Raw genomic sequence first — 144179 nt, forward strand, 5'->3', positions numbered from 1 at the left:
TGCATTCTTTTATGTTACATTTGTTTAACTCTGTGATGCTGTGTAACTGTGCCCATCTAAAACACCTGATTGGTCTAATAAAGAGCAGAATGGCCAATAGTGAGGCAGAAGAAAGGATAGGTAGGGCTGGCAGGAGGAGAGAATGAACAGAAGGAGAAAAAGCAAGAGAGAAGGAGCCAGAAACGAAGGGGGCAGCCACATAGCCAGACAGGGAACGAGAAGGAAGGAGAAGATTCACAGAAATAGAGAAAGGTCAAAAGCCAGAGGCAAAAGGTAGATGGGCTAATTTATGAAAAGTTGGTTAGAAACAAGCCAAGCAAGGCTGGGCATTTATTAAGACTCCACGTGTGATTTATTTGGGAGCTGGCTAGTGAGCCCCCAAAGAGTACAAGAAAAAATTCCTCTTTTCTTGCTACATTGTTGAGGATCTACCCAAGGCCTTGTGCACAATGGGCCAGCACTGGACAACTAAGCTACACCTCAGCCAAAAACATTTCTTTTTATCACTGAGTAATAGTCCATTGTGTAGATTATTGATGTGCCATCATCTGTTCATCTAGTCACCTGGTGTGGGACATCTTAGTTATTCCCAAGTCTTGGTAATTATGAAGAAAAACTGCTATAAAGTCAAGTGAAAACTTTCATCTGACAAGACCAGATCATCTGGGTAATAGCTAAAAAGCATAATAGTCATATGACAACAGAATGTTAGCCTGTGCAGAAACAGAAAAATTTATTATGTCTGGACCATTTTTATTTCCCCCAGCAGTGATGGGATTCCTTTTGCTCTGTATCCACACTGCACCAGTGTTATCAGCACTTGGTATTACAACCCATGTCCAGGGCTACTTAACTTGTTATTTAATGTATGATTCACCAGTCACATGTAATGTTGCATACCTTTCCACATGTTTATTTTCCATTCCCATATTGTCTTACAAAATTTATGTGTATGTATTCAGATATTAAAACAAACAAAAGCAAAACCGCAAGTGGGTGGGCTAATTTCATGTCAATCTGGAGTCATCTGGAAAGAGGGAATCTCAACTGAGAAAATAACCCCGCCAGACTATGCCATGGACAAGCCTGTGGTACATTTTCTTGACTAGTGATTGATGAGGGAGGGCCCGGCTCATTGAGTGGTTCCATCCCTGGACTGGTGGTCCCGGGTTCTAAAAGAAAGCAGACTTAGTAAGCCAATAAACAGCCTTCCTCTGTGGCTTCAACTTCAGTTCTTGTCTCCAGGTTCCTGCCCTGAGTTCCCTAGATGATGGACTTCACTCTGTAAGATGAAATATACCCTTTCCTCCTCAAGTGACTTTAAGTCATGCTGTTTTACCACCACAATAGAAACCTACCTAAAACACCTAGAGGTTTCACTTATGATGTCTTGTGAAAGTTTTGTAATATTCTTATACAGTATTTTGATTTAATTTTTATAAGCTGTCAGGTCCGAGTCTGAACTCATCATTTTGCATATGGATATTACACTATTCCAGGACCAATACTAGAAGATTACTCTCCATTGAATCATCTTTGCTCCTTGATTAATTATGTAGATGAGTTATTTATGTTGTATTGGTGGGCTGTGATGACCTATTGCTTTGACCTTGTCCTGTTGTTTTTAACAACAACAACAACAAAATACCTAATGTCACATTGTCTATTTCACTGTACCTTTGTAGTAAGTTTTGAAGAGAGGCATGACTAGTCCTCTGACTCCATTAGTATTGCATTGGATTTATGTATCTTGTACCCTTTCTATATAAGAATTAGAATAAACTTATTTATAGAAATAAATCACTTGCTGGATTTTGAGTAAAATTGTGCTGAATCTATCTGTTTGAAGTTGTGAATTGACATCTTGCAAATATGGATCTTGTTTTCATAGACATGCCACCATGAGCATATCTGCCCCCCAAATTTGGTTTCTAATACCCTTCCCCACTAAAAGGAGCTTGGGCAAGGCTCTAGAAAAGGCTGGCAAAGAAGATACAAGATAGACCTGAGATAGTTCATTGTGACAGATATTGAAGAATGACTAAAAATAAATAAATACATATCAAGAAGGGAAAAGATCTTAATGATCAAATCTGAAACAAATGGAGCTTTGAAGTGATTAAAAACAGACACATTATAAAGCACTGGCAATGTGGACACTTTTGTCATGAAACAGCAAGACAAGCTGAGGATCTGTATAAATGCAATATGCCAGCCTCAACTCAATCTATACTGAAAGAAAAATATGCTCAGTCACTTGAAAAAATTACAACATAGATAATAGATATTGTTAGATTCCCCAGAGTTGCCCAAACTACTGTGGCTATTTGTTGTTTTTAAAAATATGCTTCGAATTACTTTGGGAAGTAGGTCATAGGTTCAACTCATGCTCTGCCAGCTCAAGGCAGTTTCTGCAACTACGCATGTGAGTTCATCTGCACCGCTGTGTGCACTGCTCAGTGTGCATGCGACAAAGCAAATGGAGTTTAAGACTAGGAATTGGTGAATCCCAATAAAGGACACACAGGATTTCTTATACCATACTTGCAGTATTTCTCTTTAGTGTGAAATTCTTCCAAATAAGATGTATGAAAGCTTGAGTTCAGCATACACAAAAATTAGGAGGCATTTGCAAGCAAAAGGTATGATAGCACTGTGTATTCTGAAGAGCATCTGTGGAAGATGACTAAGGCCTTGAATTTGGCTGATCCTGCTTGGTCAGCCTATTTGCTGCACTGTCACTATAGCATGGATCACTGCTCATGGCTTGGCTGAGGCAGTAGTTTTTAAGCTACATGGAATCAATGTCAGGGTCAATTGGTACAACAGACGTAGAATCACATATCTGAGGGTTCGTTGGGTGGAATAAGTGAGGGAAGAGAGTTGAGCAGTACTAGAAAGAGAGAAAGGTAGAACTGTGAGGACAGTCTTCCTTAAACAACAATGTTACAACATGGCATCATAACCCAGAGATCATATCTGGGAATGGCTAGTTGAGCCCCAGTATCATCCAGTCCTCCTCTGTATCATGTGAGAATACAGACACCAAAAGTCACTGTGTGTAGATAATAAAAAGTGTAAATGTGTTCATATGCATAAAAATACCACTCCATTCTTAACAAAAGAAACAAGTATCCACACATTAATGCTTCTGTACAATTCGGGATAATATATAATTTTAGCTGTTTACAAATAACATGTTATGCTTCAAATATTACATAAGGTTGATAATACATTTCTGGCAGAAATAAATATATTGCACTTAAACAGAACTTCATTAGATGTTACTTCATAGTATTAGGCTTATAATTTTTTCCCCATAGAACATTTCCCACGCCCTTCCCCCACCCCACACACTGCATTACAGTGACCTTTCCACGCAATTCATTAAGCAAATGAAGACACAGCAAACAAGGAAACTGTGACAGAGTCTGCCTAACAGGTGATACAGAATTTCATACTTTAGCTAACAAAAGAACTTCTTCAGATTTCTGACAATTTTTAAAAAGCAACTTAATACCATATGTCTTTGTGCTAGAAGTAAAATACAACAAATTGTATCTTTTGTCCAGATGTACTATTTCACACACACACACACACACACACACACACACACACACACACACACACACACACAATTTATTTTCTTTACAGGATGCTCTCTTTAAAAGGGGAAGAGATTGAAATTATATGAGAGAGGCAGATAAAGAAAGCTAAAAAATACTTAGGGATTATTAGCCCATCAAATACTTAAAAATGAGCCTTCCTATATGTAGCTTTCAGGGGAAAAATAAGTGTTTTGGTGTTTTCTAGTATACAGAATAGTAAGCCATGACAAAAGGGTTTATGCTTTCTTAATGTTTTAAAGGTTGATAACCTTCTCTTTGCTTGTTTGTAGCAATGCCTTTCATTCTAAGACAATACAAAAAAAAATGAATATAAAACTCATCCTTCCTGCAGTAACTCTCTAGAGGAACAAGCTAATTTTTTTTTGTCTACTGCTTTGTCAGAGTGAGTATTGTTTTGTTTGTAACAGTTATCAATTCCCTGCCCATTTAACAATGGAAGTGGTTTTTCTTACTCAATAGAATACTGAGTAAAAAACATGAGTTTTAATGTAATGTGTTAGCCTGCTCATTAAGGACTAAAGTCACCACTGAGCTTGCCTGCCTGTCTGAAGGAGTGGGAAGTCCTCCCATCCGTTTTATTTATAGGTAATTTTCCTAACATAATTGTCCTTTGTCCTCTATATTAGCAATGTAGCTTGAAAAGTTAATCTGAAATAAAGAAATAAGATAAATATCCTAACATCTTCCTGAAATGCTCATAGGCAATGTGAGGCATGAGGTTTCATTTCTAATATTTCTTGAGCATGTAAAGGATTCCCTTTGTTTTTATTACTGTGTTTAGGGAGGGGAGGGTTGTATCTGGAGAAGCAAAATGGTGGACATTTGGCCAGTGGTTGGGGAGATAAGATCTAAGAATGGCCCAGAAACAAGTGCAGCTCTTATACAAAGCCCTACACAATGTTTCTGCTACATGATCAATCTCTTTTCAAGAGGTTTTATGTTTCTGTACCCACTTACTACAAATGCTAGTAACCCTTCCCAACAATACACCACTGTTACAAGCTGAAAATGCCAGCAATGGAGCAGACCATTGAGCTAGGAAATGCTACCTAACATTTGTTGATATGCCAGACCCAACTGGGTGTGTTTCCACAAGAACTGCCAAGGACAGCAAGCTGGTAGGATGATTCACTAAATAAAGAATGGGCACAACTCAACTTAGAACTATTGAGTTACATTTTAAAACCAGAGCACGGGTCAGAATCCAGTAAGTTATGAACCAGTCTGTTAGAGTTCAGTGAAGCAAGCCTGGCCTGGTGTCTTCGGCAGCACCGCATTGGGCCAGGCAAAGCGGAAGCCCTGACTTTATTCCAGATATATTGTAAGTCTTGGTTATTATTATTCAATTAGATTTACCTGTTAATATCTAATTCTTGTCTTCAGTTTTGGTGGAATGAACATTCGGATTTTAAATAGTAAATTCCCAAGGGATTTATAAAAATTGAGGACCAGAATAAGTTCCAAAGTTACAGGTGGCTCCCAAGCTTGAGTGCCAGGCATTCCCGTGACTCCATTTCCCTTGGGTGATTTCTGTCTGGTTCATGTAATACCAACTGGGGAAACAAACATCTAGTTAAGAATTTTAGGGCAAAAATTTCAAGAGCCCGCTTTGCTGGCCACCATGCCTTCCACTCAGTTTCATTCTCATATTGCTGAATTGCAAGCAAAATTCTAAAAAGTACTGACAAAAGATTATATTTAACAACAGCAACAACAAAAAACCCACAAACATACTGTGAGGCACACAGATTGGGAAAACTACAAAAACAGTATTAAAACAATCCTTTTGTTGTCATGGAAAAGGAAATGCTGACATACATTCACTTTAATATCACAGCATCCTGTAAAATAGCATCTTTGTTTTTCCTGCAGTGTTTTGTTTCAAGGTGCTTTTGCAAGAGGCCAATCATTAAGTATCAATCCGATAACCTAGCTGTATGGGCATTTATTTTAAACATCACTCACAAGTTGTTTTTAAAAGAAATGCATGTCCATACTTGTCTGGAAACCAACTACCTGTGCATATGACTGTGTGACCCACAAGAAACTAGATTCACCCGCAGTGTGTGGCATGGGAGCTTACAATGATTTTCCTGACAGATCATGTTTCTTTGTAACTCAGCTATGGACTTTGTGGAGATTATCAAGGGCAACATCTAAAGCCAGCATCCCACACTCAGGCTGTGTGTGGTACCCTGTTTCACAGGTTGGACTCGGCCTGGAAAGTCATTCCACAAAACTACCAGATAAAATTGTGGAGTGATGTTGTATATTGCATTTATGCCTAAATACACTTCTACAGTCAGGAGTGCTATTTCTCGTGTCTTCTAGCACATTCAACACATTTGAAATAGGAACAGAGCAGAATAAAAACCACACATGAAAATTAAATCAAAATAAAGTTTAGGGGAACTGTGTGAAGCAAACCAGTCACACCCTCAAGGTGGAACACACTGTCTTCAAAGCTGAAGGTCTAATGACTTGAATAAATCTATATGATTAGGGAAATGCATTATTGCGAAATACCAGATATGTTGCCCTGACTGTAAAGGCTAAGATACATGTTGTTCAAAAATAACATATTGATTATATAGAAGTAAAACATAATCTCTAGTGTACTTATAGAGGGGAGGCTTAGGAAGGAAGCAAGAGCTGGGTGAAGCTCTAGTTTGCTGGTAAGAACTGTTAGTGTTTCTGTCAGGGAGTCACAGAATTGACATGCAACTTCATGTTGGCGGCTGAGGAAAATGGAAAGGAGTCCGTAAACGTATCACAGACAGATGAGAGAAGTCAGAGGCAGGGCACATCCCTGCTGTAAGCATACATGAAAGCATGGTGAGCCACCCGTGGGAGAATGGTCATTGGCAAATCCCTGACGACAATGGCGACAGGAATAAAGCAGATTTTAAAAAATCAGAATTTGGCCCAGTATGTTTTAATAGGCAAAAGATCCCCCACCACTGAAGTGAAAATAAAAGGGACTTTGGCTCCTATGACACAGAAATTCCCCTCTGAAGAGAACTACTGTATTTTGATTGTAGTCTGTAAAGGAGAACCTCATCCATCACATTGCATGGGCTCTGGAGAGGTCCTCAGTGGTGATGCCAGCAGCTTATCAAGAATGCAGTGCCCCAAAAGCCAACCTCTTTGATAATAACAGAGCTTCTTACTTTAAAAATAGCATACAGAGGGTTTCCCCTACATAACTGCAAAGTTTTTGCAAGAAAAAGAATTATTAGGAAAAAAAAAAGAAGGAATAAAGACAGAGCTTATGGTGTCACGGCCTGCGGATATGGCAGGAACTTGGTAAAGGCATCACCGTAGGTCCATTCACACCACAGGACGCATTTGTACTAACTCTGCCCCTTCCCCAGCAAACTGACATAAAGGAAACTAAACATGCTTCAGCTACAGCACTACACACATTTCGCTATTGGCTCCCATTTTCTACTGGGAGAAATGGACTTGAGCATTTCAATATGCTATATAGTATTGCCTTCTGGACGATGCTTTGAACCTGTTGAAAGCAGAAAGAAAACCTATACACGAGGATTTCATACAATATGCATCAACAGGACTTTTAACCGCTAGGAATAACGCACCGTGGGATTCCTTTGCCTTAGATCATTAAGCTTTCTAGGTAAACTGATGTTCTGTTAGTTGTAGGAGTGGGCTGACTAAACTTTACACTGATTCTCTTCTGGATCCAACCACAGATGAATCCTGGCCCATGGTGCACTCCCTTACAAGTAGGTTTTACTGTGAGTCCAGCTCTCCGCTTTAATGAGTCCTGTATTTCCTGGAGAGCCCCCGGCTCCAATAACCCACCTCCCACCCACCCATCAATCTCCTATATTTTCATACCCATTTGCACATCCTGGATCTAGCTCCCCCCACTCTCAGAAGAGTCATACAAATGGTGTCATCACCGCAGAGGAGTGGCGTAGTCCTTGGATGGCTGCATAGGGGCCCTGCTGAAAGTAGTGATGGTATCGAGGCATGTGGAAGGAAGGGAATGTGGGACCACTTCCCTGCATGGAGCTGGCAATGGCAGATGGGGTCAGAGGCATTCCCAGGCGGCTGTACGGTGGCAGAGAACCCTGTATAGGGTGAGGAATGGGTGTCGCTATGGACGCTGTGCTGGTGCCAAGAGCAGTCAGGGTCTGCGGATGCTGAAATCCAGGGAAACTGGAAGACGATGACACCCAGGAACTGAGAGACAAATTGTCAGATGTTGTAAAGGCTGATCCTGGAAGAAAAGCATTCATTAGACTCAAGTAGCTACTTAAATATACTGATGAAAAACTAAAGATCAGTTTATGTTCTTTCGTCGTTGTTTTGAGATAGGGTCCTTACTCTGTAGCCCTGTTTGTCCTGAAACTCACTATATAGACCAGGCTGGCCTCAAATTCACTGAAATCTTACCTGCCTTTGCCTCACAAGTGCTGGCATTTAAGGCATGTGCCACTATGCCCAGTTGAAGAACAGTTTATTTTTTTTTTTTTAAAAAATTGCTAGCTCTCCACACCCAAGAGTAGTTGGGTAACACAAACGGGACTCCATTTTTTTTTTTTTAAAGAAGGTATTGGAGAGTTGACTCAGAAGTTGAGAACACTGTCATCCAGGGGACAGGTTCAATCCCAGCATCCACATGGCAACTCACAACTGTCTGTAACTCCAGTCCCATGGGAATCTGATGCCTTCTTCTGACCTCTGCAGGCACCGGGCATGTGCGTGATACACATGCAGGTAAAGCACTCACATATATATATAATAAAATAAATATAAAAAAGAGAGAGAAGAACTCAAAATTGCGTGGTTAAAGACGTGAGGGTGGCTCTGGGAAGAGTTTGGAGAGGGGTGGTGAATATGATCAAAGTACACTATATGAAATTCTCAAAGAATTAATAAAACTATTAACATTTTAAAAACAGGGAAAATGGGGGCTGGAGAGATGGCTCAGCGGTTAAGAGCACTGGCTGCTCTTCCAGAGGTCCTGAGTTCAATTCCCAGCATCCACATGGTGGCTTACAACCATCTGTAATGAGATCTGGCACACAGACAGAACACTGTATACATAATAAATAAGTAAATCTTTTTAAAAAAAAAAAAAAAAGGGAAAATGCTAGATTGCCAGTTCAAAAAGACAAACCAACATGAGACTTATTAGAGCGCAGATCCAACTTTCTAGATAAGAGGACTCCATTGACATCCTACATGGAAGAAGAATGAGCTTAACAGGAAAACACTCAACTGATTGCATGGCCTGCATATTCCACAGTGGCCAAGCAGTGATACTTTGCCAGAGAGTATGTCCTCATTTCCTTAAAGAGCTCCAAATAACTGTAGCACCTCTCTAAAGGAAGCTGAATATGTCTCAGCAAAGCTACCTTTTACCAAAACTATCATGAGAACCCGAAGAATAAATTCTTCTACACCAGGAAAGCTCAGTTTTCCAACTGAGTAATGGTTCATGGCTACCTTTCCCTGGGTTATAAGAAGTGTCCTGTGTTTTCACTAATTGTGTTGCTTGGCATCACAAAAAAGATAGACATGTTTTCCCCATGCAACCATCTTGGGTCCATGGTGGGGCACCAGCAGCCTCTCTTCTGTCTTTCCCCTCATTCACACTTCCTGTGTGCTCAGTCTTCTCTCTGAGCTTTCTGCTCAAGGAAACTGCTCAGTTCTTTTGTTTTGTGTCACATCTGCAGTGTACATTGGACACCCTCATGTACCATTCCCCACTCCTTTTTTGAGATACAGTCTCTCACCATTCTGGAGCTCACTTAGTAGTCCAGGCTGGAAGCCAGTGAGCCCAGGGATTTGCCTGTCTTTGTTTCCCTAACACAGGGAATTGTAAGTGACCAAGCCATCTCTCCAGCCCTTTGTTTAGTTCTTGCTTCAACTATTAGGACCAGTCATGGCCCTTTGTCATGATAATCCTCTTTTAAACGTGTTCATTTTGAACTTCGATCCTAATGAAATATCGCTAACTTTCAAATAATAAAGCTGAGATTCAAAAACAGTAAGAAACTTTTCAGAAGTGTGATTGGGGGCTCTTTGACAGTAAGTCACAGACAAGCCCACCCCTACCCTGATTCAAAGGCTCTGTGTTCTGTTACCAGAAAACACACCCTGGGTGGAGTGCCCACTCAAGCAAAACAATGAGGCATACGAGGATCAGCATTCAAGGCTGCTTTTCTGAAAAGGCTTGAAGGCACTTATCAACATATGTTCCAAGAGGACCAGACATTCCATCAGCAGCCTGCCTTCACCCCCTCTCAAGCGCTCTGGCCTCTAGCATCTCCACATCTGCACTTGGTAGATGGCCTTACCTCGATTTGGAGTTGTTTGACTCTCCTCCCCCAGTACATCCTCTTCTCCATAGGTGCGGATGGGGGAGCGGGCATAGGAATGCTTCTGGATCAGGCTCTCCACACTCTCCCTGTGGAGCAGAGGGACAGACACAGTTCACTTCAGAGAAGTGGTTAGGCATAATTCACTAGTCTACTTTTTCAGCCAAAGGGAAAGACAACATTCAAAGCTTGTACATTTACCCACTGCACAGCGTCTTCTGGGACATGAGTTCAGATGCCTAAGTGCAAATAAATACAACTAGACAGAAATAGAAGGACACAGAGCAATGAAAAATGGTCATAGGAGAATGGAATTTAATGAAGCAAAAACTAATGGATGAATTTACTATAGGATGGCAATGAATCTTCTTATTAACTTCAGCAGATAATGATTCAAAAGAGATATAAATTGATTCAAATGTACTGGCTCAGGATATGATAAAATACTGAGAAAAGTTCATAATATCAGTCCTAAAATGACTAAATATTCACTAACAATGCAAATGCTCAGAGCACATGGCAATATCAAGAGTTTAGATAAAGAACCTTGTAGATCTTTGTATGTTAAAACTGAAAATTACAGAAAAGCTGTGAAGAGAACATGAGCAGCCATTAAGAAACTAAGACCCTTGGAAACACTGCTACCCTGTCTTTGAAGAGGGTCTCCCAAGAGTGCAAATAACTCTTTCGAAAAAAATTAGCTGTGACCTAAAGGCAACACCAAATTAACCACCAAAGGGCCAAAAATGGGTATTTTTTTAAAATTGTGTGGAATGAGAAAGGAGAATCTGAACACCCAACTGCACCCTGAAGAAATAAGAAAATAAATCAAATGTCACAATAACTATTCATTGTAACATTTGACATTTCACATAGATATATCCACACTTGTGAAAAATACTATCTAATTAACAGTGTGTTTGGAGTCCTAAAAGTTTACATAATCATGACAGTGTGAGGGGTCTTATTCCTAATAGATAATGGAGACTGCTCACTTCTGTTTGCCAATGTTTTCTTGATTTCTGTTTGTGGACTGTCACAGCAAAGTCACAATGTCCTAATTGCTGTTGCTGAATTCAAGTATTAAAATGAGTTTTCACCAGTACCCCCAACTTTTTCTTTTTCAAAATTATATTGGTTATTCTACTTCCTTTATTTCCATATAAATTTAGTATTTATTGATTTATTTTTAAGCTAACTAAATTTTAATCAGGATTGTGTCTGAGATGTACATCAACTTATGGAGAATTGACATTTGTAATACTGAATCTTTTTCAGTCCATGAACAGTATTTCGTTCCATTTAGTTATCACTAACACTAAATAGATATAAATACACAGGCCTGACATATCTGAGCCACATTTATCTCAAAATGTTTCATGTTCTAGTAAATGCTCTTTAATTTCAATGTTCAATTTTTCATTTATAGTAAATATAAATGCAATTTTCTTTTGCATGTTGATCTTGTATTTAGTAGTTTTGCTAACACATATTTGTTCCAGCAGCTCTTTTAAAGATTTGCATTTTGTGTATAATCATGATATCTATGATCGTGATTTACATTCTTTGGTTCTGTTCATAATGAATTTAATTTTAATTTTCCACGGTTTGCTACAACGTCCATGATTCCCTGCACAGCTCTGAGTAGAAGTGGTCAGCTCCACTTAGTGAGCTCTCACACCATGTGCACACCATGAGCCCCCAGGGCTTGGTGGGTGTCTCACTGGACTTGGTGTAATGAAATTCACAGAATTGGTCCCTTCTCCTCCCATGTTGCTGAGAAGATTTTTATAAATAAGGAATAAATTTTGTGTTTTGATTTTGCTTTTGTTCTCTTCTGTGTCTACTAAGATTCAAATGAGTTTTGTTTTTCAGTGGGTTAATATGGTCAGTTATATTAGGTGAACTTCTAGTATTTAACTTTGTATTTCGGAGGAAAATTCTAATTGATCATATTAATGTCCTTTTGTTGAATTCAAAATTCCCATTTTGAACTCCCAGAATTATTTTTAAGAATTTTCCCATGTATATTCACAAAGGACTATTTTTCTATTTTGTAATATCTTTCTTCAGTCTTAGACTTAAGGTAATGATGTTCTCGTAGCTTCATCTTCAAAGTCTCCTTGGTTTCTTTTCCTGTTGCTATGATAAAGTACCCTACCAAAGCAACTGAGGGGAAAGGATTTATTCCAGCTCATAGTTCACAGTCCGTCATGACAGGAAAATAAAGACAGAATGAGCCTGGGGTAGCAGGTCATACTGTGATCACAATCAGAAAAGAAAGAGAAGCATGCATGCTGCTCCACTCACACAATCCAGGATCCCAGCCAGGGAATGATGCCACCTCACCCACAGTAGGTGGGTTTGCAGTTAGTGCAATCAAGATAGTCAGGCATGCTCAGAGGCCTGTCTCCCAAGTGGCTGTAGGTCCTGTCAAACTATCAGGCGGGGTGGTGGTGGCTCACGCCTTTAATCCCAGAACTTGGGAGGCAGAGGCAGGTGGATCTTTGTGAGTTCAAGGCCAGCCTGGTCTACAGAGCAAGATCCAGGAAAGGCGCAATGCTACACAGAGAAACCCTGTCTCGAAAAAACCAAAAATAAATAAATAAAATAATAAAATAAAACTAACCATCACATATCCCTTCCCTTCAGTATTCTAGAAGAGCTTGGCAATTTCTGCTATGGTACATTCTTTAAATACTCCGTATAAGTCACCAGAGGCATCTTAGCTTTCATGAAAAGGTTAATTACAAATTCACAGCTATCAAATTACAATTCTTCTTGAATGACATTTGATGGTTTTTGTCTTCAAAAAACTTATTTGCCCCAGTGACTCATAGTTCTTCTGTCCAAGCCAGGTATGGTGGCCCAGGCCTCTGTCCTAGCACAGAAGGAGAAGGATCACAAGTCTGAGTCCAATTTTTCATGATGAGTTTCAGGCCAACTTAGTGAGGACATGTTCTGAAAACAAAATCTGAATGCGGCCAGTCACCTACACTGTGTTCAGAGACAACTCCCTTCCAGCTGTGACTGGCAGATGGTTCTGACGGACTTCATTGCTGGGAGCAGAACCCGGGGCCTCGCTGGTGAGTTACCACCCAGCCTCGGGTGAACATTGTGAACTCTTACCCATCTGCCCTAGTTACGTTTATGTTGCTGTGATTAAAGCACCAAAACGCATATGTGTGTGTGTATGTGTGTGTGTGTGTGTGTGTATGTGTGTGTATATATATGTGTGTGTATATATATGTGTGTATATATATGTGTGTGTGTATATATATGTGTGTGTGTGTATATATGCGTGTGTGTGTATATATGTGTGTGTGTATGTGTGTGTGTGTATATGTGTGTGTATGTGTGTGTATATATATATATGCGCGTGTGCGTATATGTGTGTGTATATATGTGTGTATATATGTGTGTATGTGTGTGTATGTGTGTGTATATATATATATGTGTGTGTGTATATATACGTGTGTGTATATATGTGTGTGTGTATGTGTGTGTTTATATACATACGTGTGTGTGTATATATGTGTGTGTGTATATATATGTGTGTGTATATATATGTGTGTATGTATATGTGTGTGTGTATATGTGTGTGTATGTGTGTGTGTATGTGTATGTATATATATATATGCGTGTGTGTATATATATATGTGTGTGTATATGTGTGTGTATGTGTGTGTATATATATATGTATGTGTATATATGTGTGTGTATGTGTGTGTGTTTATATATGTGTATAGATATGTGTATATATGTGTGTGTATATATGTATGTGTGTATATATGTGCTTGTATGTGTGTGTGTATGTGTGTATATATATGTGTGTATATGTGTATATATGTGTGTGTATATATATATATGCCTCATTCAAGTTATTGGAATTGTAAGTATGCTGATTATTGTGTTATATGATAATATTCCCTTATTACTCTTCGTCTTAGCCTCTTGTCTTTTTGCTGTAATAAAATACTCTGACAAAAGCAACTTACAGACAAAGGGTCTTTCCATCTCGATATAACCCAGACAATCCCCCACATGCGTACCATGGACCAGTGGTTCTTGACCTTCCCTAATGCTGTGACCCTTTAATACAGTTCCTCATATTGTGGTGACCCCAACCATAGAATTATTTTCATTGCCACTTCAAAGCTGTAATTTTCTACTGTTATGAATTGTAATGTAAATATCTGTGTTTTCTGATGGTCTTAGGTGATCCCTATGAAAGGATCACTCAACCCCCAAAGGGTCACAACCCACAAGTTGAAAATCACTATCATAGACCAACCTGTTCTGGACAATACTTCATGTAGGTCTTATAAATTAGAGATTGTGCAGACTCACCAGTGGTGTTGTTCCCTTAATAATGCTTAATAATGTGGATTGTGTTTTCTTTCTGTTCAGTTTGACTGGAGGAGTGCCAATTTTATTAATCTCTGCATTGATGTTCCACTGTTTTTCTCCCCCTCTTTTTTTTCCCCACAAATAAGACTTATTATTTGTCACTATTAAAAATCTGGATTTCAAACAGAATCTTGGACTGGTAGTTCATATCCATCAGCTCATTCATTTTCAGCTCCTGTCTCATCACCAGTAATTTTTCCAGATCTACCACCTTCACCATGGAGCTCCATTGGGTTTCTTCAGTATTTTTACTTTTCTAATGAAGACATCGTAAAGAGGATAAATAGACTGGCAAATCTTTTCTATGTCTATGTTGTCTGGAATCAATTTATTAACCATTTCCTTCAAGTCATTTGTTTGTACTTCTCAAGTCATAATTTCTATCATCTTCTTCTGGATCTGGCAGATTTACTGGTGCTATACATAGGAGGTCTTGTGGACCTGGTTGTTCCATTTTTTATTTCTTTCTTTCTTTCTTTCTTTCTTTATTTATTTATTTATTTATTTATTTATTTATTTATTTATTTATTTATTTATTTTTAGTGAAACTAACACAGATATGATAATATTGGTAATATGGTAAATAGACAGAGCAAATAACCATCAGTTGTCTTGACATCAACGTGAGCTTCAATCATGGTCTGCCACTTTTTGACCATGGAACACATTTTGTCCCAGGTAAGATCCAAGCCATGGAAGTTAGTCAGACAGTTTTTGCCCTGAACTGCCTCAGTAATTGGCTTGAATTTTTTAAATGCAACTTTGTCATTCTGTAGATAAGCAAGGCTTGCTTCAAACACATGACCCTTGAGGCCATTAGATGCAATTTTGGTTCCTTGAGTCCTTGTGATTAGTATTTTTCCAACGTTTCTAACATTGAACACAGCCGAAGCTTTCACATCATGTGAATCTTTCTTCAAAAAATGGATCAACCACTTTCTTCTTGGCTCCCTTCTTGCCGCCGTTCATCAGGCACTTGTTCTTGCCAGCTACCATGGTGCTGCTGAGAGCTCTAATGTTTTTCCTTCTACTTTGAATCCGATTTGTTCTTCTTTTCCTAGTTTCTTTGATTGAAGATGTGGGTCATTGGCCTTAGACATCTCTTCATTTCTGATGAAGACTATACTACTCGGTAGTGTTTTAACAGCATCCCACATGTTTCCCTTTTCCGTCAGTCCAAAATATTTTCTAACTCTCTCGATGTTTTCATCATGTATACCTGCTATACAGTTACAGTCTTTAAGGACTTGTCAAGATATCTTCATGTTAATGATTTCTCATACTGTTCCTTTATTGTCAGAGGCAGATTTCACAAGACTCACAAATCTTTTACTTTATTGAGCCTCGCTTTACAGATCTCAGTTACCATGGTAACTGTTCTGTGTCATACAGAAGATGTATTTCACTACTGTAGAAGGGGGTGCTTTCTAAATATAAACTGGGTCAGGCTGGTTAATAGAGTTGTTCAATTACTCTGACTCCTCGTTTTTTGCCTACTTACTCAATCAACTATTGAGAGAGGGGCATTGAAACTTCCAACTCTGCTTGGTTGGTTGTCTGTTTCCCTTGTAGTCCTTGCCAGATCCGGAGTTCTGATATTGGATGAATAAACAGGTATAATAGAGCGTGCTTCTGAGAACGAGCTGACATTTTGTCCCAGTCAACCCTACTTTGATGTTAATACGGCTACTCTAGTTTTCCTCTTTTTCTTTGTTTATTTTTTTCTTTTTGAGACAAGGTTTTATGTAATCAACCCACAATGTCCTAGAACTCCCAAACCACCTTCCTCTGCTTCCTACCTGCTGGAACTTGAGGCTTGTGCCATCTTGCCCACCTAGCTTGGTCTTCTTTCAGTGTTAACCTGTTACACTTGTTTTCTATTATTTTACTTTCAACTCATCCCTTTATGACTTCACATGTTTTTGTGAGCGTCAGTCCAAAGCAAGAGCCTCTGCCTTTGGATGAGGGTGCTTAGCATGCATGCAGAGATGCTCCTGGCTGGCCAAGGGTGGCTTCTTTGGTCTGCTGCTTTGCTGTTTTTGTTTGTTTGATGTTTGTTTATTTATTGTCTGTTGTCTGCTGCTCTTCTGCTCCTGTTTATTCTCAGCTGTTCTTTACCCTTTTCTTCTTTCCCTTAAAGTCACAGCTTCATAGTCCCTCTGATTTCCTTTTCTTGTTTAGCATTTAAAGCTTCCTTCTGTTATTTTACTGACTGTCTCCACATTTATGGTAAATATTTAATTTGTCACAATCTTTCTTGAAGTGAAGAGCAGAAGAATCTTACTAGTCCCCAGCACCTAAAAAACTTGCAGCTATATATTTAATTTACCCCTTCGAGGTTTATCTCCGTCTTTTAAAAACTGTATGTTTCATAAATTCCATTCTATACTTTATGTCTCTTAAAGATTTAAATGATATGTAAACTTTTGGTTATATTAGTTGGAAATACTTTGCAATTTCCATGTCCTTTGCATTTCTGCCAGTCTTCGTTTCATCCTGGAGATCCAGAATGGGACCTAGCACAATCACTTCAGCCTGAAGAACTTCCTTTCTATCTAAACAGCAACTTGATGGTGATGAAGTTGTCAGCTTTCATGTGTCTGGAAGACAAGCTTTATTTTTCTTTTTCTTTTAAGGAGTCATTTTGGTGGCTGTTATAACTCTAGCTGACAGACATTTCCCCTCAGTTCTTCTAAGACAGTGCCTTACTCACAAGAAGTCAGTCACTGTTGTCATCGTCCTTAGCTCTGCTCCTCTGATGTAATGTCTGTAATCCCCCCAGCGCTCCCATTGTTTCCTTTCGTCATTGATATCCAGCCATTTGATTATGATGTAACTCTCACCCTTTCCTCACGATTCTTGAGCCCGGCCTTGTTGGACCTTTTGGATTGTGTGTTTAATTGGTGTTAAATTTGGGAAGACTGCATCTCTTTCCCCATCCTCTGTGACCTTCCATGGTGTCTGGTTACACATAGATAGTGCCTCTCGAAGGTCTTTTTGTTTTCCAAGTTGTCTCTTTGCTCTCTTTCACTTTGGATAGTTTCTGTCATTCTGTCCTCAGTTTCACACATCTTGTCATCGGCAGTATCTAGTCTGCCCTTAGTCCCACTCAGTCTATACTTGACTTTGTAAATAGTCACTTTCACTCTCAGAATTTGATTAGATCTTTTCATCTTCCGCACGTCTAACTTTCTTCATATATGAAATATAGTCATGACAACGATCTGATTATCTTTGTTGATTATAATAGCTACATGATTTTTGCAATATTTTCAGCTAATTTGTCCTCATGGTCAGACGTATTCTTTCATCTATTTACACACCTGGTCCCTTTCCTTCTGCACTGGTGTTTAGACTTGGCCTAGACACCAGGCATTCTGAACTGATCTTGCCAGGTATTGCATATCCTCATATTCCCGGACATACTCTGAAACTTTGCTGTGGGATTTGATTATATTAGTTGGAAATACTTTGCAATTTTTCTTCCAAAGCTGTATCAGGTAGGACTGTACCTAATCAAGGGCTGTTTTTCCCTTCATTCACAAAAACAAATCCTTCAGGAACTTTGCCTGTTGTCCTGTCAAGCAGAACTCCTCCCCGGTGTGAATACTACTATTGTTCATCCCTTCTGCTTCCTCCCCATTCTGGAAATCCCTTCACATTATTTGTGCTTAGCAACTTTCCAAACGCCCGAGAAAAAACTCTTTCTAGATCTCTGAGTTTCTTTTCCTTAAACCTTCATGTCTCCCTCTCCCTCAGCTATCCTCTGAAGTCTCCATCATAGGACTCTTCCGCTCTGACTCCTCAAGAATCCTCCCTTTCTCTCTCCCCATGCCATGGTCTGAACACTCTAAAGAGCGTTGCACTGAGCATCACTCCCTCTCTTTATTGCTTTATCTTCCATGACTATGCTGCCTTTTGTTGCTTCAGTCCCAGTGTCATTTAAAAAATGTTTTCTGTGCTTTGTCTGTTTCTGGCCCTTGCTGCACAGCTCTTCTGGGAGCAGTGTTCCTCATGATGCCCTCCTAAGAACCTCAAAACCCAGGAGGACTCCGAGATCAACTCAGTCACAGCTTCCGGGGTGAAGCACTGGCCTCAGTAACTGGCAGAACTTCCCCGGTAATTCCAACAAGAAGGCAAGATTAGGAATGCCTGGGAAGAAACTTTTCACCAAGTACTCTTCTCTAAGTTTTGAACTCTTGATGTATATATTATTTATTCAAAAATAATTATGAAGTATAAAAACATCATGTGACTCAGCTTACCTGTGGCAGCACAGAAAAGAACTGATGTCCAACACTAGCATTTCTGGGAGTTATTATAATGAATTAATAAAATAATAATCATCATATCAGCTTTTATATCAACATAAAAGACACAGGAGGCTGCATGTTACATTGGAAATGCCATAAACTTAAATGCCAGTCATTGGCTGGATGAATGAATCCATGAGGTGATGGCCTACCTACAACACTTTCAATCCTTGCTTTATTACTTCCCTAACCTGTCTTTGTTTGTAAATTGGAGAACTAAATATTTGCCTCACAGGTTCAGTCACGTGTTCAAGCAAATAAACATACAAATGCGAGCACACACATATATGTGCATATATATAGAATCATTACCATGAACAATATAGTATAGAAATTGTGGAGTTATTAGTAAATAAAATATAAAAATATCTGCCTCTTGAAGGAGGAGGATGAAAAGAGAGAGAGGAGGGAGTGGAGGGAAAGAGAGGAGAGAGAAATGTGGTATATATATTCATGGTAGTATAGCATGCCGTCATGAGGGGAAATGACATCCTGCCTGTTTTCAGCAAAACGATGGAACTAGAGGACATGATGTTAAGTGACATCTTGGCTATGGAGACACAAGTGCTGTGAGCTCTTTCATGTGTGGCAGTAAACAGAAGAAAAAGGATCTGACGGAAGGTGGTAACGATTAGAGGTTGGGAAGTAGGAGCACAGGATGGTAAATAATAGAGAACTGGATTTAATCTGTGTGTGGAGGCGGGGGTCTGTGTGTATGTGTTATGCATGTATTCAAACACAACACTGAAGCCAGCTTAATATAGATAATTAGTACATGTTAATAAAAAATAATAAACAGGATGGTTTTAACATCCTGTTATATAATAATAACAGGATGTCATTACAGACAGCACTCTGGTACTGTTGAAACTAGCAGCCTCCAGAGCTAATAACACTTATTAAGGCCTCAACATACTGTAATATCAGAACGGAACTCTTCTTAGGGTAAGTTAGGTCACTAAGAAGAAAGTCCGAACAACCCCATCACGAAATGGCAATCAAAAAATACAACAAAATTGTCTTTTAAGTTTGTGTCATGAGTCATAACGTTCATATTTAAAATAAAATTTTAAAGAATTGGGTCATTATTTGTACATAAGGGAAAGAACCTGCTTAAATAGCGTAGATAAACACTCCTTTTAAATAATCATAAGGAAATACAGCAGTATATTTATAAAGTATATTCCTTTTACCACGACTTTCTTGTGTAGGCATTTAAATTCCAAAAATGCGTGTAGTGTTTGCCTCTTCAAAAGTGCCTTTATAGAGCATCATTCAAGCATCTTTACATTCACAAAAGAAAGCTCATTTTCCAAATGACACGATGAATCACTGCCTTGTGAAACATTTTGCTTTTCTATAAAAAGTACATTACATTCATTGTGTCCTTGCTAGATCGCCGCTATCATTACTTATGCTATTCCCTGGGAGTGGGGAAAAAAGGGATTTTATCGGAGTGGTTTACTTGTGTCAGGCCTGGAAGTGAACTGAAAGCAATGGCAGTTCTTATAGAAAGGATGGTCTAATTGCATTACTGCCTTTTAAGTGATTGAACACAGCGGTGCATATCAGAGCCATCTCCTCAGAGATGCCGCAAAGGGTAGACAGCCCATGCTCTTTACTTCACAGCAACTCCCTGTATGCGCAGAAAGAAAGAAGCGAAGACTCCGCTTAGCCTGAGAAGCCATGGAAGGGTTTCTAAGACATTGTCCCATGAAGAATGTAGAGTTCAGCTATGGGGATAAATGATTCACTTAGTATACACTTTGTGATGCCCGGTTCTGCGGCATCACAGTGCGAGACTGGCCTTGGAGGCTGCTGTGGATGAAGTGTTTCTAGGATCTAATGGTAACCCCGTCTGAGCAGAGGATGGCGTCAATGCTGTAGGTGGTCTTCAGTGGGTCGCTTCTGACTGCTCTGTAACTGTCAGTTCTGGGACAATTGTTAGAGACACAAGCAGACAGGAGACAGTAAAACAGAGAGGATAGGGGTGGTGCTTCCGTCCTCCCTGCACAGTGTTCACAAGACAGAAACCATTCCAAAATTCATTCAGAGTCTCAGCATGCAAAGCCTGCACACCCTGCTGGAAGCGGAAACGGTTTCCTTTCTTCGTTCTTGGAACTAAAATGTTTATGTCTCAATGCTCAAAACCCCAAACCTTCCTTTTCTCCTCACATTCTTCTTTGCTTACTGCCTTTCTAAACACCCTTTCTGTCAGCTTAAGGATTATTTGCATGACCCTCTCCTTAATTAGCTTACTGGAAAACAAGACGGAGGACAGTGCCTCCTTCTGGAGGCTTCAGTGCGCAATGCTTCTAAGACACTTGAACACCTCCTCAAAACAGACTGTCAGCTCTGCCCTAGGGCTTCAGCGGTCTGGGGTGTGACCTGAGCATGTAGGCTATTTCCATGTGGTACAGATGTCAACGGCTGGAGGCCCCACATGGGGAGCCACTGCTCTGGGCAGCCTTCAGGAGTGCATTTGCCCCAGTGTGCCTGCTTAACCTGGAGCCCAACTTGGCAGCTTGTCCCTGTAGGGTTGAATACACATTATTTCACTATTCTACAGCTCCATCTTAACACCACTAAAATAAAGACTTCAATGTGATCTCATTCTTAATGCCATTATTTGATTGTGCAGATTAATACAATCTTCGTTGGTACCTGACACAAGGGTATTCAATAAACATGTATAGATTAAAAAACTAAGTTGGATGCCAAGGCTGTGTTCTAACAAGCAAACTTATTTTAGATGAAACCGACACTTCAGGTCCCTACAGCTTTCCATGCCTTGCTTTTCCTATAATTCATAAGTCAGAAAGAAAATTAAGTAAAAAGCAAATGTCATTTCAATTTCATTCTTTCTCTTTTAAAGTTAGGCCTGCCTCCTCTCCAAGAACAAACAAACAGCAAATCAAAACACTTGTGTTTAGAAAGAAAATGTCAAACACATTAAAATCAATCTAATTTATAGGAAACAAAACATTTAAATTTTTCTTTTTCATTAATTTGTCCCTTATTTCATGTCTCATTATGTCTTTATAAATAATTCCTTGTTACAATATTTTACTAAAGATTTATGCAGATATGTTGTAAATTATAATACATCAATATCTGTACATTCCACAAAGTATTTAATAAATGAAAACTTTGGGATAATACAATTTGATATATATTATAAACCATTAATTTTAATTTAAGAACTGAAATATATTATGTAATCCATTTTGGAAAAACAAATAAATCTAAACTCATCTTTTAAAAAGCTTTTAGACCTGATTTTTATTTATTTGACTAAATCCTACTGGATTTTATTTTCCTTAGTAATATGTATTTCTAGTTTTGTATTATCACTAACAACTTAAATAAGTAAATAAACCACTGAAAAGCACATAAGATGTGTTGTTTCAAAAAAAAAAAAAAAAAAAAGGATATGTTGTTTGTTTCCTAAAACCCCTGGCTCTGACTAGAAATCTCTTAGGCAAAATTCAAAGAACTCAGTCCATAAATGCATCCTGGCAAACTGTGAGGCATCCTTTACTGCAGACATTGCAGGCATTGCACCATTAGTTTTGCAAAATAGATTTGTAAATACAACCGAAATACAGAAGAAAGACTGAGGGACTTAGCACACAAAGTTACAAACCACAAAAATGTTATTTGCCAGGCTCGGGTTGCTTTTGTTTTCTCCCAGCCACGGTAGGTTCCCTCCTTTAAACCAGGAAGTGGACAATAGTGCCTCAGCCCACTGGCTTTCTTTCAAGGGCTAAGGAAGGTAAGAGAATTAATTCTGCTGTCTGCTTGCCGAACAACTGTTGGGCTGAATTGGTAAGTGCACAGCACACATGGCCTCTTCAGAAGCCCTGAGTGGAGGCGTCCTCTCCTCCTCAGAGCTCGACAGCACAGGGGAGAAAGCACACACGCGCAACCGAGAAGGATGAAGCCAAAGATGAGCTCAGGGCACACAACGGTGCTACAGAAAGTCTCAGCTGCGGGGGAAATGACCATATGTCTAAAGTAAAACGACTGTCATGTCTAAAGCAGCAGGCAGAAGGGGATTGCTTTCAAGGACATGACTCTAGTGCAGGACAGCCAGAGAGGCTCCTGAGTGCGGCATCCATTCCATTCCATCCTCCCACTGAGCTCCCTTGAAATGGCTCACATGCCAGAGAATGGGATGAGCTCCACGAAGGGAAGGGATCTTCCTAATCCTCACGTTGTATTTTCCCCACAACTGTCCTCCCTCCTCTAAAGCTGTCAGCCACACTTTCAGCAACGCGAAGAAGAGAACTGGGGAATGCACTAGAACTTAGTGTAGGGAGAGTCTTGGGCTGCCTTCAAAGGACGGCTCATCCTAAGGAACCTAGTGCACGAAGGAATGGCAGAAGAAGGTTTAGACTGGTACTACCCCTCCCCATGTTGCGTCATCGATGGGTAAAAGACACAGAGGTGCAACAGGTGAAGAGAGTCCCAGTCTGAAAATCCTGCCCGCAGATCAGGGAGAAATGGCAGCAGAGGAAAAGAGGGACTTTCTAATTATTTAATGATGTAGGAGTGTTTTTACACCTGCTTCCTTCCATACCAATTGGTATTTCTTCCGTATCAATTCTTCAAAGGCCCTTCAAGTTCCCTCACATGCCCTCCTCCATGGTGCTCTGCTAGACCAGAGGACTTGAGGCTGGGTTCTTCCCAAAGAAAAGATGTTCGTCTGTCTTGTGGTTTTAAAGTTAAGCATCCAAGAAAGATCATGCTCACTTTTCTAGGGCCAAGATCAGATGCATCTGGTGGAAGCCCTCCTGCTGTGTCTTAACTTGGCAGAGGACATCAAGTGACAGTATCGAGTGCTAGTGGCAAGGGTACACCCACAGGTAAGAGAGGCCGTAAGGTGGTAAAGAAAGCAAGAGGACACACCAAGGAAGACAGGCTTGGTTTGGACCACTCACTCTTGAGGTAGATAATCAAATCTTTCCAGAACAAGAACTCATACCCCAAGGGGGAGAAAAGCATCAGTCCCTCTTGATGGCCTAGTACTCCGTGACCTCTCAAAGACACCACTTCCCAGCACAGCCACATGGGAGATAAAGTCGCATAGCAAACCATATATAACCATAGCAAAGCTATTTTCCAGCTATTCATAATAACTGAGGCACAAGACTGGAAAACAGGCCAAAATAACACAGGTTTTCAAAATGTTTAAGAGGTCTTGCAGGTGCACACCTCCACATTGTCACTTTCTTGTTGTCATCCTCATCCCACCCTCGTCATCCTCATCCCACCCTCATCATCCTCATCCTGTCCTTGTCATCTTCTGGCCAAAGCCACGAGTGCTAAAACAACCCTAATAACATCTTCACTGCCAATGTAAAAACCAAAAAACAAAAAAAAAGGAAGCTAACAGATATCTGCAACCATCACTACCTGGACTTCAGAACACAGCAAGCCTTTTCATTTAACCCAGAAGACTGGAAAGTCAAGCCTGGAGTGATGGCACATGTCTATATTGCCAATATGCAGAAGGTTGGGGTGGGAAGATGGAGTTGAAGAATACTGTAATATGATCCTGTCTCAAAAAGGGGGTGAAGAGAAAAGAAAAAAAGGTCACCTGAAGGAAGTACAATTTCTTGGTGGACAGTCACTTTGCTGTCACTGTTCCCAGCCCCTTAAAACCATACTAGAGAGCTAATATGTTTTCCTGTGGGTCCTACGGTCTCCACCACATGTACTCAACTCTGGGGTTGTAGCAGAGAAGAAGCTACATTCAATGTGTAAGCTAAAAACATGACTGTGTTCCAACAAAAATTACTGTACCTCACTGAGCTTGTGTCCAAACCTCACATTCAGAAGTTTTATTCAATGTACAGGAGCTTTCTAATCATTTTCTGAGGCTCTCGGTATGGCTTTTAAAGCAACATGGTAATATAAGCTTATGTATTCAATTTCCTGACCCACTTACACAGCTAGAGAAGCACAGAAAACAAAGGAGAGTACCTACTGTACACTTGCACATTTCAGTCACAAGTAAGAAGGGAGATGGGGAGACACACCCATGTGTGTGTGTGTGTGTGTGTGTGTGTGTGTGTGTGTGTGTATTACATATATACATACTGCGAATGTAATCTATGAATACCACAAATGTGATTAATATCATGAGTGTAATTAATGAATATCATGAGTGTAATTTAAAAAAAAAAAAAAAAAGAGGAATGCTACCTGGGAACTACAAACCAGTTCATCTAAACTCCAGCTTAGACTAGTTGGTGGGAAGCAGGTTCCACACTCCTGAAAAGAGTAAGAAAAGACAGCAAGAAACTCTCAGATCACAGTGCACTTGGTACCCTGAAGGGTGCCATCCCTGACCCAGATCTTGACTATCTCTAGGGAAGGGTGCATGCTCACTTAGCTGGGAGTGATTGGAGCTTAGCCCAGATGAGCTCTGCTGCCAAGGCAGACAGGGGAGCTACATGAATACAAAGGCTGCTTCCACCTATGGGATCCATTTCACTATACCACACAGAATTAAAATTTCCACATTGCTGAAGTGACAATGAACTGATTACCCATCTTCAGTTTCAGTTTGAAGAGCTAACCAGATGTCACATGATTTTACAAAAAATCCATCCTGTTTTCTAATAATAAGCAAACATTTTATGCTATAGATGTGTTTGAAAGGGGGATATTATAATATATTGAACAATGAAGAGAAGGAAAGTTACTAATAAAATATAACAAAATTCCTTTTGAAACAGTTTGGCTACAAACAATAGGAAGATATAGTTTAAAATCTCTAGTTTGTACTTTGGAATTTTGACATTTAATAAAATTAGGTGAGTAAAACAGGAGTTAAGATCTATAAAATGGAAACATTTTGAACTTGTTAAAATATTTGGAAATAATAAAATAGTAATTGTCGCATTTTATAGACACTCAGTAGAAACTGTCAACAGAATACTAGGTGTACCAGACAGCAGAATCAATAAACTATAAGACTGATAAATTCACCCCAAGAGTCAGAACGGAGAGTTGAGGAGACAGGAGTAGGGTGAAGACTCCGGGATGCTGTGGATGCATAGCAGGAGTGTTAGAAGGTCTGACTGGAGCCATTAATGGGCAAGGATGAAAAGCAGCAACAGTGAGGAGAAATGAGAAAGCAAGAATAAACTTTTTCTGAGCTTAATTAAGATTTCCTATCAACACAAAACATTAATCTTATGATGGGTGATATCACTCTGTATGCTGTGAATATGTGTTGCTCTGATTGGTTGATAAATAAAATGCTGATTGGCCAGTAGCCAGGCAGAAAGTATAGGTAGAATAAGCAGACAAGAAGCATTCTGGGAAGAGGAAGGCTGAGTGAGCAGACACCAACCCGCCGTCCAGGGAGCAGCATGTAATGCACACAGGTAAAGCCATGGAACATGTGATAACATATAGAGAACAGAAATGGGCTGAGTTTAAGTGCAAGAGCTAGTCAGTGGTAGGCCCGAGCTAATGGCCAAGCAGTTTTAATTAATATAAGCCTCTGTGCGTTTACTTGGGTCTGAGTGGCTGCAGACTGGGCAGGACACAGGAAAACTTTTAGATACAAATGGTGCCCAACGTAGGGCAAGGACTTCCACCCAAAACCTGAGAAAGTTTTTTTGTTTTTGTTTTTGTTTTTTTAAAAAAGGGTTCTAAAATGGAGCCAAGAGCAGCTTCCTAGTTGTGTCTCCCAGGAAAGCTGATACAGAGACACCACAGCCTGCAGGCTTGAGCTACACTATGGCAGGTTCACAGTGGTATGTGAGCTTGAGTGCAGCATGGCGTATTTCTGCTGCTACACAGTGGCATCTCCAAACCACACAGTGTAGTGACAGATTTAGCTTTTGCTAGTACAGGGGAAAAAAAAGTTTTCTGGGTTATACACTGCTAGATGGAAGCATAGACCCATTTAAAAAAAAACGTAGGCTCACAAATATAGGATAGATAGAAAATTTTTTCTTTAATTTTGCAAAATACAAATAGACTACATATTGTAACTGTAATTTTTGCTTGATGACTGTTTTGTTATATGTAATTTTACTAGGTTAAAGTTAAAACCTTCCTTTTGTTTAGAAAGGAAAGGAAAAGTGCTGAGAGAATGTCTTTCTGTATGCTGTGAATATATGTTGTTATGATTGGTTGATAAATACAGCTGTTTGGCCTATGGCAAGGCAGCTTAGAGGCAGGCAGAATATTCAAACATATAGAGAGGAAGGAGGGAGACAGAGCAAGGGAGATGCCAGCAAGCCGCTCAAGGAGCAACATGTAAAGGGAGGCAGGTAAAGCCATGGAACATGTGGAAATACATAGATTAATAGCTATGGGATAATTTAAGATATAGAGCTAGCTAGCTAAAAGCTTGAGCCATGGCCACACACTTATAATTAATATAAGCCTCTGTGTGTTCACTTGGGGGACATGAATGAGAGAGATTTGTCCTGACCACTGACAGGGACACAAGAAATCTTCCGGCTACAATCTTGTTTAAATGCTAACAAAAAGTCTACAATGGACATGTATCTAGTAGTGTTTGAATTTTAAAGTTAAAGAAACTACTTCAGAAACATATTATATAGAAAGAAATGGGCAAGCTCTCTATATAAAAAAATGTAAGTTTGGCACTAGCTTTTATCCCATTATCTACAAAAGCTAAATGACATACTGTTGTGTAGCAATTTCCTCTGAGACAAAACATTTCACCCTGGAAGGACGCTCATTAAGACACAAGATGCTGTTAATCACCCTGTCTTACAGGGAAGCTCTATAAAACCCAGGAAGTAAACAATTCAAACACTTCAGGAAGTCCCTGAAGCTAACCAGATGCACCAAGATCCTCCCTCCCCATATAAGACTGTAAGGACTGCTGGGAGAGGCTCTCAGATAAACCAAGCAGCTTAAAGGAGGCAGAGATTCAGCCCATGCTGAGGTGGGAATTTCATGATGCAGCTGTCATTGAATCATTATAAGTAACCTATAAGTAACCCCTCACTCACTCCTGTAAGTAACGCCAATAAAATTGACTGGTTCAGCAATTTGGACTTTGTTTATATCCAAGTTTTGTCATCAGTTCTCATCTAAGATAAGCAGTCATTTGTTCATGTCTCTCCATGAACCGTCTCACACAGCACACACGTAAAGGGAAGATTGAAAGAGTTCCAAGGAAAAGACCATGACCTTCATCAAGGTCAGGTTCATACATAACAGACATACTAGAACTCCTATTATGTCTTGGATTTTTAAATGGCCCCAAAGGCTGATGTAATAAAGGTTTGACCGCCCCCCCCAACTACTGTTGTTATTGGAAGTTTAATAGTTCATAAGGATCCTGTTCTCATAAATGGATAGTCCATTGAGGAGTTTCTAGCTGAATGGGTTACTATGGTGAGGCCTCACTAAAGGAAGTAGGTCACTAGGGCACTGCTTTTGAAAAGTATACCTTGCCCTCCTCCTTCATGAAAACCAAGAGGCATGGGGTGAAGAGCCTCCTCTACCACAGATTCCCACAGCTATGACATTCTACTTTATCTGTGATCCAAAGTGACGTAGCCTGACAACCATGGTCTGAAATTGTGAACTAAAAATTAATCCCCATCCACACAAGTGTTCTTGGATACTTTGTCACAGAAACATGAATTAATAACACAGTTCACGAAGAAGAGGATATCCATGGCCTTCGAACCATTCATTGTATGTTTGCTAGCAACTGAGCGTCAAATGAATCCAATTCCAGGAGCCGGAAAGACGGTGGAAGAAATAAGTATGAGAAGAGTTAAGACTGAAAAGATTGCGGTTAATGTGTTGTAAAAGCAAGGAAGGCAAAAAAGGCACAGGAATGAAAGCTCCTCACCTGACATCTCACCTCACAGCCCTCACCTGACAGCCCTCACCTGACAGCCCTCACCTGACATCTCACCTGACATCTCACCTGACAGCCCTCACCTGACATCTCACCTCATAGCCCTCACCTGACATCTCACCTCACAGCCCTCACCTGACATCTCACCTGACAGCCCTGCCCTTGAACATCCTGTGGCTGGGTTCAACAACTCTTATGTGACCACCTTCATAACTCTTCCAACTCTGCCTTCACTTTCATCAAGGTTCTCTTGAGTCCTGATAAGATATTACCCCTTCCTTATCCACTCTCTCACTCCAGTATCATTGTGTGAAGTGTAATGTGTGACCTGAATGTCTGTGATATTGTTCATCAAGGTTAGAATAAAGAGTTTGTACTTCTCCAATAAGTGAACTCAAGACTCTGGTGAGTTAAAGCCTAAGAAATGATGGAGCTTGTGAATTTATTGGTGATAAGTCCTGACTATGGAAAGACAAACAGTCTATCTACATTGCTGGCATAGCTTGCTCAGCCAACCTTGGTTTCTGACAAACTAAATGGGCTTTATGCTCAGCTGTCACAAATCATGTGAATAATGACTGTGTATCAATCTCACTCAGCTTTATTTGTCACATCTATAAAATAGAGATAAGCTTCCTAGTAAGTGACTGTTTTGAAGAGTAATAGAAATTCAAATTGCTAGTATGTAACTCACTGCTTAGCACAAGTGGAGTGATCCTGTTACAGTACTAACAAACTAACAAAGTTAAACAGTAACAAAGTAACATAGCAACACAGAGTGAAGCAAGCAGCTGTCCTACACAGGACACAGACTAACAGCTGGCCTACACAGGACACAGACTAACAGCTGGCCTACACAGGACACAGAATAACAGCTGTCCTACACAGGACACAGACTAACAGCTGTCCTACACAGGACACAGACTAACAGCTGTCCCACACAGGACACAGACTAACAGCTGGCCTACACAGGACACAGACTAACAGCTGGCCTACACAGGACACAGACTCTGTAACAGCTGTCCCACACAGGACATAGACTCTGTAACAGCTGGCCTACACAGGACACAGACTCTGTAACAGCTGTCCCACACAGGACACAGACTCTGTAACAGCTGTCCCACACAGGACACAGACTAACAGCTGGCCTACACAGGACACAGACTAACAGCTGGCCTACACAGGACACAGACTAACAGCTGGCCTACACAGGACACAGACTAACAGCTGGCCTACACAGGACACAGAATAACAGCTGGCCTACACAGGACACAGAATAACAGCTGGCCTACACAGGACACAGAATAACAGCTGGCCTACACAGGACACAGACTAACAGCTGTCCCACACAGGACACAGGAACAGCTGTCCTACACAGGACACAGACTAACAGCTGTCCTACACAGGACACAGACTCTAACAGCTGGCCTACACAGGACACAGACTAACAGCTGGCCTACACAGGACACAGACTAACAGCTGGCCTACACAGGACACAGACTCTAACAGCTGGCCTACACAGGACACAGACTCTAACAGCTGGCCTACACAGGACACAGACTCAGCTCAGAGAAGCACCATACATATCAGCTGTCACTGACTTACAGAGGTCTAACAAAGAGAAAGCAAAGACAGTCACACATTTTCCAGACATACGGAATGATATTTTTTAAGGACACTTCATCAACAGGACAACTTGACAGCAATACTTGAGTGTTAATAATACTCTAGGTTCTGAAGACATTAGAAACACAATACAAAGGCTTACATCATTCAGACATGAAGGCAGTAAGTACAGTGTTGGTAGAAGGGAAGGGTGGAGGGTGTTAGCCTGGGCACGCTGGAAGAAAGACAAGAGGCCAGAGTGTCTACAGCAAATGGGCAAGAGAGGGACAGCGCACTCACTGGGACACTGGATAGAACTCTCTGGACCTTCGATGAGTAACTAGAGAACTGTGCACAGGGGTGAGGCAACCTAGCTTCCTGTCACTGATAAAGTCCTTCCAATTGCTCTGTTGAAAACAGACAGAAGGACAGAAAGGGTGGAAGCAAACATATCAGATAGAATATTAATGTAATAATCTAGGAAAAGGAGGATCGTGGCTCCATCTGTGTGGTGGTAAGCAGGATGGCAGGTGGTTGGGGCTCTGTGATGTATTCTGAATGATTAAGTGATAAGAGTCATCAACTGTTTGAAGACAGAAAAAGAGGAGTCAGAGAGACACCACCCCCCGAGTTGTTTGGCCAGAGCATGGGGAAGATTCAGTCATGGCTGATTCAGGAGCAGTGAGGGGAGAGCAGTGTGCAGGCCGGTGGTAGCACATTCAGTTTTAGGTGTGTGAAATCTGAGGTGCTTTCAGCAGAGAGGGAAAAAGAAAAGCAATAGCCAGTTAAATGTGTAAATCTGGAGGGAACCAAACAAGCTCTGTAGAGTTGGCCTCGATCTGGGACAGACCTCCCGGGAAGCATGTGGCGTCTCAGAAGGAAAGATGGAATATCTAAGGTCTGTATCACATCGCTGCTACAGAGGAGACAATGAGGACGGAGCAGGAGGGAGGTAGAGAAAGAAGAGCCCACAGGTCTAATAAGAAACCAGAAGAGGGAGAGGTTGTGGAAGCCCAGGAAGGGAATGGACAGATGTGCTGGATTTGCTGATGTGCAAGCAGGCTGAGGACTGGAAGCTGGGCTGGCAGTTGGTGGGTCACAGGCAAGCAGGCAAAGGTGGACAGTGGGGGAGTAGGAGTGTGGGGCAGTAGGAGTGAGTGAACCTCCACAAGACAGGGCACAAGAAAGGGAAGGAAAGAATTGAAGAAAGTATATGCAATTCTAAGAAGTCAAAAAAGGAACAACAACAACAAAAAAAAAAAAAAAACTAGGCAATGAAATCAGGAGATGGTTATTTTTGTCTTAAAGAAATGTCAGGATGTTTGTATGTTAAAGAAAGAGAGGAGAGTATGTTCCTACCATGACTTCTCCTAAAAATCAAAGGACATCCGAAGGAAATATTAAAAGAGGGTACACGCATGGCTAGAAGAAGTTGAAGTCAAGGCAAAGGCCCCAAATGAGACCAAGTCCATCTGTGGTTAGCTATAACTTGTGGAACAAAATAAGAATTTTGATAAAGAAGTGATCGCCTCAAAAAAATACTGCATCTGGTATTTGTGCCAGCCTGATAAACTATTCAAATAAACGGTTATTCCTTTTCTATTTAAACTAAATCCAAAAACAAAAGGAAAGGAAACATTATATTTCCATTGAGCAAATTGAATCTGATAGTGATAATGAAGAAAATCTGAAAGAGCCAAAGAAAGAGGAACAAAGTCTTACCTTATTTATTTATTTATTTTGCATTTTTTTCTTTTTAAATATTTATTTATTATGTACTCAGTATTCTGACTGCATGTTTTGCCTGCAGGCCAGAAGAGGGCACTAGATCTCATCATAGATGGTTGTGAGCTACCATGTGGTTGCTGGGAGTTGAACTCGGGCCCTCTAGAAGAGCAGTCAGTGCTCTTAACCACTGAGCCATCTCTCCAGCCCCAAAGTCTTACCTTATTAACAAAAAGTCTTAAATAAAATATAAATAACTAAAGTCTGACAATATATTTCCAAAGAAACATAAAATCCAAATGGGAATTATTCCAGAAATAAGATGATGGTTCAACAGGTGATATGAGAATAATAAACCATATTATTGTGTAAAAGTGGAAAAATAATTTTAATTCAACTCAACAGATTCTAAAAAGAACATTGAATATAAACTCAATCAGTGTTGGCTGAACAGGAACTTCTCACTCGGTCATTGGTGCTCACTGGGTTTGGGTAATAAGGAACACCCATCTGAAGCACAGCCAACAGAAATTACACACAGGAAGACCCAGAAGCAGTCCAAATGAAGGACGGGAAGAAAAGAATGCCAGGGATTTTATTTGTCAACAATATACTTTAGTCATTGTCATAAAGAAAGAGACTGATTTAAATGCATAACTATCAAAGATAAAATTATTATCTCTTATAGACTATGCAGCAATCTAATTGGAAAACCAACAAATATTAGAATCTATTAAACTAACTTTTGTGTTCACTACAGTGTCAAAACACAAAAGATATGAGGAATTCGATCATTTTTCATAAACAAGACAAGTCAGCTTTCTAATTTAAAATTCTACTTGCCACAGCAAACCATATCTCATGAAAACTCTGCAGTATAGTACTTTCTAGTGGAATGGAATGCTAGCTAGCCACATATGTAATTCTATAATAGTCTAGGGTCACATAAATAAGCAATAAAATAGATTTTATTTAATCCAATAACCCAAATTATTTTAAAAGCTAATGAATATTGTGAACTATTAACAAGATCTTTTCATTTTGTTTACTAAGGCTTTAAAGTGAAGTTCGGATGGATGGGGGAGGGGTTCTTTTACTTTTGTTTCTAAATTCAGGATTGGAATAGCCTCCCTTCAAATTTTCACTAGCTACCCTGAACCAGTACCTGTTGCACTGAATGTTGCAGCTTCATAGAGCCAAGTATGTGTCTAAGAAAACAAATGTGGGATTTGAAAACCTGAAAATACCAAAATGCCTTCCAGTGTAAGAGGACATTTTATTAAACAAGTAAACATGAGTAGTCCTGAAAGGAACTTCTTATACTATAAACACATCAATTCTCTCCTAAAAACTTGTATATAAGTTCAACAGAAATAAAAACAAAATCCCTCTGGCATTTTGGGGGGAAGATTAGCCAAATGCTTCTGAAGACTGGATGCAGATGCATCATAAAGCATCAAGAAAGTTTGACAACAAGAAGAAAAAAGAGATTTGACATCTCAGACTTAGAGTGTTTGCAAACGTTATCAATTTATGCAAAGGACAAAAGCAACAACTTGAAAGACTGCAAGACATAGTGTAGATAAGAATTAGGTAAACTGTTATCTTACATCTGTCAGGATGGCTAAGATCAAAAACACTGATGACAGCTTATGTTGGAGAGGATACGGAGTAAGGGGAACACTCCTCCACTGTTGTTGGGAGTACAAACTTGTACAGTCACTTTGGAAATTAATATGGCAGTTTCTCAGAAAATTGTGAAAGAAAGAAAAATTGGGAATCTACCTCAAGACCTAGCTATACCAATTTTGGGCATATAACCAAAAGATGCTCAATCATATCATAAGGACATATGCTTAACTTTGTCTGGACACTTGCTCAACTATGTCCATAGCAGTACTGTTCATAATAACCAGAGCCTGGAAACAACCTACATGCCCATCAACTGAAGAATTGATAAGAAAAATGTGGTACATTTATACAATGGAGTATTATTACTCAGCTGTAAAACAAAACAAACAAAACAAAACAAAACAAACAAACAAACAAAAAAACCCAATGACCTGGATGGGACAGAGAAACCCTGTCTCAAAAAAAGAAATAAATAAATAAATAAATAAATAAATAAAGAAAGAAAGAAAGAAAGAAAGAAAGAAAGAAAGAAAGAAAGAAAGAAAGAAAAGAGAGAGATAGCATTTTCTTCCTGGCATTGTTCATAATGGGAAAAATATAAGAACCCTGAACAACTAAAAGTGTGATAGAAAATGAAAAAAATAAAATAATTGTTAAAAAATTATAAGGTAGATATATCTATAGGAAAATGGTTAAAAATGGTATTTGGTGACTAATGCCCTCATAGCGAAGAACCCAGGAAAATGCGCAGGTATGGAAGTCGGCCGTCCCTTTCGTGTTCCTTCCTGCCTTATCCACATTTTGTTTGTCTCCACAGTTGAGCAGTAACTTTTTGTCAAAGGAAAGAGGCTAGCAAAAGCCCTTAATTGTGAAGAAAATATCCTAAATCTTTTCCTGGTATCTTCTCTTCCTCAGAAGCAACACTGAGCTTTTGTGTGTCTATGAAGCTACCCGAAAAGAGACGAGGTGGAGAACACCACAGGGCAGGAGGCTGTCCTCGGCTACTGACTACACAGAACCAGCAACAATTCTTCCCTGGTCTAAATGGCTAGAAATTCATTCCTACGAAGCCATCCCTTCAGGCTTTCTAGTGTGCTTCTTAACTGTCTGCTGGACAAGTGCTTCTCTTCCTGATAAGGACACGAGTTTTCTTTTACAGATCAGGAGAACTCTGACCCTGCACAACGAGGTTGCACGTGGAGGGCAGATGGGACACATCCAGCTAAGTAGAGCCTGCTAAACCCAGATCCAGGACAACCGTGATATCTCATGAAGCACCCAGAGCTGACAGTCACAACAAGGCCACGCTGAGGTCTAAGCACACAGGTCCCATCCTGAAGGTATTTTGGGTTGGTTGTCCTACACAGTAAGTTATAAATCTAGAACAGGAAACTTGAAATCATTAAAGTCACATATTTATTACATCATATTCAGTTAGGTTAGAAAAATGTAGTATCTTTCATCATGTCATAAAAAAATGTGTTTTCCTCTCAGATCTCTTATGAAGAAAAGCTCCCAGGATTGTTACAGATAGGGCTGTTTTCAATCAGTTACAGGGAACAATTCAATTACTCCATGGTTTAGTGCAGTAACTGACTCCAGACTAATTTAATTTCTTTAGGTCTCTAAAGATCAATTGATCTGATTTGTCCCATCCCCAAAGGCTATTTAGGAAAAATTCAGGCTTAAATACCTGGAAATGAAATCCAAAACCTTGGCCAGTTTCACACCACTTAGGTCATCTTGCAAACTTTCAGCTGGTCACATCAGAGTGCTCTCTTGGCCTTAGGACCATCGCAGGCCACTTAGCTTCACATACAAGTGAGTGCTCCCACATCAGAACGCTTATTTAATAAGTGGAAAATGTGGCCACATGCATTATCAAATCTGCTGTTCTAAAGGGCAGCCAGGCCGGGCTCCTATCTCATGAGCATGTGTACAACTGCAGGGCTATTTTTACTCTAAGATCAGTTGACAGAGACCATTCAAAGTTCCCCAGATAGGGTCTAAAGAGTTAGATGCAAGGTTAGTCCAAGATGAGAGACTCAGAAACAGTTTTGCACTTTTATAAATGTCACCATCCACAATTCTCCAACCAACCTTCTCTCTGAAACTTAGGCAATAGATGTCCATCCAGCAGCCTAAGGTTCATCCCTAGCTTCACCACCTCTGACCACCTAAAGAAATTAAATTAGTCTGGAGTCAGACTCTCCAGAAATTCATCTTTTTTACTCCAACTCTCTGGCTCCCTACACAGCCTCTACATTCATTCCCTCCAATTATACCACCATTTCATGCTCTGCCACTTTGGCAGGTTTAAGAAGAATCCATCAGAAGTTGATAAAACATAATTAACCTTTCATTTGAGTTGCCAAGACATGTTGGCCAGAAGTGCCAAGGTCAGATGTACCCATGTGGTAGGCAATAAAAAGGAAAGCAGAAATGGGTGGCAGTTGACAGGAGAGTCACACAAAGGTATTCAGAGACAATACATAATGGGGCTGGTAGCTATGAGGTGTTCCACCCATCAGCAAACATATCAGACCTAGTATAGAGATGAAGGATAGAAATTTAATGTGTATAAAGAGTATAAATAAACAATTGGGTCAAAATCTTCTTGAAAAAAAAAACATTTCAGCATTCAAAATGGGCTGATAGCTATGGCTCTCAATCCCCCCATGGTCTCAAATGACAATGAGCAACTGTCACTGTGAATGGGCTAAGTTTCACAGGCATGACTGTTTCTTGTCTGCTTACCAGTCCTCAGACTTGATATTTATTATTCCTATTAATGTTAGCAGTCTACTCTACAGATAAAACTGTGTGACACGAAATGACATCTCCTTGTTTCAAGGTTCCAAAATGCCCCTCTATTCCTTGTGTTGACAAATGCATCCCCTTCTGATGGCAAAGGGCTATAAAGTGTCCACTTCCCTGCAGAGCGCTGCTCAGTAAGACAATGTTCAGTCATAACTAGGAGCCACTCTCTGGTCACAGCAAAACCTGATGATTTACAATGGCCTATGTGTCCATATCAAACAAACCTCTTTGCTGGGGAACCAAGCATTTATGAGATTCAGCAGGAGCCACACTCAAGACTTAGGAGCTGTACAGTGACAGGGTTTTGGTTGGAAGGGAAGGTGTAGAGACGATGGAAACTACCACACAGCAAGACTGCGATGGAAACTACCATACAGCAAGACCACGCTTCATTGGCGTTAAAAGGCACATGTTCTTACAACCCACTCTTGAATCTTATCTGGACAAAAGAGCAAGCAGAAAATTCTCATTACCTCTCAATGTCAGTGAGCCTGGAGGAGTCCCGGAATCCTTTGGCAAACGGATTGCTGTCTATTTTCAGCTTGGTTATCTGGGAAGGAATGAATGGGTACAAAACAATCTCATTTCCAAGGTCAAAGAACAGCATCAGAAATAGTTGTTTTTTGTTTTTTGTTTTTTGTTTTTTCATTTCCCACAGATCCCAGTAATACAGTCATGTCTGCAAGCATCATGAGAAGTGACTTGAGGGACAAGTTCACAGGGTTACTGGGTCATGGCTGGGATAGCGAAGGTTTGGTGGCCTTTCCGGCAAGGGTGGACATGAAACTAGATTGTGAAGTATTTAAAATGCTAGGGTAAGGCTAGGACTCAACTGGGGAAGGGGGAACTACCTAGACGGGAGAACTGTGTAGAATGTATGTGGGGAGGGTGACAAATGAAAGCAAATGATGCTGTCTTATGTAGGGAAGCATCTCATAGCTTTTTGAGCAGTTAAATATATACTGTAATAGGCAAGAAGATTAAATGCCCAATAATAGCCCATGTTCAATACTGTACTGATACTGACATGAATACAGGATATGAAGCTCTCAGAATATCAATTTACTGCCCTTATCCTTTCCCTCTGATTAAGAGAGAATCAAAACAGAGCTGAGTCCTCGGAGGGCTGAGGTGGGTTGCACAGTGCGCACACCCAGAGCTTCAGGAGGATCTCTTCTCACATATGGCTGCCCTTCTGAAGACTGTCTGTTCAGCCATTTGTTCAGACTTGAACTTGTATCTGAATGTCAGCTTTCAAGAAGAATGATGCTGTGTATTCAATGTAAGTTATAAAACTCTTTTAAAGCCCAGACAACAATTATGCTCTAGGGTTCTAAATCCCAGCAGCATTTCAAAATCTTCAAGGAGAAAAATGCACTTCTTTCTGCTCAGCAACAGTAATTTAAAATACTCTAATAATGCCAAAATGTCTTAAGGCTCCTAAATGTGTGGGCAGTCCTTAGCAGGCACCTGTGCAATGAGGATTGGTTGCTCTGGTGCAGGGAAACACTGGGAAGAGAACACCTGCTCTCTGTCTTGAGAGAGCCTGAGACTCCATGGAACAAGTACAGAAACACACTGGGAAGAGACCTAGGCGGTGACATGGCTCAGCAACAGTAAAGGCAACTCAAACCCAGATGAAAATTACAGCTGTGTGGCCAAACAACCAAGGCAAATCTAAGTAACACATTCCGAAATTGATTTCCTGGTAGTTAACATTGTCTGGGCATAATGCAGATGGTGTGTCTAACATGGAGGCTAACATCAGAAACTCTTGAATGAAGCCTTTTCTCTTCGATGTGAACCATAGCAAGCTTTACTTGTTTGCAAATAAGCTGTGCAACAGAAAGAAGTATCTATGCTATGATGGTTGCTTCGTCCTGGAAAGGATTTTGAAAATTTTCTACTTGGTTTTCATAGCTACAAAGGTTAAATTTCAGTGGCTCTGAATGAGGTGAGTGTGGCTAAAATCCTCCAGTGCCCTGATGTAAGTGGAGAAATATGCGCCAATTAATGTGTCTGTGATCTAACACTGTTGCCATAACTTTCTGCCTGGAAATGAATTAAATACAGCATGAGTTTCCTTATTTCTTTAAATTATCTTTCATTACTATAATTATCTACCAGTAATTTTTTAAACTTTACTTTTTATAACCTTCACTGGTTGTCAATGATAGCCTTTTTCTCCACATCTTGATATAATTTCCACCTTTAGAAAAACCGTGAAAGGGCATAGTCCTCTGTGCATCTAGACTTACTAATAAAGGGCATAGTCCTCTGCATATCTAGACCTACTAATAAAGGGGATAGTCCTCTGTACATCTAGACCTACTAATAAAGGGCATAGTTCTCTGCATATCTAGACCTACTAATAAAGGGGATAGTTCTCTGCATATCTAGACCTACTAATAAAGGGCATAGTCCTCTGGATATCTAGACCTACTAATAAAGGGCAATGGTGATTCAATTTAGAACATTAATGAGAAAAGAATGCAAGACAATCACCCGATGTTTACTTTCTCTATGGATGAGTTTGACTAAATCCAGAAAAAAAAAATCACTGGTTTTGAGCATTAGAGGAGGAGAAAAGCTGGCTGGATCTGGAGTTGTGATTGTTTTATCTCCAGTGAATACAGCAGCACAGAGATTGTAGTTACACTTAAGAATCCACCTTATGTGGCTCAGCTCATCCAGACCCAGCAGACAACCACAGCAGTAACTTCACACAAGTCTGTTGAGCTTTATGTTAAGAACAAACCACCAAATTATCATTTAATGATTTTTACAGACTAGGTTAAATTTTGTGTTGCTAAAAAAAAAAGCATTCTATTTTGTTTTCTTATTTCAAGATAAGACAATACACATACATATACATACATACATATGTGTGTACATGCACTTGAGTGAGTGTGTGTGTGTGTGTGTGTGTGTGTGTGTGTGTGTGTGTGTGTGTTGATTTTTGAGACAGGATCTCTTGACATAACTACTTGCTGTCCTGGAACTCACTATGTAGACCATGCTGGCCTCAAACTCATAGAGATCAGCCTGCCTCTGCCTCCTGAACATTGAAACTAAGGGTTTGTACCATCATACTCAGCTGTAAAATAATTTTAAATAATAAAAATTTTGCATTCTAAGTAACAACAGATTATAAAAAGGTCAGACATTAGTATTTAACTTAAAAATATGGAAACTTGCTTCTGAAGGCGTAGTTTGACATCCCTCTGTGTTGAAGATAATGGAAAGACTGGCTATGGGAACAGATGAAAGGAAGTGGGTAAGTGCCATGACCTCACCTGGACCTCTTCCGTCAAACTCTGCCTAGGAAGTTTGCAGCCTGCAAAGCTGCTGCTGCCCTGTGTTATCCTTCCAAAACCAGAGACACAGGTTTTTTGTTTTTTGTTTTTTATTACTCAAAAACAATTTTGTTAGGATTTATTTTTATTTTATATGTATGTGTATGCCTGTGTGAGCAGATGTTTACCACGTGAGTGAGTGCCTGCAGGAGCCGGAAGAGGGCATCTGATCCTCTGGAACTGAAGTTAGAGGTGGTTGAAAATTTCCATATGTGAATTCTGGGAACCAAACTGGTACATGCTCTAGATCAAAGCGCCATCTCTGTACTCCCCCAATCGGTTTTTTTTTTTTTTTTTTTTTGGTTTTTTGAAACAGGGTTTCTCTGTGTAGCTTTGTGCCTTTCCTGGAACTCACTTGGTAGTCCAGGCTGGCCTCGAACTCACAGAGATCCGCCTGGCTCTGTGGCTCCAATCCGTCTTTAAAAGCAGCAGTAGTCTTCACTTAGTAAAGAGAATGTATTGACACATAAGAACCGCACCCTGCCGGGCGGTGGTGATACACACCTTTAATCCCAGCATTTGGGAGGCAGAGGCAGGTGGATCTTTATGAGTTCGAGGCCAGCCTGGTCTACAGAGCAAGATACAGGAAAGGCACAAAGCTACACAGAGAAACCCAGTCTTGGGGAGGGGGGAGGAGGTCCCTCCACCTGTATGTTCGCATGCAGAGACTTGTGTTTTTACCATCACTGCAATGACACAGAGCATGTGCTAACCAGAGAAATTCATTCTTCCCACCGTTCCTGTCCTCTGTAAGTGAATGTACACACAGTTAGAGGGCAGATGTTTGACGCTGCCGCCAGCTGTGCACTGAAGGACAACTTTACAGTGGTGATTATTCCTATCTGCTGTCACAAGACTGGACTCTGAACCCAGCTGGAGTCCCAGCCATAAGGTACAATTGGCCCTTGGAGACCATTTCTCCAATTATCAGGAAAAGATCTGACCAAAGGCATTTAGAAATGAAACCTGACCTACACTTCAACTCCACAGCAATGATCTGCCGGCTCAAAAACAATGCATGACCTTTAAATCTTAAATTATAAAATAGTTTGTTGAAAGTATAATGTATTTAGCGTTTATCTAATAATGTAAAGAAATGCAATCATCCCCTTGCAAAAAGCAGAAGAAGAAATGGGTAAAAAGGTCCCATTTTCATTAATTCTAAATACACACACACACACACACACACACACACACACACACACACACACACACACACACACACTTTGGGGAATTTCATTTGAATTTATCAGACATAAAAATAACAGTCATATCAAAAGACAGAGGGAAATGTGTCCAAATGGAACTTTAAAATCCCTCCCCTCCCCATCTTAGTTCTTCATGCATGGAACATTTTTTGTTGATGCTGTACGTAGTATGTATTTCCTTTGTACCATACTTACTTTGCTGTGTTTACTGTAGGTAAATTAACACACGCAGTGTGGCAATGAGAAAGCAGTTGACTACAGGAAGCTTGCAGGTAGGGTAATGAGAAGACAGCATCCGACCTACTGAAAATGGTGATTCCTGGACTGATTTCTAAGAGACCTGTATCAGTTTTGTTTGCTGAAGGAAATCTATCAGCCGTTTGCGAGACTGCCCTGCCACACCAGACCACACTTATGGATGGTTTTATGCCAAGGATGGTGTTAAAGGCGGATTACAGAAATAAACTCAAGGATCTAGTGAAGAAGAGGCTTTTATCGTGAGCTCGTCCGTGGCGAAATGGGCTACTAATGCTATTAATTATTATACTTTGTGATGCAGTCAAAGATCGATGGGCTCTTGTGACTGATTTTGAACCCACTGTACTATCAATTAGAAAAACAAACATCAGTGAGAGCAGTGATGAGTGTCAGAATCTGCATTAGTTAGCATTTTAACTTATTTTAATATAGTAACACTTCAAATTCAGCTTTCAAGCTATTGACTTGAAAGTGATTACTTCATTGGCCTTGCAATCCAACACAAAAGGAGGAGTTGGGAGCCAGAAGGTCAAACCTTCCTGACAGATCTGGGACTTATCAAATATGTAGCTGTGAGTGTGCATCCTAACCACTTGGAACTTCAGTTTTACCATCTACAAAATGACACTCACAGGACTTCCATTGGGGATTAATGTCAGAATTAAATAAGATTATTGAGGAGAATGTGAAAGGACTTTTCTGAATTAGAATAATCAGCCTAGAGTGTGAATTTTAGTTGGAGCGTAATACAGAGGAGAAGAAAGATCACAATGGTTATTAATGGTCAATACTAAAATGTAAATGAACTGCCATAGTATGAAGGAATATTTCTAATTGATGTTCTGGGCTGCCATGAAGACAATATGGTCACGACAACAACATGCTCACTGTGGGAGTGTGCTTGCTGGACGGAGTCGGCCTCAGTTGATGAGACTAGCATCTTCGTTTGGAATGGCAGAACAGTGCAGACAGGGAAGAGAGGAGCAGACAGAGTGAAGCCAACTTGGTAGAAGTTCATGTGAAATCTGAGTGGAGAGCTCATGGGGTTCATTTGACCATCTGTTTATAAGACTTCCTTTTTGACATGGAAGTTTTTCTGAATAAACAGATGAGTGAAAAAATAATTCCATGAGACAATCACATTAATGCACATGGTATCTACTGGCTAAAGTGAGCCTAGCTGACACTTGGCCCTCCTGCTGAGGAGAGCAACCCCCACATTACACTCGCCTGTAACTGTGAACATAGCCCCACACAGCAGATAAACAGTGAGTACTTTGTGTGGGTGTGGGTGTGGGTGTGGGGCGGATAATAACTTAAAGCCCTCTGGGAAAGATGTCTGAGGGTCCATCAGGGCTAGAAGCTGAGAGAAAAAGCATTCTGACCCCTGAGAAGGGATGCTCATCTCAGAGGTCAAGGACTATAACTGCCTTGGTTCAAATCCATCCTGGGCACAACAAGCTACCATCAGTGACTCATTTAACTCATGCCTCAATTTCCCCAGCTGTATATTGCAGAACGAAAGTACTATTTCTCTGATTTAATAACATTCCTGCAAAGATTAGATTAAAAAACATATCCTTTAAGTGGCACTCTGTGCAATAGCAAGCCCCTTAATTCCAGCCACCCTTATGTCATCGATGCACTAGGGCAGAAGGTCTGCTGGTATTTTTTCAGGATGGCTCCCCTACCTATCAAAACAAATCTAAGGCATTGCACGTGAAAACTCTCCTCCATATTTGTTCTAACCTATTGCATTTCAGTCTTTGAAAACAAAGTTGTAATTTGCTTTTTCTCCCTTTGGCCTTCTTTAAAGGGAATTCTGAAAATGGCATTGAAGTTTCCACGGGACAAGTTTTTATTTCATCCCAAAACATCTACAAAGTTTTTTTTTAATGTTATACATCTAGTATTGCATCATATAATTACACATTCATTTAGTGTAAATGAGCTTAGTATTTCTCTAAACCTGTAAGATCCACTTCCCATGTGCTTTCAAATACCAATGTGACTGTGGCTTCGATCTTCAGGGCTTTAGGGTGCTGTGGACTTTGGTCTATTCACAAAGTTCTACTTTGATATTTTCTGAAAGTCTCTCATTTTGTGTTATCATTTTGGAGCACAAAAAAGATGACACTTTGTTTATATAATAAGGTAATTTACATAACAACTGTACATTGATTTATCTTAGCAAACATGCCAATAAATTCTTATTTTCACTTATTTAAGTGTGTGTGTGTGTGTGTGTGTGTGTGTGTGTGAGAGAGAGAGAGAGAGAGAGAGAGAGAGAGAGAGAGAGAAAGTGTGTGTGTGTGTGTGTGTGTGTGTGTGTGTGTGTGTGTGTGTGTGTGTTTTCTAGGGATCTGACCTATTGAGCCATCTCTGTGGTACAGTCACTGACATTTTTATGTCCAAGTGTGGATGAGCACAGCTGGCATTCCTGAACAGGCCAACAACACGGTTCCCAAGTCATTTTTGTACACATCATCACATCTGAGTTTCACTGCAGTCTCCAAAAATGGTCCGGTTGGGTCTTAGCCCCAGCTTACAAGTAAGGGAAATTGCAGTGGTAGTTGTGAAATGAACCTCAACACGAGCCTTCTCCATCCTCTCTGGCCATTCTTAAATATGCCTTCTGTCTGGTTCCACTTTCTTCTTTTTTAAGATTTTATTTATTTATTTTATGTGTATGAGTGCTCTATTTGCATGTACACCTTTATTCCAGAAGAGGGTATTAGATCCCACTATAGATGGTTATTCACCACCATGTGGTTGCTGGGAATTGAACTCAGGACCTCTGGAAGAGCAGCCAGTGCTCTTAACCACTGAGCCAGCTCTCCACTCCCCCCAAACCCCGACCCCTTTTCCACTTTCTTATTTGCACAGGACTAACTGTACTTTCGGCTTCCTCCTGCCTTTCGGAGTCTCTGAATCCCCTCTGCCTACCCACTCATGTTGGATTCTCAGCCACTAGGCAGCACCTGATTGTTATCCATTCAGAACCCACAACACACCAACAGTGTATGAAGAGGAAGACAAGCATCCTAGCTACTTAGAGCTAATCAAACAAAAGCCTAATTGCTAACTAAATTAAGGTGCAAATACCTCTTACTAAGTATACTCAAAAGAATTCTACTTCCTGCTTTTTCTGACTGCAGGAAAACTCCTCCCTTTGGCTTCCCCTCAGCTTCCTCACTGTTCAGCATCAGTGTTGCTCCGAACATTCTGCCGACCAAGAAAGAATAAAATGTTTGAGCAAGTGCGTAACAGCACTTGGCCTTAGTGGGCCATGGATAAATATTTACTAAGACTAAATCTTATGCGTGAAAATAATGCTCAAGTTGGAAATATAGTGTATGACAGAGAGTAGCAGAAGATAGAACCTGATGCTGTGAATTGGATGTCTTCATGTCAATGAAACACCCGACTGAAGCTTATTATTTAAAAAGACATTCATATCCTAAGTAGTAGCTAAGCTAGACTCACAAAGTATCTCAAGTGTGAGTAATTTAGGCAGCTGTGTATAAGTGTTTGTAAAAAAAAAAAAATTGAACATGCTTCTGCAAGAAGAGGAAAGGGTAGCAGGAGCTCCCTGCAGAAGGCACACTGGGGTGGATTCAGGTCAGGGATCAGCCACCAGACAGCCTGCACTACAGAGCAAAGGTCCTAGAAGATGAGCTGGTGAAATCTCTGACCCCTCGGCACATGACGCTGCGATGCTGACATTCAATAGCTCTCTCCAAAGGGACTTCCGTTTTAAGCACTGGAGAAACCCTCCCCAAGGAACAGAACTGCAAAGGACCCACTCACCAGCTGGTTCTGGTAGGCCGTGACCGCTGTGAAGACTGTCTCTGGAAAGATGAATGTTCTGAATTCTTCCGACTTCAGATTGAGCAGGGAAGCCGTGTGGTCTTTCTTCTTTATGATGTGCACCCGCGGCTGGTACTTATGCATTGAATTCAAAATTATCTACAGTGAGGAGATGGGAAGTCCTGAGTTTCATATCCTTAACCCATCCAATCTGCAACTTTAGGTTCAATTCCAAGACTAGAACCAGCCTTCTCCCTTCCTCTGCCAAGTCATTCTCATACAATTACAGAGTCATCGGGGTGAGTGACACTTTACCAAAACAGCCGAGAATCCCAGAAGCCATCTTCTAAAACGATGGAGGCAGGAGAAAAGTCATTTGGGGAGGGGGGTGTTCTATGTATTACAGTGTGTGTGTGTGTGTGTGTGTGTGTGTGTGTGTGTGTGTGTGTGTGTGTGTGTGTGTAGAGAAGTAATTTGGGGGGTGTTCTATGTATTATAGTGTGTGTGTGTGTGTGTGTGTGTGTGTGCGCGCGCGCACGTTTCTGCTGGTGTTCCTGTTTGTGTGGGCACGTACGCTTATGCATGTGGAGGCCGGAGGTGAATGCTGGGTGTTTTCTTCAGTCTCGTTCTCTGGACAGAGTCTCTCACTGCACCTGGAACTCACTGACTAGATTGGCCACTGAGCTCCAGAATCCGAATGACTCCACTCTACAGTGCCCCCTGCTGAAACTTGGCTTTTATGTTGGTGGGGGGGGTCCCCAACTCAGGTCCTTTTGTGGGAGGCATGCGAGCAACTGAACCATCTCCTCAGACCAAGTTTTATTCATTTTCAAAATCAAGGGGGCTGGAGAGATAATTCAGTGGTTAAGAGCACTCGTTGCTCTTGCCGCAGACCTAAGTTCTATTCCCATGCAGTGACTCACAGCCACCCATAAGTCCAGTTCCACGGGACCTGACACCATCTTCCATTTTTGACTTCCATATGGCCACCAAGTATGCACATGGTGTACATACATTCAGGCAAAACACTTAAACGCATAAAAATAAATAAATTTTAAAAAATAATAATAACAAGTCTTTAAAACATTTTTGGTTTTTCTTCTATTTAGACCATAACATTCATGTCTAATTTTCTAAATAAAAAGTAGTATTTTGTAGCAGGCCAGATTGTTATTTACAAAGGAAAAAAGTAAAATGATTTAGAAATACAGTATTGTATTACACAGACATGGGTTAAAATCCCAAAACTTCTACTTCATGGCTCTTTTATCTTGGCCAAGTGAGCAAGCCTCTCCAACCTAAGTAGCTTCAAATGCGAACTAGGTACTCACTTCATAGGGCCAGGGTGAAGATAGAGGATGTAACTTTTAATTGTATGTGTATTATTTGTGTGTGCACACAGTTGTACAGGTACACATGGAGACCAGAAGAGGGCACCAGATCCCTTTGGGCTGCATCCACAGGCATTTGAGAGCTGCCTGGCAGGGGCTGGGATCTAAACTCAGATTCTCAAGACAGAGAAGCAAGTGCTCTTTGCCCACTGGACCATCTCGACAGTCCCTACAGACTGTAACCCTTGTGAAGTACACAGGAAATAGAAAGTGCCCCAAAATGGGAACTTAAAAAAAAAAAAAAGACAAAATATAACTGACAATTTCTTTAACCACTAACTTTCAGTTTCAAAACTAAAATGTAATGAATACCATGGCCATTCTCCATTCTGTAGCTACCAAAAATTACAAGTTCTTAGTAATGATAATACATCTTGGTTAAAAGGGCAGCTAAAAAATACTATTTTCATTCATTCTATGACTAAAATATATCTTGCCACTGTACAAAATGAGCAACAAAACCTTTCTGTCCTTGTTTGCTCACATATGTGTTTGTTTCCAGACAGGGTTTCCCTCTGTACCCCAGGCTGGCCTTGTCTTAAAACCTTGGCAAGTTTCCTGCCTCTGCCTCTTGAGTGCTAGGATTATAGGCATAAGCTACCACATTTGAATGAACAAAACTCATTTTTAGGTATAGTGCTTCCCACATGTCTCTGACAGACATCTACTTAAATATACAAAACCGGTCTGCCTTTTCTGAAACTGGGGATTCAGTTCTATCCTCTCCTCAAACACCTTGCAAATCCTCTGGTCTCAGGAAGCACCCCATAAATAGTGCATTGGGCCCAGTAGGTGATGTTTGCTATTTGACATGGTGACTGAAGGGCCCCTTGCTTTCTAATGTGGATAGGTATGGTGTAGGAGGGAGAGTTTCTGCTGAGTGCATTTACAAACTCTCCACTAGATGCTGAGGGTAATTGATACACGGTGGACATCTGCATCTTTGGGTGGTGCCTCTGTAGATTTAAACCACCTTAAATAGGGCCAGGCATGGTTGTATATGCCTTTAATCCCAGCACTTGGGAGGCAAAGGCAGAGATAGGTGAATATCTGTGACTTCGAGTTCAAGACCACTCTGGTCTACATAGTGAGTTCTAGGACAACCAGGGTTGCATAGAGGAAACCCTATCTCAAAAAAACAAAAAATAAATCAAATAAAATAACAACTTTAGATCAAAAATATTGTGCCTACACTGAACATATATACTCTTTTCCTTGCTTTTATTCCCTAAACAATTCAGATTAATAACTATTCACATTGCATTAGGTATTCCTAGTAGCCTACGTACTACTTAGAGAAAATTATATGTAAATAGCTGTTCCAATTTATATAAGTGACTTGGGCCATGGCTTCATTATTTTCAGGACACCTTAGAACCAATATCCATAGAAATAAGAGAACAATGGACCACATAGTATCTCTCTGCCCTCTGACTTGTAAGTCAACCTCAAGTCATTGAATGGGATTGAATTTTGTATCTGCCACTCGTTCAGTCTCAAACCAGAATAAGAGCAACTAAGGAAAAAGAATTCTTCAAATATATTGAAATTAAGTTTTGAAAGAGAACATCATTTCTCTATATAATGTACTTCCTCCAAGGAGTCCAAGACAATGAGACTTGATCATAGATCTAGAGTCCCGTGGAAGTAACAAAAGAAAATGTCTCCTAATATAAAATGTTTCCCAGAATTTCTTATATGTTTAACTGAAAAAAATAAGAACTATTAAAAAACATTCCTAGTCACCCACATATACACATACCAAAATGAGACAAAGAAAAAAAAAAAAAAACCCTTCAAGCCTTAGATAACATCCCTCCCACTCCTAAGCCTTCCAGTCTGTTTCCTCTGGTAAGAGGCACTGAACAACCTCAGATTCCAAGGCTGCTGACTCCTCTCCAGACCTCACAGAGCTAAGAACTACCAACAGACATGCAAACTGTGTTTTGCTGAGGAAATACCTTCCTGGGAACAGTGGATGCTCCTGTCGAAGACTAAAAACTACATCTGTGATAAAAATGAGAATCTTCAGGGCTGGGGAAATAGCTTAGTGGTTAAGAGCACAAGCTGCTCTTCCAGAGGACCTGGGTTTGGTGCCCAGCATCCACATGGCAGCTCATACCTGTCTATAACTCCAGTTCCAAGGGATTTAACATCCTCACACAGACAAAACACCAGTGCACATCACATAAAAATACATTTTTTTTTTAAAAAAAAGAGAGAGAGAGAGACACTTCATCAAACTGATTCCAAGAAGCTGGTCAAATAATAAAGTACCTAAGAACCCTTCTTTCTCAGTTTCAGAGGATACTTATTCTGGTGACAAAGGGTAAAATTAAATCATACAAGTTTTAAGGCTGAAGTAAACATAAGTGGCCACCAACAATGGAACAATTTGACAAGATCCAATTGCCACACAATTGGGATAGATCTAAAAACTCCTAAAACTCAGCTACCCTTGGAGCTGATACTAAAATAAAACATTTAAATTCTGGGTAAATAATCTACCGCTGAAGTCTAAAGTCTTTCTGGAGAATACCAAAGAATTCTAAAACTTTCACATGTAGAAAAGCAAAAGAATTAAAAAAAAAATTGTACTTTCTCTCTGCAAAGATTTCAGTTGGGGCCTAATCTACTTTAATATGAACCACATTGAATAAGACTGATGACTGGCCTACAAAGAATATCTCAGATAGTTCCTAAATCTCAAGCCGACAAAAGGGCCACCGAGTGGGAGCAAATTAGGCCAACACTGAAAAGGTCTATTATCTTTCCAACAGGTGTAGCCCACTTCCATGTCTCTCCATGCTACCCACAGTCGCAAGATAACCTGCTCACCCTGATGTGGTTGTAGTAAGCAAGGAAGGTCTCCTGGGGCACAAGGATAGAAACATTTACTCAAGTCAATTCTACTGTTTGAAACCATCTCTAGAACTCTCATTTACTGTCCATTACACCCATTCTCCTCTATAATCCACAGATCCAATAAAAGAACTAAGCCTTAAAGTCACAAGAACCTTATTTAGTAAATAATAATAATAATAGTAATAGAGATTATATAATTATTATGAAGCTATAATAATTACCCAAGGAAGGAAACTATAAAAGAAATTGTGTTTTTCCAACAATGAAGGCAAAAACACAGAAATAATCTGTTCAAAAGAAGCATGCAAGCCTGCCTTGAGTTTCTCACAAAAACTCTAAATGAGAATCTGTCCATATATTTCTATTTAAGAGCATTGAATCATAGGGGCTTGAGAGGTAGCCCGGTGAGTAAGAGTGCTTGTCCTGAAAGCAGAAGATCCTAAGTTCAAATCCCCAGCATCCATGTAAGAGCTTGGCACAGCTGTGTATTCCTGCAACCCCGGCACTAGGGGACAGGGATGAAGAGAGGAGGATCCAAGGAGCTCACTTGCCAGCTCACCAGATGAGACAGCAAGCTTTGATTGGGGGAGAGATTCTGCCTTAATATAATAGGGTGAAGACAGGTAAAGGAGACACTGGATACCTGCCTCTGTCCTCAACATGCATGGCATGGGCACACACAATTATAGACCTATGAGAACATACACACACACTGGCACGCATGTACACACACACACAGGAGCATGAACATTCAATCACATCCAAGACAGTGCCCTAACAAGAAACTTAACAAATGGCAAGGGCCCTTTTGTCAGTGGTTATTTGCTCTATCAACTGCTGATAGAGGCTCCGAACTGTATTTTCTCCTTTTCCCACAGCCAATGACTCTTTGTCCCAGATTACAATGAACTCTTCACTCACACAAAATGAAATCTGTTTTTGTTTGGTTTAGTTTGCTTTTTGAGACAGGGACATGGTTGAGAGGATTTATTTGGACCAGGTTAACCTCCTCCTGCCTCCACCTCCCCTGGAGAGATTACAGGTGAGCACTATGTCCTCTGCTCTGTTTATAATTGCTAATATTGTCTGTCCTAACACTTACGCAGCCAGAACAGTAGAAACTAAAACTTGGAGTCCTGGAAGAGAAGAGTGATAACAGAGCCTGCAGGGAGACATGCAGACTCTCTAGGTTCCTTTTAGGGAGAAAACAGAACAACTTTATTTTACAGTTGGGTGTCTTTGGTGCAGAGTAGTGTCACTGGCAGTTCCAGGCCTCATCTAGAGCCTTAGTAGTCAAGGGCTCTGAGCTCCCTCCCAGACATTCGTCCTCTGAGAGACACACCTGAAGGTGTTTTCCTCCTGGCTTTCACATTGCCTTTCTGTATTCCAGAGAGCATGTGAATGCCCAAGGGAAGATTAACTAAGTCAGAGTTCACCCTAGACTTTAGGTTTGCCCTTCGTGAACTCTTTACAGTCCTTTACCAGTCTGTACAGCAACATACAATGTGAATCAACAACTTTGCACACTTGTTTGGAAATAAGGCCCTCTCAGTCTGCTACACCTCAATCACATGATGCACTCCGCAGAACGCACTTAGCAGGCTCCCACAGGAATTCTTAGTCTCACTTTTTTATGCATTATTATTAATATGCTAACATACATAAGATGCTTAACCCCCCCGCAAAAAAATATGTTTGCTGGCCTCCCCAAATGCACAGTCCCTTTGTTTTGTTGGAAAATGTGGCCAAGTGTTAGCAAAACTGTCAGGAGATCCTTGGCACAGAAGATCCCAGACCCCCTTGTACAACAGTGCCACATGGTATCCCCATGAATGCCTTTAACAAAAGCAGTCAAGGTCCCCTGGAGAACATATACATGTTCTCATATAATGACTCAGAGATGGATAGCAGCAAGTTTGGAAGATGTGGGAGAGGGAAAGGCAGAGGGAGGGGAGGAAGGATATTTCACATAACATGTCCCTTACATCTAGAGAACCAGCAGATCCAAGGCTCTGTACTTACATGGCCATGTTGATCGAGTTCGTTGTTGGTGAGTTTCACCTTTTCAAAAGACACCATCTGTTTGAGGAGCTGCTCACCAGTAAAGGGGGAGTCTGGATGCACATAGAGCCTGGGAAAAGTGTTGGAGAACTTTAATGAGGTGTATGTTAAGACTCTGTCTTGAATTAAGCATGTTGGCACACATATCTGTCATCTCAGCACTCGGAAGGCTGAGGCAGGATTTAGAGTTTGAAACCAGCCTGGGCTACATAATGGGATCCTGGATTAAACACAAACATTTGGTCTTTATTCTAAATGTTTTGATTCTAAAGGACACATAAACATCATATGAGGAACACATTTCACTTGTCCCATGTACCTTGGATTTATTAAAATAGCAATGTTGAGATAACTCCAAAGCACCTAACATACTTCTTCATGTGTCAGAGATATTGGAGTAATTAATATATTTTCTATTATCTGCTGAGCAAGCCATTTTTCAAGGATGAGTTTGTTCATTCTCTCTCTCTCTCTCTCTCTCTCTCTCTCTCTCTCTCTCTCTCTCTCTCTCTCTCTCTCTCTCTCCTTCTAGTCTACTGGTCTACATTTATCAAATACTTGACCTTACTATTAAAGACCTTTTTAAAAAAACTGTTACAGTAATGTCTAAGTTTCTAATATAGGCATTACTATCAAGCAATGAAAAGAAACAATTCAAATGAGGAAGTAACTTTAGAGAACCAACTCATTTAAACTTAAAAGTGACTCAGTTTAATTTACTAATACAAGTCTGGCTAATTTTCAATGCAGGACATAGTGAACGTTTTCTAGTCTATGGATCTGAGCTGAGAGCTTCCTGTCCTGCCCACTTTACACTCTAGCACACAGCTGCATTACAACTATTTATGTGCTGCTAAAGGAAAGATTTTAACAATCTAAATGAACCTCTGGCTACTAAATTGATTCGTTTATTTTTTTAAAAAAAAAAAAAAACTTAAGCAAAAAAAAAAAAAGCTTTGGCAAGAAAAATCTATTAAGGAATGCACACTCACTGTAGAAGAAAGGCCAGCCATTCTGTCACCCTGCTGTCACACTAAGTGCAGCCCTTCCTAAATCTTTACCCCACTGCCTTCCTCACACAATCTTTCAAAATAAAAGTGAGATGAGGACGAAATCCTCTTTCTCATAAGACAATTACATTTTCCCTTTCTTCTTTTATTTTTTTTCTTTCTTTTTCTGTTCTTCATTTGTTTTTGTTTATGTGCTGGGAATTGACCTCTGGGCTCCATGCATGAGAAGCTCATGTTGTATCAAGGAGCTTTATCAGCAGCCCTGACAAATTCCTTTACCCACATGTCAGCTTATTTGTATATAAATTTTACACACCATCCTTATAGCTGGAATTCATAAATAGTTTTGTTGGGAAAAGCAGGGAAAAAGGTCATAGAACAAACATTACTGGCAAAATTTGGGTAAAGAATGAGTAATCTGTGCCACGATCTATCATACAGAAAGACTAAGATCCGAAGAATCTGTACCGTTGCTGAAATGGATGAAACGGATCGGGATTAAACCACCTTGAGGCTGACAGTACCAGAGTCCCACCCCCACCCACAGGGGAACTCTGCAGGCCTCAGAAGCTTGTTTCTCCCTATGTTTTCTGGAGGGTGCTCATAATTGTCTTGTAAATACAAGTATACTTTGATAGTTCGAATACAATACCATGTCAAGTTTTAGCTCTCCAAAGGTATAATTTTTACAAATACTGCTATTTTATTGATCAATATCACATCATCCTTCTCTCCTAGAATCCCAGTTTACTAAAAGATCTAGAAATTGATGACATGCTCCTCCTTTATCATATTCACTATATGTAATCACATTAGCATAGATATGAATTTATTTAAATATAAATTACAGTAGTGGTATGAAAATGTAGCATTACTTTGGTCATAAATAATGTGCCTGTTACAACTACCAAATAATATTATGAAGTATTGTGTTTCCTGATTACAAATCACTGACTTCAGTCTGAGGGGGGAGAAAAGGACTTCTTAGATTCAGAAGTTTCTTAGAAACTGACTTTCTACCACCAGCTCAAGTATTCTGATTTCCCAAGTTCCTTCCTCTATGGAGGTGGAAAATCTAGGAAACTATTTTCTGTAATAATAATAACAACCAGGAATTTCCATGAATTACCTGAAATGTTTCCATGTCATGGTTTTATCTAATATTAATTTAAATAAGCCAAACCAGGATACATGAAACAACATAGAGGACTCCCTCTTCCCTCGCCTCCTCCTCCCTCACCCCCTCCTCCCTCACCCCCTCCTCCCTCACCCCCTCCTCCCGACCTAAAATTCCAGCAATAGCTTATGCATGCTTCAGTTAAGATAGCACACTGGTAGGCACTTTTTCCCTAACCAGAACAGATTAGAAACATAAACAAGCATGTCATATTTATGAAGTCCCGCTGGCTTGCAGCAGCTAGCCATTTTTTCAGAGAGGAAGAAAATAGGGGATAAATAAGAGTAAAAGACCAAAGAAAAAGAAAGGCTAGAGAAAGCCAAAACCAATGTGTGCTTAGAAAAATGGCTAGGAATCTGCTCAAGTTCCAACTCTCCCCCTTTCTCTTTCTCTTTCTCTTCCAGACCCCTGTTAAGAAGAAATTAGAAACTGAGCACTTGTGAGCCCAGTCATAATCTAGGCAGTCTGGATGCTGCAGCAGGACCATGAGTTTGAGGACAGCCTGACTACATAATAAGACCCTGTCTTTTTAATATCTGTTTTTAATATCTGTTTTTAATATCTGTTACAAAGCATTGCTTTTTCACTTGGAAGAACAAATTGCCATTTACAAGTATTTCTTAGTCCTAACCATTTACTATGCTGACTCGGAAGGCTTGGAGGCAACTTTCCTGGTCTGTTTTAAGAACAAAAAGCCAGAGTGCTGTTATCTGCTTCCTGGTGCCTTGAACAGGCTGGGAGACAATAATGTGATCTCTGCTGGTGGAGGTGGTGCTCCTCCGAACTGTGTCGGCCACCCCCCACCCCCCCGCTGGGTTTGCTGAGTCCCTAGCGTCTGTGGCTGCAGACTAGATGCCTACAAAGAACCAGCCACACCTTCAAGGATCTTAAGTCTGTACATCGAAGTGAATGTTTACCTGTGATCTAACTTTCAATCAATTACCAAAAATTAGTCATGAAACAGGCAGTTTCTTATTCCAAACAATGGAGTCAACACATGCTGTTTGCTTTGTATTAACAGCTGCTGACAGACTCCTGTAACTTCAGCTCTTACACTATGCTCCTCCTGAATGTTCTTTTGAGTAAAACGCTCATGAGAAAGGTTCATAGAGACATTAAAAAACATTATTAGCAAAGGTAACCAAGAATACAAACTGCATTGTCTCCAATATATTAGCTGTGTTTAATGTAGAAGAATATTAACTTATTGAATTATGTTTATCCATCAAAATTGTGGAGGGGGAAGAAGAAATTGCTGTCCTTACCTAAAATGTGTGAGTCTTCTGTGGGTCAAAACCAACCAGTTTTACCCAAATGATGCTAAGCATATGCAGATATAATCACACTGATAACAAATGGCTAAAAATGTCGTAAATATTTTATGCACATGAAGATTTTAGGGCAGCTATCAGCATATTTATTTATTCTTACTCTAAGCACTCTATCAGAAATATTATACATATATCTCAAAAAGGTCACGTTTCTAACAAATATTCAAATTGAAATTTCACGAATATCTGGGATTAATTTTGAGAGATAAAATTAAAGGCAATGTTTTCTCTATGCACAAACTTCACCTTTCTTGAAGACTAACCGACATGTTTTGTTTTCAGTCCTGCGGTGTCCAGGCTTGGAAATCTCTCACACCAGAGCCCCGTGGTTAAAAACAATTTGCTTAAAATTCACATAAATCAGAAGGGTTAATACCACTTTAATCTGCAAGAAGTCCAAAGTCACGAACCTGGCTGGCAAGGGAGGGTCAGCCTTGCCGGCTACCAGCCATGAGGACCGGTGGTAGGCATAGCGATACCTCTTGTTGTCCACCGGAACGATGTCCATCAGGACTATGTACTTGGCCTCAGGATCCACTCCAGAAAATGACACGCGGATGGTCGGGAACATCCTCCTGGCAGAGAGAGGGAGAGGCGGGCTTCACTCTTTGTAAAGAGCTGACCCGAATTAGGGAGAAAGGAAGAAAGTTGGAACCACCCTTATGGAGTCTCAATTTCCCTTTGGTTGTTGTTGGTTTTGTTTGTTTGTTCTGTTTTATTTCGTTTATGAACCCTCAGAGATGTGCCTACAAAGACAGAACTTCCTCACCACCACCACCACCACCACAAAAAAAAAAAAAAAAAAAAAAAGATTCTGTCTCTTTTTCAGGGGCCCCAACTGATAGGTAAAAATTTTGAGCTTGTTTTGTTTTCTCCCAAATAACCAGAGGTGACTCAGTTGCATAACCCATCAAAAATCCCGGGCATTCCTGAGGGAGGGGATTCGTAGAGTTGGCTTCAGAGACTACAAAGGAATCGCCCAGGGTCAGGCTTTCCCGAGCAGCCCGGCTCACACGCTCCGGGCAGCCGCCCAGGCCTCCTCTCTACCCGAAGTTCATCCGTCTTCCGCTAAGGTTTTCAGCCCAGTTTTTATTGGAAGCAGGAGGCTTCCGCAGGCTGAATATAACGGGGAGCCTCTCCCTCCCCATCCTGCAGTTCCCAGCGGAGCTCCTGCCAACCCGGCCTGGCTCCGAACCCAAGATACCTGGGTGGGAGCAAAGACCTGGCCGCGCGGCAAGATCTCCTTCTCTGGGTGTGGAGTCTTGCAGCCAGACCCTGCGAGTGCAAGACCTTCTTCCAATTCTGCGACTCTTTCTCAGGGAGCTGGTGGGAAGCGGAGGCCTCTCAGCTCAGCCACCGCTCTGACCCCCGCCCGGCAGCTCCCACTCCAGCCCCCGGGAGTGCAGTGTGAACCCTTTGCTCAGTCAGCTCCCGTCCGCGCCAACTACCTTCCGGACTTGGTGATGATCATCTCGGTGCCCAGTTCATGGAATTTGTCCCAGAGCTCCTTCGTTTCCAAGCTGCAGGCGATTTTAGCCATCTCCTCGCTGGGGATGATGGGGGTGGTGGGGATCAGTGGCTCTGTGCAGAGAGAGGATGAGGAAGGGCTGCCGCCCCCGCTGCCGAACTCCGCGTGAGCATCCAGGCTGGTGAGCTCACCCAGGGGCTGGGCGCAGGACGACTTCTCCACGAATTGTTCTGGAGGCAATGAGAAGAAAGATTGACTGCTGACACTAGTCAACAAGGAAGGAGCTGGGCAGAGTACCCAAAACAGGCCCTTGGGTCTGGTGCCGCTAAACTTGGAAACTCAAGCAGAAAAGTGTGATCCACCACAGTGCAAAATGTACCTGGGACATGCCCGGTGCTGGACACTAACCGAATCTAATGAGCAAGGTCTATCTGGAACCAGAGCCTATTACCGACGTGGCTGAAGCTACCTTAGGAATAGAATATGAGTGAAGAAAGGGAAAACTTGCGATCTTGAGGGATAGAATGTAAATATCACAACAATCATCCCAAATTCTAGTTTTTTCAGCTACAGAGGCGGCACTAGAAAGATACCAGCATCTAGTTTGTTAAATCACAGCGGTGGGCTCTAACAGACGTGTGTGTGAGTGTGAGTGTGAGTGTGTGTGTGTGTGTGTGTGTGTGTGTGTGTGTGTGTGTGTGTGGTGTGTGTTTGAAGATGGAGACAGATTACTGGAGAGGTAATCTAGCAACTGTTTTTCCTCCAAATAGCCCGGGAAGTGAGGGAAATAACTTCAATCCTGGTCTATTAAATTAGAGAGAGAAAAAGGTTTTGGCATCTACCAGTGGGTTGAAAATATCCCCCTATGAAGCAGACATTCTCCTGTACAGCTGATAAAAGACCTCCACAGGAACTTTGGTAGAATACAGAGGAAGTTTTCAAAATCCGGCCAACTAGCTTTCAATTCTTAAAAAAGAAACTACCTGAATCTGCAACTAAAACCAGTATGTTCTAAGTGCTCTCAAGGAAAACCAAAGAGTTCTAGTTACTTGCATGCACATGTGTGGTGTGTGCTTGAGTTTGTTATGAAATGATTTTTTTTATTCCTCATGCTTCTTAATGTGAGGCTAATGGAAAATAGGTTTTGCCCTTTCTTCTCATAATAATCCAGGAATAATAAAGTAATAATCCAGCTCATGGAAATGTTTTAAATGAAGGATAATCTTATTAATTGTTGTACAGGTTGTTTCCAAATCAGAGGAAACGAGACAGTACCGACATTTTATTTTGGAAACACCTTAGGAAGGGAACCCACACCCACATATTTACAGGGAATCAAAAAGGAACCTGAACCTCTCCATTTTCCAAGGACTGACAGGTGAACTTTCTCAGCCCCACCTGGCCTGAACTTCAGGGAAGGTGGAGAAGGAAGCCAGGAAAGCAGAATTGCTCCAGTGGTTATGCTAATGTACTTGAGTGGTGGAGCGAGTGTGGGACACATTGGAAACCCACCCCTTACACTTCTGTTTTCTTTTTCAGTGAAGACATCCCACTGCCTCTCAACGGATCCCTTAGTGTTTCTGCCTTCAAGTGTTCTCCATTTAGTCATTTCTTGTGCTTTGTTGGACTGGTGAGTGTAAGGGATAAGAAGGTAATACACAAGAGCTGTTCCCAAACAGGTGAACAAACTCCATTCAGAGACAGCACGGGGTAGCCATGGGGAGGTTGTGGAGAGCTGGAATTGGCTTAGCATTTCGAATTGGTAATTTTGATTGAAAGGAGGGGTGCTTAGAAAAATTAAAGAAAAGACTAATGTAGGTGTGATAATAGTGGCGTTGGCAAGCCCCCCAGACCACTGCTCACGTGTCTGTCAAAAATTTTAACTTGAGTTATTCATTTTCTACTGGGTACCAAAATGAGATGGAGGTATTCAAGAATTCTCTCCCCGAAGTGGGAAGGACAATGGTACTGATACATTTCAGCAGTCCAGTTTTGAAATTAGTAGCCAATGATATGTCTGAAAAAAAATGAGGATTTGGTGGCTAGCTCACTTGCTTTCCAAGATTTTGACTTAGATGGAAGTTGGTGAGAACCGGGGAGGCAGCTCAGAGCTCATGTTTTGACACGGATTTAGGGGAACTTGCGTTTCCTTCTTAGTTTCAAGCTGTTTTGCTCTTCAGCTCTCTCCTGTCCCAGTGTAAGCTCCTTATTTTTCCAAGCCCCTTAAGGTTTCTTCTTGGATGTTATCTTGGATATGATATGTATTAGAGTCGGGAAAAGATAGAGAAAAGAAAGAAAAATTAGTGAAAGTTTTTTAAAATTGCCTTCAGTTAGCTATTTGATTCCTGACAATATTTTAAGAATAGTGGTGATTAGGTTGTGTGATAATTATTTCGAAAGATCGGAGAGTGAATGACAACTCTTTCTCTAAGGGTTGTAAGGGGTTGTCAGAACACTTGTCAGGGGCATTTGTTTGCATATTTCATACAACTCAAGTGTGCTCCTGAGAACCTCACCTCTCCCCCGCCCCTTCAATCTGATCCTAGTGTCTTCTATAAAGAAAACAGTTTATGCAAAAACAGTCTAAGTAAATGTCGAGGAATTTGGGGAGGCCTTTTGCTAATCTCGACTAAAAATGGCCAGTGTAAATGAGGGTTACTGATAAGCCCCGCGCTTCCTTGGAGAAAGCGGCTCCTGTATGGAAGACCGACTAATTTTACAGCCCTTTGTAGAGATGTTAAGCCTGTTTATTGTGATGGAAAAATCAAACTGCTTTCTTGTGAAGTTGCGCAGCGTCTTCGATTCCAAGCGCATGCTCAGGTGTTATATGCACTGTGGATCCTGCGTCTTAAAAAAACAAAACAAAAACAAACAAAACAAAAACGTCTTATTTGTCCTTGAATTTGTTTTCATTCAAATTTGCACACCATGCATACTGTCTGCTTGACCTCAGGATTCCAGGAAACTGGGGACAGCGACTACAAACACAGCCTGGATTCCCACGACCTTTAGTTGATGGAGAAGCCCCAAAGAAAACTTGGGCAGAGAAGGAAAAAAAAAAATCTCCCTCCCGGGACCTATACCTGGTCGACTTAAAAGCGCATCTGGCCAGGAGAAAAGGCCACCCTTGCTGCCCACGGAGCAAACCGCCTGTAGCCAGGGGACGTAGAGAAACACGGTCCCTATGGACGGCCTAGCACCCCGACTTACCCAGGGGTTTGATGGTGTTTTCTGCTGCTTCCTTCTCCTTGGGGCCGCCGCTGGACATGAGCGCGGCGATGGAGAACGCATTGGCTCGAGAGGAGAGCTGGGGCTTGGGCGACGCCGTGAACTCCATGGTCCCCAGCGTGCGGTCCTGGTCAGGGACCGGGCCTGCCAAACCGCAGTCCAGCTTCTCCCAAGGGAGACAAAGACCAGAAACGCAGCTCAAAGTTCCCGAGTGCAGTCAGAGCGGAACTGGGGACTCCCGAAGAGTCCGGTCCCCCACGTCCCCAGAGCTCCACGCTGGCCTCTCCAGTCCGCTAGAGCAAAGCCTGGGAGCCGCAGAGACTTCGAACCAGCGGGAAAGCAGGGTGTGGACCAGCCGCGAACTCAAAACTGTGTGCTAGCCGCCGGGCACGCCAAACATCAACTGCGTAAAATGCAGGGTGCCCAGCACCCACGCCGAATTCCCCCTCCCTCCCCTGCTGGGGACCGAAGAGTGGCCCAGGCCACGGAGAGGTGATGACCCGCAGTGGGACTCTCGAGGGTGCGGAAACCAGGGAGCCGGATCGCCGTTGTGCTGAGCTCAGCCAGGCGCGACCTACACTGCGCCTGGGCGCCCGCTGCCCCGCGCCTTAATTTGCTGGCCGTGGCCGTCCCTGCACGCAGCAGCCAGTCAGTGTGGTCTCACGTCACCGCTTCCTGGCTGTGCGGCACGGGGCGGGGCCAAGCGGCGCCTGCAGCCTGCGCCTGGGGCGCGTCGCCCTCCTGCCTCAGGGCTCCGGGTGGAGAGCTGGGCACCCCTCACAGTAAACAGTGCCACCAACAAGGTGACGCAGCTGCCTCTGCCACCTCTCTCAGATCCCGTGGCAGGGTGGCACACGATGCCTGGAGCGGCACTTTCACTGCCTCCCAGAACCAGGGATGCGCGCGTGGCGCAGGATCCGACGCCACCAGAGGAAGCCTCGCCGAGTTTTACAGTTTCCACTATGTCCTACTGGCGTTCAAAAGTTCCCAAATAGATGAGAAGAGTAAAGCAAGTTCCACAACGCTGAGCGGCATTAACCTCGCAACGCCTCACAGTCCCTAGTGCTGGGTTCCCCACTTGACGGTCCCCAAGTTACATCTACTTTCATAGAGCTGGAGAGCTACATCCCTGGGAAAGAAATTTTGAGCTGCAGGGATCGTGTAGGAAGATGCTTTTTGGCGAACCAGGGCTTCTGCTGCGCACTGGTTTCTTCTAGGCTGGGTTTTCTATTCCGAAGACGGACTCTGAAAAGTAGGGCAGTGGCCCGAAGCAAAGACCAGGGCAGGGCAGGGAGCCCTGCGGGGGCCACGCGACAGTCACTGGGAGAATGTGACCTTTCCAGCGTTCTGGCTTTTGGGGACACGGAACCATCTGCCTTGCAGACCCCGCTAGGGCCAGGGCTTCCCACGGCCTTGTGGAAGGAGTTCTGTTGGTCCTGCCCAGTCTAAATAACTCAAATTCTCCAAATTCGCAGGGTAATCCACTTTCCTTGCAGCCGTGTAAACTCTAGAAAACACACACACACTCTCAAGCTATACTTGTAAATATTTGCTCTCCTTTCCAGCCAGTTGGTCTGGCGATTAGGAACCTCTTGGTAGGTCTTAAGGTGGGGGGAAAGAAAGAAAAAAAAAAAAAAACACGAAAATACTCCTGTCTCCCACTGCATCCTCTGCACAGCTCCTGAAACAAAGTTATAAAGGAAGCCAAAATAACTATTAAGACCATCCCGTGTAACAAAACGTTGGCATCTGAGGAAGTTCTGATTTAGGCTGGCCTGGCCATCCTGTCAGTGTCTCCTCGTTTCAACATCTCTGTCCAAATGTGAAGTATCAATGTTGGGAAAATTCGAAATTAGTAGAACTGCAGACTTTTCATGCTAGGTTGTTTGTTTACTCCTTGTCTGGGCCACCTCTCACTTTTAAACAGTCAAAGGTGACAATTTGTTGGAGCATCGCCTCTTCCCTCCAGGTCTCCTCCCAGCTAGAAAGAGCCTGAAGCTCCAGGCTCACACTCCATCCAGTCCAGGTCCTGATCAGACCCAGTCTTTGCAGCTGTGGCTGTGGAGGAGTGTTCCTAACGGGCTAAGGCCAGATGGCAGAAAGCTTAGAAGATATACGAAGGAAAATATATATATATAATCCCTGTATACAAATGCACTTTTTTATTATTTACTTTGTGCTGTGTGTGTGCGTGTGAGTACCACATGCGTGCATGCAGGAGGAAGCCAGAACAGAATATCAGATGCCCTGGAGCTGAGATTACAAGCTGCTGTAAACCCTCCCTGCGGGTGCTGGGAGTGAACTCTTCCAAGTCCTTGGGAAGAGAAGCAAATGCTTTTAGCTGCTGAGCCATCTCTTCTGGCCTTATATACAATATCCTAATCAAGGTAACATTTTCTTTTTATTATAAGGTTCACACTGTCTTGCTTCTTGTTTTGAATTTTTAGGATTTGTCAAGGAAGATGGATTTCTCTCAAGAAGTGGGGTTTTTATTTGGGAGAGAGAAGAGGTTAATAGAGACTTTGATAAAATGCTTCAACTAATATTGCAGGTTTTGTTCGCTATATCTAGTTTTCAATAACTTGCTGTGTCATTATACCTCAACTGATAGAACTTCCTATTTCATCTTATATAAGGGGGTACTACTTTATTACCTTAATGACTTAGATTAGAGTTGGAACGGCACCCTGGGAGACACTGATGGAGCACAGGAAAGCTGAATTTCGGAACTCACTGTCCACATTCTTACACGTGCCACCTTAGCCCACTTCTGGGACTTTTGTGGGCAGGAAATCACCCAAAGGCAGGAGAGGCTGAGCAAGTGGGAGGAGGGAGCAAACTAAAGGAACAGAAGCGAACTCTTAAAGAAATCCAGGGGCCAGAGGTGTGTCACTTGGGTGTCCCTAAGCGATGCGTCTTGTTGGTGTTGAAACCATCACCACAGTGAAACATTGCCGCAGGGTTATTATCTTGGTAAACCGTTCCTCCTCTTAATTCACGGCCTTTGCAAATCAATGTGTTGCTCTAAGAAGGGGAGCGGGTGCCGGCCCAGAGGTGTTGCCACGTGGTAATTCAAACCTTCCGCCTTAGGAAGCTAAGGGTAACTAGTTCTGAGGTCCCTTCGAAACCTTCAGGGAGCAAGGGTTAACACGTAAAACCACCCATGCAGCTAGAACAAAGCAATCACGTTCACACTTCCCTCGACCCTGCCCGGGCTGATGACAGGCTGTGTGTTCAGGCTGCTTTCAGATACGGGCAAAGGCATTGGACTTGAAGAAAGCTTTGCGTCTTGGCTTTTAACAAGGGTTAGCGCTGGCGTTTTGTAGGCTTCCCAAATCTTTCAAAACTTCAGTTCCATCATCGACTTTAAAATGGGACTAATACTTACATGTAGTAGATAGCTCTGTGAGTTAACAAAATCCTAGTGTGCGTAAAACAACCAACGATAAGTAACATCATTACTCTACAAGGGCAAAACAACGCAGCGTTTTAATTATTTGATTTTGAGCTGCATACTCTTAATCGCAGAGACATCAGATAGTTTTGGGATATATGCAGAAGATTGGGACCACGTAAAGGTGCTGGGACTACCACAGACAGTTAAGCTTCAGAGCTGACAGAGCCATCTAAGGTTTTGATATTTGTCTAGAAGGACTGGACAGTGCCCCCTCATATAAGACATGTATTTTAGAAAATTCTCTTTTGCAGCCCCCAGAACCCAGGAGCTTCGTCAACCCCCAAAACTCCAGGGAGTAATACGCGACCCGCATTCTGCCAAGGTCCCTAACTTAACGAAAGCTGTCTGAACGCTTTTGCGAGGAGCTGCTGGGACAGATCCCGCGTAGGTCTAGCTGACAGTCCGCAGGCGCCGCAGGCAAGAGCTGAGCCCGGGCTGTGGGCCAGGTACCAGGCAGAGGGCGCCACTAAGCAACTGGGGTTGGGAGGCAGAAGCCAAGGGCAAAAGGGACATCCGCTTCTCAGCAAACAGGCAACTACTTCCGAAAATGGCCCGAAGTCTTGTCCGGATTCTCCTCCCGTTCTTCCGTGTAAACTCTGTAAAAGCGACAGTAAAAGGACACTTGCGCCTTTGGATCAATAAATTTCGTTTAAAGAGGAGGAAAGACGCCCCAGGTAGTGGGAGGAGCTAGGCGAACATAACCCTGAAACTCCTTAGAGGCGCGTTCCCTGCGCTTCCCGGTGCTGGGTAGGGAGTGCTGCATGCAGCTGGTCTGGCGAGATCCCAGCCTGTGCACCCACGGCCTGGGTTGGTGCCCAAGCACACGGTCAGCCTTAGGTGTTCTCGAACTCGTGTGGTTGGTAGGAAGTAAGAGCGTGAGTCCCGCACAAAACCGCAGGTCGTGGCCCTGAACATTCAGATCAGACCTGCTGGGGACCCTGGTTGCCCGATGGCTCCGGCTCCGGCTCCGGACGACTTCATCCAGTTCCCTTTCTAAGGTTAAAGCACAACCATCCTGTGCTGGGGGACTGGATGAACGCGAGCGATTCACCTGGGATCTCACATTTCTGCTCAGCTTAGACTGGGAGGAGATGGATGTGGTACGGACATTAGGCAATTGGCATTCATCTCCAGGGTCCACGTGCTCTGGAGATAAGGGACCAGAGGCTGCAGTGCGGACGTTTTTCCTCAGCTGCAAGCCAGTAGCTGAGGAGGGCGCAGCCTCCACGGCCTCGCATGTCCTTGTGGGTCCGGTCCTCTGCTTGTCCTGAGTATGGACCTAGTCCCATCCCGCAGCGCCATCGGACCTAAGGCCACTCAGGCTCACATTCGCTCCACACTGTGCCTCTTCACGTCTTCCTCCCCCTTTTCTACGAAGTGCATTCCTCCGGCCCCAAACCACCCGGCTACTGAAGGCTGCTTTTTAAAATTAAGGATTTCAAACATTTCGACTTTCAAAATCACATTAAAGTATTTGCTTGATTGCTGAGGTTTGGGATACTTCTAAACTTGAGGGGGGGGGCTCTCACCTGGTCCCAGGCTTGTTAGGAAGGTTAAGAATTTCATCTGCATGATGCCGACTCAAGGCAAAGATGTGCAGTTTGGAAGATTCGCCCCTGCAATTACAGCACTCATTTTTTGAGGCGCCCCCTCGGCAGCTGGTGAGGACCCAGACACAAGCTGTCTGCACGGGCCTTCAGCAGTGAGGATCCTGCTGGATGAATTCTCTCCCGGTGCGGGAAGACGGCGCATAGGCCTATATGGATGGCTGTCTCGACAACTGGCCAAAGGGTCTTTCCAGAGCTGCCGTTTCTTAGGCGTTTTAAACTAAACAGGTTCTAAGTACATATAGAAGAGCAGCCACAGCTGCCTTATTGCACCCTTTCACGGTCGGTCGGTTAAGGCCAGTTTGGGAGGTGTAACCCCGTTAACTCAAAGCAGTATTGCGAGGTTCCGATGGTTCCTTTTGCGGCCACAGCTGTGCACTGCCCCTTCTGGTGACTGCGGGAGCGGCTCCCGCGTCGTTTGCCTCTTGGCCTTCCGCAGGAACTCGAACCAGCTGTTTAACTACAATATAGATCCACATCTTTATCCGGAGGTTTAGGATGTTAAGGTGAAGACCTGTCAGGAACTAGCCTCCAAGGTCTCTTCCACTAACCTTAGCAAGACACCTGGAGAAGCCAATGTTTGAAGTCCCCACCTCCCCCCAGCAGCTGACAAAACCCCTCTATTGAGGTTTGGGTACCAATTCCTAAATGTCAACTGGCTTCAGGCAGCCTGAAGCAAACACGAGGGAGCAAACACCTATGCACTTAGTAAACAAAAATGCACAGCATATTTTCATTTGCCAATATTACCTAGTGCTTACTTGGTTCTGGTTACTGTGCCAAGCTTAGCGATCAGAATCCCAAGTGTCTTGCTTCGCTGCAACTCAATATAGGACCCAGAGAACAAGCACGCGGACACAGCATAGAAACTGGAGGGCAGATTTAAGGAAATTAAGAGGGGAACTTAGAGAATTCAGCCTGTTAGTGGCCACTCATTCATTCCTAGCCAGACACTGGCTTGTGTGGCCATTTGCATATGCTCACTGCCCATACATTTGGAGACTTTTTTTTCTTGTTAAAGCATTCATATGGAAAATAGGGGTGACATTTCCATAGAAGTTTTGCTAAGAGAACTCCAGGGGTGCAAACTGCTTAACTTTGAACACACAACAGGACAAATAAACAACTTTCAAACCTTTGCAGAGGAAGGGAGTGGGGTCTGGCACTGGGCTTCGTTTCCACATCTGTAAATATGAAGACTGAAGAGATAACCACATCAGCTATTAAATGAAGCCACGCCCATCTGCGTAAGAGCAAGGGTCTTCATAGGCATTCCTACAGGCCAACATGCCTTTTTTTTTAATTTAGAAATTATATAATTATATTTTTATCAATAAGCTGCGTCCAAAAGCCATAATCCCAGCCATACACCTAAGGAGTTTGAGAAACATCCTGCTCTCTGGCACCTGTGTACCCATTCTCTAGAACTTTGTAGGGGAGAGAAAGGCCTGAGTATCGAATGGAGGAGGGCAGCTTCCTGCAGAGCCAAGAAGGGGTTACTGTGGACACCTTGTTAGAATGTCTGGAGACCCACAGCCTCATCGCTGGATTGTCACCCACTAGCTCACACTTTAGGGGTGTTTGTACCGTTCAGTTTTCCATGAATCCCGAAAAGCATCTACTTGTACGCTTAGTATTGCCAGACTCAGCAATGGATGAGTAAGTCATTGGCCCAGGGCAAGGAGTTTAAAAGTGTAATAGGATGTGCCCCCGGTCCTTGTGACTCCTCAGTGTTAACTGCCAGCCTACATCAATTTCGACTACTAGCTGCCCGATTCCTGGAGCACTAAATAGTCTCAGAGCACAGAAGCACGCGGTGACTGATTGTGTTAAAAACTTGGGGGAAGTCGTGGACCACCGGCCTCTAAATCTTTTTATGATTCTTTTCTGAAAGTTGCTACCTCATATCTCCCAGGCACTGCCCAAGCAGCAGAGGCTAGTTTGTCTGTGGTGACGTTTGTCGTCGTGCAGGGGACCCTCACAATCAAGTGCTCCGCCCGGGCGGGGCAACCTTTCTTCTTCAGCTTCCCAGAGTCGCCTCTACCCCTAAATTTGGGAGGCACACTGCTAAGGTTGTCAACTTGGTCTGTTTTGGTCGTGTGACCCTGGGCCACTGTATTGCTCTAGGCCTTATTTCCCTTGGTTTTGAAAGGAGGGGGCAGGTGTTGTTTAGCCCCGAGTTTATGGAGCGCAGGTCGAATGATCCTGCGTGGGCAGGACGTGGGCAGCGCTGGGCACCCGCTGGGCTGCATCTGAGTTGGGCGGGAGGCGCTGGCTAGTTGGCGCTGTGATTGGCAGGCCGCACACGCCTGCTTTTTCTGCGCAGAGTACGACACCCAAAGCCACCTCTCAATTCTGGGGTGCCTTGGTTCCCCTCCTCTCCTTCCCCAATATCTGCTCTTAGTCCCAAACCTAGATCGCAAAGGGATCACCGATCCAGCCCACAGCCTAGGGGCTGGGGACACGGTGACGGAGCTCTAGGTGGTTCGACTCTCCGAGACGCCCCCGAGGCCAGCGTTTCGGGGATCCCTGAAACCCCCTCTTGAGTCCTGTGCCCGGTTCACCTCTGCCTCATGGCCTTTCCACCAGGCCCAGAGGCCGGGGACTGTGCCTTCGGCTGCAGCTGCGGTGGCCCTTGGGCTAGGAGGCAGACGCCGAGGCGGAGCCTCCGCCACCGCTGGTCCCTGCTCGGCCGGCGCGGGGACCTGGCCCTGGCGGCGGCGGGGCCTTCCCATGGCTGCTCCGCCATTTAATCAGGGCTATTATCAGACTGGGCTTGCAGGATGGCGCCGGCCAGCTTTACCCCCATTAGCACAGGGCCGGGTGGGGGTTGGGCCCCGGCTGCAGCTGCAGCTCTTCTGGGGTATTGTGAGAAAGGGCCACAGATCTGTCCGGCGGGGTGGGCCGCCTCTACCCAGGCTTTTACAGGCCCACCTTTTATTAGAATTTGATTTCCTACCTCTTCGACTGACTTCCTAATTTATACGGAGGACACTCACAAACTATTCTGGATCTCAGTTTCCTCGTGTGAAAAATGGGTCTCCAGAGATGTTTCTCCCCAGTTGTAAAGATGAAATTAAGATGGCACACCTGAGATGTTTAAGTGTCACGTGGAAGGCCGGGTACACACATCTGCCGGTGTCGCTGCTGTTACATTGGAATCGCGAGCCTTAAAAAGAATGTTTTTTTGGACAGTCCTGGCCAGCCCGCAACTCAAGGCGACCCTTCTGCCTCAGCCTCCTAAATGCTGGAACTACAAGTAAAAATCTCGGGGGTGGGGGGGGGGAGAACTTTTTTAAAAAAACAAACAAAAAAAACCAAAAAACTCTCTCTCTCTCTCTCTCTCTCTCTCTCTCTCTCTCTCTCTCTCTCTCTCTCTCTCTCTCACACACACACACACACACACACACACACACACACACACACACACACACACTTAAAAAGGAGAACAGGGAACAGAGGTTGAAAGAAGGTGAGCACTTGGGGGTTGCTGTTTTTTCACCACTGACTGGGTTCAAGTTATAGCAGCCTTGCAGGGACCTGTGTGACTCTGGGCAGATCCCTTCTTCTCTCAGTGCCTCATTGGATATAACTGTAAAGTGGATGGAGGTCTAGCACCCATGTCACCAGATCTTTGATTAGCCTGTGGGCACATCAAATGAGTCAAAACCCTGGGAGGCTGAATGGAAAATACATCCAGGACCTTTACCCATTGCTATTAGCAAAATGGCTTTACAAGCCACAGATGGTTTTAAAAAAACCTTCCTAAGTTTATATCAGCTAGTTTTCCCCTGATTCCAAGGGGTGTCTATGGGGAAAGGATCCCGGGACTGGCTTAGAGAGAGGGGCCTTGAGTCACCCAACACTCTGATCTTCAGTTTCTTCACAGTTCATGCATGAAACCTTATTGATGGCCCTAAAAACAACAGCCTGGCATAGAGATCAGTCAGCACAGACAGTCACTTAAAAGCCCTCCTGAGCACTCACTGCAAGCCTGGAATTATCAGCATTGTTTCTAATCAGTAGAGTGTAATTAGCAAAGCAGAGCTTATTAGTAAAGTGGCCCTTCTAAGTAGTGAATGTTTGTGAATCGTTCTTAAGTGGGATGTGCTGGGCGCACAGCCCAATCCCATAGCCTGCATGGGATTCCTTCCTCTGGAGCCGAGAGTTTTGGTCTGGAGTGGCTCTCGTTCTCCAGTCTCCCCCACAGCCTTAATTGTAGCTATGGTTTTGAGTTGACTTCTCTTTGTCACGTAAAACAGCCATCTATAACAGTGGTTTCAAGTGCTTAAATGTACCAAGGAGCGGAGCGACAGAAGCACCTTGCTGTCTTAGCTAATTTATTTCCCCCATTTAACTGATGACAGAAGGGAGGTTCAGATAGGAAACTCCTGTATTTCACTCAGCTACTGGTGGTGGGGTGTTGGCTTGAACTCAGATCCGCCTCAGCTCAAGCTCTCAGCCTCCAGCACAGCTAGCCCAGTCCTCCTGGGTTCTAGAGAGGCTCTGAAGTGGGTGGTAAGGATCAGAGACCTGAGGGAACAGCACAGAGACTGACCTCTTGCCGCTTCTTCCCGGAAGTCAAAATGGCAGAGTCTTCAACATGGCAGTAAGTTCTGAAGGCTTGTCTTGTGGGTGTGACCACCTCACCTCGACTACTAACCTTGGAGCTGCCATTTACTCCCTCCCAAAATGAAACTGCATGCTTCTGGAACTGTTCACTTGTCCTGTCGTCTAAGTGTCATTTGCTGGGATCTAATGTATGCTAAAGCCCATGTACAGGTGGTGTGTGTGTGTGTGTGTGTGTGTGTGTGTGTGTGTGTGTGTACATGACACACGTATAATTTCACTCTGAAATAAATTTAATAAATTTTACTCCGTTGTAAATATCATCTACTTTATAGGGCTTTGGTTTTAACAACCCAGATTATTCAGAAATATTAAAAAAGAGTTTGCTAGAAATTTTTTTATTATTTATCTTAAGCATTTTGAACAAACAAACAAACAAAAAGCCACAGTAGATTTCCCTGTGCAACTGAAGGTCTTCAAGGATGTGAAGATTGTAGAACTTTTGTGTATATCTTGGATCCACCGAGAGCTGTTGGACTCAGGGCCCCGACAATACTATTATTTCCTGCCTTACTCAGAAAGGACTGCTTTGAGACATGGCATGCCTGTTGTTTGATTTGGGGGTTCCCGAAACTGCACAACGGCCTTTGTGCAACTCGAGCAAAAGAAAAGTTACCTTAACAATGCCTCCACCCGTGCACTCACGCACACACACACACACACACACACACACACACACATACACACTCACTACTACTCGGAAGACTGTTAAAAGTGACTATGTTGAGCTTAGATCATTAAAGGGAAAAGATTGGGAGAGTCTGGATGGTTGGAAAAGCCACAACCTCCACCTTCCCTTCCGTCCTACAGGAGGCTCGTCTACACGAGTCCAGGGACAGCTTCAAGTGCACTGTGCCCCAAGAGTCAAAGGAAATCTCTCCTTGCCGACTTCTTGGTGTTGGTGCTATTTCCAGGCAAACTTTCCTCCAGGGTCATATGATGCCCTCAATAGGTCTCAAGACCACATCTTACATTTTTTGGTATCCATTGGGAAAGTCTTTCTTCTTTGTGAGACCTGGAGAAAAAGGCATCCAGGGAATTTCTTCTTAGGGCTCATGATTTGGGGCCAAGTCAAAGCAGTGCTCCATCTCTTCAATGTAAGGAGAGGAAAGCTTCCAAACCTGTGTGACAGAGACTGGGGTGGAGTTAAATTCAGTAAGCAGAAAGGAGATTACTACTGATAAGGTAAGGGACAATAGTTATGAGGAGGCCATCACTGTCAGTCCACCAGAGTAAATCATTCTGCACATATGCAGTTATTTTCTAGCTTTTGAAAAGAACAGAATTACAACTTACAAGCACATGTTAATCCATTTGAAAATCCCCACAATGATCCCACATGTTAGTCAGTGAAGACTGGCCACCAGAGGATCCTGTCTCCAAAGCTTAGTTCCTAGGAACCCCTTAATAGGTCCTACACCTGGGGGTGGGTTCATGGAGGTTGACTGCAAATAAGATGGGGAGGTAGCAAGAATAGGAAACATCAGCTAGAAGCAGAGGCAGGCAGAGCTTTGTGAATTCAAGGCCAGCCTGGTCTACAGAGTGAGTTCCAGGACAACCAGGGCTACACAGAGAAACCCTGTCTCAAAAAACAAAAACGAAACAAAAATGAAAAATCATAAATGCCAAGCATGGTGACATGAGCCTTTAATTCCAGTACTTGGGAGGTCGAGGCAGGCAGATTTGTGTTCAACACAGGTATGATTGTGTTCAAGGACAGCCTGGTCTACATAGAGAGTTCCAGGGCAACCAAGGCTACATAGGGAGACACTGTCTCAAAAGACAAAAAAATAAAATAAAATAAATTAAGAATGCAAAAACCAGGGCTGGATAAGGCTAAGTGGATAGTGTTTGCTAAGCAAATGTGAGGATATGAACTCATATCCACAGCACCCATGTAAAAGTCAGGTGTAGCTCAAGTTATCCTCTTCCTGCCCAACTCCTGCTCTCCTCAGACCCAAGCAAACACACAGAGACGTACTATTTGTAAACTGTATGGCCTAATGGCTCAGGCTTCTTGCTAGCTATTCTTATATCTTAAATTAACCCATTTCTATAAATCTATACCTTGCCACGTGGCTCATGGCTTACAGGTACTTTATATCCTGCTCCCCATGGTGTCTCTCCCTGACTCCACCTTCCTGTTGCCCCAATTTTCCTTTCTGCTAGTCCCACCTACACTTCCTGCCTGGCTACTGACCAATCAGAGTTTTATTTTTCAATCAATCATAGTAACATATATTTACAGCATACAGGACATCCCACAGCAATCAGGCATGGCAGCTCACATCTGTAGCCCCAATATTAGAGACTCATTGGCCAACCTGCTAACCTATCTCAAATTCCAAGCCCTAGATGCAGTGAGAGACTCTATCTCAAAAACCAAGGTGGAGAGCAACAGAGAAAACACCTGATGCTGACCTGCAGCCTTGGCCTCCAGGAGCATATGCAGGGAATCCAGCCCAGGACTTCACAACATTTATTTTTTGGGAAGCATTCATCTAGATGCTTTGGCAGAGAATCAATAACAAGTCCATTGAGAAGTTCATATTGGCCAGACAGTTGACTTGGTACTGGTGGGGCTTCGCTGGCTTTTGTTCAACAAAAGATTAGTAGCCTAATTTAGAACCAGAAATCTCTAGTTCTTAAGACAGAAGTATTTCTTATTGGATATTGAATCCCCAGGGAACAAACACTTCTCATACCCCCCTCATTTGACATGAAGGCAGCCATTAGGCATGCTAATTTTTCTCCAAGTAGCGCCCCCCGCCCCATCTTTCACAAGTCACTCCACACATTTATAACCTGCCAGATCTATTAATGGACAAATGGTTTAAAGAAAAAGGGTAGGATTTTATATTCTCCGTCTATCTCCAGTTCTTTAAATAAAGCTCCATTAAACTCCTGCATTGATTCATTTCTGCCCCCAGCATACACCTAGATGCCTATTGATCTCTAGTCTCTGTGTTTTGATTCCTTTTCCAACATCACTAAACTTCTGAGCGATCAACTCAGTTTCCGAGCACAGGAAACTTTGATATCATAGCCAAGAAAGATAGAGGAACAGCATAGAATTTTGCTAGGCTTAGAATTCAGACTTGCAGAATGGGACTTATCTCTGGTTCACCTTCCAACCAAAAACAGAAAACTTGGAAGCCGGGAGAACAGAAACCAACCAGCGGAGGAAACAGAATAATCTTGTCCCTTGATGAGTAGGACTGAACTGTGGCGCGTGCTGTTCAAGCCAGATTTACAATGTTTAACAAACGTGAGTGGAACAGCCTACTGTGCCTTGTTCTTTTTCTACATGCCAGTAACTCAAAGCTGGCTCACTAATTCCACCTTTGCTCTTGGTTATATGAGCCAGGACTCTGGGTACTGTTTATTCCTTTTTCTTTTCCTTCTTTTTTTTTTCTTTTGGAGATAAGGTGTCTCGGTGTAGTACTGGCTGTCCTGGAACTTGCTTTGTAGACCAGGAAGGCCTCAAACACACTGAGACCTGCCTGCTTCTGCCTCCAGAGTGCTGCAATTAAGGGCCTGTGGTACAATCACTCTTACCCTGAGAGGGATGTCCCCTGCTCTGGCCACAAGCCACTCACTTATAGGCTACACATAAGGAATTACTAATTTCTTATCAATTGAAGTTCACATTGTTTCAGATTAGACCCTCATGGTCATTTTTATTTTTATTTAAATTAGTAGACTTTCTTAGGGAAAGGAAATCAAGTTGTTGACATTTAATCATAATTTCTTGTTGTTGTTCTTTTGAAAAGAATATTGAATGTTCTTAAATTATTAAACGCTTATTTAACCAACTTAACACAGAAAAAGCAACGTTCTACCACACACACACACACACACACACACACACACACACACACACACACACGAGCACACACACATAGCTAATATGCTGAGGTGTGCTCTGTGAGCACAGAGAGCGTCCCCTTCTTGACTTACTGCTTACCGTAATGCAGAATGATTAGCCTCTCTGCTTAAAAGGCTGTAGAATGAAAGAAACCTGAAAATGAAACCCGCTAGACCTCTCAGAGTAAATCATGCTAAATCATGCGGCTGGCCAAAGAGGCTGGTCCTCTTAAAGGGAGACCACACACTTTAGCTATTGCCGTGCATGCAGCAATTACTAGTTCTATTTTTCATTGGTGACCTTATACCAGTGAAATGGACAACCTTACATCCTCCAGGAGTATTATTCTGAGACAGGTCAGCCAGGTGAATTTGGGATCTGTCTACGTTTCAAAGACAATAAGCAAAGTGACAAAGAAACCATAGGACTAGGGATCTGGAACTCACCATGCCAACTCCACTGAGCACACTCCTAGCCCCGTCCTTCCCACCTGTAAGAAGAAAAGAAAAGGGTCAGCCCAGCTTCCTCCATGTTCTTAAAAATTTCTCATGGTACAGTTAACAGTATTTTTATGAAGTCCAAATAGAACCATGAGTGTAAAATTCCCTTTTAAAAATGAAAAATTCTCAAAACGGTATTTGGGAGATTCCAAGGATTCAAATACACCTCCAGGAACTTTAATTAGCAACACTGACATGAATATTTAGTAATAAATCATTTTATTTTCTTTCTTTCCCTTTTCTAGACCCAGATTTCTTGACATAATTGTGTGTTATTGTGTGTGTGTGTGTGTGTGTGTGTGTGTGTGTGTGTGGTGTTATATGTGTGTATTGTGTGCTATGTGTATGTGTGGTATATGTGTGTGATGTGGTGTGTGTACGTGCTGTGTTTGTATGGTGTGTGTTTGAGCGTGTATTGAGTGTATTGTGTGTATGTGTTGTATGTGGTGTGTGTGTGTATGTGTGTGTGTGTGTGATATGTGCTGTATTATGTTATATAAAATGTAAGAAAGATTTGGAGGTTGACCTTTCCTTATTATTTCCTTATTATGATGAGTAATCAGTCTGAGTTCACAGCCTCCCTGGTCCCTGTTGAACCTGCTTCTGGATATGACATCCTTATGCAGTTACCCGCCTCCTTACATTGTGCCAGGATGGGGCCAAGTGGCCAAAACAATACAATAGGGGAGATGTATCATTTTTAAGGTTAAGTTATAGAATATGCAGTTTCAACTCCCCCTTCTCCCTCCCACCTTCCATCTCCTTCCCTCTCTTTCCATTCCTCTCCCTCCTTCTCTATCCTCTCTTCTCTCTCTGTGAAGGAAGCAGTGTGCTATGTTATAAGTTGCCCTGTGCAGTTTATGTAGCTACCAATTGAAGTTTCCTGCCATTGGCAAACAGTAGACATTTTTGTTTCAAAAGGGAAAACTATAGAACTAAGCTTTCAAGTGATTTCTCTAGCCAACTCAAGCTTTTAGATATTTCAATCCTGCCAGTCAATTTAGCTGTAACTTCATGAGAGATTTGAGACTAGAGTCACCCAGGCAAACTGCCCTGAGAATCCTGACTCATGGCTACATCATGAAATAATAAATGTTTAGTATTATAAATTGCTAAAATTGTCATAATTTGTTATGTAGCAATAGACACCTTGCACAATTTCTCACAGAGAGAGAAAGTTGTCACACATGATAAATTCTGTTAGCTTGAAAGAACTTGATCTGTTGGGCACACACGCCTCCCTCACTTACCAGCCTAGCTGGAGAGACGAATGTCAATGTACAGTTGTTGAATCTAAAGGCGTGTTTCGATGCTGATGTTGCTCTTAATGAAACACACAGGTGAGAATTAGAATTCACCAAAGCCCCCCTGGAATGCCGACATGGTCTGGGACCTTAGTGCGCAATGTTATGATGGCAAGCAGGGGAGCTGACAGCCCCAGGTGGACAGGAAAGGTGTGCTGCTGCCACTCCCAAGTGAATGACAGGTTTGAGGGCTGACACAGAGGAAAAGCATTTTCAAATCACTAGTTCCATAAAAGTGCCAGGGATTTGGTTAATGTTTCCAGCTCCATCCAGAGATTTGTTGAGGCTGCACAACTTTTACCAACCCAGAACAATTATATTTAAGTCTGATGAGCAATTTTGAATAAATACTTGTGGCAATAAGACCTGCTCTCCTGTCACTTCAAGGAGTCTGGTTTTGTGAAGTTGACAGCCACGTAGCCATGGCTGTCCTTGGCTAGAAGTGATGAAGAACCTTAGGTTGTCTGATGGCTGATGTGCCCTGAATTGAGATTGAAATGACTGGTCCTGGAGGCTGGAGAGATGACTTGCTTTGCCAGAATGAGGACCTGAGTTTGGCTCTCTGGGACCCAGAAGGTGGGGTGTGGTGTACCTGTTGTCTCAGCACTGAGGATGCAGAGACAGGACAACCTGGCCTTGCTAGCAAGCCAGGCTGCCTGCATGCATGAGCTCTCAGTTCAGTGGCAGACTTGTCTCAAAAGAATAAGAACAATAGAACAATCAAGGAAGGCTCCCTGTGTTGACCTCTGGATTCCACACACAAGCACACACACAGACACAGGTATACGCACACACGGGCACACACACAATAGAGCACACACACAAAAACAATTGATGTTAGAATTTCGGTTTTGTTAGCTTTTCAGCACCATTAGAAATTGCTGACCCATTCCAGGGTGTTTGAAATCTTCATCCCTCCTGTAAAAGTTGGATGCAGCAGCTTTTAACTAGTGATTACCTCCACAATAGTTACAAGTTGGTTTTGTTTTTGTCTGTCTGTTTGCCTTTCGAGACAGGGTCTCTGTGTAGCCCTGGTCATCCTGGAACTTGCTCTGTTGACCAGCTGGCCCTGAACTCAGAGATCCACCTGTCTCTGCCTCCCAAGTGCTGGAAATAAAGGTGTGTACCACCACTGCCCTGCAGTTACAGGGTTTTTAAAATTAAAGTCATCTTACTGCTATTAAATGCTGTATATCCTTTCCTGCTAGCAATGAGTTTTAGACTATTGTCAGCATCTGTTTCACTTCATGCATGGTATAAACCCCAGAAGACAGTATTATTGTAAATGCCATAAAATATGTATTTTTCAAATATGCCTTTTTAGTGATCTTATCTCTGCCTGAAGTTCCAGTCTCTCATCTCACATGAAGAGCCTCATTTAGCACCTCTTGTGGTTAAGACCTGATGAGAAATAATTTTCTCAGCTTTGCTTGAAGAGTCTCCCTTTGGGTTTTTTTTTTTTTAATAGAACTGTTTTTAGATTAATTGAAAAATCACTAATGTGGATTTCTCAAATGCACCATACTGTGGACTGGAGAGGTGGCTCTGTGGTTATGAATGCTATGATGGTTTTTTTTGTTTGTTTGTTTGTTTGGTTGGTTGGTTTTGCTTTTTGTTTGTCAATTCCCATGAGCTGGGATCCTCTAGGAAGATAAAACATCCATTGAGAAAACGCCTCCATCAGATTGGCCAGTAGGCAAGTCTGTAGGGCATTTTCTTGATTAGTGATTGATGTGGAAGGGGTGGGCTCACTGTGGATAGTGATGCCCCTGGGTTTTAAAAAAACAAAATGAAGGACAAGAAAGGCCGAGTGAGCCATGAAGAACAAGCCAGTGAGCAGCCTTTTTCCATGGCTCCTACTTCAGTTCCTAAGTCTAGGTTCCTGTCTTGAGCTCCTGTCCTGACTTCCCTTCGTGATGTAAGCTGTAAGCTGAAGCAAACTCTTCCAAGTTACTTTTGCTCGTGATGTTTTATCACAGCTATAGTGTGGTGGTTAGAATGACATTGAGCCCCACAGGCTCATATATTTGTATGTTTGATCCCCACTGATGATCTGTTAGGGAAGGATCGGGTGCTGTGGCCTTTTTGGAGGAGGTGTGTCACTGGGGTTAGGCTTTGAGGTTTCAAAAGCCCACACAAGTCACAGTCTCCCTCCCACCCCCTTCTTTCTCTTGCTCTCTCGACTTCTCCCTACTTGTTAATCACGATGTAGCTCTCAGCTGCTTCTTCAGCACCATGCCTGCCATGCTTCCTGCCTTGACGATAGTAGACTAACCCTCTGAAACTGTAGTTAAGCCCTCAATTAAATGGTTTCTTTTTGCCTTGGTCATAGTGTCTCTTTACAGCAACAGAATAGTGACTAAGACATCTAGAAACCTGAAACAGAAATTGGTGCTAGGTTTATAGGGCATTGCTGTGACTGGACATGTTGTTTGGGGGAGGGTAATGAAAGTGTTTGGAACTCTGGGCTGGAAAAGCCATCTGATACTCAGAAATTAATGTGCTATTGTACTGACAGTAAAAGCAAAGCATCGAACAGACATCTATTAAATGCTTATATCAAACAGGTTAAAAAACAAAACCAAACCATGCTACTGCCTCCTCCCGACACTCGGAGAAGCCCTATTCTTACCATACATATTTGGATAAGCACCTTGTGTATAAGATTCTATTTGAGATGGATATATAATGATGTTAAGATACCAGGAGAAGTCCCTCTGGTCATATCAAGCAGCAGATTTGCTTTTTAAATTTGTAGATAGATTCAAGGTGAGCAAAGTGGTAAACTAATGATCAGCTGATCAATAGAAGAGTTCATGGGACTGGAGAAATGATTCAACAGTTAAGAGCATTGGCTGCTCTTTCAGAGGTCCTAAGTTCAATTCCCAGCAACCACATGGTGATTCACAACCATCTATAATGGGATCTGATGCTTTCTTCTGGCATGCAGGTATACATGCAGATAGAGCATGTATATAAAATAAATCATATATATATATATATATATATATGATTTATTTTATATACATGCTCTATATATATATATATCTTAAAAACAAAAAGAAGAGTTCATTATACCTCAATCCCTGCCAGGCAGTAGCAATCATAGAATCTCTCTAGCTATCCATATCTTGTATGCCACTATTTTTAAAGAATGACTTTAACATCAATTATACAAAATAAGACCCCTTCAATATAGGTTTAAATGACAATATAGAAGTGCTTGTCACATATGTACATTCCATCCCTAGTACCTTGGGTGGGTGTGAAGCTTATCTTTGAGACCTTCCATCCCAAGCATGGGTCACCTTCCTGGGCCAGAAGAAGGGGATCAGGGTTGAAATGCAGAGAGCCATGCTGACACCTCAGAGCTTGAGTCAAATGCTCACACAACTGGATGACAGTCTGTCAGTGCCTTTGGTAACAACCTCTCTCTCTCTCTCTCTCTCTCTCTCTCTCTCTCTCTCTCTCTCTCTCTCTCGCTCTCGCTCTCGCTCTCGCTCTCTCTCGCTCTCTCGCTCTCTCGCTCCCTAACACAAATATAGAGTGAAAATCTCGAGTTGTCCCAGGCTACACAATTTGCATGATATAGACTTTGTCTTTGGGAGCCCACAGGTGAGGTGGACATTAGAGGAAATGCTCCCAGCAAAACATCACATATTACAGGGATGGGGAGGTACTATGGGCTTATTGTCTGAGAGAACTTCCTATAGATCTCAAAAAAATGGTTAAGACCTTGCAGCACAGCTAACTAACCTGGGGCAAATGATGAAATTAGTTTATTAGAAGGCTTTATCCAGCTAGTAAGTGAAGGGAGGCCAGAGGAAGCAATTTCTGGTTCTGCCTTTCATTTGCCAGACCACAGAATGATGCATATATCGTTGCTTAATAGTTAAATGAGAAAAATAAAGTGTGCTTATGGTTTCAATAAAGACAGACATTTCATATAAGGTTGGGTCCAACTCCAAATTGGAAAATAAGAAACTGGAATTATACTAATGGTCATGGAGTCACAGTGTCCTTGGGTGGAGAATCACCTGCAGGAAGAAATACAAGTTGTCTAAAAGCCAAATCTGAAAATGCACTTGTACACAGTGGAGGATGGGGCTGTGCTGCTGTGAGAATCCAGGCAAGACACAGGTCCAAGGCCTTTCTTCCTCTAGACCTGGTTCTTAATGAACCCTCAAAAGTGGGGCCACAGTGAAGGGAATTGTTTCTTCAGCACCCAGAGCTACCTGTTGTGGAATATTACTTTAACTAGGCAAAGATGTGTTACATTTGTTTATGCTGCATTTGTTTAACAATGTAAAGATATATTGCTGTTTCAGCTTGCCTGCCTTAGGCACCTGATTGGTCTAATAAAAAGCTGCACAGCCAATAGCGAGGCAGAGGAGGGAAAGGCCGGGCTGGCAGGCAGAGAGAATAAGTAGGGGAAGGAATCTATGCTCAAGAGGAATAGAGAGAAGAGAGAATGAGGGAGCAAGAGAGGGAGACATCTGGGGCCAGACAGACAGACATGGAGGAAGCAGTAGGACATACAGAATGAAAGAAAGGTAAAAAGCACCGAGACAAAACGTAGATGATGAGAAACATGTTTAAATGAGTTTTAGAGCTAGTGGGACAAGCATAAGATAAGGCAGAGCACTCATAACTAATAGTGAGTCTCCATGTCGTGACTTGGGGTCTGGCAGTCTGAGAAAGCCTGCCACAGCTGTCTCATCAAGGTGCTGTGCCAATGTCCTCCCTAATCTTTTCCGATGACAGGCCTGGTGACCTTTGGTGGCACTTGGACTTTTTAAGGGGACAAAAGGAAACATGAAGCACAGAAGCTAAACAATCCAGTCCCCAGGATTAGCAACCCATGTCTAGCCTTCATAATGAATTCTTCATCTTGCTCAGTTTCTCATTAACATGAGACAAAGTATAAAAGTCAGAGTGCAGGGGTTTCTTCTTGGTGCATTTCTGTAACATAATTAAAATGCTCATTTCTCAGCTCAAGTAGCCAAGAAGGAATCCAAGTGTAACTCTTAGAGGAACATTTCGTGAGTCAGCAAGGGAAACTCATTGTGTTAATACGTACCTACCTGTTCCCAATTCCCCTTCGGTAATGTGTCAGGGAGCAAAGGTTCCCTATGAGATCTGACAAGCATGGGCTGTTGAGGAAGTGGAGGGGAAGCTCTCTGTTCATATGACTAATTAGACAGGCTTCATGCTGGCTTGCTCTTTTTTGATGCTGGTCCTAGTCCTAATTGTCAGTTTGTTCCCTGGAAAAGTATGGTTGAGTTCAAATGCTTATGGAGCCTGTTTTCTCTTAGCATTCTGAGCTGAAACTGATGCAAGTTGACAGCAAACAGAGGGAAGAGAGACTCATTGCACTCAGCAAAGCTTTTCAAGTTCCCCAAGCAAGCTTAGAACTAGAAGCAGCTGGGGGGCGGGAGGGGGGGGGATTTACCGCTTGCTGCTCCTCGCCTCACACCAGCCAGGAGCTGCATGCAGGAGATGACAGGCCTCTGTGATGGGCAGCCAAGAGTCCAGACATGCTGCTTAGAGGCCAAGGTGGATGTGTGAGCTGCACATGGCCTACGGATCTGGGAGAATTCTGAGAAACAGACTGTGAGATTGATGCAAGAATGGTGGGACTTCCTTACCTGACCCTATCATTATGCTGTTTGCAGCGTGGCCTTGCGGTTATTCCCAGTAAGGAGCGGATCTGTGTCCTCAACCAAGTCTAGGTAGGTCTTGTGACTACTATGAGCTGGTAGAAAACACTGCATGGGATTTTATGTTTGTTCCAAGCCAACAACATGAAAATCCAGAGAACATGGATTCCTCCTCAGAGAATACTGCATGCCCAAACCTGAGGGCAGAGAGTTGTATGTCTCCAAACTGGAGCTCCCTAACTGAGCTCCTTCTGGGTGATTCTGTGAGACGCTAAGCCACCATCTGACTGTGATCCCAGTCCATGCTAACTTAGCCTTTCTTGTATCAGAGGCTGAGTTGGAAGTTTGTCTCCATCAACACACGAATACCTATGAACAAAAAGAAATGCTCATTGATTGTAGTGATTGAACTTCAGACTGTGTGTTAATTCAGGTCTTCTGAGCAGAATATGAAACATGGAGTTAGGTAAGCAATAGGCTGATTGTATGAAACAGCAGTACTGGGGTGAAGGAGAGATCAGGACAACCTCAGGCTGAGATATAGGTTGTACTTTCATGAAATAAGGAAGGGATGTTGGGCAAGACAGCCTCAGACTACATCATGGTTTCATGAAAGTTCTGGCTAATATGATGAGTCCATCTTGAGCCAATGGTACTGGAAAGGAGCGCTGCACTTTACAGAAATGGGTCTGTCCTAGTAACCTCTCTATGATCAGTCATGGGCTGGGAGCAGCCTAGAGGAAGTGGAGCTGCACTGTGAACTTAGCAATGGATCTAGAAGGCCATTAACAGGAGCCCTTGGTCACTGAGCAAGAGATCTGTGCTGAGACTGTTTTGTCATGCAGCTGTATTGGGAAGGTAGACCAGATAGCTCTGATATATGAGATAGATAGGATTCTAACCTCCAGAGATCTTCACTGTGACCTGAGCTTGGTATCTTTCATTTTATGTGTTGACTCTGATCAAAACTAGAGAAGAAGCTTTTCCTGTATTAACATCAAAGTTTCTCATTGTTCTTTGCTAACTTCAGCACTAAAGCCAGGAGTATCCTGAGAAAATGCAACAGACACAGAATCCCACTCCTCAGAGGGCATAGAGGTGTGTATGTTATTCATCACTTTGCCTAAAAGAAGTCACATGGTACTCTCCACAGCATGCCAAAAAGAAACTGAGTCCTTAGCCAAGAGACTTTTAATTACCTAGAGCTGAAATAGGCTTCAACCTATGTGATAAAACATACAGAATGCTGTTGGTGGCAAACTCTTTGTGCACCTGTGTAGACTGGGTTAGGACACTTCACTTCTATTGTTTTTATAAAGAAATTTAATTATAAGCATTTGTAATCAGTATTATTAATTAGTTTTTATGGACATCTAGGGAGAAGATACAACCTCAGATTCAATTAACATTTATGGAGCTCTGTTTATGTGCTAGGCAGCTTGCCAAGGATATATTTTATTCAATTTTCACCAAAACTATGGGAGGTCCTTATTATTATCTCTATTTGTTTCAAGGATCACACTGCTACATAGAATGCAAAGGTCCCCTGACTTCATGAGCCATACACTCAACACATGTTCATTAAGCATACAGCAAATTCTATGCGCTGGGCTATTTGATAGTCACATCAATAAGTCCATGCTCTCTTAAATTCTTCATAGATTGGGAGGTAGAAAGATATCATGGTCAAATACTCTATGAGCTGTGTGCTGCATCTGATAACTGCAAGGCTACCGTGGGCATTGGAAAATGGCTATGGGCTGGTTCCCCACCAATTTGTATGCTGAAACCTTAACCTCAGTAACTCAGAATATGACTTTTTTGATAGTAGGTCTTTCAGAGGGATGATTAAGGTAAAAGGAGACCATATAGTTGGTTTCTAATCCAAAATGGCAGCCGTCTTATTGACTAGAAGAGCAGGACATAGACATGTGTATGTACATAGGAGTGGCCATTTGGGGATACAAAAGAAAGCCAAGGGAGAGGCCTCAGGAGGAAATGCCCCTGCTGGCACATTGGCTGGGGATTCTGGCCCCATGAGCTTAGAAGAAATAATGCCAAGAGCATTTCTGAGTGAGGCAGGTACTGCAGATGAGCAAGAACTGTCTAAGCAGAGTTAGGCTGTGAGCTGCCTGTCTGTGGGTCAACCCAAAAGACTCCAGCAAATCACCTTTTGTTGCTGGATCACTTATCTGTGAAATGAGGGACTAGCCCAGAAGTGTTTTCCAAAGTATGTTTCAAGGACCATTGGTCTCCAGAGACACATCTCTAGAAAGGGATTGGGGGAAGTTCTCTATGACCTGAAATATTTGGGAACACTCTACACCAGACTCTCTCCTGAGTATTCTGACTTGAAGCATTATGCCAAAGATTATGAAGAGTCCTTGGGCAGAAAAACCTTGTTTTATGTAGAATGCATCAACTTCTTTAGCCATTTAATGAATTTCCACAGTGCACTTAAAACTACTATTGCAAAGGACTTGTGTTGGGAGACTCAGACCCAAGGGCCTGCTGTTTTTATAAGCCTTATAGTTGTATAAGTTATATAGTTAGTAACAATAACATTTATACCTCAAGTCTGAGATCCAAGGCTGAGGGTGAATACTATGGTTTAATCATTAAGAACTGCTCCTAGCATGGACAGATGGAGAAGAGGTTAAGAATTACTCCTAGGAGCTGGAGAGATGGCTCAGTGGTTAAGAGCACTGACTGCTCTCCCAGAGGTCCTGAGTTCAGTTCCCAGCAACCACATAGTGGCTCACAACCATCTACAAAAATGAGATCTGGTGCTCTCTTTTTGCCTTCAGGCATACATACAGGCAGAACACTGTATACATAATAAATAAATAAATAAATCTTAAAAAAAAATAAACTCCTCCTAGCATGGACAGATGGAGAAGAGGTGGCATTAGTTTGGCCTATGTTCTCTGGTTTAATATTTTATGTTTTGTTTTAGTACTTAAAATTTGTTCTGTCCTTTGCCTATTTCTTTGGCAAAAAGTTACCTGCCAATGCTGAGTAATATTGGTAACAGTATTGATCTGGGCTTATTTTTGCCTTAAACATACCAAAGTGTTTCACCATCTACTTGATGGTAGCTGTTACCTGAAAAACTATCTTTTATTGAGTTAATGAAATTTTCATTTCTTATTTTGAAAGAGTTTTAACAGAGATGGTTGTTGGTTTTTAACAACCCCCTTTTTGTCTTCTAAGGGGTGATATGACTTTTAGCCTTTGAATTAGTATAATAAATTAATTGATAAGATGATTCTGAGGTTACTAGGATAACAGTACCTTGGTATAATTTATTAGTGTGAATACATTAACTCATTTCGGAATTCCAATGTAATTCCTGGCTTTCAACTAACTGTAACCAGAAGTATATGTTTTTAAAACACTTAAACAAAATAGGTCTATGCTAATGAGAGTTTTACCAGTGTGCCTTAGTTCTCATTAAGTAAGTAAGCTATCCAGGCCTAGCTCAACGTGACATCAGTCAACTGTTAATCTGTTTTAATAGCCAAGACTGAATGCATAGAATTTAACAAAAACTGGCCAATCTCCACAGAGATAGCTAAAGAAAATTCTGTTGTACATACCTCAGTTTATGAAAATTAGTTGTAGTAACAACAAATATTGTTGAAAGAACTATATTTTAAGTTAAATTAAAAATGAGACAATGAAAATCTTTTTTTAAAAAGTTATGCCAGAGGCTGGAGAGATGGTTCAGTGATTAAGAGCTCCTGTTGCTCTTGCAGAGGACCCTGATTTGATTCTCAGCATCCACAGCCAGATGTAACTGATGTTCCAGAGGAGCTGACACCCTCTTCAGGCCTCTGCTGACATCAGACACACATGCAGTACACAGGCACACATGCAGGCAAAGCATACAGTACACATATGTTCTTTATGTTTAATTCTAAAAGAGATATCAGCAATTTCCTGCAAGTTCCTGCTTCTGATCCCACAAAAATTGATGCATAAAGGTCATTTTTCAATACACAGTTATAGTTTGGGCTGTTAAAACCACCACATCTAATATCCGCTAACAAATGTACCTATGAGTTCTTTTTTCAATCTAATTTTTTATTTTGAGAATTTTATATGTGACTACTATATTTTACATCATTTCCGCTCCTCCCCTTCCTCTCCAGCTCTGCCTATGTCCCCTCAAATTCATGACCTTGTATTCTGTAATTATTCTTGATACACACACCACCTACTGAATCAGTTAGTGTTGCTCATGTGTACACACATTTAGGCTGACAACTTGAGATTGGATAACCTATCGGGAGTTTGTCTCTGGAAAAAAGCCTGGTTCTTCTTCTCTTAGCAGCCATCAATTACCTGTATTTCTTTGGCATTGTTACATAGACCCACAACTGGTTCAAAATTCAGAGAATCAGTGACTGTGTTGGTACACTCTACAGCACCAGCCAATTTCTTGTCTCATGATGCTAGCTGAGAAAACATATCTTATCTCCATCCTTTCTCAGACTAACTAGACTATTTAAACAATACAGCTGGACTAATTATGATGATAAAATAGAAAGATCCCCAAGGCTGATATTTCATGTTTCTTTTCCTATTAATGTAAAACAAAGAAAGAACACAAAACAGCAGGGAAATTGCATTGGGCTGGTTGATTTAGCTTTTAACTGGTTTATTTTGCATTTATTATTGATTTAAATGCTTATTCAAATCTTGATAGGCATACTCAGATACACATCAGGGGAGGATTATTAATTTATACTTATCTCAGTAATGTTTCTCAGCTATAGAGACAATGAAGGTTTTGGGATCTTCAGAAAAACACACACTAAACAGTAACATCATTAACTCCTTAATTTCCTTACAACCAAAGCATTAACCACAGGCCTCAGCCCTTGAAATTGCTTCTGCTGAGTCTGAGGAAACACTGATGTGGGTTTTCTAATCCCCAAATTCCTGGATCACTTCTCGGCTAAAATGAGAAGCAGGACTCAACAAATCACATAATACCAAGACTGGGAAGGAGCCCAGCTTCTCTGACTTCATCACCAGAACAGTTTAATACTTCTGGTCTTTGATGATGAACCTCTATTCCCACATGATGATTTTTTTTGAATGTTAGTGAAATCAATGAAGATAGATGCCATATCAAGAAGTTAAAGAAAGGTACTGGATAATGGGAAGTAACACCCTTCTTTTGTTTTAATTTTTTGAGCCCAAGTTAGAGATATAGATGGTCCTTGACTCATGATGTATTATATTCAAGTGAAGCTAATATAGGTCGAAAATGCCTTCAATGCATCTACCTTTCCTAACAGCCTAGCTTAGCAACACAGTGATCTGCAGCGTTGTCTTCACTCTCATGGATGACTAAGGAGTGCAGCTCATTGCTGCTGTGCAGTATCTGAAAACAACAGCCCATATCTCCCTAGCCCACGGAAACATGCAACTTCACCTATCAGCCCATATGTCCCTAGCCTATGGAAACATACAACTTCACTATTGGAGGTGCAGTTTCTGTTGGATATATATCACTTTTATACCACCTTAAAGTGAGGATGGGACAACCTACGCTCCTTAGCAATCACAGAATGTCAGAATGGGCTGTGAAATGCTTCATTCCAACAAGCTTTTTTTATACTGTAAACCGAGTGCCAGAGTGCTTAAATAAAATGGTTTGGTTTTGTGTTCCACTGTTACATTTCTCTGGCCTGTGAAGACTGGATTTCCAAAATATAGTGAGATCAGCATTAGGTGCCTACCACTGGGAAACAGGCAAAGCATTGTGTGTGGGCCATCCTGGGCATTGTGGGCCATCCTGGGTAGTGTGGGCCATCCTGGGCATTGTGGGCCAACCTGGGCGTTGTGGGCCAACCTGGGCGTTGTGGGCCATCCTGGGCATTGTGGGCCATCCTGGGCATTGTGGGCCATCCTGGGCAGTGTGGGCCATCCTATACCTGGCTAGCCTCTTTTGCTATTCATGAGTGAGAAGCAAAGAATCTTGTGGCATTCAGGGTTCAGGGAATCCTAAAAGGTGACAGTGCATTGAGATAGAGTCAGGGCAGTGGCTGCAGAGCATGCCTTTGTAGTACTAGCCTGATGACTGGATGGCATGTGCCGTAGCACTTACCATGACACTTATGATCATGTAGCAATGGAGCTGAAATCGAGACTCCCAACACCCTGCCTTTGTGTTGATTGCAGATCACCCTCTAGGTAGAACTATTCATCTCCACAGACCTCCAGGAGTATTTTTTTTCCTCTAGGGAAGGTTCTTTCTGTTAGAAAGCTGAACTAACAAGCGATAACTGGCTGTATTGGACTTCTCACAGCAGTGTGCTTGTTTATCCTCTCAGATAGAGCTGGGCAATTCAGTACTCTGAAATAAACTACCCTTTTGATGGCCTGGAAGGTAGAGAGGAACTTAACACTGTTTAGAGATTTCTGGAAACTTCCCAGGGATGAAGAGAAATGACTCAGTCTGCTGGGGAAGGTAGTTCACAGGATTGTAGTGAGTCCTTACTTTATCATTAGCTTGAAAAATAATTAAAGAACTATAGGTGGGAATATTCCATGTGATACCCACTCTGCCTTTCAAATACATATTGAGCTTATAACAGGCCCCGGATGGCCCATCTCCAGGAGTTCATGACTGGACCCAATAACCATCTCATGCTCCTAGGGAGAGTTGAGACAATGCTTGTTCCTTTTAAGCATAGGGGTTAGACTCACTGATGTACTGCATTGTGCTGGAAACATTAAATTCTGTTTCTTGGTTGATCTTCTATAGAATATTTTTTCTTCATATTTTTTTCTGGTAAGTTTGGTTGATTTACAGGCTTTTGGTGTGGATCAAAATATGATATACTTTGAGTCTTCTGATATCATTTGCTTTCTTGGGAAATTAAAACTTTTTGGAAATAATACAATTCCTGATACTTTTTTTTAATTGAACCATTGGCACACTGTTTGGGCCCTGGGCTGGTGAGTTGGGATGCTTTCCCAGAGACTGAGGCATGATTATAGGGGTGATGAGGAAGTATTCTGATCCAAATCAAATCTGCTTCACAAGTTAGAAAAGGAAAACAAAAATGCATCACAATGAAGTCAAAAGAAAGATAAAATGAAGATGAGGATATAGATGAAGACACACACAAGAGCTGGAGAGGTGACTCGGCAGGTAAGAGCGTGTACAACTCTTACAGAGGACCCACGCTCGATTCCCAACACCCACATCAGGTATCTCACCACTGCCTGTAGCTCCAGCTCCCAGGAACACAATGCTCTCTTCTGGCTCCCTTGAGAGCCTACACTTCAATGCTCATACCCACATATATACAATTAAAAATAAATCTTTTTTAAAAGGACACATACAGGCCAGGTAGTGGAGGCACATGCCTTTAATCCCAGTACTCAGGAGGCAGAAACATGTGGATTTTGGTGAGTTCAAGGACAGCCTGGTCTACAAAGTGAGTTCCAGGACAGCCAGAGTTGTAATACTGAGAAACTCTGTTTCAAAACACCAAAACCAACCAAACAAAAAAGACACATGCAGTAAAGTGGATCAACCAAACCAAACACTTGTTCTTTGAAAGGGCTGATGTGATATAGATTTGATAAAAACCAATGATTGAAATATTTTCAAATACCTATAACTTATAAAAATACATATAAGTAACATGACACAAAACATAGGATTTATTTTTAAACACTTGAAAAATCTCTGCAAACTATTAAGTGTTCCAAGTGTCATGTGATAGTTGATGGGGAGCCTGGGAGGTAGATGTGTTTGGAATAGAAATGTCTAATATCAATTGACAAACTGATTGAGAGAAACAGGTACCACCTCTCTTGTTTACTAAAATATTATTTTAATGCTATAGTTTTCTCACTTAAAAACTTACTTGGCTATATTCCACACTCACTAAAAGTAGTTTCTATTTTGTCATCATTGTGTTCATGCTCAATTTCTTTTAAAAAATTTGTAAAATTTACTTTCATTATGTGCGTGTGCATGCACATAACGGATGTGTGCAGACTCATACGCCATGGTGCAGGTCTGGAAGAGCTGGTTCTCTGTTTCCACTTCTATGTGGATTCTGGGGATCCAACTCAGGCTGCCAAGTTTGCAGGCAGGTGCCTTCCCCACTGAGCCACCTCACCAGCCCTAGGACAGCCCTCAGACTGAAATTTTCAGGTATATTATGATTTCTTATTTCACCCACAGATTATTGAACATATTCCAAGTATATGAGTATCTACTAATTCCTCATGTGATTTCAAATTAAAACTTGATGAGACTTTATGACCTAGTTCATGTTACTTTCTATTGTAAATATACCATATATGTGCAAAAGCTATGGATTTGGTGGTACTCTGCCTGCTTGGTGCTACAGTATTTCTGTCCCATGTTCTTCCTGATGTGTGCCAGAAAGGAGGCAGATTTCAGCATGATCACAAACAGCTGTCAGTTTCTGAGAGGGATGGCAGTAGAATTTTCTAGTTCTCTCTCTCTCTGTCTCGTGTGTGTGTGTGTGTGTGTGTGTGTGTGTGTGTGTGTGTGTGTGTACAGGTGTGCACCTGGCTCCCTGCAAATACCAGAACAAATACCAGGGCCAGCCTGTCTTAATGTTCAGAACACAACGAGGGGTGGTCTCTTTATCCCGTCTTTCTCAGAGACAGGCAACAACTGGCATGCACAGATGTGGGAATTACCCTATTTTCTGAGCCAGGATCTCTCACTGACAACCGCGTTTGCCAATTTGGCTAGAACAGGAAGCCAGCAAATGCCAGGGATTCTTCTGTCTCTCCCTCCCCAGCTCTAGGGATAGGGATATCTGTGCCTAACTTTTTAAGTAGCTGCTGGGATCCATGCTCAGGTCCTCATCCTTGCAATACGACCTCTTTACTAATCACCCTTCAGCCCCTTGGTTTTCCTCTTTATCAGATCTCTGTCCATATTCTGAGGTAGTTTTAGGTGTATGCATTTTGACTTAAGTCCTTATTATTATACAGTATACTTTTAATCTCTAGAAACATTTTGGTCCTAAAGCCTAATTTTTATAAGTAACTTAGTTGCATTCATTTGGATACTGATTTCATAGAAGTGTTGAATACTTACCTATAATATTGCTAGTGTACATAATTATGTTTTACTTTCTATATTTCCTATTTCTTATGTTTTAGGGATGTATCTTATCAACTTTTTTATCAATCATCTTTTTATACAAAAGGGGCCATTTAAACAGTGAGGATTACTTTAATAGAACAATATAGTTGAGTTTCTTTTAAAAAGTTTTAGTCTCACGAAGTGGTGGTGGTGGTGGTGGTGCACACCTTTGATCCCAGCACTCCGGAGGCAGAGGCAGGTGGATCTCTATGAGTTTGAGGCCAGCCTGGTCTACTATTGGTGAAATTATTAAGGCCACTCCATGTAGTTAAAAGGAAGATTTATTTAGTAGGTAACTTACAAATGAAGGGATAGGTAGGTCTCAGGATCTGGGGAAGGTGTATTGCAGTCCAGCGGTGTTCTCTGGAGCTCTGCTCGGTCAGTCTCCACCATCTAGAGTCCAGGAACAGAGAGAAGCCTCAGTGGGGGTTGGAACTTCCAGATCAAAGCTGGAATGGCTACCCACTACAGTCTACAGAGTGAGTTCCAGGACAGCTGGGACTACACAGAGAAAGCCTGTCTAAAAAAACAAAACAAAACAAAAACAAGAACAAAACAAAAACCTTTCAGTTTCGCTTTAGCAGATTGACTTGCAGTTGTGGGTAGTAAGATTTCAGCCACTGGCTAGGAAAGGCCTCCTGTGTCTCTGGGTGATACCCCAAACAAGTCAGCTTTTTAAAAATTCTCTTTTAGCAAGATCTATACTATCTGATGAAGTACATGCTTGGTCAGCACATCAGTCCCATCCACCCTACCTCCCTACACAGGACAAATGCCAGGACCAGCTTGCCCTTATGTCCAGAGCACCCTGAGGGGTGTTCCGGTCTTTCTGTATCCTTAGGGGTGGGCGGCAAAGTGGCCATGTGCAGAATTTCAACCTTCTGTGTTTTGCTGGGGCTGTGATGTGTGAGATGGATGTTTCTACTTTTGGCGTTTATGAGGGGGAGGGTGAAACTTCCTTCTGAGGGATGATAACATGCTCCCCTTCTCGATTCCAGATTGAAAGTACAGTGACATAATTCTGGTGCACTGTGGCTGGATGATGCTTGGATGGAAATTCCCACATGTGCTTCTCACTACACTATTTACGTCCAATTGTCCCTGTTGTCTATTCTTCCCAGTTCTAAGATTCCCCCTCGTCCATCTTTGCTCTCTTCTGCTTGCCAGCATGTGGTGGGCATCTGATTCAGTGGTAGCAATATGGAAACTGAGTAGCCTGTGTAAGAGCTGATTCACTGAAGAGCACTGAAAACGTTAAAGAAACTCTGAGGTGACAGGAAAAGTTCTCCCATACTGACTGGCTAGCCTTTCAGGAGTCATTTCTCTTCATTAGTGCATCTTCAGGTTTGGAGCAATCTCTTCCTTTTGTCTCCAGTGTGTAATGAATGTCCTTATTCTCCTCAGTGTTCTCCCCATCAGCTCTTGGGGTTTTATTTCCCCTGAGAAGAGTTGAGGGTGGAGACTGCTGTCAAGTGGGACAGCTGTCTGGTGTGAACTGATTAGAATCTAACCCTGTCTGTGACAGGCAAGCTCCATTGGAAGGAGTGTGGCCAAGAATTTTTTGTCTGTGGTTGCTAAGATATAGATTCTTTAAAGGCAAAATCACCACATCTAAATAACACTTAAAGCTGTGTAACAGTTGGCCTGCATTCCTGTGAACACGAGGCTCTGTATCTTCTCCCTAACTGTACACATTAGCAAGACTTATTGCTTTTCGGTGGCTATTGTAAAACAGTCTAACCAAAAGCAACTTAGGGAGGAAAAGGTTTACTTGACTTACATTTCTAGGTAACAGTTCATCACAAAAGATCAAGGCAAGAACTCAAAACAGGAACGTGGAAGCAGAGACCGTGGAGGACTGCTGCTTACCCGCTCTCTCACTGGCTCATGGTCAGCTGCAGCTTTCTTATGCAGCCCAGGCCTGACTGCCTAGAGATGATGCCACCCACAGGGAGTTGGGCCCTTCCACATCAACAATCAATTAAATAATCTCTCACAGACTCGACCACTGGCCAATCTGATCTGGGCAATTCCTCAACTTAATTTTCCTCTTCTTAGGTGACTCTAAATCATGTCAAGTTAACAATAAAAGCTAATTAACACACTCTTCCACCAAAGCTGCTGCAGGATTTTCAAGAACCCGTCCCTGATGAAGACAGCTCTATGGTAGAGGAGGAAGGGCTGGTAGGAACCCAAAGGCAAGAGGAAGCCTAAATGGTAAGCTCTGATGGAGGTGTGCTATGTTTGATGGTCATTTGGAATGTGGTCTGGGCTTTAGGTGTAGAAAATGCCTCAGTAGGGTCTGAAGAGATGGCTCAGTGGCTAAGAGCACTGGCTGTCCTTCCAGAGGTTCTGAGTTCAATTCTCAGCATCCACATAGTGGCTCACAACCATCCATAGTGGGATCTGAGGGCCGTCTTCTGGTATAAAGGCATACATACAGATAGAGAACTCAGATACACAAAATAAATAAATAAATCTCTAAAAAAAAGAAAGAAAATAACTTGTTCTAGTTAATGGGATGTTAGTAGATGAAGAAGATCAAGACCTAGTGGAATATATGCTGTACATTAAAAACAAAATAAATCTGGTATATTCTTAGATGTTCTAAGACAAAACACAAAAGTCAAGACAAAAATATCGTGTTTGTTTAAAGTTTGGCCAAGGTCTCAAGGCCTGCCGTGGCTCTGAGGACATTTGAGACACGCATCCCATCCCAAAGGTAGCCTTTGTCTGGAACTTCAAGGAAGGGAATTCACCTGTGGATTGCAGAAGTAGAAGTAGATGGATTGGTTTGGGGTACTGAGATAGGAGAGTTCACAAAGATGACACCAATAATTTTAGTGTTCATGGATGTAGCAAGGAAAAAATGGTCACAAGTCATCATGGCAGGGTGGAGGAGGGTTCTTCTTGTTGGTCCAATTGGTACTGCATTAGCATCGTTGGGAAGATAACTCTCCCTGAGAGGGTGTTTAGTTTTCCTAGTCAGTAGGCCAGTAGCATCTCCCAGACATTGTCCAGCAATCTGAGAAGTTCCCATACCTTCTAAAACCTCACTGGTGGGGTGTTAGCACCCTCTGTGCAGGGCCAATGGTACATGCTGAAGAATCCTGACTCTAAGTTGTTCTTTGCCAGTCTCTTAATGTGAGTCTCTAGACAATCATTTGTAGGTATGTAGACTTTTGTTTCCTCATCTAGAAAGTTAAAAGCATTGGAAGTTCTGTATGAATTCTTGTACCTTTTGTATCCATGCAATCTGTAATTTCTCTACTAGTGATGCTTCTGTTACTGTGACAAAATAGTGGAAATTATTAACTTATAAGGAAGGAGGGCTTATTTCGGCTAAAGGTTTTCAGAAGTTTCTGACTATGGTCGCTTTGCTCTGACTCTAGAACTCTCGCAGCCCAGTACATCATGGCAGAGGTAGAAGGCAGAGGAAGCTGGTGAAGAGACAGGGATGCAGAGGCAGGCGAGTGGCTCCTGAAGAGCTGATGGCACCCTTCTTCCTTTAACCACCCCAGAAAGGAGTAGCTTATGCTGGGCTTGTTGAACGGGGATTGGACAAACTCCAGCAAAAGAGGTGAATCAAAAGTTTTATGATTTTCCGTGGGTTCAGCTGGCTCAACTTTGCCATTGTTTGCCTCCTGTTTGTTTCTGTTTTAATTCTCTCCTCCTTCACCTTAGCCCTCCCTCCAAGAACCAGGCTTTTATCACTGAGAGCATTTGTTAAAAGTCCAATCTTGCTGTGTAAGATTGCAAAAAGGAACTATGTAGCCAGGAACATTCTCACCATTTCCAAGTATCAATTTTTGTCTCACTTGCTTGGTAGAAAAGTTTCCCCTTGGGGTGTTCTTACTCACTGGAGTGCTTTAAGTCTACATTAATACACTTATTTCAACTAGACTTTTAATCAATATTTCATGGAATGTATTGAGGAGACACATTGACTCGCTTCTCATCTCGGCAGGTGTCGGTTGGAGCGACACAGCACTGGCCCAGGAAGGCAGGCGTCATTTACACACAGATGAAGATGTTCCTAGTGAGCGAAAGCTTGTTGGGGTGATTTTGCTTGCAATTAATCATTTATAGGAAGTGGACAAGGCATTTTTATGTTTTACAGAATGGAAATTTTTGATCCATAAACACATATCTGAGACCCATTACCAACAGAATCAAGGACAATCACAGATTGACCTAGCAAGGAAAAATAGCAACACAAATAAAAAGATTAGTTAGGCCACTTGGGGTCACAGATGATTGCAATATTCATGATATATTTCAAAGAGATCTTGAGTTTCTGTTGTCCATAGATAAGAAAGACTCGATGAATGAGAATGTTGAGTGGTCTTTGGAATGGTAATTTCAGTTTGGTTCATGGTGGGAAATGGCTTGAGCCGTTCCTTCTCTTGATGTGATAACCACTGTGACTGAAAGCCACGTGGGGAGGGAAGGGTTAATTTCACCTTGCAAGTTACAGTTCATCATGTAAAGAAGTCAGAGAAGGAACTCAAGTCAGGACCCTGAAGGCAGGAACTGAAACAGAGCCACAAAGGAGAGCTGCTTACTGGCTTGCTCCCCATGGCTTGCTCAGGTTGCTCTCTTATATCAGTCAGGACCATCTGCCCAGGGCTGTCACTTCCCCCAGTGGGCTGAGCCTCCCCCATCCTCATCAATCATTAATCAAGAAAATGCGGTACTGACTTTCCCAGAGACATCTGACGCAGGCATCTGCACAACCGAGGCTCCTCTTCCCAGATAACTCTAGCTTGTGTCAAGTTGACAAAAGAAACCTGACCAGGACAGACTGAGTTTTGTATTGAGGAGGCGGGTGGAGCATCTAACACTCTGGCTCTAGCACTGATCAGCTCATGTCTATAAACGTCCTGCTTTACATCCCTCCGGAGTCAGGACCTAAACTGTGACATCTTGGCTTAATAGCGAACACATGTTAAGCACTTGTGAGCAAGATGCTCCCCTAAGTCCTTAAAAGACATTACTTTTTACAATCCTAAAATTACCCTTCAGAGGAAACGCTATTGATGACTGGTAGCCATGCAGTCAGCCTGTAAAGGGGGTTCCTCTCACTTCTCTGTCCTTCAGTTTTTAAAATCTGTTAGCACTTTTAGCTCCTTAGTTATTTTCTTAATATAAATTTTAGAGTAAGTTTGTTTAATTGTTTTACTAGGATTTTACAAAGAATTCTGTTTGCTGGGTCAGTGTGGGAAAATCATGTTTACCAAGTTGAGTTGTTTAGTGTATAAAAAACAGTCCATCTGGTCATTCGGATCTCTAGGTTTTTTTTTTCTTTTTTTTTTTCATAAACTCCCTGGAATTCTCAGCATGTAAAATCTTGTAAGTGCTGTGCTACATTTGAGTGTAACTACTGCATTTTTGGAGTGATCACAGCTGGTGCCGTGTTTTTAAAATTGCAGTCAGGCAGCTTTTACCTATTTCATACAGTTGGTTCTTTTTTGTTTGTTGTTCTCAAATTCTTCAACTTTGCTAAATTCACTTATTTTGGGATTTTTTTTTTCTGCAGAGAATACCAGGGATCTTCTATGCAGACAATCACTTTATTAGCAAATGGGTTCCTTAGTTTATGATGCCTTACACTCTGAGCTGAAGCCTGCACATAAACTACCATGAGCAGGACATCAGTAAATTGTTTGAGCTCCTCTGTCCTTGGACACAGCCAAGGAGTATCGTTAAAGTCTCTTCATTGCTGCCATGTCAATATTTCTGGAAGATTCTGACCAGCTGTAAAGCGCTTCATGGGAGGACTGAGCTTTGAAAGACTCCATAAGATCTGGGGAGCATTTACCAGCTGTGTGGGGGTGAAAGACCCAAACTCCCAGAGCACCAGGGCCTTTATGTCTTTCATTTACTCGGCATGTGTCGGACAGAATAGTTGTCAAACCAAAGACACCTTTGTCAGGCGAAGGTTTCTAGAGACCAGGTGACCGTTGATTTAAAAAACAACAACAAAAACCCTTATCGGTGGCATTAAAGAAAACACTAAAGAATCCTGCCTGCAAGGCTATTTTGAAGATAGGAGAACAGAAGTGACAGAAATTGTGACTGAATGAGGCCATGAGAGGACGAGGAGCTTTGCTTTTGTACCCTCTGTTGACGATGGCTCTGGACAACCTGGTTCTTCAGAAATAGAAACTGAGTGGCACAGTATGAAGCAAGGACAGCCTGTGGACACAAAAGATGGCTCCTACTTCATCTGTACATGGAGGTTGAAGTGGTTCTGGAAACTTTGGTGGTAGCCATGGAGGTGGCTTTGGTAACAATGACAATTTGGTGGTGAAGGAAACTTCAGTGGCCATGGTGGCCTTAGTGGCACCTGTAGTGTTGAGAAATGTGGCAGTGGGATGACGACAACGGATTTGGTAACAACAGAAGCACTTTTAAAGGTGCTGAAGTCTAAAGTGATGTAAGTTACAACAACCAACATTAAACTTTTGGACATACAAAGGGAGGAGACTTTGGAGGCATAAGCCCTGGTCCCTACGGTAGTGGAAGCCAGCCCTTTGTCAAACACAGGAACAGTCTGGCTATGGCGGTTCCAGCAGCCATGACATTGGCAGATGTTTTTATTAGGGGCGGGAGCAGAGCTTACTAGGAAAGGAGAGCCAGAGAAGTGGGAGGAATTGACAAGTTACAGTGCAATGATGCACACTGTCATGCTAACCGGCCCAGCTGCATCAAGAAGAAACCTGTTAGATGGTGCTCATGTGGATGTGTGAGAAATTCAAGGACTGCATCTGTGACTAATTGCATAGCAAGTTATTATACTTTCTGTTCTATGGAAAGTGAAACATTCCAACACAGAATTTTACTATAGACATACTTTTCAATCATACTGTTGATGGCTAAACTTCCTATTCTGGCTATAACAAGTCTTTTTCTATTCTGCCTGTCAGCTCCCAAATAATGACATGGAGACTTATTAATTATGAAAGCTCAGCGTGTAGCTTAGGCTTGTTCCTAACTAGCTCTTATAACTTAAATTAACCCATTTATAATGATCTACATTCTATCACGTGGCGTTACCTCTCTTCCATCTTGTACCTCCCATTTCCTTTCCATGTCTCCTCTCTTGTCTCTAATGCTCCTAGATTCCTCCTCCTACTTTCTCTCTTTGCCTGGAACTCCCTCCTATCCTCTCCTGCTTAGCTATTGGCTGTTCAGCTTTTTATTACACCAATCACAGCAATACACCTTCACACAGTGTACAAATATCAAATATCCCACCATCTGGCTATGATGCTGCTGAATAAGTGCCTTTTTTTTGAGACAGAATTTCTCTGTGTAACCATCCTGGCTGTCCTGGAACTCACTCTGTAGACCAGACTGGCCTTGAACTCACAGAGATCTGCCTGCCTCTGCCTCCTGAGTGCTGAGATGAAAGGTGTGTGCCACTACCACCACCACCCAGCTAAATGTCTTTTTTCAAACAAAAGCATTTAATAAAAACATAACCTTGCAGTTTAGCCTTGCCTTCCTTGACTATGCTCAGGACACTTAACCTTCTGTGAGGACCACAGGAAGGGCTGAGTAAGTGAAGTGCACTGTTTTGTTTATGCAAGCAAGGACTCCAAACCTCAGACTCATGGAGAAATTCCAGTGTCTCCCTCTGGTCATGTGTAGGTGTTGCTAGTGTGTGTGAAAATGCCCACCAAAAGTTCCCACCGCTCCCCACCGCTCCCCACTGCTCTGCACTGCTTCCCGCCGCTACCCCCAGAGACTGCCCTGTAGCATGAATCCTAATTGGTCTTAATAATAAAAACCCAGTGCTGTGGGATGGTCTTCCTGTACGCTGTGAATAGGTGTTGTTACCATTGGTTAATAAAGAAGCTGTTACAGTCTATGGCAAGGCAGAATAGAGGTAGGTGGGGAATCCAAGGAGAGATAAGAAAGGTGGAGTGGGGAGACACTGAGCTCTGCCGGGGGAGCAAGATGTATTAGAATACAGGTAAAACCACAAGACATGTGGTGGTACATAGATGAATAGAAATGGGTTAATGTAAGATGTAATATCTAGCTAGCAATAAGCCTGAGCCATAGACCAAACAGTTTGTAATTAATACCGGAGCCAGATATCGGGCTTTAGATCAGTAAAGGAGCCAGCCACTAGAGAAACTTCTTACCTCTACTGAATCCTCGGCCTGAAAAGACTGAGCACCTGTCTCCTCCCACCTTATAGTCCTCTCTCTGCCCAGCCATATCACTTCCTATTCTCCACCTCCCTAGTGCTGGGATTAAAGGCGTGAGATCCCAAGTGCTGGGGTCAAAGGTGTGAGCCACCACTGCCTGGCTGTTTCTCTTTTAGACTGGATCAATCTTGTGTAGCCCAGGGTGGCCTTGAACTCCTGATCTTCCTGCTTCCTTCTTCCAAGTGCTGGGATTAAAGGTGTGTACCACCGCTGCCTGACCTCTATGCTTACTAATGATTAGCTCCACCCTCTGATCTTCAAGCAAGCATTTTTTGTTAGAGCACAAATAAAATATCACCACACAGCTCCTATTGAGGTTAGCTAAACCTGTCCTCTCGATCCAGCTGTATACCATAAACTCCGCCTCCTTGTTTATCCGAGTGTAATCACTAAGCCTCCTAGTTACTGTAAGCAGAAAGCGTGCCTTCTATTCAAGTCTGTGTAATAAACACTCTGAGCTTCGAGAGCTTCTGTTTCATCTTCTCGAGTAGAGCCCAGACCACAGGATTCCAGCTTTCTGTCTGCCTATGTGTCTATCATTTCTTCATTCCCTAACATTTCTTCATTTTCTCATAGTGCCCAGTCAGGTCCAGGTCTCTGGAGGCCATGGATGAACATGGCAGCCAAGAGATGAGCAAAACCATCTAACATGAGGCCTATTTTGTAATAAAGCATTGCACACCTCATGTGCCCCCAGTGCGGTTCACTGAGCAGCGCTGTGGGCTTCTTGACTTGAGTATGAATGACTGACGCACTGGGGCAATGTAGCTTGCTATCGCCAGGGACCGAGAAGCCATACCACATCTGGGAACTACGAAAAGACTCAGTTTCTACCAGATGTACACTGCTTCCACCCCACTGAAGTTTTAAAAAGAAAGTGTAAATCTAACCACCACAAACTTGGAACTACCTGTATTTTCCCCCCATTAAGTTTTGAATGCCTTACATCTTGTTTTATTACCTGTGCTGACTGAGACTTAGTGTGTTGTGCTGAATGACATTTTGGGAAAAAAAAAAAGTCATCTTAATCCAAAAATATGTCATTCGCCTCATAAATATTCATAAAACTTCTTTAAAAATTCTTCAAAAAGAGCCCACCAGGCTGCTTCCCCCTTGGGCCACCCAGTCCAACATCTCTTTGCTTATAGCTTTGCTAAAGCAAGTTCTACTTAAGTAAGTTCTGCTTCAATTGCCCCTCCCCATCTCCCAATCATTCCCTGCTTTCACTTTTTAAATTTATGTTAATTACCTTACAGAACAACCATTTTCCTTATGGCATTTTCATATGTCCTTAATTTTTGTTGATTCTCTCTCTCCCTAGCTCTCTGCCACCCCATGTCCCTGCCTTTCTACCCCCTTCCATTTCTTAATAATATTTTATTTTAGGTACATTGGTGTTTTGCCTACGTGTATGTCTGTGTGAGGATGCTGGATCCCCTGGAACCAAAGTTATAAACTACTGTGACCTGACAAGTGGGTGCTGGGAATTGAACCCGAGTCCTTTGGAAGAGCAGCCAGTGCTCTTAACCTCTCGTCCATCTCTCCAGTCCCTGTGGTGCCCTTCTTATTCCCTCCTTAAGCCTCTTTCACTCATCACTTGATTGAATTGTTTCCTTCAAGAAGACAAGAACAGAAGGGTCCTCATCACATTTGCAGACATTGCTTAACAAGTTAAGAAATGCCTTCTATTTCAGATTTACGGAGAACTTTTAAAAAATTCAAAAGTGGATGTTGAGTATTGTACCGTGGTTTTCTTTTTTATTGATATGATCATATGGGTTGTTTCTCTCTCTCTCTCTCTCTCTCTCTCTCTCTCTCTTTTTTTTTTTTTTTTTTTTTTTTTTTTTTTTTTTTGGTTTTTCGAGACAGGGTTTCTCCGTGTAGTCTTGGTGTCTGTCCTGGATCTCGCTCTGTAAACCAGGCTGGCCTCGAACTCACAGAGATCCACCTGCCTCTGCCTCTTTAGTGGTGGGATTAAAGTCGTGCACCACCACCGCCGCCTGGCTGGGTTGTTTCTTTTTCTCAGTCTACAAGGATAGCAAACCACATTAGTTGGCTTTTAAATTTGAACTACCCTTGAATTTCTTCCAGGAATCTATTTGTTTCCCCATGACTCTTGAGTGTGTTTATCTTTCTCTTCAGACTGCTGTTCCTCACTGTTCCCTGTAGTGCTTGTCTAGTGGCATACATTTCTTTAATCTCTTTGTATCATGGCAGATTTTAAAACTTTTCCTTCAATTTAAAAGATAGTTTCTGTGACAATAACAATCTAGGTTGACACTTGTGATCTTTCAGAACTTGGAGTATGCCTTCCCAGGCCTTTTTTGGCTTTAATAGTTTCTGTCAAATGATCAGATGTCATTCTGATGGGCCTACCTTCATAAACAACTTGACCTTTCTCTCTTGAAGCTTTCAATGCCTTTCTTTAGTCTGTATTTTTAATGCTTTTGCTATAAAATATCTTGGTGAGTTTCCTCTGGTCCTGCCCACTTGGTGTTCTGTAGGTCTTTTTTTTTTTTGAGGGTGGGGGTCGGCTAAATTGGTACCTCCTTCTCTAGGTGTGGAATTTTTTCTTCTATGACTTTACTGAAAGTATATCCAATGCCTTTGATATGATATCTCATCTTTCAGTGCCCACAATTCAAAGATTACGCATTTTCATAGTGTCCCAAAGCTCCCCCCAACTTCTCTTCAAGGATTTTTGATAAATGCATCTTTAACCCTGACTGAGTGAGCCAATCCTTCTGCATTGCCTTCCAGGCCAGATACTCTGTTTTCTGCATGACCCTTTCTGTTGACCAAGTTTTCTACTGAGATTTTTATTTGGATTATTGAGTATTTCACTTCCAGGATCATTTTAGTTTGGCTTTTCTTCCAGATTTCTATCTCTTTCGTGAACTCAGTTATAATATCTTGTATTGACTTCCTTATTTTATAGAGTAACTAGCCACTTTCTATCTAATTTGAGGCTTCCTCTCTATAGGAAAGAATTTCATACCTGCTATTGGAATACCAGTCAAAAGTCCTTGGCTGGGGAAGTCATAAGCCCTAGGATAGAACCTGTTATTGTTATTTTGCTAAGTGATCACATTGTCAATTTGCCTTCTAAGCAAATTTGTGTTTATAACCCGTAGTCCTGGGCTTCTCTCAACCTTGACCAAAGAAACTTCTTACAGTGGGGAGGAGTGAGTGGAGAGACTCATAGCTGGTCAAAGTGATAAAATTCAGAGACTGAGTGGGACATCTGTATTAACTCCCCTCCTCCCAGACTCAGGGAACATCACAGAAGAGGAGGCATGACGAAGGTAATGAGCAAGAGGATGGGGAGGAGAGATGGGAAATGCCATCTCCTGGACATGGCTTGGCTGTCACAACAGTGTATCCACAGTAGTCATGGTTACCTGAACAAGAGCTATACAAGAGCAGACCAGTCCAAATCCCGGCATAGATGACGTAGATTATTTCCAGGCACTGCCTTTTACTGAGGTGCAATTGGCAGTGGTCCTGGGGGAGAAAGAACCACTTTCTGTGAAGGATGTGGCCACTGGAAAGGTATGCACGCTCCAGTGGACAGCCACACACCTATGCACAAGTAGAAAGCACTGACTAGACAGTGAGTTGTCAGGAAAAAATAACCAAAAAACATCCAGGCAAGAATTTGGGAGGGCCATGTTGAAGGGATGGGGAAGAGCTTGAGGGGCTAAATGGGGCACAGATGTGATAATATTTTATATATAGAAAGCTGTCAGAAGTAAAGAAAAAATGGAAAGGAATCTAGTTGGCTGTACTGTAATATATATTATATATACATAATTGGTTAATATTTTGAGTATAATTTTTGCATCTTTGTATATGGGAAATGCTGATTTGCCGTTGACTCATAATTCAAATTTTGTTATTGAGATTTAATAATCTTAATGTACATATTTAAGTTGGTATATAGGAAAGCTATTAATATTTTCATTTTGTTCTATGCCCATTTTTCTCCTTAAATAAAAAAAAAACTTTTAAGTTACATTGTTTACTTGTTGATTGATTGATTGGTTTGGGGGAGCATGTGCTGTGGTGTACACAGGGTCAGAGGACAACTTTGCAGAGTTGGTTGTGTCCTTCCTCTTCTACAAGGATTCTGGGAACAGAACTCAGGTCATCAGGCTTCACAGGAAGGGCTTTCACCCACTGAGTCATCTCACTTGCCCCTGTTTTCTTGACATTTTGCTTTAATTATCATAATTTTTAAATTTACTTTTTATTGTTCTGCATGAACACATATAGTGTTACCTTTAAAAACATGTCAGTTGGCCATCTTCTGTAACCAGGCAAGACTTGCAGTGGAGGACTGGGACACCAACCCAGCTACCAAACCTTCGATCTACGATTTCTCCTGTCGGCAAGATGTGCTGGGGTAAAGGTGGCGCAGAAATTGTGCGACCTGTACAGCTTGAGACTCATATCATGAGAGGGATAGCACCACTGATCCTGCCTTCAGGGCCAGGACCCAGAGGCTGGATAGTCCAGAGACCTAGGACAGAACCAAACGTGACTGGGGAAAAAAATCAATGAAATGACTCCTACCAATATTCTGCTATACCCATGGATTGGTGCCTAGCCCAGCTGTCATCAGAGAGACTTCACCCAGCAACTGATGCAGAGAGCCACAGCTAAACATCACGTGGATCTCGGGGAGTCCTGTAGAAGAGGGGGAGGAAGGATTGTAGGAGCCACAAGGGTCAAGGACACCACAAGAAAACTCACAAAATCAACTCACCTGAGCTCACAGAGATGGAATTTAACAACCAGGGAGCCTGCATGGGATTGACCTAAGCCCTCTGCATATATGTTACAGTTGTGTAGCTTGGTCTTCTTGTGGGACTCCAAACAGTGGGAACAGAGGCTGTGTCTAACTCTTCTGCCTGCTTCTGGGATCCTTTCCTCCTATCAGATAGCCCCGTCCAGCCTTAGTCAAAGGGGTGCCTAGTGTACTGCAACTTGATATGCTATGGCTGGTTGATATCCCCAGGAGGCCTGCTCTTTACTGAAGAGAAGAGAAATGGAAGAGGAGTGGATGGGGGGAAGGAAGGGAGAGAAGGGAGGGAAAACTGTAGTTAGGATGTAAAAAAATTAAATAAAGTCATAAAAATGAATAATAATAAAAACATGTCAATCTTTCTCACACTTGCCAAGTCATATATTTCTTTAGCTGTTTGCTATGCAGTGCCTCCGAGGTCCTTACAGTTTTAATGATTCATAGTTTATAAGCATAAAACTATATACTAGTGTACATAGTATTTGCTAGTATTCTCCACTGTAATATCACACTGAATAATCTGTGTAAAAACTCTGCTGTGCCCTGCCCAGTCTGCTCTTGGCCTCTGGCAGTCACTGGTACTGCTTTCCATGTTTTGTGCTTTCCAGGTCACATAGGTGGAATCACCAAGTGCCTGGCCTTTTCAGACTAAGTCCTTTTTAGTTGATATACAGAAGGGTGGGTTTCATTATGAGATTCCCAAACACACACATCAGGGTACACTGTTCTTTCTTATTCATTCCCCACTGCCCTCCCTAGCCCCTTGACCCTTTAATGTAGATAATAGCATTTTGTGTTTAAGTTTCCCTGAAGTCTTTTCACTGCCTGGTGGTTCACTTCATGTTAGAACATTTAATTGAGCACATTCGGTCCATTTATTCAGAGATAGCATTATCAATTCCCAACTCAAGAATATCTTGATGGCTTTTGAGTTTTTAACAATTTGTATTATTTACTTGTTTGTTTGTTTGTTTAATATGTGTGTGTGTGCGTGTGCACGCTCGCCCGTGCGCCACAGTGCAAGTGTAGAAATCAGAGAACACATTTTAGGAGTAGGCGCTGTCCTTCCGCCACAATGGACTCGGGTTCAAACTCAGTCTGTCTGGTATACTTACCGTGGTCCTCAGCCACTGAGCTATGCAGCCATCCCAAACCCTAGTTCAAAATAAAACTGCTACAAATGTCCTTGGGCAAGTTTGTATGTGGACATTCATTTTTAACTGTTTGATTGTCAAGGCACGAGATTGGTAGAGTGTACAGTAAGAAACTGGGAAGTGATTGTGGTTTTGCCTTCCCAGGATCAGCGAGCATTTCCACTACTCTACATTCACACCGGCGGCGGCGGATGCTGCTAGCGTCTGGATTTTGATCATTTTCACAGGTGTGCGGGTATCTTATTCTGTGCTAAATTCTATTTCCCTAATAACATAATACACAATATTTCTTCATTTGCTACGTTTAATCCTTTTTGGCAAGCAGTTTTATTATCCTGATGACTGGTGACTATTCTTAAGATTTGTATAACCTGGAGCCGTGGCACACACTTTTAGTCTCAGCACTCAGGAGGCAGAGACAGGTGGATATCTTTTAGTTTGAGGCCAGCCTGGTCTATATAGGGAAACCAACAATCCCCCCTAACAAAAAATGAACATCTTTGTAAATACATTTGTTATTTTCTTAAGTCTGAAAGCAACACAAACTTGATTGAATTTCTGTGACTCCAGAAGTCTAAACAGTAAAAGCAGAAGTCTATCCAGTTTTAGTTTAAGAGCATTCACTCTTTATTTTACACTTTTCCTCAGTACTTCCTGACGCCTGCATCAGTCAAGGACACATCAAAGTCCTCTCCTCACAATTATTCTTCTGTGGTTACTGCTGATCATCACCAAGCCTTTTTTTTTTTCTAGTCTTTCTCTTGATTTTACTTTTTTTTTTTTTGCTGGAGAATTTATTTCCTTATATAATTTGTTTCAGAAAGGGCTTTTGTATAATAAATGTTTGAGTCCTTGTCTTTTTAAAAACAACACCTGTTTTACCTGGTATGTAAATGATAATTTCATTGCCTTCTAGCATTCCATGTTACAAAAATAGAGTTCAATGTTGGCCTAATTCTAACTCCATTATAAATAATTGATTCCTGTATTTTCAAGTTAAGTTCAGAAATTTCACAAGTACATCCCTAACAAAAATCTTTGTTCCTTTTGTTCACAGGTCAAGACTGAAGCCTCAAGCCCTTGGTGAGCTCAGTAAGACAGTGTTATATTGGCACTTTTAACATAACACCCCATTTTAGTCTGCTTTCGAGTTCTTCTTTTCTTACTGAGTACATTATTTCTATTATTTAAACATGCCTAGATAAAACAGTTCTCAGTTCTTCAATTTTTATTCTATTTTATGGGGTATTTTCATTTTCCAGATTCTCACTTCAAATAGGTGGTCCATTTTCACTTGGACTTTCCTGTGGAGCTAACACTACCTTGATTTGTGCTTTTAAAAAATAGTCCCCTGTTTGCTTTTCACAAGTGAAAAATCCTCCAGAAACTTTCTGGATGATACTTAGTAAAAAAGTTTAATTTGGATCATAGTGTTCATCTTTCTTCCTTTCTACTTGTTTGTCAGGGCAATCTCACCCTTGCAATTTTGTTTCTCAACCGTCTGGGAATCTTCAGGTTCCTCTTCCCATCGACAGATGCATGAGTTTCCTTTCTAGGCATAGTTTATCCATAATTAAGCCCCACCCACCCCCGCCAATGGAAGGGATGACCGTTGTGGAATATTAGTTTAAGATGTGTTACATTCGTTTATGCTGTGGAACATTTGTTTAATGATGCAAAGATGTGTTGCATTCTTTTATGTTGCATTTGTTTAACTCTGTGTTACTTTGCCTGTCTAAAGCACCTGATTGGTCTAATAAAGAGCTGCCCGGCCAAGAGCTAGGTAGGAGAGAGAAATAGGTGGGGCTGCCAGACAGAGAGAATGAATAGAAAGAGAAATCTAGGCTAAAGAAGACTGTGAGGAGCAAAGAGTGAGAAAAGGAGTAGGAGGGGAGGACGCCAGGGGACAGCCACACAGCCACACAGCCAGCCACAGAGTAGAAAGGAAAGAAAGATATATAGAATAAACAAAGGTAAAGGGCCCAGAGGCAAAACAGTTAAAGAGAAACAGGATAATTTAAGTTAGAAAAGCTGGCTAGAAACAAGCCAAGCTAAGGTCAGGTATTCATAAGTAAGAATAAATCTCCATGTATTTACTTGGGAGCTGAGTGGCAGGCCCCCAAAGAGTAAAAAACAACCAACTACAGATGAACATGTGTCCGGCCTCCTGACAGGCGTCTTTCTCTCTGGAGAGGAGGTGAGGCAGAGTCGGAGAGGCTTGCGAGAGGCAGACCTTATTCTGTTAATTAAAAACGTTATAGGTTTCCATTCCTGAAAATGTCATCTTTTTTTTTTTGCCCTGCTCTTCAGTTCCTTATTTCTCTCCATTTAAATCCCAAACTCCTTTCTCCCCTCCTCCCTGCAGAGGGATTTGCTACCAGGGGAAGTATTCTTCAGGTCTTTCCAAGAAGTTAGCGCAGTGGACCAGTCTGTACACAGAAATATGCAGAGGCCACAGACCCTGCTGCTGAGTGATCCTCCTTTCATTGGTTTTTCCCGAGGACTGTCAGTCGTGGGTCTGCTCAGGTCCCTGTGTATGTATTCCAGCTGTAGACATTCCAGAACAGTTGAACCACCATTGCTATTCTTTCCATCCTGACCCATGGCGGCTGGTCTGTGAGGTCTGTTTCCTCCACTCTGGTGTCTTTACACTCATCCACTTCCAGAAACTCTCTGAAATGTATCCTTTCCTATTTCTTAGACCATTACAGATTTATTCTAAGAGTATGTATGATGTATCATTTTAAATAGCTTTGGGGAGGAAGGTTGTGCTAACTGGAAGGCTTCACCTAGTGTTGATCCAGAGTTAAAGTTGTATAGGGCAAGCCGGGAGGCAGTGGTGCACGCCTTTAATCCCAGCACTCAGGAGGTAGAGCCAGGCGGATCTCTGTGAGTTCGAGGCCAGCCTGGTCTACAGAGCGAGATCCAGGACAGGCACCAAAACTACACAGAGAAACCCTGTCTCGAAAAACCAAACAAAAAGAAGTTGTATAGGGCAATCAACTAAAAGCTATAAAGAAACCCTAAATTCTTGTTTGAATTATCTCTAGTTTCTAGATGAAATCTCTATGCCAGGGGTTCTTATCCCAGGGTGTAGAGGATGCTAGCAATCCATTAACCCTATGCTCTTAAGTAGGTCTTTATAGGACTTTTAGGAAAATCATACTAAAATAAATCCTTTTGATTTTTTTTTCACAAATGGCAGTAGACAACAGAGCTAGGGGGGATAGCTCAGTGGTTAGGAGCACTTGCTGCTCTTACAGAAAACTTGGGTCCCATCGCCAGCATATGGTGGGAAGCTCACAATCATCTACAAATCCAGTTTTGGGAAATCTGACGCCCTATTCTGGCCTCCATGGACACCAGGCATGCATACATGTGCACATACATACTTATATACAAAATATTCATATGCATGAAGTAAAAACAAAAAACCTTTAAAACAACAGCAGGACCTGGTGGTGGTGGCGCACGCCTTCTATCCTAGCACTCGGGAGGCAGAGGCAGGCGGATCTCTGTGAGTTTGAAGCCAGCCTGGTCTACAGAGTGAGTTCCAGGACAGCCAGAGCTGTTACACAGAGAAACCCTGTCTTGAAAAACCAGAAACCAAATAAACAAACAAACAAACAAACAAGAAACAGCAGTAGACAATTTATAAACAAATTCTACAATGGGATTTTCCCAGCAGTTTGTTGGGAAAAAAAAAAAAAAACCTTAAAAATTACACAGAGGATAGTCGTTGACTTATTTCAGTTTTACAATATACCTAAAGTATTTGCTTTATCCCATTTTTATCCATTGCTCTTTCTAGTTCTTTTCCTTTTGGTGCATTTCTAGGGAACAAGCATTGGGCACTTTAGCAGGTATTTTTGCGTTTTCTCTTCTATCCCTTTGCCTTGCTTCCTTACCTCCTTTGGTGAGCACCCCTCAGAATCTCACACCTCTGCGTGCCTGGCTAACTGAGGAGGAGGGGACCAGAAGAGGAGATTGACTGCTTTAAGGGGCAGCTGAAAGGCTACCTCTTCTGCAAAGCCTTCTTTGACTGAACACATTGACAATCTCCTGTGATCTCCAAGTACTTGGACCGACCCCTGCTCAGCCGTTTATCAGATAGACAACACGGTTCCTCCGTCATGTGAATGTCTCTCACTGGGTTCTACTCATTTCTATGTCCAATAACTAAATCAGTTCGTGGGACATACAAGGCGAATGAATCAGTAGGTGAACAATGCTTCCTTGCTCCAGATAGACAAAACAGTTTGAGTCCATTTTTTCTGATCATGGCTTTTCCTTTTATTACTTTGGTAGGTCAAATTAGAATGGTTGCCTTGCTTAAGGATATTTATAATCTACACGGTTTTAGTGTAATGCTTAAGGAAGGCAAGGTAATGTCCTGTTAAACAACAAACCACAATTCCAGGCTTATATCTCAAAATCAAGGGTGACTGTTACTGTGCAAAAATGGAGTGACGGTATCAAGCCCTGATCTCTGACTCACGGCACACGTCACGCCATCTGTGTCATTCTTTGGTAAAGTGGCCAGGACCCTTTCAGGTTCTCCATTGCATTAATAGAGTCCACACTACTCTGAAAACATTATTTCTGGTTTTCATTTTTCTCATCTTAAAAAATTTCCCATGACTAAAATTAGCAATGGCTCTAACAATACCCCCATCCACGGCTACAGAGAAACTCTGAGTCTTGATGGAGTGAGCTGCTCTCCATGAGGGGCCTCTCTTTGAGTGCCAGTGATTCAGCAGCCAGGCGCACAAGGGATCCCAAAGCAGGTAGCAAGGAGGAGCCAAGGTTCAGGGAAAGTGTATGATGTGCTTTATTGATGTGCTACGCTGTTTCCAAGAGTTGCTTCTGTCTTAAATGCTCTCCCAGTGAGGGGAGACTGGACTAGCTGATAGATATCCCTGAGGGGCGCTGTCTCCATGGCTCATCATCACTATTTTCTTGCTGACTCACAGGGGAGGAAACACGCTTCTTTCTCAATGTCTTCACTGTTTACAAGTGATGGTCAAGAGTACTGCCGGAGAGCAGAGACACTTAAGCAAGGCTACAGGGCAAAGTCAATTCAATATAGTGTTTGCTGTGGAATAAGGAAGCGCATTAGCATATTGCCTTGGTGCAGGACCAGGGGAAGAACTCTAGGCTTAGCTGTGGCTTTGTGATGAACCACCAATTCCTGAAGACACCAGCTTCTCCCTGCTCTCTCTCCTCACTTGCTATAAGCAGCCTGCAGCCCCTTCATTCTATTTTGTAGCTTGAGAGTTTATTGGATCAAACATAACAAATGTGACCCGGAAGGGAACAGTGGAAACCAAGTGTGTTTCACACTTACAGAAATGACCTAGCTAGGGTCTTCTGGGCCCAGTTCACCTGGTTGAAGAGTCCCAGGAGCCTGCCCCAGCCTGGGGCTCCAACATGCTTCCTGTGACTGTTTTCCCCGCTCTGCAGCTTTGGGGCAATCTGTGTTTGTGGGAGCAGATAAGAAATGAGTTTAGAGGGACCCTTTATCAGCTGCCATGTTCACAGAGGCCAGATGATCTTGAAGAAGTTCTTGGGCATTTAAAGCACTGATGTGACAGGGATGCTTTGATTTCCGTGCTCTAGCCATCCCCCTGAAGCCAGTGTTTACACAAACTTGAAAAAGCCTGCCACTACTGCTCATCACCCTCGTTTTTCAGTCTTAATGGTAATTGCATTCCAGGGACTAGGAGAGATTTAACCTTCCCTTCAAGTGCTGGATGGAAAACTCCCATTAACATGGTCTAGAAGCATTAGAGCCTGGTCCTAGAGGGCACTGCACGTTTGCTGCTGGAGTCAGGGAAACTGCTACCCAAGAGTGTTGGCGTTGGTCCCTGGAAAACTTTGGTTCGTTTACATATTATTACTGAGCACTCAAAGTTCTGACTTTTTAAATTTAATGCACCAAAATATAACAAAATGTTGAATAAAACCAAAATTCAAGAGTTAGAAGTAAAAGCTTCCTTACTGCATCCAGTGGGGAATGCAAGCCCTTTCCAAGCCAGCATCCTCCTCCTTCTCTGCAGCTTGTCACTCTCAAACTCAAATCCCATTTTCTCTCTGGTCCTTTTTAATGACAGAAATGGAATCCTGAAAGGGACAGACCTGTGACATCAGTTCAGAAGGGTAAATCAGGACAGCTTGTCTTTCGGCCACTTTGCAGTCCTCCCTCGCACTTCAAAGATGCCTTAGATATCTTTCCCATCTTATCCTTTTCTTCCAGAATCTGGATTTATCCTTATTTGCAATCTCTAAAAAGAAAAACAAAAGATTTTGGATGGATCATAGGATTATGTGTGAGGATAAAATTATATTTCACTTCTTCACTGCCCTTTCATGGTCAGGCTCTACAGGATAGAGACAGGGGATTCAGGGTGATCAGATCCTGGGTCTTGAACATCCTCGATCCTCCAGGGATGCTCTCTCACATCTTCTTGGCAACCTGAGTGCCATCAAGGCCTGACCAGGCATAGTGCACTGCTGGGCCCTGATTTCAGGCTGACCACTGGAATGGTGCCAAAGGCTCTGGGCACAGCCTCCCAGATGAAAGAATCTTGGGTCCTATTCCTGGAATCAAGAGCAAGCAAGCTGATGGAGCCTTTTCTTCCTTCCAAAGGCTCAGCCTCTGGCAGGGTTTTGTTCTCCCTGTCCAGAAAAGCCAGCTTTCAACGGCTGAGGTCTTAAGATGCATCATCACATTCTCCTAGGGCAGAGTTCTTGGCTTTTGCTTTTTTCAAATCATCCCAGCTTGCCTGGGAATATGAATTCCATAGACTTGGTATACAGATCTGACATTTTCCAACTTTCTTATCTTCAGGAAAAAAATGCATAGGAAGATGTGAGGGTTTTTTTTTTTTTGCTTATTTGCATGCAATCATGTGTGCATGTGTGTATTTATGTGCAGTCCATGACACATGTATAGAAGTGACTGGGTAATGTGTGAAACTCAGTTTTCTCCTTCTACCATGTAGGTCCTGGGGATGCAGCAGCTCAGGTCGCAGACTTACGTGCTTTCATCCTCTGAGGCTGCAGAAGATACAGGTTTTGTGTGATCTGGAGTCTTATGAAATGCTAGAGGTCGACTTCAAAGAAATTACGAAGGTAAAGTAAGTGATGTATGAGCTTGTTTTATCTTCACTATAGCAAAACACCCAGCCGAAACGACTTAGAGGAAAGGCCTGTGTGGGTCATGGTGTCTGTCCATGGCGCTGCTCATCTTAAGGTGGACGAGAAGAGTGAAAGACAGGAGAGAGACAAAGCAGGATGCCCTTCAAAGACACACCCCCCTGTGACTTCCTCCTGCTGCTTCACCTCCCAGTTTCCCTGCCTCCATCTGAGTTCAAATTCCCAGTCCATCAATGGATTTAAAACAATTGATTTTTTTACCAGAATGCTCATGATCTGATTGTTTCTGGAAATTCCCTCACATGTTGCCCAGAAGTGTCTCTCAGTCCAACCAGGCTGACAATCAAGACTACTTAGCACAAGAAGTACTCAGCATGCTGGTGTGGAGACACGCCTCAGAAGGCTACTGCACTGACAGCCTGGTCCCCTGGTGTGGCTGGGAGTTGGTGGAAGCCTTGGGAAGGGGTGCCTAATGCGAGGGGGCTGTATCACTGGGGATGTGCCTTGTCCTCTTTGGGAAGGGGTGCCTAATGTGAGGGGCCTGTATCACTGGGGATGTGCCTTGTCCTCTTTGGGAAGGGGTGCCTAATGTGAGGGGCCTGTATCACTGGGGATGTGCCTTGTCCTCTTTGGGAAGGGGTGCCTAATGTGAGGGGGCTGTATCACTGGGGATGTGCCCTGCCCTCTTCCTGCCTCTCACTCTCTTCCAGCTGCCACAAGGGAATGGCTCCTCCCCCTCCTCATCCATTCATCACTCTATACAAGCTCAACCCAAGCCCAAAGCAACGAGTCAGCTGACTATAGCTGGAAACCTCTATAACAGAGACCCAAACAAACCTTTACACTTTTAAGTTTAATTACGGCAGGTATTTTTTGAGAGTCCCCCAAATTCCTATGAACATTTCAGAACTACCAACCCTGCTGCAAGTACGGTGAGGTAGAAGGGCCAGGAAGAAAGAGAGTTGAGCGTATGAGAAGGCCTGCAGCTTAAGTCTCACTGGCCGGACTGTGGGTCTGTGGCTGTCGGAACAGTCTCCTTTAAACACAGCCTCTCATCCTCTCAAGCCACATTTATGTTTCTGAAAATGCTTAGTGGGTGATCTTCATGAAGATTGTACCTGTACTCTTCATCCCAATAGTTATATTTTAGAAAATATAATCTAGGAAAAATGTCTAAATCATGAAAAATCTTTATGCATAAAAATGTCTATGGAAGCATTCTTTGTAGTTGCTTAAAGCTTGGAAATTCTAATGATTAATAGCACAAAATAAGGAAACTATGACATATTCACCTTGGGGAGTTTTTTAAAAAAGTTTTATTAATGAGCTATTTATTTTTATCTTATTTTATGTGCATTGGTATTTTTCCTGCATGTACATCTGTAGGAGGGTGTTGGATTCTCTGGAACTGGAGTTACATACAGTTGTGAGCTGCCATCTGGGTGTTTGGAATTGAACCCAGGTCCTTTGGGAGAGGAGCCAGTGATATTAACGTCTGAGCCATTTCTCCAGCCCCATCTTAGGGAGTTTTATTCCTGTAGTGTCAATGACTTTGTCTCTTTTAGATACAAGATCTTGCTAGGTAGTTCAGGATGACCTCAAACACAGAGGCCCCAAGAGCTGGAACTGTAAGTGTACACAAGTCAAGAATATCAATGATTGAAAAAAATCAAAACCCAAAACATGAAATGCCAATGACAACCGAGGAACATGAGTATATGGATAATATCCGAGAAGAGGGGAGGAAGAAAACTTGGTTGGCAGAGCGCTTTCCCAGTGTGTATGAAGCCTCGGACTTGGTCTCCAGAACAACATAAAACTGGTGTGGTAATCCTAGCACTGTGGAGGCTTGAGGATCAGCAAGTATCAAGGTAACCCTCAGCTACGAGGAAAGTTTAAGGCCAGTCTGGCCTACATGAGACCTTGTCCCTAAAATACAAAAGAGAATAAAACATCAAATCTCACTGACAGAGAGAGAAGAAAAAGAGTTACAGAAAGCAAAAATAAGGCTAGATGGAATTTTTCTCCACAAGGAAGCCAGCAGTATTCACACCAAGATGCTCGGCTGAGCTGAGTCCTGCCAGGGAAGCCGACTTGAGGTCTCAAGCGAGCCAGGACTGTTCCTCCCGCACACAGCGTACCCAGAGGGACAAGTGGAGCTGGGCATGCTAAAGGGGTGTGGGAGTCCGTCATGGAGAGATTTGCAACTCCCCATTTCTCCACCACCTATCATTGCTTCGATTGGCCACATGTGGAAGAACTTGGCACAGCACCCTGATGGCAGCCTTCCAATGTCACCTTCTTCTCCAACCCTCGCCATTGCAGAGAGGAGCTACAGGCAGTCCCAGGAAGTTGGTGGGAGAAACTGCTGTGTTATCCCAAGGGACTGAGAAAATGTAAACATAGTTGGGTGAGCCCTCCACATGACCACAGAAGCCCAGTGCACAGACTGGGTGACCCCAAAGCACCAGAGTCTGGCTGTCATTAGCAACCACGGGAATCAGGCAGGGAAGCCTGAGGAAAGCAGCCTCCAGCCTCAGAAACCCCGGCTCCCACGAGTACACACTTCACTTGTTGGAACTACGGAGACCAGCAGCCCCTTCCCCCACTTGTGGCGCCTGATTGAAAAGAAAACACAGGCTGTGTTTGTCCAGCTGTGAAGAAATCCTGACTGAGATGAGCAAATATCACTTTCTATTTCATTTTATTAATTTTAAATTTTAATCAAAAAGTTTTTTACTTTCTACATATACTTCTGTGGGGTTTTTGTTTGTTTTGTTTTTATTTGTTGGTTGTTTTTGTTTTTTATGAGACAGGGTCTTTCTGTGTAGTCCTGGCTGTCCTGAAACTCACTGTGTAGACCAGGCTGGCTTTTGGAGTGCTGGGATTAAAGGTGCGTGCCACCACTGCCTAGCTACTTCTGTATTTTAATTGTTAGGTTGTTGTGTTTTAATTTGTATCTTGCTGTACAAAGCTATATCTGTTTTTATTTTTTCTTTCTCTATACCTAATATCCAATAATCTCCCTATGACTTTCATACCTCTAACCATACCTCTAACCACTATTCTTTCCTAATTTTTTTTTTTTTTTGGTCTTTTGAGACAGGGTTTCTCTGTGTAGTCTAGCCTTGGCTGTCCTGGAACTCACTCTGTAGACCAGGCTGGCCTCCAACTCACAGAGATCCACCTGCCTCTGTTTCCAGAGTGCTGGGATTAAAGGTGCGTGCCACCACCGCCCGGCCCCTTCTAATTCTTATCCCATTTCCTCCTCACCCCATTCCCTTCTTACTTCCTTGATCACTTCACTTCTTAAAAAAAAAATCTCTAAACTGTTTTTCCACCCTGTACCCTAGGTCTGCCTCTGAACACCGAGGGCAGGAGGGAGGCACACGGTGTCTTCTCCTGAATCTTCTCCTGCGTCTTCTCCTGCATCTTCTGCACTCACCTCCAGACTGCTGGCCAACCACTGAGGACAGGAGGGAGGCACATGGTGTCTTCTCCTGAATCTTCTCCTGTGTCTTCTCTTGCATCTTCTGTACTCACTTCCAGACTGCTGTCCAACCATCAGACTTTTTCCTGTAGTTGGTTTTCTTCACCTCAAAAGTAAAACCATGTCAAGACTAAGGAGTCTTTCTCTGTCCTGCCAACCAGCTTCCAAATAATGAGACAGAGACTTCTTATTAATTATGAAAGCTCAGTAAATACCCGAGTCTTGTTCCTAAGCAGCTTTTATAACATAAATTAACCCATTATATTAATCTACATTTTGTCTCATTTTTTTTTTACCTTTCTTTCTCATTCTGTGTGTCTGACTTGTTCCAAGTCTCCTTGGCATTGGACCAATGCCTAGAGTCATCTCCTACTTTCTTTCTCTCTGCCCAGAAGTCCTGCCTATACCTCCTGCTTAGCTATTGGCCTTTCAGTTCTTTATTAAACCAATCACAGTAATACATCTTCACACAGTGTATAAATATCCCACAACACAAGACAATTAACCAGGAAGATTCACATAAAACAATGCAAACAAAACAAATAGGAAATGGGGGAAAATAAAACCAGAGGGTATATTGATCTCAACATATGTGCAAAGACAACAAATGAACATGTACACCATGCCACAGAAATCTACTATGACTTCTCCAGCAGCTTGTAACTTCTCGGTGCTGGACAACAACAAGAAGCTTGCTGAATTTATGTCAAAAGACTGCAACATCCTACTGTTGTTTTGTTTTACAGACAGGGTCTCATGAACTGCCTTGACCTCCATGGGTAGTAAAAAGGATGGACTTCAGATCTTACTACCTCTGCCTCCCAAGTGCTGAAACTGTAGGCATTTGTCATCATGACCAGTTTATTTGGTGCTGGAAATCAAACCCAAAGCTTCAAGGCTTCATGCATGCTAGACATGCACTATACTGACTGAAGGGACTCTGGCCAGCTCTAGTGTGGCAAGAATGGCTCTGGCAGGCCTTGCCCTTCTGCCCTAGTCCCTCTGCCTTGCTAAAAGCCATTAGATTATATTCCTAAAGCTACTCACCAAGGTCTACTCCCTTATTTGGCCACTTTCTCCTCCTGAGACTGACTGCCAAGGTCCAGCTGTCAAAGTATTGAAGTCCAACAATCAAAAGCCCCCTTTGTTTCAACTAATTAATGTTCCCAATCAAAACATACCAACTTGTAGTTAGAGTTTTCCTGGCCCTGCCTGGCCCACTGTCAGGACAAATCTCTCTCACCCGCTAGTCTCACAGCCACTCAGACCCAACCAAGTAAACACACAGAGACTTACATTTCTTATAAACCGTATGGCCATGGCAGGCTTCTTGCTAACTGTTCTTATATCTTAAATCAACCCATTTCTATTAATCTATAAGTTGCCACATGGTTTGTGTCTTACCTGTATCTTTACACATTGCTTGTCATAGCAGCGGATGGTAGCATCTACTCACTCAGCCTTCCTGTTCCCAGAATTCTCTTCTCTGCTTGTCCCGCCTATACTTCTTTCCTGGCTACCAGCTAATCAGCATTTTATTTATACAGAGTGATATCCACAGCACCAAGTCATCCTAGCACATTTTAACACAGAGCTCCCCTTTTTCCCTTTAAAAATTATACCTGCAAGGGGCTGCTGTTTTTCTGCCTGAGTCAGAAAGCAGCCACTTTAACTTTTCTTCCCTGCTTAATAATCTCTCCATGAAAATGGGTGGGTGTGGTTAGTGCCTAATCCAGGGACCTGGGAAGGAACCTGTACTGTGCAGGGGGTCTCCTTCAACAACTGTGCTAAATTTTCAGCCAAAGTCTGACTTTTTTTTTTTTTTTTTTTTTTTTTTTGGTTTTTCGAGACAGGGTTTCTCTGTGTAGCTTTGCGCCTTTCCTGGAACTCACTTGGTAGCCCAGGCTGGCCTCGAACTCACAGAGATCCACCTGCCTCTGCCTCCCGAGTGCTGGGATTAAAGGTGTGCGCCACCACCGCCAGGCACAAAATCTGACTTTTAAAATGGATCAGTGTTGACATAGATGACTCAAATAAGCAAATGAATCTAGTAAGGAAATCAGTTCAGGATCTAGATAAGAGTTACCACAGTAGATGATGTAGTTGATCATGAACTTGGAAGGGAAAAGGATAAACACAGAGGAAAGACTTAGCAAGGAAATTGAGATGCAGGACAATAACTGAACATAGATTTTGGAAATGAAAGAATCAGTCAATCAAAGAAAAACACACCAACAGAGAAGAGTGGTAGAAAATGAATTTCAGAGATTTCGGACAAGGTTGAGACAGTAATACTTCCTGACATGTGAAGAAAAAAATTTAATGACCATGATCCAAGCTTCCAAGATCACTGGGTTTTATTCAACAACCCCAAGCTGGGAATACATGCAGTAGAAGGAAGAGCTGATATAATGTCTAAAGACTTAGGTCATTTATTCAATGAAAATGTAGTTGATAATTTCTCAAATATAGAGAGAAACAAGAAGATATCAAAAACACAAGAGGCCAGAAAATATGTGACTAAAGAATGACTGCTCCATGTCACATCATAGTTAGGATGTCAAAATTGCAAAGCAAACAAAGGATGCTGAAAGCTGAATGGAAAAATAAAACACCAACAGACACACAAAGGCAGAAACAGAACATCAGATCTTCTTTTAGCAACCTTTAAAAAAAGCAAATAAAAAAACCTGTGGAGTGATATATTTGAAGACCTGAAAATAAGTAACTATCAAAACAAGTTATTTTTGAAATAACATATATTCATTTATTTATTATGTGTGCATGTGTGGGTACTTGAAAGTGTGCATGTTTGCTTGTATGCCATAACACCTGTAGATGTCAAAGGACAGCATGTAGGAGCAGTCCTCTCTTTCCACCATATGGGTCCTGGGGATTGAACTCAGGTCATGAGGCTTGGCAGCAAGACCCTTTCTCCACTGAACTCAATTTCTGATACAGCAAGATCATCTCTAAAAATTGATGGATAAATAAGAACATTTCAAGACAAGCATGCCCAAGGCAGTTTGTTACAGTCAAGCCAACACTGCACATAGTTCTAAAGAACTGTGTGTAATGCACAGAGGTAGGAAGAAGACAATCTCACCTATAAAAATACATGGCATGAGAAGAACTGATGAACAGAGGGAAGCCAGGAAGGAGTCAATCTCATCTAATACTACAAACCTTTACTACCAACAAAATTGTAGGGAAATAAATACCAGTAGTCCAGCCTTACCAGAACAGCTATCAACAAAAAAACCACAGGAAATAGAAATCTTTTCTCAATAACAATCTTAAAAACAAATAGACTCAACTCACCAATTAAAAAAATAAACAAACAAACAAACAAATTAAGAGCACAGACTGCTCTTGCAATTCACATCAGTTCAGTTCTCAGCAACTAAGTCTGGGAGCTCCCAAACAGCTGTAACTCCAACTCCAGGGCATCTAATATCTTTGTATAGACTCTCAGTGTACTTGGACACATGCACACACAAATACATAATACATAATACATACATACATACACATTAAGGGAAAAAGAGGAGAAAAAAACAGGATCCTATCTGTTGTCTCCAAGAAACAAATATATCTAGCAAAGACATTCCAAAGTTGAGAGTCAGTGCCTGGGAATCAACCTACCAGGCAAACTGAAGCTGTCAACAAGTTGGTGTAACAAGTGTCACATCTGATAAAGCAGACTTCAAACTAAATGTAATCAGAATAAATAAAGCAGCCATTACATATTAATAATGGAAGCAATTCATCAAGAAGACACAACAATATTTATGTCCCAAATCTTGGGAATTTGAGTTCCATAAAACAAACACTGAAAGCATAAGAGGTCATGTGGGTCCTGACACAGTGACAGTGGGAGACTTCAACACCTCCCTCTCACATCTAGACAGGTCTTTCAAACTAAAAACCAGCAGAGATTGCAAATCTACACTGTATATCATCTGCATTTAATAAAGACCTACTGAGTATTCCACTCAAGAGACAAGGAAAGCCTGCTCTTCCTAGCAGCACACAGAATAGAAACTTTTCTAAAACTGATCACTTTTCAGGACACACAACAAGCCTTAACAAATACAATAATAATAATAATAATAATAATAATAATAATAATAATAGAATCACTTTTATCTTATAACTTACAGTGGAAAAAAACTTGAACAGCAAGGGAATTCTCAGAAGCTGCACAATTACTTGAAGATGGAACAATACACTGTAGAATGAACAGTAGGTCATTGAAGAAAAGTTAAAATTCCTGGAATCAAAAGGCGATGAGAGCACAGTGTAGCAGTCTTCAATGTTTATAGCTACATGTGCTCAAATGAAAAAAATCAGAGAGATCTCAAATACCTAACCAATGATGCATGTCAAAGTTCAAGCAAACCAAAAGGTCAAGCCCAAACACAGTACACAGCAATTAATAAAAAAAATTAGGGCATAACAAAAATAAAGCTTAATATATATATATATATATATATATATATATATATATATATATATATATACACATATATATTAAGTCAAACAAAGAGTTGGGTCTTTGAAAAGATTAACCAAACAGAAAGAAAGAGAGAAGAATTGAAATTTAAAATTAGAGATGGAAGGGGAACTGTTATAAACAGATATCAATGAAATTCAAAAGATCATTAGGAAACTTATTTCAAAAAGCTAAAAAATCTAGAAGAAGTGGGTGTTTTTAAACTTATCTAATATACAAATAAAATTCTGAAGACAGAAATAATTTAAACATAACTAAGCAAACAATGAAACTGAAGCCATAATGAAAAATATCTCCATGGCTTGGACCTGCCTCAACTGAATGTACCAGGCTCTGCTGACTCTCCATAGGAGGTCTTACCTTGTCGGGGGAGGGAATGGGGGTAGGTTGTGGGGGGGGAAGGCTGAGGTGCCATAAAGAGGCAAGAGAGGGGTATCTGTGGTTGTTATGTAAAATGAATAAAAAAATTCTTAATTAAAAAAATATCCCCACAAAGCAAAGCCCAAATGGATTTACCACTGAATTCCAGCAGACATCCAAGAAGATCTCCTAACAGCACTTCTTAAACTGTCCTTCAAGACAGAAAGGAAACCAACACCACCACAGACTCATTAAATGAACCCAGTATCACTTGATACTAAAACCAGATAAAGACACAATAACAATGAGAGGGGGGAGAAGGGGAGGGCTGTAGGTCAATCTCCCTGATGACTATAGATGCAAAAACATTCTCAACAAAATACTTGGAAACTTTGTTCTGGAACCCATTCTGACCATACATCATTACCAATGGATAGACATTATATCCAATGTTCACAAATAAATAAATGTAATATAACCTGTAAATAGACTTGAGGACAGAAATCACACAGTCATCTTGATAGGTGCAGCAAAAGTGTTTGACCAAGGTCAACATGCTTTCATGATGGAAGGAATTAGGGATGCAACATACCTCAACACAATAAAGGCTTTATGTGGCAAACCTAGAACCAATAATATTATACTAAATGAGGGGGTAAAATGGCTATCATATCCTCTGAAATTCTGAATGAGAGAAGGCTGCTCATTCCTTTCACACTTATTAAATACAGTGCTTAAAGTTTTAGCTAGAGCCACAAGGTAAGAGAAAGATATAAAGGGATACAAATAAGAAAGAAGCCAAATTAACCCTATTTGTAGATTACATCTTAATGCAAATTCTCTACTTAAAGACAAATAGCTTCCACCATGAAACTTACAGATCTGGTAAACACATTCAGGAAAGTAGGAGAATTCAAGTCAACATACAAAATTTAGTAGCCTTTTAAATATATAAACTTCTTGTAAAAGAAATCAGGAAAAATGGTGCATTAATAAGCACATTCGTAAACTTCAAAGTGAAATACCACTCTAACGAAATTGAAGATGACACTGGGTGTTGGAAAAAATCTCTTATGCTCCTGGACTAGCAGAATTAATTGTGAAAATGGATGTATTAGCAAAAGTAATCTACAAATTCAATGGAATCTTCATCCAAGTTCTGATGACATTTTACACACAACTCAAAAGCAGCCCTAAAGTTCATCTGGACGTGGATGCAGTAGTGCACAGCTAAAGTGCAGTTAGCTTAAGCAGGAGGAACACTGCTGAAGGCATTGCAATGCCTGACCTACAGTTATGCTACAGAGTCATGCTCACAAAAACAGCATGGCACAAAACCAGACATATATATCAAGAGAACATGATAGAGGATCCCCAAATAAACCAACAGAGCAATGACCACCCAGGTTTTCACAAAAGTGTGAGAAACACACACTGGACAAAAAGTAATTCAAAAATGCATCTAGGACTTTTAAAGCTGAAATGCTTGGAAAGCATTTTAAGATACAGACACAGACAAGAACTTTCTTTTCATTTATTAATTACGTGTGTATGTGTGTGTGTGTGTATGTGTGTGTGTGTGTGTGTGTGTGTGTGTGTGTGTGTGAGTGTGTGCCTCCATGAGTTTATATGCATCATGTGCATGCAGGGCCCTGTAGAGGCCAGAAGAGGGCATCATTTCCCCTGGAACCAGAGTCACAGGCAATTGTGACCCGCCACATGAGGCTGAGAACTGAACCCCACTCTTCTGCAGCAGCAACAAAAGCTCTTAACATTTGAGCCAACTCTCCAGTACCAGATAAGAACTTTTTAGATCAGATTCCAATAGCAAAGACAATCACCCCAAGAACTGAGAGATGGGGGATTACATGAAATTAAAAAGCTTCTGCATGGCAACGGGAACGATCAGAATGCATAGAGAAAAACCTTTGCCAGTTGTACTACAGACACAGAGTTAATCTCTAGAATGTATATGATCTGCAAAAAATTATATATTCAGACAAAAATAGACCTGCCAACTAGCAAATGAGTTGATACACCAAATAGCTAGATCTTCAAAGAAGAAACCCAGATTGTCAGTAAGCGCTGAATACAGTTAGCCACCATGGAAGTGAAAATCAAAACTACTTTGAGATTCCATCTCATACCATTGAGAATGGCTGTCATTGTGAAAACAAACGGCAGCAAATGCTGGCGAGAGTGTGAGTTGATACAGCCACGATAGAGGTTAGTACGTACAATTGCTCAGAAAACTGCAAATAGTGCAAGCACATTATTCAGCTATACCACTTCTGGGAGTCTATACATGCTATCATACTCCTAGGTACTTATCCATCAATATTGCAGCTACTCAAGTCACAGCAGCAAGGATATGGAACCAGCCTTGGTGTTTATCAATGGGTAGAGTAATGAAAATGTGGTGCAAATTTCCTTAGCCATAAAGAAACAATGAAAATGTCAGGAAAATACGTGTATCTGGAAGTCATTATATTTAATGAGGAAACCTGGAAAGACAAACAGGGCACACTGTCTCCTATGGAGAGCCTCGGTTTGGTTTTTATAGATGTGGGCATACATGGCTGTGAGTATGGGGCTAGATCATGAAACCAGAAAAGGGGCCATGATAGAAAAGAGAGATTTTAGGAAAGGGAGAAAGGGCTATAGGATGTGTGTAACGTGAAAGGGGACTTTCAGGTAGAGCGCAACAAGGGGACAATGGGAAGAGGGAATGGATATGAAAGCAGGAGCAACCAAAGTGATGTGCCACACTGTCACAATGACACTTGGTATACTTACTTAAAATAAGCAAACGAGGAAAATAATAACACAAAAAAAAATCATGTGTGTGGTGGGTTTAAGTAGCTGGCTGACTGCGGTCACACTGGTACCTGCTCCTCAGGAGCGTTCTTGCAGTTCAGTCTCCTGGGGAGAAAAGAAGGCAGGACCAAACTTCTAGGATCCTTGAAAGTTCCAAAGTTGAGAGTGAGCTCTCATTCCACTAGAAGGATGTCTTCTTCTAAAATAACATCATGTTTTTAAGAGATAATTCTTCATTATGGTCTGAGCCAATGGTGTCATTACATCCCAAAGGCTTCTTCAGGGATTAGATGGGAATTGGAGGACCTAGAATGCACAAGGGCTTTCTTTAATGAGAAGACTTAATTCAAGGATAAATGAATGAGTGTTGGTAAGGATCCATAAGGAGGCATATTCTTAACATGGAGCTATAATTATACTTCTATTCAGAAAACCCTGAGATAACGGCTTGTGATGGTTAAATTATTAACTTTACAGGATCTGGAATTACCCAGGAGTTGAACCTGCAAGGGATTATCTAGGCAGGGTAATTGATGTGGGAAGATATATCTTAAATGTGAGCAGGAGCTTTCCCTGGGCAGGGATCCTAGACTGTATAAGACAGAAAGGAAAAGCAAAGCATTAGCATTTGTGGCATCTGATTGTAGATGTGATATGACCAGCTGCTTCGAGTTCCTGTTGCTGGATTTCCCCACCACAATGGACTGTACCCTTGAAGTGTGACCCAGACAAACCCTGTCTCCTTTAAGTGGCTGATGTTGAGACATTTTTCTCACAGTAACAGAAAAAGAGACCAAGACACGGCTTTAGTTCAGTAACCTTATTTACATTCATAATTGCCTTTAGGTCCAAATAGGCATATAATAGTAATTAATCAAGATAGGAAGATTCAGGTATGTGCCTTAAGCTGCATCCCAGGTATTCTAACCCTTAGCCCAGAGTTCTATGCCACAGATAAACGTATTATCATTTTAATATTCCAATCAGTTAATGGAACAAAAGACGAAAACTATACAATTACTTCAAGTATAGAAGAAACATTTCCTAAGTTCACTGTAGTTTCATGATCAATAACAGCAATAAGCCTTCTAGCATCTTTTTCCAATCTACAAAACAGAAGCAAGTTTCCCTAATCTAATAACTGACATAGGTGAAAATAATCAGGAAATGATATCTAATGGTGACCAGGAATTGGCATTTCCCTCTTACGTTTGGGGAATGGACACAGATACTACTATTCTCACCTATGCTTAGCGGTTTTGTAGGGCAGTAGAAAAGGAGGAGCTACATGCTTTAAGATGGCTGCCGCGTACACCTGCTGTCTTCTCCTGAGGAAACACAACAGACTCCGCGTGTCAACTTTGTGGATTCAGCACTCTACTGTGGAGGCAAACACAATATCTGTAATGCAAAATGAGCAGAATACAATTTTAGAAAATGAAAAAATTTTAAATGTTATTCAATGAGAGAAGGAAATAACACAAAACTGCCAGAATTATATCCAGTTCAGAGTCCTCATCTGCAAAACCGGCAGGTGTTATTGGCAGAACTTCAAGAAGGCTCACATAGGAGAAACATCATGCTCATGGATTTTACACTGAAACAAGACTAAGATGTGAGTTCTTCATCCAATTGTCCTAGAGAATCAATGTGATCCCAAGCACAGTCCCACAAACCTTTTCTTTCTTTGTGGAAATTGGGTAGTTAATTTCAGAAATGTATAAAGATTTGCAAAAGATCTAAAGACAAGACAATCTTGAAGAAGACAGAGCTGGAGGAATTACTTTAATATGCAAACAGACGATGTGGAGTTATTTGTACTCACTGGTTATATTATAGTGGAAATTAATCGGATGTCCGCTTGTGGACTCATAAATAGCTCACACATCTATGCAATGAAAAATCTGTGTAGTAACGACAGCGAAGGAACATTGCTGCACACAACACCATGATATTAAGTGAAACAAGACAGATGTGAACATTCTATGTGTTGTGATTCCATTTCTGTTGAGTTAAAATTGGGTGATATTAACCTATGATGTCCGCAGTCAGGTTAAAAGAGAAGGGAGCAATAATTTGGGTGGGAACTGACAGGGCTTCGGGACTGTAGACTATTCTCATTCCTTGACCCAGGAGGGCAGTTACAAAGACTATCTGCTTTCAACATTCACAAACCACTGTATGTGACCTGCACCCCTCTCAGAATGCACTCTGGGCAATAACTGACATGCACATCTGCTTAGAATGCTCTAGGAGGCTTCTTTTACATGCCAATGGAAGTACTTGTCAGATTTTTATTTATTTATTTATTTATTTATTTATTTATTTATTTATTTATTTATTTATTTATTTATGTTTTATGCATACTCTTGTTTTTGTTGCTCCTATTTGGTTTTCCTTCAGTGCTTTGGGGAATATTCTAGACTCCTCACCCTAATTCTATTGCTGAACTCTATTTCAACAGTCATCTCTTTAACTCTTAAAACTGTCTTATATTCTGATTATTCCTTTGCATAGTTTTTAATTTCGTAACTTGTGGGTTAAATCTCTGCAAATCTTATAGGACCCATATTCTCAGATGTTTTTTCAATCACTGACCTTGAATTTTGTCATGCCTTTCAAACTACTGTTGTGAGTGAAATGTCTGGGGAGTGTTTGGTGACAAGCAAGTCAGGCCAGTCAGGAGTTCCGTGTGGCTGATCACTAGCTTCATTAACTCAAGGTAATTTCTTAATGTAGCAGGAGAGAGGTTGACTGCCATGCCAAGGCCTCCAAACACCAGTGTGAGGACTGATATACTGAGGTACTCATGGGCACAAACACCAGCAGGAGCTTCTTTAGTTCACATCAAGTATGTAGGAATATCCTTTTTCTAATAGAGGGATTGAGTTTAGTTACTCACACCTGCTAGGCAAGCACTTTGCCATGAACCACGTCTTTACTTTTTTTCTTTGCTTTAAAATATTTTATTTTATTAGAATCTTTTGGATTAAAACCAGGCACTTTCACAATCACATGTCATGAAAATGTCCATTCTGTGTGCATGATGGGGAAGAAGCTTCCATTACATTGTCCGTATTGTTCTTGATCTCAACTTTCACTTTTTTTTTTTTTTGTTCAATCTCTGCAGATTTATTGAACAAACTTAATTTTCATCGAATACAGAATTAAAGCTAACCAAGTGCAACAGATAAGTCTGCCCGTTACACATATAGCTTCATACCAACCATGTCTTCAACCAACCAAATTCTAACAAAGAACCCAAAGGACTTCCAACACACTAGTGACCACTCAACCAAATCAATTTGAGGCAGACCAGCATTCAAGTCGCAACACCATCAGACAACTTTGTTGAAAAAGCCTAAAATGGACAAGTACAGAATCCTGTGCTACTTGTTCTTACACCAAGGCTAAGAAATACAGTAAAAAGTTTGTTCAAAAACTCAAAACGACTGTTCTGTTACTGCCCTTGGGTTTAGTATACTTCAAAGTTTTGAGTAAGAATCTACTGGCTATACCATTCTAAGGTCTACCAGAAACTATTAACAAAACAAAACAAAAAAAGAACAAAAGCTACATGAAATGCTGCTAAAACTTTCACTTTTTAAAGTTTTCAGACAGAGCCTCACAAAGTTGCCCAGGTTGACCTTGAACTTACTATGTATCCCAGGCAGGCCTTGAACCTGTTATCCTCCTACTCTTCTTCCTTCTTTCTTCTCTGTCTTTCTAGTCCCTGCTCTCCTCTCCTCTTCTCCAGTGCTCCCCCGCTGCCCATTCTCACTGATGATGATTCTGCATCCATTCTGGATCTGTCTTAGAAATATATCAAAACATGTGTCGAATGGTAGGGAGTCTTCCTAGTCTCTTAGCTGTTGTGTTTATGTCTTCACTGCTTTATTCTTGTCGTCGTCAGATAGAAAACCATGTAGCAGGGTTTCTATCATGGGGACTAAGTCTATCATCTTCAAGTACATTTGTGCACCTAAGAGGAGTCCCTTGTTTCCATCGATGTTTCATTTATGGTGGGTTTGAGACAAAGAGGCAGAACTTGGACAGATACAGAGGACTGTAGAACACAGTGCAGACAGAGGGCCCAGTGCAGGGTAGGGGTCAACATGCAAGTCAGCAGGGGCCCAGAGGTACAGAGCTGGAAGAGCCATTTAGTTCAGGACTTTTAGTTCCCAGTGGGAAGTTTTGGCTATGGAATTTTGAAGAGAGCGAAACCGCAATGAAATCAATATTTTAGAAAGATTCATTTGGCAGAACAATAAAAATGTTTGGAAGGGTACATAGACCTGAGGCAGAGGGCCAGTTAGGAAGCAGCCATCACTATCCATTTGTGAGGTGGGGATGAAGACAGCAGGAGTGGAGGAAGTGGGCAGTGATGGGGTAAATTAAAATAGCTGTCTCGGTACCGAGGGACGAGCTGGACTCGAAGGACTGATAAAGTTGAGACACTCGTAGGCACACATCGTACATCCATCTCTCCTCTCTTCAAGACTGCTTTGCCGAAGTAGAAATCTCTCACTTTTCCATCTGTATTTTTGTAGGTAGCGAAGCCAGGAAGGGTGGTGGCAGGGATGATGGTGACGGGGTAGTGATGGAGGGGATGGCAGGAGCAGTGGGGACAGTGAGGTGATAATCAAGGAAGGTGTGCTGGGGTTGGTGACACAGTGACTGATACTGATGTCTGCAATGGTGGCCAAACTAACGGTCACTGCTAGGTCTCAGACAGTCCATAGATCTAGAAATGAGACCACGCTGGACTATAGAAGGATTTTTTGAAGTTTAAAAAGCCAGCATTCTTTGGAAACTCTTGAAACCCGGCCCCATCTGCCAAAAAGAGTCATTTCTCTTACCACTGACAGAAGAGATGTGTGGTTACCTGCGGTGCCTATCAGCATATGAAAGCTCATGATGTCCATGTCCACATGCTCTCTCCGTATCACAAGGACTTGTTATACATTTCAAAGTCCTTTCTAGCATCCTGCCCTTCCCTCTCAGCAGCTACTATTCTCCTTACAGTACACATGATCTGTCTGCCTGCCCCCTCTCTACTTCTCTCTCTCTCTAGCCTCTCTCTCTCTCTCTCTCTCTCTCTCTCTCTCTCTCTCTCTCTCTCTCTCTCTCTCTCTCTCTCTCTCTCTCTCATCTCTTGCTATGCTCTGATTGTCAGTCTCTTACTATCACACTATGTTCACTCTTCTCTCCTGCTTTCCAGTCCCGACTGCCCTAGCCCTGGCCATGTCCAGCCTGCTTCTCTTTCTCTCTGCTCTGGATTTTTCCAGACGCCTCTGGATATTTTCTCTCTCTTATTCAGAATATGAACCATCTTCCCCTAACAATGGAGTGGTTGTGTCAGCCATTTCTTCACTGCACTCCAAACAGTGACCCTTGTGATTAAGGAGGGAGTGGCGACAGCGATGTTGAAGGCAAGGACAGGTAACCACGGTAAAGAGAGAGCAGGAAATTTCTATTCCTGTGCTGGAGATTCTACATCTTGGGAGCTAACCATGATTGGCTTCAATGGCCATAGATGTTTTTCAAGATTCTAACATGTACACACACACACAGAGAGAGAGAGAGAGAGAGAGAGAGAGAGAGAGAGAGAGAGAGAGAGAGAGAGAGAGAGCCCATTAGAGCTGAGAAGGACTCCCCCCTCTCCAAGATCCCTACAAGGTTGGGCCTGAAGTCTGATTATGTGGGTCTCAATAAGTCAGGTTTGGTAACTTGTCCCAACAACCAAGCGGGAAAAGTGATGGGGAAGGAGGAAAGAGGCAGCCAATCGGATGGCTCAGGGCTAAGATCACTTGATCTCCTGCAGAGGACACAGGCTCAGTTCCCAGGGACTCTGGGGGAGGTGTTCTATAAGCTCCCCCACTATACAGGAAACGGGGTCCAAAAGCATGGCTGAGCGGTCTTGAAAAGGCTGCGTCGTGGTTGGCATTATCTCAAGATTGTTCAGGAGGAGGCTTGTCATAATAAGACACTCCTTGCTACCTAGAGGAAATTTCAGCTCTTGTCACAAGGTATTTATCCATCAGATCTGTTGTTCCCAGAATCCAAGATGACGGCAAGAGAGACTGTCTCCAAAGGACAAAGCAGAATGAGGGCACAGATGTCAAGCTTTTCATCCCCCTCTTAGTTACCTATTGGGCGCGTGTAGCATCAGTGGGTTTTAACAAAACCACCTGTAAGCCCTTGTTGTAGAAGGGATAAAACAAAACCAACTTGTTAAACACTATGGCTGTTTCCTTAAGTAACCATTCTCTTCTCCCTTAGTGAACCTCGGTTTGCTTGGTATAGCAATAGATGTCCCTCGAGGGCTCAGCATTGTAGGCCTCCTGAATAGAGGTGTATAATAGAGGTGAACAGAGGTGTATAACAACCAGTGTGATGAGAGGGAAGGGTGGTGTAGGCTGGGCCTCTGGCAGGGCTGCTTGAGTTTAAAACTGAAAGGGAGATGGTTTTCTCCTTGGCTCCTCCTTTCTACTCACAGCTCAAATGGAACCAAACCAAATGCCCTGACTCTGAGGAAGGCCTGAAGACAGAACTCACCTTCTAGAACAGCAGAGATTGGGCATTGACACATGCGTTGTGGAGCACCTGTGCCGGACTCATTCTGTGGAAGAGAGACAGACACCCATTTTCAGTTACTTTGATCTATAATAAAGGCTGATCACTTCTCATACATTAGACACTAGTGCATTGGTAGGCTAGTCAGCCGAGGACCCTAATTTTCAGAAAGCCCATGGAATTAAGGATTCTGAGCCAGGGTGTTCCAACTTTATCACTCTAATCGAGTAAAACTCTAAATTTCCAAACATATATAAAATGTCCATGAGTCTATTGCCTACTTTCAAGTCGTAGATTTTTGTTATTTCCTCTTTCTAGAATTCCCTACCTTGCTTTTCCATTGGGAACTCCTGCTCATCCTGCATGTCTTCTGAAGATTCCCGAATGGTGACTCTCTTCTCACCCTGCTGTGTTCCTATTGCTCCATGTTGAGCTTTATGAGGATATCATGGCAGGGTGAGTCTTTACATGCCAGTCACAGATGCTGAAATCCATCTTCTTTAGGAACAACATCCTCCTGTCTCTGCTCTTAGCTTTAGTCTCAGCTGGAAAAGGAGGAGTGGAGTAATAAAATGAAATAAATTTATTGAATAACTGCCTGAATAAAAAAACTTGGCAGTCCAGTTGAATAATTATGCTACTCTTCAGAGGGTAACTACAGCATACCAGGGCTTATCTCCTTGTCTGTCTCCTAAGCCACTTGAAACACACACGGGGACTATGGCACTGGTGGTCTACTTTAAAGAGAGACCTCTAAGAACTCAGGTCTCCATAGAGACCCTTGCTCACTCTGCGTTTCCACAGCCTCCACATCTGAAGACAACTGTGGCAGATTTCCAGTTCAAAATACCTTTTCACTGCGGAATGTGGCTGGAGAGATAATAGAGATGTGATTTTTGTTTTACTTCTTTCAAGAAATTGAATCAACTCTGATGCTACATCCCTTTTTCCAGATTTTAAACAAGACTCTTAAACAAGACTGTGATTGGCAAACCTGAGGGACCATTAGTGAACAGTTAAATACTAATTAGCCAAGTCCTTGCTAATCTCCAGCTGTCAAAGCAGAGATAGAGACAAAAGCTTCAATTAAACCTAAGTTGGTCCCAGAGGAGGGAGAGGTCAAAGGGGAGTGTTCAGTCAACTGTGAGATTGTGTGAACCAAGTCCCAGGGAATTATCATGAAGAAATAAAAAACTCACATGTCCCTTTACTCATTTAAAAAGACATCATATTGAGCTGGAAAATCTCCTTTTGTTGCTGTCCTTCACACAAACTTTCCATCATTTAAATGGCTCCCACCATGTTTGGGACCAAGTTCAAAGCCTTTCCTCTAGAACTGCCCCAGTGGAGATTTCCAGCTGTTTGTCACTTCCTCCTCCGGGGCTTCCCATCTGTCCTTGCTGTGAGCCTCCTCAGGTGCAGTTCACTCAGACAGAACCTGCTCCAACCTGCCCTGTGCAGTCCAGGGTTGAGCCATTCAGCACAAATGCGCTTTAAAAATCCACTACATGAAAAAGTGACACTCGAGCATAATATAATACATTACAAATATGACTAGGCACACACCCTCATGTGCAGGCTGGACGAGCTGACCCAGTAGGAGGAAAAGGGTCCCGAGTGCAGGCAAAAGAGTCAGACACAACCCTCACTTCCACTGTTAGGGGTTCCAAGGCCTGTTTTGTTTTGTTTTTTGTTTTGTATTGTTTTTTAAAGGGAAAAGGAGAGGAATGGACCTAGGGGAGAGGAGTGTTGCGGGGGCTGGGAGGAGTGGAGGCAGGGGAGGAATCTAGTGTTGGGATGTAATGTATGTAAAGAATTAAAAAAAATTTTTTAAAAGCAATTAACAAAGCAGTTTCACTTAAGTCACTTCCCATCTTTCCCACAGCTTTAACGGTTAGGGACGTCACCAAGAGAAGGAGACCAGCAGGGATTGCATTGTTTGTTTAATGTCGCATCACAGGTCTGGATGAAGAACCAGGGCTGGACTCCAGACCTGGCCGGCCAGGCCCGCCCTTCCCCCACTACTGTCAGCCATGCGGACTGTGCCAGTTTCAGGGACAAATATAAATATTAGGAATTCTTCACAAAGTTAAATTTGGTCAATTTAGTAGATACTCTTTTGTTCGAAAGCAACACCTTAGAGGTTAAAATGTACTTTCTTTTTTTTAACTAGTCATGCATTTTCTAAATAATAATAAGGATTTCTTTTTAATTCTTATTTGGTAAAATAAAAAGGTATTAAATTCAGACTCCATTTTTTAAAAGCATCAGTAGTTTATTAAATTCCAAAATTTGGAGTGTACTAGAGTTGTATGTTTTTAGTAACACCTTCCCTGACTGTATGTTTTTTAACTAAATCTCTGCCTTTTTGCTCTTCAAAAGTGATAACTTATTTGACATTAAGGCTGAGTATATATCACATTCATAAGCCATTTAATTGCTGTTGTGAGAAATTCTCCCCTGTGACTCCTTGTTGGCTGAATTTACTTTTCCCTCTTTCAGTGACTCATGTGACACTGGCTCCTACTTTTATTTTGGCCATGGTCCTCGAATACAACCCTGGGAGTGTGAACCCAATAACCGAGCACCAGAGAACAGGTCTCTGTGGATGTCTGATGAACACCAGGGAAAGGAGCGCCTCAATTTTCCGTCTATCTACAGCCCTGATGATAGCACCTGGTACTTACGGAGCATCTGCTGTGTGCTTCCAGTTGATGATAGCACCTGGTACTTATGGAGCATCTGCTGTGTGCTTCCAGTTGATGATAGCACCTGGTACTTACGGAGCATCTGCTGTGTGCTTCCAGTTGCTCTTGCTGCTCTATGTGGGTTGTCTCATTCAAGGTAGCATCTAGGAATCAGGTCATTGCAGCTTCAAACTAGAGGCTGGTTTAGTGTCAGCATTTAGACTAATGGGGGAAAAAACTTTCACAAACTAGATCATGCTTAGCCTTGAAGATATGTAGTTTGGGGACAATATAGAGTCAACCACACAGTGGAATAAAAAAAAAAAGAGGAAAACAGAGTGACTATGAAACCCCTTTGCTCTTTCTAAATTCCACTATTAGAATTCAGCCCTTACCAACTCATTGGTTTTCCTCTAATGACTTCATTCAAAGTGCAAATAATCTTGGAAAGGTTACTCTAAGGCGTAAGAAAAGATGGGGACACTGTAGTTGTAAGAGTTAGCAGTGATGGTGTGGAGAGTAATGGAGAGAAAAAGGGGAGAAAGCCTACGTGGTCTATAGAAAGACTCCCCCTCTGCCACTGGGAGTTAAATCTCTACAGTTCACTTTTCCTCATTGCCTCCTAACTGTTCAAAATTTTTGAACAAATGCAACCAAGCATTTTGATTTTGTCTAAGTCACGCCGTGCTAACACCTGTCCTCTGAGGTGTCCATTGACTATAAAAGGCTCTTTCACCCCCTCCTTGGTAAGCAGGTAAGTTGGGGTGTCTCATAGCTTTCTTATGTATAATAAATATTTTAGAGTTCCAAGGATTATGAAACATTAGCCTGGAGAGATTAATAGAAAGGATTCAGCCAGCTTTTTGAAATTATGATCCGTGGAACACTGGTGTTAGGATCGTCTCTGGCCTTGTTTTTGTTTTTTAATGCAGATTTGTGCAGTCAAAGCAGAACTATTGTCTTCAAAGTGTGAACTGTCGTTTCTGGGTGCGACACAGCCAATGGATCACGGTTCCGTAGCAGCTATGGCTGCTTGCAGTGGGCCTGCATATGACTGGGGGGGGGGGGTCAGTCATCACTCACAGGTCAGCAAGGGGTCCATAGGGCTTTGCCGTTCCCAGGTGAACTATTGGCTTCTGATAGACTTTGGAAGAGGGACAGCAATGTTATCAGTGTTCTACTCACTAAGGAGCACATCAAGCTCCCATGGAAAGCTCCAAACTCAGGGCCACACTGACCCCCAGTTAGACTCAATGGGACGCAAAGCAAAATGAGAAGACAAGACTTGAGTGTTGGAAAGATATTTACATGGAGAATGGAGGAGTAACAGGGGTGGTGTATTATAGGGTGGGTGGGTGGGGTGATAGGATAAGGGGGGTCAGAGAAGGTGAGGGGTGAAATTTATAATCAAATGCACAATTTGTTTGCATGAAATTGTCAAAGAACAAATTCAATACAAGTTATTCCTTTAAACATCTGGTAGAACAACCCCAGAATCTTCATTTTAAATCGAGTTAGAAAATGTACTTTAAAATTTGAGAACCGCTTACTCTAAGTTGATCCAGTTTCACTTTAGCTTGCTTAATAATTATCTGTTTGTCTGAGTCCTGATACTGAGGCAGTTAATTCCCAGGGCTTTTCTAAAAGATAATCATATCATGAAAAATAGCTATAACTTTCAGTCTTCTCAAATTTTGTGACTATTACTTCTTTCTATTTTTTTTATTGTGCTGGCTATTCTGTAGAACAGGGCCTGGCAAGTCATGGACCAAGTCATTTTCACATTTGAACATGTTTATGTAAGTACCCATGTTATAGCCACCATGCTCCCTCTTGGCTAGCAAATTCTAAATACTTATTATGTGAACATTTACTTTAAAAGTGTGGCTCAGTTGTGTGCCACCCAGAGCCTGGCTTTGAGGAAGGACAAGCCATGCAGCTTCTTCCAAGGCTGGCCTCAGCTGCAGACAACATGCCGTCCGACAGAACCCTTCTGGGGCAGCCTGCAGTGGACATGGAAGCAAAGTGTGCGGGAAGACCTAAGTCGTTTCCGCTCTGGGCAGGACACTCAGTGGATAGGATTTGCTTCAGACCTGTCATAGGCTGGCCAAGCTCCTTGAGGCCAAGTCACAGTTAGACTATAGTCCTTTCAAATTCCTGTTTCCCAGCAACATATTGACTAACTTTTCAAATATCTAGTGTCCAAAGTGATGCTTCAACATGTGCTTTGAGAGATCCAACCTTTAGCAGGCTGAAACTTAGAGTACAAATTGGTAAAAATGAGTGCTACATTTTATTCCTAACGTGGGGAGATACACCTGTTGTTTACTGTTATGTAGAATGTTTGGTACCTACTACAAGTGGATATTTATTGTGTCTTTTAGGAAGTCTATGGATATACAAAATAGTCACATTTCTATTTATTATGATGTTTATTAAAATTGATTTTAAATTTTACCACATACATTTTTAGCACTTTCTAGGTTTTCTTGTTAATGTGATAGATTACATCTTAGAGATTTTATAATAGTCCAACATATTGCATTATAAATGAAATACGAGTAATAATACAGTCTTTTATTTAATTTATTTTCATTGCATCTAAATTTTTTCACTTTAACATTTAAAAATTAAAACACTTTGAAAGTGAACTCTTTGTCTTTAGATAATACACCACCGCCACATCAGGATATGGCACCATCGTATCAGCTAATTTATTTTCACCTCATATCAATTCTCTGTTGCTGAACTCTTCCACAACCACTAACTCGTAGTAATCACTGTTTTTTTTCTGCATTTCTGTGATGTCTGTCTTTGTATCCATATCCTATTGAATGCTTTGAGAACAGCTTCTTCAGTTTAGTGTACTCATTTATTTTCCCAGGCTGTTGCATGTATCTGCTCTTGGTTTCATTGATTAGCAGTTAAAATGTATGGATGCACCCATTATTTTCCCATCTGTCCATTGAAAGACATTCATTTCCAGTTTGGGGCTCTTATGAATGCAGCTTCCCTGTACATTCATAATTAAGTTTTTGGGTGCACAGAGTTTGCATTTCTGTAGGCTAAACAGTTAATAATGCAATTTCTGATGGCTTATATCCGAATCAGCTCCTCCATCTTGTTTTCCAACCATTGAAGAATGAAAAGGCTTGTTACTTCGAATTCCTGTGGGCATTTAGTTGTTTTATTCAGCTTCAGTTTACCAATTCTAATATGTGTTTAAAAGTATCATTATGATTCTAATTTGCATTTGTCTAATGATTAATGATTTCAAATATTTCAGCAAGTGCTTTTGTATCTATTCTTTGGAACACTTAAAAACATTAAACATGTGTTTCCTTACAGATGGATTTTGTGTATTTTAAAAGTACACATTCTAGAAATAAGTCCTTTGCCAGAAACATAACTTACAAGTATTAATTTTAATTCTACTCATAGTCTTTTTGTACAGAGTACAAGTTTTTAACTAATTTCCCCCTGAGGGCTAGAGAGCTGGCTTAATAAGTAAGAGCACTTGCTGCTCTTTCAGAAGACCCAGGTCAGTTCCTTGAACCACATTAGGTGGCTCACACACAACTGTAACTCCAGTTCCAAAAGAGCTAATGCCCTGTGGCCTCAGTTGGCACCTGCACACACCCATTGCACATACATACACTCCAGCACATGTGCGTACACATAGAATAAAAAAAAAACTTTTCTGTATTATATCACATAGCAAAAAACTATTCCAACTCAAGGTCACACAGATTTTTTTCTGAGCTTACTTCTTATTGACATGACTTACCTTTGGGTCTACGATTGGTGGAATTGATTTTCTTATGTGTGTTCAATTGTTTCAAAAACATTTGCTAAAAAGACTATCCAAAATTTGACCTATTTATGTAGGTTGGTGTCTTTTTCCCCCCTCCAAATTTTCTCTCCTTTTTGCAAATTGTTTTTGCTATTCTCATTCATTACCTTGTCCCACAAGTCTTAGAGCTAGCCATCTGTGTTGACAAAAATCTCAGTGAGATTTCAGTTACAACTGAGTTAAACCTATGGGTCAATTTAATGAGAATGGAAATCTTGGTGGTGTATTATTCAACTCCTGAGCACCTTCTCAGCATCTCCCTTATTCAGACCCCAGAACACTTCGTGAGATTTGTTGACACACGGGGAATCCTACAACATCTCATCAACCTCCTTGCAAAGCATTTCTCTTTCTGTTTGAGCTATTAAAATGGCAAAGGTTTTTTCTTTGCAGTTTCCAATCATTAATTGCTAATAAATAGAAACACAACTAATTTTTGTGTGTTGGTTTGTGTCTTATGATCTTGGTAACTTATTTTTCAGACCGTGAGCTCCACTGTGTTCAACTTCACAAATCCTCTTACTGTGGCAGCCAACTGTGATCCTGTGGTTTTTATTCTGCAGAAAGTAGAGTGGATTGATTTTTAAAGCTAGACTTGGCTTGTATTTTGGACATAAACCTACTTGTCATATTTGTTCTTTTAGACATATATTGAATTAATTTGATAATGTTTGTTGAGACTTTTCATATCCCTTTTCTTGAGGAATCTATGGCCCTAATATTTTCTTCTTATACCATCTTTATCTGGCTTAAGATCTGGCTAATGCTGGCTGTTGCATGAGATGATTTAGGAAGTGGTATTTTCTACCTTCTGTAAGAAATTACATAGAATTTCTATTTTATCCTTAAATGTTAGAATTTACAAGTGAAACTGTGGGGACCTGGCACCATTTGAGGGCAAAATTTAAGTGATACATTCAATTTAGGATAACCAGATTATTTATTTGTGGATGGGTTTGGTAGTTGTGGTTTTCCGAAATGTGACCATTTTGTTGATAAAGATTTCATTTATTTATTTATTTGTTTGTTTGTTTGTTTGTTTGTATTATGTGTATGAGTGTTTTGCCTGCAAGTGTGTATATGCACCATGTATGTGGCTGATGCCCACAGAGACCAGCAAAGGGCATCAGATCCTCTGGAGCTGGTGTTGCAGGTGGTTGTGAACCACCATGTAGTTTCTGGGACTGGGACCCCAATTCTCTGCAAGAACAGCAAGTGCTTTTAACTAGCAAGCCAGTCCAACCCAACTAGTTAGGTTTTTTTTTTTTTTATTCTGGTTATTCCATTATATCTCAGTACTTAACCACCTAATTTTTCTCTCAACTCTTAAAAGATGTTTAAACAAATTATTCTTTCTACCAAATATACATGTAAGATTTTTTTTTAAGTCCTGTATATCTGAAAAGTTTTCTTTATTGGGCATACATGAAAAACAACTTAACTTTGTATGAAACTCCCCTGATTATAATATTTCCCTTAAGAGATTTTGTAGATGTGACTTTACTCTCATTTAGAATTTAGCATACAAAAATAATTACAGTCAGGTCTGGGTTTTGCTCCACAATAGGAAATGTATTTTCCACCCTAGTAGTGACGTTTCCCCACTTCCTTTTGTAATTCAAAGCCTAAAACCATGTTTCCAAGCACATGTCAATTCTCAATAATTTTTATTTGGAATCCAGTGAGTTTGTTTGATTGCCGAGCCATTCAGATGTCTCTGGCTGTCTGTAATCCTCGCCTCTCTTGTAAATACCGCCATGCAATGCTGGTTTCTCACTCTGGATTGGCTTCAGGCCTCGTCACTTTCCTGTTGATTCTCTGCAATCTCTATCTGTCTTATTTTGATGCTTTTCTATCTCATCTTTGACTCTTGAATTTAGATATTTTGGCCCTTGTCTATCGAGTTCTTTTGTCGTTGTTTTGTTTGTTTGTTTATTTGTTTTGAGACAGGATCTCTCTGTATAACAGCTCTGGCTGTCCTGGAACTCTCTCTGTAGACCAGGCTGGCCTCGAACTCATAGAGATCCTCCTGCCTCTGCCTCCCGTGTGCTGGGATTAAAGGTGTGAGCTGACACCGCCCGGCCTCAAGTTTGTTTTTTTATTTGAACTCTTCTGAATAGGCCAACTACTTTGTGAAATTTTATCTGGACTTTTGCAGTAGATATTTATCTCCTAGGTTTACACATTTAGTCTGTCTTTGTTACATTGCTCTTTTTTCTTTGTTTTTCAATACTTAAAATTAACTTACATTGGTTTTCTTATCTCTATTTAGTACTGCCTGGGACAAGATCCAACGTACAATAATTTAATGGACACTTGTTTAGAGAATAACTGGTAAGGAAAGTTAGGTATTTTCAGCCACACACAGGATGTGAGGAACTACTGACTTTGCTTTTTTACTAATTATACGATAGTCAAATCCTCCTTTTGGAGCTATAGTTGTAGACTAATTCACACACATAGTCTCCAATCGAATGGCTAGGCTTTCAGCTAATGTGGCTTTCATCTTAGGACCTCTTCTACCTTTCTAGTATGTGAACGGACAGATTTCATGGATGAGCAGAGCTCTCCTGGCTACAACTTTCTTCTCTGCTTGTTCAGCTGCAATGCTTTCCCATGGCACCTGGAGAACCCAAACACAACGAAATAACTGTGTCTTCACGTGCTTCCTGTCCAGCTGACCACTGACATTAGTGCTTTGACTGTAGGGAGACGTTATCAAGATCAGAGTGGTTTGTGAGCAGATGCATGCAATCGGTGAAGAGAAAGCAGATGCCTAATTACCTGAGTGGTACTGACTGGACTTTCTGAGTATGCAGGGGCACAAAGCATACCATAATTTCACTTTTCATCTCTTCTTTTTATGTGCTTATTCAATTTATTTGGAAGTTAGGAAATACGAAATACAGGCCTATAAGCCAACATGATTTTTTGAACCAGAATTCTTCTTCTGGTGTTAGGATTTATTGGAAAATGCAGCCAGAACCAAGCCATTTATTCTGAATGCAGACAGACTGCTGCTCTCTCTTGTCATGTTCAACTCCTCCCACACAGTCTTATCCAGAAAGTCACCAAAATTAAGTGTTCACACTGCACAACCACCCCAGCAAGACGATAAGGGATGTTTGAAATGGGTGACAAACGTTTATTAGGGCAAAATAATAGGAGCTCTTGCCAAAACTAGCATCCCACCTCAGATTATTCGCAGCCAAAGATCTCCAAAGTCATTTTATTATCAACTCATATTTTAGTTTTATTGTAATGCTGACGCGATATTCGTTCTCAAATCAGTTCAGAGTTATCAACTTTCTCCCTCCTGAATTCCCAGTCCGATTAGTGGACTTTCATGTGTTCGATTACACTAGCTCTTACTGTCTTACTAAGGTCTATTTCTACAACAATCTGCTTTCAGTTTGCAGTTCTAATGCTAGGAAATTTTTATAATACATCTTATTTGACCTTTAGATCTTTTACTTTACTTTAGCTAACCAAAGTGGATTTGATCATGCCATTTTTACACACACATCCCTGTAGTCTGTTCACACACACCTCACTCCCCTCATTCACCACTCCCCCAGTAATTGACTTCCCCTGACCAGAGTCACCAAAGAATTTAATTTCAAAATAAAAAGTGATAAGCAAGTTGTAGAAAATGCGTATTTTTTTTCTTAGGAGAGATTTAACATGTAGTGTCCCCATGGGTCTCTTCTGTGTCCTCTTGCAGATTTCCCTTTTTAGTTCAGAACACATGCCTAGATTGTGTATCAGCTACAGAACCAAATGCTCTGAAATTCTCAGTGAAAACAACCAACAAAACTTCAAGGGCAGGAGGACATGGGCCGAACATATATAGAGGTAAATTTTTTATTTAAAACATTTATGGCAGCAATTTTACTGATTGATTTTACCAATCTCTAATGGCTTTTTAAAAATAAACAAACAAAAGCAATTAACACAGTCCAAACTGCTGCATTCACTATTCTCAGTTCTGATGTTTTTCTTTAAACAATGGCTGTAATCATGTTTTCTCAGGTCTCTCAGAAGTTAACACTACTAAGAAGTAGCAGGCAGTTTTGTCCCATGCATTTCAAGAGCAGATTTCTCATATGGCAAGACAAGAAAGGGGAAAACAATCATTGAACATAAAATGAGGCCCTGTATCTGACGCCCTTGTGAGGTCATGTCTGTGCAGTAGATCAGAGTCCTGTTCAAGCTTTTCTACTGTAGACATGAATGACTGACTTGATTACAGAGGGACTCTACTCTGGAACTGTCAAGTTTTAGTTAGATGACAAGTTCAAAAAAAAAAAAAAACACCAATCCCTCACACAGCTTGCCAAGGGCAGAAGGGGAGTCCAGACCTCTCTAAATCTCTTCTATGATTTTTATCAATCTCCTTAAAAACAGGCATTGCTGTAAATATTAAGAGTCTGTAGTTCTTCCCAACATAGTGGACAAAGTACAAAGTTTACTTTGAAGTTCATGTCAAGCCAAACCCAACTGTAATTGTGCCTACAGTACCAGCAGCTGATTCATCCTTCAGCAGTATGCACACAGAGACACTTGCGTGAGTGTATAGGTAGACACACAAAAGGAGCAGTTTCACACTGGCAGACGGATTGGTCAGGGTACAGCCTGTCTTGTCTCGGCATAGCCACAGCCGGCTGTTTGGTGGAGATCCATGGCTAATGGGCTGAGAGAGGGCTGGTCGAGAAAGAGAGGAGCAGATGAGTTTTGGGTGGGTTTCTAGAGAATTTCTCCGGTTCTGACTAGAGAAAAGTGGGTAGGGCAGAGTGAAGAAAGCTAAGCCAGGGAAGTGCCTGGAGGTTGACTCTGACATCTTCTAGAGTTCTCCACGCCAAATGAAATGAGGACATTTTTAATAATAGCTTTGCTTAAAATCTAGTCTGAATTTATTTGTTATGTGGTTGATTCTCTTTATTTGACAGAGTTGAGTCCTATAAAGAGGCTACAACTGCTGACTGAGCACGGCTCTGAGGAGCAGGGCAAGGCAGGTTCTCATGAGATCTTGGTCACACATCTTATTAAATGCTAAGGGCAGCCTTGCTTTCTGCATTTTATTTAAGGATGCCTTGTTTAATATATATTGCGGGTTCATTAACACTGACCTCATGCCCTCAGCACTCACACTTCATGCATGCAGCTTAAGTAATAGACAGAATTTGGCTTCGACACTATGATTAGGGCTATTTATTTGTTAATTATTCTTGAGGTTTCCCAGGCTGATCTTGAACTCACGGTGTAGCCCAGGCAGTCCTGGAGCTCAAGATCTTCCTGCTTTACCCCTTGTCTCAAGTGTACTGGGATTACCAGCATGAACCACCGTGCCTGGCTTGGTAGCCATTTTAAATAGAAGAAACATGAACATGAAACATAGAATGTAGCACAAAATAGCATGAACAGACTCTAGAAAGGGAGTTTGTTTTAATCAAACTGGACTTTTCCCAGCTGGGACTGTATGTGTCAGGTGACTTGGGTATTTTGTCTTTCTGTAAATGTTCATAAAAACAAATCGCAAACAAATTTTTGGTATAAGTATAGTAAAATCAACCTTTGGAACATAGAAAAGCTAAAAATGTATTTGTTGCTCTGAAGTTCAGATTTAATTGGGTGGCCTCTATTCAGTTGATTACTGTATGATCATTGGTATATCTAAGTCCCAAGATTATGTTTATACATGTATTTATTTTATTTTATGGGTATCAATATTGTACCTGCAGGTATGTAAGCGCACCATGTCTGTGTAAAGCCTGTGGAGACCAGAAGGGGATACCATATCCCATGGAACTGGAATTACAGACAGTTGTGAACCACCATGTGGGTTCTGGGTACCAAACCCAGGTCCTCTGGAAGAAGAGCACATGCTTATAACCCCTTAGCCATCTCCTCAACCCCTCCAAAACTATTTTTTTGATGGTGTATGAGTTCACATTAAATCAGAGGAGCAGAACCACAGAGATAAAAGATAAGAGCTAGGGCAGAGACATTAGCCTTCACACAGCTCTGGAAAGCATTGGGTACACAAAAGTTCAAGACACAAGTTGAAGGATGAAAGAATCACCAACTTGTCAATCTGAGAAGGAGGGTGTCCAGAGAACTGCTGCCTCTCAGGAGCTGCTGCTCAAGTGTCCACGGGCCTGATGGTAGCCATGTCTTCCTACAATGACCTTCACAGAGCAGTGGCCACTGCCTCATTTCTACTTCCAAATGTTGCCTATACTCATCTTTGGCTACTTTTAACTCAGGACAACATAAAGAATGGTTTCTGGAGAACACAGTTCCAGCTTAACTGACTGGAAATGCTATAAGCAACCTCGCTTGGGAAATCGCTGACTTACTGAGAAGCTATTGAAATCAGTACCAGAATCTGAAGATACCAGGGGAGCGAGCCAATATCCTTCTTATTTATCAGCAATGATGAGTTAGACAATCTAATGGGGGGAAGTTTGGCAGGCTGAGGTATGAAATACATAGGAGGAATAATGTGAATAAGAATTGAGGTGTGCCCGTGTGCAGTAAATGTCAACGCATTATGAAGAAACATAAAAGCAAGACTAAAAGTTCAGGTCCCTGGAAATATCAACCTTGTTCTTACATGGAACTGAGTACTATAGAGAAGTCAGATCTTTGTTTTATTTGTTAATGTATGTGGTAGTTTGAATGAGAATGGTCCCAATAAGTTCATATGCTTGAATATTTGATTTCCAGTGTGTGGATCATTTAGGAAAGATTAAGGCCTACAGGTGGACTTTGAGGTTTCAAAAGACCACAGCCAGGCAGGCCTAGTCTCATTGGCCCTCTGCCTCTGACTTGTGGATAAGGTGTAAGCTCTCAGCTACTGCTCCAGCACGGTGCCTGCCTGTCTGCGCCATGCTTCCCACCATGATGACCATGGGCTAATACTCTGAAACTGCAAGCAACCCCCCAATTAAATACTTTCTTTCATAAGTTGCCTTGGTCATGGTGTCTCCTCACAACAATAGAGCAATAACTAAAAAAATGTGGTACAATTCCAATGGCATTGTTTTTTGAGATTCCCATGAAAAAGATTGAAAAGTCATCAGCATGTATCAGCAAAGAAGAACAATAAAGATCATGTAGAAAGGAATAATGAGAGAGGGCTGCCCACTAAGATACTGTGTAAAGTTACAGTCAGTGAAACAGCATGATACACCAATCACTGGAACAGAATACCAAGATAAAAAGCATATATGCAAAAACTGATAAAAGTGACATTAAGAGCACCAGATCAAAAATAGATTGTTCAATAAATTATATTGAAGCAGATAGTAAATTCATTTAGAAGAATGAAACTATAATTCAAAGTAATCTACCAAAGTAACTTTCAGGTTCAACTGCTAGAAAATACAGAAGAAATAATTGAATGCAATTTTTAATATTAGGGTGGAAAAAGGCTGTTTCTTTCAGAAATCACATGCATAAATCATAAAGGAATGATGAATTAATTTATTGCATAGATATTTATATATATATATATATATGAGAGAGAGAGAGAGAGAGAGAGAGAGAGAGAGAGAGAGAGAGAGAGAGAGAGAGAGGAGAGAATGGGAAAAATTAGTCCCAAACAAAAAAAACTGGAAAAATTGTAATCTTTAATATTCTTAATGCCTATACTTTTCTAAAAATCAACAACCTGTGGAAATACATGAGCTTGGACTATGAACTAAATGTTCCTGTCACCCAAATTCACAGGCTGAACCCTTAGTGTTCAGTGTGATGAAGTTTTGGGAGGTAAATGGATCCCGAGGGTAGAGTCTTCAGGCTAGGACTCAGTCTTCCCTATGAAAGAAAGCACTTGCTCTTCTCTCTAGTGTATGTGGACACAACAAGCTGACAGCCATCCTCAAGCCAGGACATGGCCTGCACCAGACTGTATTTCTCAGTGGCCTACAAGACATTCAGTCTATGCTTTTGTTATAGTAATTGAGACAAGCTAAGGCAACAAGTACATCTACCTCTGTCCAAAGGAGAGCTAAAAGCTAAAATTAAATGAAATTAATTCAAGGTTATCTAACAATCAAGAAGCAAGAATTAGTATGAAGTAACATTTTACTTATCATCAGACAAGAAAAGATGTGAGAAAGATGGCATCCACAGTGCTGTTGTGTTGGCCAACTAGGTATTCATCTCCTCCAGACAGAACCCAGGACTGGAAGACCAGAGTCAGCAATGCACATCAAGTCTTAAAGTATGCTCATCCGGCCTCTGTGCTCATGCTTTAGTTAATGGCCCCACAACATTAACTCAGCTCAGTTGGTTACAAAAAGAAAAAAGAAAAGGAAAGAAAGAGAGAAAGAAAGAAAGAGAGAGAGAAAGAAAGGAAGGAAGGAAGGAAGGAAGGAAGGAAGGAAGGAAGGAAGGAAGGAAGGAAGGAAGGAAGGAAGGAAAAAAGAAAGAAAGAAAGGAAGGGAGAGAAAAAAGGGAAAGGGAGAAAGAAAGGAAAATGAAGGTGGGGTAGGAAGTATTCTAAGGGTTTGAAGAGGAGTGGGAGGATTGGGGTTAGATATCATTGAAATATATTATATACATGTATGCAATAATGAATATAATATAAAACATTTTTTAAATGCACATACGCTTTAGTCCAGAAAAGACCATTTCTAGTATTTTTTCCTAAGGACATTATCAGAATTGTACATCTTTAAATGTGAGAGATTTTTTTATCACAGCTTTTTTTTTTTTTTTTTTTTTTTGGTTTTTCGAGACAGGGTTTCTCTGTGTAGCTTTGCACCTTTTCCTGGAGCTCACTTGGTAGCCCAGGCTGGCCTCGAACTCACAGAGATCC

The 144179-nt window shown here is 41.8% G+C and overlaps 1 protein-coding gene and 1 pseudogene across 3 annotated transcripts; both read right to left on the reverse strand.

Moving 5' to 3' along the window:
- Positions 1-3149: 3149 nt before the first annotated feature.
- On the reverse strand, positions 3150-60124 carry Tbx20 (T-box transcription factor 20). Of its 2 annotated transcripts, none has more exons than XM_042280576.2 (8): positions 59510-60124; positions 56280-56412; positions 55242-55406; positions 51275-51383; positions 44997-45155; positions 36838-36914; positions 9965-10074; positions 3150-7878 (listed from the first exon to the last, which is right to left on the reverse strand). In XM_042280576.2, exons 1-8 carry the CDS (start codon positions 59634-59636, stop codon positions 7538-7540), a joined length of 1221 nt encoding a protein of 406 aa, XP_042136510.1. In that variant the 5' UTR covers positions 59637-60124; the 3' UTR covers positions 3150-7537. The 2 variants fall into 2 exon arrangements, with proteins under 2 accessions (XP_042136510.1, XP_006991742.1); XM_006991680.3 differs by having other exon boundaries at positions 56280-56529.
- LOC121830771 (small ribosomal subunit protein eS1-like) lies at positions 13840-24753 on the reverse strand (annotated as a pseudogene). Its single transcript, XR_013052656.1, has 2 exons — positions 14951-24753; positions 13840-14858 (listed from the first exon to the last, which is right to left on the reverse strand). The product of XR_013052656.1 is annotated as a small ribosomal subunit protein eS1-like (transcript).
- Positions 60125-144179: the final 84055 nt, after the last annotated feature.

This window comes from Peromyscus maniculatus, chromosome 7, assembly GCF_049852395.1.
Source record: "Peromyscus maniculatus bairdii isolate BWxNUB_F1_BW_parent chromosome 7, HU_Pman_BW_mat_3.1, whole genome shotgun sequence".
Taxonomy (NCBI): domain Eukaryota; kingdom Metazoa; phylum Chordata; class Mammalia; order Rodentia; family Cricetidae; genus Peromyscus; species Peromyscus maniculatus.

What these genes read in the sequence shown, in the direction of transcription:
- Tbx20 (XM_006991680.3), bottom strand. Translation starts at nt 59,636, where the DNA reads ATGGAGTTCACGGCGTCGCCCAAGCCCCAGCTCTCCTCTCGAGCCAAT. An exon ending in ATCATCACCAAGTCCGGAAG is followed by an intron (nt 55,407 to 56,279) that starts GTAGTTGGCGCG and finishes TCTCTCTGCCAG; the next exon opens with GAGGATGTTCCCGACCATCC. An exon ending in GACCCTCCCTTGCCAGCCAG is followed by an intron (nt 51,384 to 55,241) that starts GTTCGTGACTTT and finishes CACTTTTCCCAG; the next exon opens with GCTCTATGTGCATCCAGACT.